General features: G+C 39.4%; 1 protein-coding gene across 3 annotated transcripts; it reads left to right on the forward strand.

Annotated features, from left to right (window-relative positions):
* Positions 1-28,520: 28,520 nt before the first annotated feature.
* ITGA3 (integrin subunit alpha 3) lies at positions 28,521-121,670 on the forward strand. 3 transcript variants are annotated; one of them, XR_005555476.1, is made up of 26 exons: positions 28,521-29,047; positions 77,719-77,846; positions 79,073-79,155; positions 81,389-81,629; positions 88,749-88,832; positions 90,524-90,731; positions 90,825-91,018; positions 92,022-92,110; positions 92,764-92,897; positions 94,756-94,842; positions 96,398-96,465; positions 97,416-97,549; positions 98,138-98,284; positions 100,139-100,236; positions 100,962-101,127; positions 103,088-103,156; positions 103,836-103,915; positions 104,706-104,783; positions 105,473-105,575; positions 106,945-107,121; positions 107,708-107,824; positions 108,882-108,995; positions 109,326-109,424; positions 112,139-112,264; positions 118,270-118,528; positions 119,636-121,670. XR_005555476.1 is itself a non-coding variant. In XM_039333083.1 (25 exons), the coding sequence occupies exons 1-25, from the start codon at positions 28,815-28,817 to the stop codon at positions 118,429-118,431; spliced, it is 3,219 nt and encodes a 1,072-aa protein (XP_039189017.1). In that variant the 5' UTR covers positions 28,521-28,814; the 3' UTR covers positions 118,432-121,670. The 3 variants fall into 3 exon arrangements, 1 of the variants encoding a protein (XP_039189017.1); XR_005555477.1 differs by lacking the exon at positions 119,636-121,670 and adding an exon at positions 113,798-113,959 and having other exon boundaries at positions 118,270-118,408; XM_039333083.1 differs by having other exon boundaries at positions 118,270-121,670.
* Positions 121,671-121,896: the final 226 nt, after the last annotated feature.

A 121,896-nucleotide genomic window follows, 5' to 3' on the forward strand; every position in this document is an offset into this window, starting at 1 on the left:
ATTTTAAGAATTTCTTTACTTAGGATCTGGAGAAAATATTATAAAAGTGATTTTAAAGTACCATTATGGGCTATACCTTGGCATGCGATAGAAGGAATAAAAAGAGGGGTTAAAATGGATATGGTGTCTTATAGACAGTTACTTAAATGGGATGGACAAAACTGGCAATTAAAATCACGGGAAGAATTAGCACAAGAAAATTTTATTTATTCTTGGTTCCAATATAGGCAACTACTAGATAGATGGAAGATGGATTGTAAGGTGGGTTTTCTTAGAGAAGATGAAAATCTTATTAAGCAACTGAAGGATCAAAGACAAACCCACATTAAGAGAATTTATGGGGTTTTAGTTGAATTGGATTCAGAAACGGAACTAATTAAAGATTGTATGATTAGATGGGCGCAGAACTTTGGTGAGCCAGTTTCATTGGACACCTGGGAAACTATTTGGGTGAGAAATGTCAAATTTACTCAAGCACAGAATTTAAGGGAGAATTTTTATAAAATGTTTTATAGATGGCACCTTGATCCACAAAAAATGTCTTACATGTACCCTGACGTGCAACCTAAATGCTGGAGATGTGGTTATAAGGAGGCTTCCTATTATCATATTTGGTGGTCATGCAGAGAGATAAAAGCATTTTGGATCAAAATATGGTGGAATATCCAGAGAATTTTTAGAAGGAGGGTAAAATTTACTCCGCAATTATTTTTGTTAGGTATTGTTACAGATTGTGATACAAAGGAGGTTGTATTGATGTTAAATTTGATCACAGCCGCGAGGCTGTTAGTTGGACAATATTGGAAGAAGGAATCTTTGCCTACATTGCAGGAATGGTTTTTTAAAGTAGCTTATCTGGCGGAAATGGCAAAGATTTCGGCTTTCTTAAAGCAACAAACGCAAGAGAAGTTTTTTGCTATCTGGGACAAATGGATAAAATTTATACAATTTAGATTGGGTATACAAAAATATCATATAGCTTTTTCATAAGTTTTATTTTTATATATATTATAGATATCTTTTTTATATATATAAATATAAAGTTTTTAATTTAATTTTTATTTTTTTTTATTTCTTAAGCCTATATTCTGCTCTGGGAAGCTCAGGGGGGGGGGAAGGGAGGGTTTTTGGGGGGGGTGTGGGGTGGGGTTTTTTTTTTTTTATATGTATTGTTTAATTTTTTTTTCTTTTGTATATGTTGTTTTTTGTTCTGTATTGTTTTTGTTTTTCTTGTAAAATTTATAAAACTTTTAATAAAAAAAAAAAAAAAGATATTTCTCCCAAATAAAAGTTGGAGATTTCCCACATTGGTTCATAAGAAGACAAGGATCTTTGTCAGGAGAATCTGACAATTCCTCACTTAGCTTCTGCAAGTCCCTTTCATTGTACTTCCATATTGCCAGTAAGTCTCAATTCTAGTGTGATTTCAGATTATCAATTAGTAGAAAAAATGATGCTATGTCTTAGGTTAACACTCTAAATCAAGGGTGTCAAACTTGCAATGTCACGTAACGTGTCACAACATTTCGCAACTTTTTTGCCATTGCTGGCAATGGGGTGGCCACGGTTTTGCTATGATGCATTCAGCCTGCGGGCCGGCAGTTTGACACCCCTGCTCTAAATACTAATCTTCACATTTACGTCTTCCAACAAGCTAGCAAACAGAGCTTCTCTTCTCTTCCCCTTGACCCTGACTCTGGCAAGAGTTCTGACAGGCTACTAACAAAATAATGACCATATTTGCTTTGGCATAGAGAACTGTAATTCCTTATTATTATTATTATTATCGATCATCGCACAGTCAGCCAGATGTTCAGACTGGATTTGGCATTTTGTCTACCTATCGAGTCCTTACCCAGGACCTGGGATAGGCAGATGTGGATGTTTGATGGTATTACAGATATCGTCGCAGGATGGAAGCAGTTCCTAATAAGGCCGCCTTTTGCAATTGACTAATAGCGAATTTGTCAATGCCAATGGTGTTCAAGTGGTGCTCCAGTTGTTTTGGGATTGCACCCAAGGAGCCTATGACTATTGGTACTACCCTTGCTTGCTTTTGCCACAGTCTTTCTATTTCTATTTGTAGGTCTTTGTATTTTGTTATCTTCTCCAGTTCTTTCTCTTCTATTCTGCTGTCTCCAGGCACTGCCACGTCCACTATCCAGACTTTTTTGTCTTTCTTATCGACAATTGTTAAGTCTGGGGTGTTATGTTGCAGGTGCTTGTCTGTTTGAATTCTGAAGTCCCAGAGCAGTTTAATTTTATCATTTTCTATGACTTTCTCTATTTTATGATCCCACCAGTTTTTGCTTACAGGCAAATGATATTTTTTGCAGATCTTCCAATGCACCATTGTTGCTACTTTGTCATGCCGCTGCTTGTAATCAGTTTGTGCAATCTTCTTGCAACAGCTTACCAAGTGGTCCACTGTTTCTTCAGCTTCTTTGCATAGGCGGCACTTACTGTCTGTTGCTGTCTTCTCAATTTTGACTTTGTATGCATTTGTCCTTAAGGCTTGGTCTTGTGCAGCCAGAATTAGTCCCTCGGTCTCTTTCTTCAATTTTCCTGCTCTTAGCCATTGCCAGGTTTTATTATTATCTGCTTTCCCAGCTATTTTTTTCATGTATTGGCCATGTAGTGCTTTGTCTTCCCATGCCTCTATTCTGTTCTTCATTTGGTCTTTCTTGTAGGCCAGTTTGGTCTCTCCAGTAGTTAGTAAGCCTTCCTGATATACTAATTTCAGTGCATCTTCATCATTGTTCTTCAGATATTCTTCCAAAGCCATTTTTTCTTCTTCAACCATCTGATGTACTTGTAGCATTCCACGCCCACCTATTTGCCTTGGTAGATAAAGTCTATCAATGTCACTGCGTGGATGAAGGGCATGATTCATTGTCATTATTTTTCTGGTCTGCCTATCCATTGCTTTTAGTTCTGCTTGAGTCCAGTCCACTATTCCAGCTGTGTACCTAATGACTGGGATTGCCCAGGTGTTGATTGCCTTTATGGTATTTCCTCCATTGAGTTTGGATTTTAAGATCTTCTTCACTCTCTTGATGTATTCACCTCTAATCTTTTTCTTGACTTCAGTGTGCTTGATGTTGTCAGCTTGAAGGATACCCAAGTATTTGTAGTACTCTTCCTCATCCAGACTCTTAATGTTATTTTCGTGGGGCATCTTGATTCCTTCAGTTTTCATTATTTTTCCTTGTTTGATAGTAAGTGTGGCACATTTGTCCAAGCCAAACTCCATTACAATATCTTGGCTATATATACGGACAGTGTTGAGCAGCGATTCTATTTCAGATGATGTTTTTCCATACAGCTTCAGATCATCCATGTAAAGGAGGTGGGATAGTCTGGCAGATGTTTTTGATGTTTGATAGCCATGTCCTGAGTTATTCAGTATTGTTGACAGAGGAAACAGTGCAATAACAAATAGTAATGGTGATAATGAATCTCCTTGAAATATTCCTCTCTTGATATTAACCTCTCCCAGCCTCTCACCATTGATCTGCAACTGTGTCTTCCATTGTGCCATCGATCTTTGCACAAATTTTCTGATGTTTCTACTGACTCCTGTTATTTCTAGGCACTTTATTATCCAATCATGTGGCAGAGAGTCAAATGCCTTTTTGTAGTCAATCCATGCCACATTCAGGTTGGTCTTCCTTCTCTTGCAGTTTTCCAAGATCATTTTGTCTATTAGGAGTTGATCTTTTGTTCCTCTGCTATTGGGGCGGTTTCCTTTCTGCTCAGGTGGAAAGAGATTGTTTTCAACTAGATGCTGTTGTACTGCATCAGCTACTACACCAGTTAGTAATTTGAAAGTTGTTGGTAAGCAGGTAATTGGCCTGTAGTTACCTGGTGTTGCCCCTTTTGCTGGATTTTTCATTATTAGGTAGGTTTTCCCAGTTGTTAGCCACTTTTCAATTTCTCCTCCTTGTAGTATATTGTTGAACTGTTTGGCAATGAGTGGGTGTATAACAGTTAGATGTTTCAACCAAAACCCATGCAGTTCATCTTCACCTGGTGCTGACCAATTTTTGATTTTCTTTGCTCTTTTTTCTACCATTTTTGTTGTTATTACTAGTTCTTTCATTTCAACTTCTGTTTTATTTGCATCCACCTCTTTTAACCAAGCCGCATCCTTGTTGTATTTCTTTGGGTTATCCCATATCTGCTTCCAGAACTGCACTGTTTCTTCCTTGTCAGGTACTGACTGATTCCTTGCAGTTTCTCCATTGATGGATTGGTAGAAACGTTTCTGATTGGATTGAAATTGGAGGTTCTGCCTATAGTTTGCAATTCGAGCTTCATATCTACTGATTTTCCTGGCTATAGCTGTTATTTGTTGCTTTATTATTTCCAGTGCTTCCTTGATCTTCCTTGTTTCTAAGTGGTATTTCTTGATTAGGTATTCTTTGGTCTTCTTGTTCTTCAGCTTCTTTTCTTTCATCTGTTCTAGCTTGCTTGCATGTGATCTTAACTTGCTGATCTTATTTTCTAGTCTAACCTTCCATTTTTCTGGTGCACTGTTTGTTTGTTTTTCTTCTTTGTTGATTTTGCATCCCAGGTATTCTGTTATAACTGCAGCTGTGCTGTACATTAGTTGGTTTGTTTCTTGCAATGAATTGGTGCTTATACTTGATATTGCAATATTTGCATCTTTTAATGCTTGTGCTAGCTGTTTCTTTGGAACAAGCTTCAATGCAGGTAGCCTTATTCTGTTGTTTTTGTGCTGTTCTAGATGCTCAGTTATTCTTTGTTTCAATTCTTTTATTTCTTTAGTTAGAGGGTTTTGTTCTTCCTGAGGTAGAGGTGCCTGGTTTCCAAATGAGAACAGTTGTATATCTCTGCTAGATTCCTTCACTGCCAACTCCCCCTGGTTTGCCTCTACATTCTGAATTACTTCTGGTAAGGCTTTGATTTCTTTGCCCTGGGTAAACCTTTGCAGTTCGTCCAATTCTGTTTCTGTGAATATTTTATTTCGTGTTATAAATCGGCGTTGATCTGCTAGTCTCTGTTCTGTTATTTCTGATTCTGGATGTTGTTCTTTCCAGAACTGGTGCATTCGTTTTAGATATCCTCTTCTTGTTGGACTTGATCTGTAGTAACAGATCATTATTTCTTTGTTTTCCATCACTGTGTATAATTCCATCACTGTAATAATTATTATTATTATTATTATTATTATTATTATTATTATTATTATTATTATTATTATTATTATTATTATTATAGTTTTAAAAACCAGAAGGTAGCACAGTGATATCTATTGGGAAAAAAACTTAGAGAAAAATATAGCCTTAAGTTTTAGCAATATAGTAAAAGAGTAAGTAACATGAAAGACTAAGAGGAAATTCCTGACTCTATCTATAGCACCTTATTCTTTACAGACAATTGGTTGTTAGGTGTGAAAGTGTCAATGCTGTGGAATTCACCCCTCCAAGGGTTTTGAATTGAAACAATTTATCCCGTCCATTCTTCTTGTTCTCTGGCCTAGTTCATGAGATTTTTGTTTATTTAAGTTACTGGAGAAAACTGTTCCAAAGAAAGATTTCTGAGATTTTTAAACTTTCTTGCCAAATGGGAGGTGATTCTTTTTAGCATTGTGCCAAAGAGTCCATAAAGCAATCTTACGATAATCAGTTTTCCTTAATAATAATGCAGTTGCATAATTATAGACATGGGACTTTACATTCAAACGTCCTCACTCCTCTTTTGAATGTTTTTGTTTTGTTTAATGCCTTCAAGTCAGTGTTAACTGCTGACAATTGCTTGGACAAGTCCCTGCAGTTTTCTTGGCAAGATTTTCGGAAGTGGGTTGCCCTAGAACTGAGAGAGAGTGACTTCCTCCAAGTCACCCACCTAGTTTTGTGCTCAAGACAGCACTAGAACTCACTGTATCTTGGTTTCTAGGCTGCTGGTTTAACCACTGTACCAAACAGCCTCTGTCCCTTGAAAACAGTGACTATTATTTCATTTCTCTTCTCCCTATTCTGAACAGGTTACTTGGCATTTAATCATCCAAAACTGATGATGCTAATGCCAAAAAAGTGAGTACTTTAAACTGCAAACTGGTGAGGGTCCAGAATTTACGTTGGGGAGGGGGTCTCATTGCTACCCAATATGCCTTGCTATTCCTTAATTCCTCAACCTTCCACCATCCAGACATCGTGAGATTATGACTTTAGGATCAACCCCAGATGCCCCCCTCTCCCCCAGCCAATGAAGAAGAATACTGGAGGTTAGTTCAGCAGGGCTGGAGACTTATGACTTCTTGCCTCTTATAAGCATTTGGACAGAACAAAACAAATGTGCAGGTGCAGAATAGGCAATGCCTGACTCAACAGTAGTATCTGTGAGAGGGATCTACTGTAGGTGTCCTGTTGAGCCACTGCTTAAGAATGAGCCAACAATGTGCTGCAGCTGTCAAATAAGCCACTGTAGTCTCTAGGCTTCATCAACAGAGGCATAGCATCAAGATCACAAGAAGTGATAGTATTGTTCTATACTGCACCAGTGAGACCAGGTCTGTCCAGTTCTGGTCAGCACAATACAAAAAAGATGTTGAGACGCTAGAAAAAGTGCATGGAAGAGCACAGGGAAGAGGGGGTCAATTTATTTTTCAGAGCTCCAGAAGGCAAGACAAGAAGCAATTGTTGGAAGCTCATCAGAGGAAGATCCAAGGAGGAATTTCCTGACAGTGAGAACAATTAATCAATAGAACAGTTTGCCTCTTGGAGTTGTGGGTGCTCCATCACTAGAAACTTTCAAGAAAAGATTGATCAACCATTTGTCCAGGATAGTATAAGGATTCCTCTCTTGGCAGGGGCTGGACTAGAAAACCTCCAAGGTCCCTTTTAGCCCTATGATTCTATAATTCTAAAAGTGAATTCACATCAAGCATATCAAATCTTCCACAATGTGTTACCCAAAACCCAAGTCTCACTATGTTATTTCTTTTGTAACTTTACAGTAGAAATACCCTCTTGCTTTCCTGTTGTGTTTCCTGGTTTGCTGGCAAAGGCAGTTTGCCTGGCTTCAGATCTGTTCCTTAATCTCAGTGAAGCCATTAGACTCACAGAGCGGCTGAGCTCACTTCACTGAGTTCTGCTGTTATCAGCTCGACTGGTCTCTCAAATCATTCTTCTAAATTACTATTGCTGAAATTAAAATTGAGGCTCCCCAGAAGCAGATGAGAAGGAGCCAAGGCTAGGGTATACTGTAAATTGCTTACAGAGCCTGATTAGGGCACTTCTCAGGCATTTCAATATGAATAAATGTAGTCAGAAACAAATAAAGCAAGGGCCTTTTTTTAACAGTTGGCAGTTTCTTTGTGTCCTGCAGAGGGAGTGGCCCTTTTGAAAACATGATTCAGCATCTGAAATGATTATATGAACTGATACTTTTAATCCAAGGTAGTAAAACTCATCAATCTAAAATTTATGACAGGATGTGAGGTTTTCTCTTGCATTCCTACCAGTGGACAAAATAAACAATGTACCCCAAAATTGCCTGCATATTTAGATACAGTGAGACAAAAGTGGTGATAGCAGGGAGAGCTCTTGCCCAATTGATGGAACCAGTGAGAATTAATACTTTGAAGTGATGTCACTGTGGCTACCATTTTTATTTCATTTATTTTTTGTACTTTCAAATTAGTGTTGACTCTGGCACTGTCTACACTGTCTGCAATTTTCCTGGCAAGATTTCAGAACTAGTTTGCCATTGCTTCCTTCCTTCCTAGGGCTGAAAGAAAGTGACTGGTTCAAGGTCACTTTGTCCCTAAGGCAGGCACTGGTCCTGTTTCTGGACCAGTGCCTTAGCCACTACTGGAGCCCAAAATGGCTGAAAAAATTAGGCAGCCATAGATGGCAACAAAGAGGTATTTTGGTTTTGGGAATCTTTTTGGGGATCTTTTGCTGGTGGTTATTCAGACTTTTTCATATCTGACAGCTCTATCTATAATGCAGCTGAGTTGCTAAAACTAAGCTGTATCTCATTGTTTCTGTCTAGTGGTCATTTGAGATGACCAGCCCAGATCTGAATGCTACCAGTGGAATATACCAAGCATGCTATTGACCAGTCCATGTTCAGTTATTCAAACATCATGACTATAGGATAAATGCTATAATTCAGGCAAACCAATTTATAGCAATAATTATTTTCATTCTAAAATGATTCGGAACAAGTTTTTTGGGACCTTGTGAAAACATTGCCCTTCGTTAAATAAATCTGATTTTTTTCTTCTGTGTGCCTGAAAAGAGGTTCTATCTATTTTAACAAGAGCAGCTCTGAAAGGAAGTACAATTTATTTCAGGCTTGCCTGGAAGCCTGAAAGCAAGGGTTGGGTTAACTATCAGCTGTTATTTTCAAAGTTGGCATAACCTTTATTTCTACCTGCCTGGGGAGGGCTGGGTAGGCCATTAAGCTGGTGGAAAAGAAATGTTCCTGGAGTTTTTTGCTGAAAGAAAGGTAAATCAAACACACAAATAAAAAAATAAATGACGCTTGACTTCAAGAGCTCAGGTTTACCCTGTCCAAGTCTAGCCTGGCATCAAAAGCTGTCATGCAAATGCCTCTCCTGGATCTTAAACCTGGAGAGAGCTGAGAAGGATTGGGGAAAGGGGTGGGGGGTAAGACAGGCCTTTTCTGATGATAAGCCCAGGCATGTCCTGTGCTGGGCAAGGCTTGAGCTACACCAGCGAAAGGAGGGAAGTGACTCACTCCGGTTCCAGGGCTGTGTGTTCTGGACATCCAGCCGACTTTCCTTTTCAGAAGGAAATTTATTCATTGCTTGACATGAAAAGCAAGGTGTGGCACCAGCACTCCAGTTCATATGGGAGGGGGAAGAGAGAAGATGGAAGAGGGGGTGGTAATCAGAGATTCAAATAGTTTGTTCTGCCAGCCTTTTTGTGTATAGCAAAAGCAGTTTGTTTTATGAGTCTGGGTGAAAGTAAAACTTCTCTCCCAAACTCTGGAAAAGCTGAAAATGCCAATTTGCTGCTAATTGTCACCCCTCCCCCATGACTATATCCAGTATGTGCCAGTACTGATCCTATAAATTCAGTGTACTTTTCCCAAGCAGTTTCTGAACTGTGCCACTCCATGCAAAGGCTCTTATTATTCTATAAAATAAACTACATGGAAAAAATTAAATGAGTCAGTATATCAGCCAATATATTGCCACTTTGTTAGGAATTTTATGATGCTTGGTGTTTTTTTTTTAAAGGAGAGGTTGCACATGTACTCCAGTTCCCATCATTCTGGATATTTGATCTTACTGTCTCTTACTGCTGGGTCAAGCACCCCACAGCATGGAAAAGGTAGATTATAGGTTCTCTACCTTTTCCTTAACTAACAATTCTTCTGGTCCTCCATAATCCATATATTGGCATTTAATCCCCTCTATATAATGGTGATCAAAATGTTTTTTTTTAAATTTGAATACCTATTCCCTCTATTTTTACCTTTCAAATCCTTTCAAAAATACTTGGAATGCCAGTAAAAGCCCCTCCCATGCTTCTTACCATTACACACCCATTAAGTCAAGCAAATGTTTAGAGAACCACTCAGAGATTTTTTTAATTAAAAAAAATTGCTTGTAGCTCTCAAGGGCTGTCCCAGGTAGAGGATGTGAAGGCCCATTCTCTTCCTGGTTGGGTTGGGTTGAACTACACTATATTAGAGACTATATAATGTCTCTAAGACATTACTGCTTCTTCCTGATCACTCAAACTAAACTGACTTCCTTGGCCTGCTGTTCTCTTGAACCCAGCATCCAGCACCAGCACCAGCACAGGTGGAGGACTATTGTTATAGTCTTAGTGGATCTAGAGGAGGGGAGGGGCAATCACATAGTGAGCGGGGCTGCCCATAATATTTTGGGAGCATTTAAAAGCCACAGTACATATGGAGACAGTACAGTGCACAGGGTATGTCTTGTAAAAGGGACATCTTGAATTTCATTCTCCCCATCAGCCCTGCTAGGCAGACCAAACCTAAAACTTTTACTAAAATTGGCTACAGAATCTCACAAGTCCGATTTGTGCTGTACCTTTTCTTCATTTTTATAGTTCAGTGAGTTAGGGAAATGTCTATGTGAGTCACTTCAGAATACTATCTACCTATTGTGGATTTAAAATATGATTCACCCCCTGCCATCCTGATGACAGATCCTGCAGATCCTATCAAGATCATTTTCCTTACTCACTCTCCCCCCCCCCACATACATATACAGAGAGAGAGAAAGAGACAGACAGACAGACAGATAGGCAGGCAGACATGTTTTGGGGCAGAGAAAACTAATCAAGGAGAGAAGCAACCTAGAACTAAGGAAAAACTTCCTGACAGTTAGAAAAATTAATCAGTGGAACAAGCTGCCTCCAGAAGCTCCAACACTGGAAGTTTTTAAGAAGAGACTGGACAATCATTTGTCTGAAATAGTATAGGGTTTCCTGCCTGAGCAGGGGGTTGGACTAGATGACCTCCAAGATCCCTTCCAACTATTATTATGATTATTATGGATCATCGCACAGTCAGCCAGATGTTCAGACTGGATTTGGCATTTTGTCTACCTATTGAGTCCTTGCCCAGGACCTGGGATAGGCAGATGTGGATGTTTGATGGTATTACAGATATCGTCGCAGGATGGAAGCAGTTCCTAATAAGGCCGCCTTTTGCAATTGACTAATAGCGAATTTGTCAATGCCAATGGTGTTCAAGTGGTGCTCCAGTTGTTTTGGGATTGCACCCAAGGAGCCTATTACTATTGGTACTACCCTTGCTTGCTTTTGCCACAGTCTTTCTATTTCTATTTGTAGGTCTTTGTATTTTGTTATCTTCTCCAGTACTTTCTCTTCTATTCTGCTATCTCCAGGCACTGCCACGTCCACTATCCAGACTTTTTTGTCTTTCTTATCGACAATTGTTAAGTCTGGGGTGTTATGTTGCAGGTGCTTGTCTGTTTGAATTCTGAAGTCCCAGAGCAGTTTAATTTTATCATTTTCTATGACTTTCTCTATTTTATGATCCCACCAGTTTTTGCTTACAGGCAAATGATATTTTTTGCAGATCTTCCAATGCACCATTGTTGCTACTTTGTCATGCCGCTGCTTGTAGTCAGTCTGTGCAATCTTCTTGCAACAGCTTACCAGGTAGTCCACTGTTTCTTCAGCTTACTATTATTATTATTATTATTATTATTATTATTATTATTATTATTATTATCATCATCATCATCATCATTAAATGGCTAAGCTTGTAATTGGGCTTACACTGTAGTGTTTGTGTGTTCAGTCCCCCACAAAAACTGGAAACTGTGCAACAATCCAGAAGACAAGATTATCTACAGGATATAGTAAATAAAAATGGCAGCTACGTATAAGTGATTTAAGTTCTGCAGCCCTTGGTTGCAAGTTTTTCATCGTTTCTCTAAAGGAAATCAGATAGGTGAAACTTGTTAGAGACTTAGCTTCTTAAGAAAAAAATATTGCTGCAGAGACTGGCTTTCTTTAAAAAAAATTAAAACTTTTAAGAATAATAATATGAATTACCTCAAACTAAATTAGAACAGAGAAAACAAAAGAGAGAGAAATAACAGAAAAAAGGGCAACAAGAAAATAAAATAGAAAAAAACTAAAAAGACGAGAAAGATATAAAGATATTAATAATTAGCTTCCAATAATCTTTGCAGCAGTTATAACGACAGGTAGTCCTCGACTTACAACAGTTTGTTTAGTGACCATTTGAAGTTACAACATCACTGGAAAAAAAGTGATTTATAACTACTTTTCACACTTACGACCATTGCATCATCCCTATGATCACATGATTAAAATTCAGTTGCTTAGAACTGATTCATATTTATGATGGTGGCAGTGTCCTGGGATCATTTGATCCCCTTTTTGTGACCTTCTGACAAGCAAAGTAAATGGGGAAGCCAGATTCACTTAAAAACTGTGTTTCTAACTTAACAGTTACAGTGATTCACTTAACAACTATGGCAAGAAAGATGTTAAAATGGGACAAAAGTGTCTCACTTAGGAACAAAAATTTGGAGCTCAATTGAGATCATAAGTCAAGGATTGTCTGTACAATTATATTTTAACTTCTTTCTCCAAAGTCACATCATGACTCTCTTCTACTAATCTGTCTAATCATCAAAACAATAAATCCAAAGTTCATTTTTTTTATTTATAAGCAAAAAGTCCATAAGAGGTTTCCAGACACCAATAAATGTGAATATTGTTCTTTCTTTAATCAAAATCAGCTTGTCCATCTCAGCAAGTTCTGTTCATCAACTGCTTTTTTGTATGAATGTAGTTTTCAGACATAACAATTGGGTCAGTTTCCAAGTAAGAAAAATATGCAAGGTTTTGAGATTGCCAATAACTTTATCAGTTGGGGAAGGAAAAGGATAAGAATAAAACAGTCAGTGGTTTAGCTGGAACTGATGAAATGAGAGAAGACAGCAAGCATCTGGTGCTCTTTTGGCTATTGCTTGCAAGTTTCACTATCCTTAGAACAAAAAAAGGAAACAAACTGGTCCCTTATTTTAGAAAAAAAAATATAACTTTCTTTTTATCCTGCTTTTTGTAGCAGCTGGAGATTGAGAAGTGATCTGAATTTTATGATCTTTAAAGAAACCTATGAAAATATTGTACTAGAATGAATTATAAAATCTAATTCTTGTTATGTAGGTTGGTCATTAAAAGACCAGTGGTTTCTGAGTGGAGCCTGAAATTTCTTAATACTCATGTGTTCATGCTAGAGAAAGGAAATAGATGCTTCAGCTAGGTCCCTGAGTGGTGTTGCCAAAATAAAAAGGTAATAGACAATCTGTAGCTCCTAAAAACTTTTACTGGCACCTGCAATTGCCTTGTCAAATGGCTGAAACCTGGCTACATGGTTGGCTATCACTTTGAGATGGGAAAACTTCTGGTTAAACTCTGAAATAGATGCAAAAATATCTCTCCAATCTCAAACATAAGAAAAAAAATAGAATATTAGAAATTTGACCATGGATATGCCCTGCCATTTTACATCAGCTCACTTTTTATCCATTTCTTCTTCCCCCCTTAAAAGCAATCCTCATCTCCAAAAGAGTTATTTGATAAATCTCTTCTTGTTGCCCTAAATTATATGGTTGAAAAGAAAAGATAATTTGAACAAACAATAACAGATCAGATTTTGCTGCCCTGAAAGTGACTATCAGACTTAAAACATCCAGCAGTATTGCTGGGATAATACAATAGGTTTCTTTTTTTAAAAAAAATCAAAAGGTTATCAGCTATTGAGCACCTTGGAATTTTCTTCAGTTAAGTTTTAATCAAACAAGGATAGTGAAGCTAGGAAAGAGGAAAGGAAATGACAATGGTTGAGCAAAGAAGGTTTAGTGTTTTAATCAAACAAGGATAGTGAAGCTAAGGAAAGGAAATGACAGTGGTTGAGCAAAGAAGATTTAGTGGCACTGACTGCCATCATTCTTAGTCTTCTAAGAACTTGATCTGGAAGGATAGAGTTTGTTCTTCTGGTCCAGTTTTTCAAAGGTTTGTTTGTGTTGCTACAAACCCCAAAGTTTCTTTAAGCGACCAGAGACTGTTTCCAGACATTGAGATGTTCCATTGCCAATTTTTCTAATTTCAGAATTGAAATGTAGCAAAAAAGTGGCATACTTCCTAATAGGCCAACTCTGCATTTGTCTTGTTAATCTCATGCTGGCGTTTTGCCATTACACTGGAAAATTACACTGCCATCCCACTGAAAGATGGGATAAAGCAGGCATCCCCTCAGTGCCCGATACTTAGTCACTGGAGCAAAACACTGTAGCAGAAAGATGAGATCAAGCATGATGGAAAGGACACAGTAATGGAAGTGAGTGATTGTCAAAAAGCTCAGTCCACACCATGCACAAATTGGAATCTATATCTTGAAGTACTCCAGTGCTTTGGTCTGTGAATCTATTACTTACTAAACCAGAAGAATAGATTGTGCAAAAAGAAACATAACCATCTTTTGAAGTAAAACTGAGGAGCAAAAGGCTCATAATGAGCAAAGGGAGAAGGCAACATGGGGATTCATTGCCAGGAAACTGATTACAGTTGTTTTAAATAGTAATAAGAGAAAGAAAGAAAACTGTGGGATTCCTGAGGCTGTCAACTACAATTCACCTTGGGCATAATGGCTGAAAATACCAGAAGCTGAAAATTAGGGACATTTGAATGATTTCAGGTTCCCTACTCTGGGCTAAGCCAACATTAAAAGGAAAAACCACCAACCACGTCAAAATGTGCAGATGTATCCATTTGTTGTTGCATAGTATCTAAACAATCAGGCGGAAGACCAAGAAATGTGGGAGAAAGAAGCTATGATCACTGCAGACTTGGGGTCAAGGAGATTTTTTTATTATCTCTGCTTCTACCATATTTTTTGAACAGCTCAAAAAGACAATTAACCACAGTGGGCAGCAATCCAGGAGTGATCTGGAGGAAATATTCAAAGATGAGTGCAATTCTCAACATGCCTTTGGAACAAGGCTGCTTATTTCAGATATTATAATAGATGTTGTGGTCAACTAATGCAAACAAGATATAGCTTCTGAGTCAGGAAGGAAGAAAGGAGAAATAATGATAAGCAGAAGCAAAACAAAATGAAACAAAACAATATTTTTGCATCTGCCTGACCCTGAGCAAATATGTTCATAAGCTCAGGCCCATCAGGATTAAAGTAGCAGTTTGATTTCCTGTGTCCCCATCTGTAACATGGTAAATGGACAACATAGTTGTTCAATAATGGATATTAGTCTACTTGGAGATGGCACTGTGCAATTTTTCCCCCTACATACCAGTGTGGTGTGTGAAAAGACAACTATTTGGCTACATCAGCTACATTAACCAAAGTAATATTCTAACAATGCCAACAATAAAATCTAAAGTTGTTATTAAATGCATATATGTATAGCAAAAAACAATAAAGGTTAATGGTGATGGCAGAAAAATCTTATGTATTTCCCAGGTTCTTTAGCGTTATGATTAAATTGTGTGTTGCTGAAACAACAGGATACAGATGTTGATTCAATTCTGGTATAGTAATGAATGATGATGGAAACTGTATCAGTAGTATTACAGAGTGCCATCTGGCAGGCCCCATGAAGAGGGCCTTTTGTGTTATTATGCCAGCCCTTGGAGCATCACATCCCCAGAGATCAGATTTCTCCCTACCTTCCTGGCTTTTCATAAGGCCTAATAGACATGATTTTGTCACCAAGCTTGGGATCAAGATGGGTGGCTATGTAAATTGAGATGGGTGGCTATATAAATTTTTTTTCTTTTTTTTTCAAAGATAATTTTTATTAAATTTTTGAGATTTTACAAAAACAAAACAATCTTCCCCCCCACCTCCCCAACCCTCCCATTTCCTCCCCCGACCTTCCCAGAGCTGAATATAGGCTTAATTAAAATTTCATCAAAAAATCTTAAAAAAAGATATAAACCATAAATGAATCTAAATACATTAGTTAGAAATCTAAATACATTAATTAAAAAGATTATAAAATAATTAACAATAGTATATATATAAAAAAACATGAATACAAAAAATAAATGTTTAGAAAGGAAAAGAATAAAAAAGGGAAAAAAGAAGAACAAAAACAAAAACAAAAAAACCCCCAAAATATTCAATTTTAAATATAAATTATTAAAAAACTAAATAAAATTTTTTTATATCCAACTTATGTTGTATAAAATCTATCCATTTTTTCCATACCGCAACATACTTCTCTTGCGATTGATCCTTCAAGAAAGCCGAAATCTTTGCCATTTCCGCCAAATAAGAAACTTTAAGAAACCACTCTTGCAAAGTAGGCAAAGATTCCTTCTTCCAACATTGCCCTACTAACAACCTTGCGGCTGTAATTAAATTTAACATCAATGTAATCTCCTTAGTATCACAATCAATAACGATACCTAACAAAAACAATTGTGGGGTAAATTTTACCCTCCTTCTAAAAATTCTTTGAATATTCCACCATATCTTAATCCAAAAGGCTTTTATATTTTTACACGACCACCAGATATGATAATAAGTAGCATCCAAACATCCACATCTCCAACATTTAGGCTGTAAGTCAGGATACATACGAGACATTTTTGTGGATCAAGGTGCCATCTGTAAAACATTTTATAAAAATTCTCCCTTAAATTCTGGGCTTGTGTAAATTTGACATTTCTCACCCAAATAGTTTCCCAAGTATCTAATAAAACTGGTTCACCAAAATTTTGTGCCTATTTAATCATACATTCTTTAACTAATTCTGCTTCTGAATCCAATTCTACTAACACCCATAAATTCTCTTAATGTGAGTTCGTCTTTGATCTTTTACTTGTTTAAAAAAATTCTCATCTTCTCTAAGCAAACCCACATTACAATCTACCTTCCATCTATCCACAATTTGTCTATACTGAAACCATGAATATATAATATTTTCTTGTGCTAAATCTTCCAAAGATTTTAACTGCCAATTTTTGCCATCCCATCTAAGTAATTGTGCATAAGAAACACTATCCATCTTAATTCCTCTCCTTATCCCCTCTATCGCATGCCATGGTATGGCCCATAATGTATATAAATTGAAATGGTTAGCTAGGTAGCTAGATAGATATTTATATAAATTTCCCATATCTGTTATAATTAGCACATCACATTAAATGAGAGGTGGGTAACTCATGGTTAGTGGGCCAACTATGTCCTTCAGAAACAGTTTTTTGATTCATGGAGCCCTCCAGGATGATGATGCAAAAAATTTAACTGAATGGGAAACTTCCTAAAATGGTAACTTTTTCTATTTGTTAAAATAGATGTACTGAGACTCCAATAAGATCAATATTCAAGTATGTTTACTAATTTTACATTCTGCCTCTCCTGTAAGACCTCACATAATAGAAATAGGGGTTTTCTCTTATTTTATCTCCATAGTGTTAAACTATGCTGAACAGGATTGTTTTCTAAGCTGATTTGGATCTAGCTCTTGCAACTTGGTTGGTAAATTGTTCCTCTAAGAAATGGACAAAGGCCCAACAAGCACCAACAGAGCCAACTATTCACTGTCTCCAGAAGCAGGCCTGGGTTGCTCATCTCTGCACCCACTACCTGGGAGCCTATTGGCTTCCTCCTTTATTGCTGTGACCCTCATTCGTATGTACACAGCAACAGCAGGAACAAGACTAGCTCAATTTCCAGTGGCAAAATGCTGGACAAGAGTCCAATGTGCTGTCCAAGAACGAGGAACAGTTCAGAATATCATGACCAACTTGGAAGGATCAGCTTTGCTGAGGAAGATAACTGTTGAAGTACATTTAGGGTATTATTCTTTATCACAATAATATCAATATTATTGACACCTATTTATAATGCTTATTGTACTATTTCAAGTCATTTTTATAGGCATTGTGTATGGTCTTAGTTCAATAAAAATTGTTCAGAAGTACAAACATTTTGGGGGACTATACTGATTTCTAAATGGTAGATAGGAGCAGTATTTCACAAGTGGGTGGGGAAGGGGAACTAGGTATTTTTCTTAAAATTAAAATGAATTTAAATTAAATGTCTCCCCACATATTTATTGATTGTCCATATCATTGCATTAAACTTTACAAGTTGTCACTATTGACAAAAGAGCTCTGGACACAAAAATTCTAAATCTGAAATATTTAATAAAATTAGGACCTTCAATTGGAAATTTGAGCGTATATCTGTTGTTTTTATTCATTTGAAATAAACATGTTTTTTTTACCTTTTTGTCTCCCAATGTTGTTAAATTTTATTCAACCCAGGGATACCTAAGAAGAAGAAATGCTGGAACAATTGCTGACTCATAGACAAAAAGAGAAATTCTAATCTCTATAAAACTGGCAAACGAGACATAAAATTTAGCTCACCAGAATAGGGAAGGCTCCAAGCAAGTATCCACTTGTCATTTTTGGTTTTTCTTCTTTTTATTACATTGTTACATATCTTAATGCATTACATTGTTTTGATACAATATTTACACAGTATTAAACAAAAGCAAAAAAAGTATTCTACCAATATTAATTATAATTTAGGGTGTTGATATTACAAGCATAAAATTATCTGATTTTTTCATCCAGAGTTGAGTATAACATTAAAACAAAATCAATACTGCTGATTGTATCAAATAATTTGTTGTATGATAAAGATTATGTTCTTTAACTGATTAGTTAATATTAAGATCTGCATTGAACTACACGTATACACACACAACACACACAAACACACAGAGAGAGAAAAACAGAGAGAAATAAAAGAAATAATGGATAAGCAAAGCAGAACTGGACATATACTAATTTACATTACAGATGCAACCATCAAAATAATAACTATGATTTAAATATAAATCTGAGACATTGCATCATAATGGAAAAGGCTGTGGTCAGGTGAGCAGTATGCCTGCTGACATAATCTGCTCAGTGCTAACCCATGTTCTCTCTTCCTTTAATAATTTTATGTAATTACCTTTTAAAACAGAAAAACTTCAACACAAGACAACCATCTGTAAACATAAGAGCATAAGAGACCCATATTATTGATCTCTAAAATTGTTGCAGTTACTAGAACTTATTTTGCACCCAGCAAGTATTTATTTATTTATGAAATATCTTAATCACTTTTCAATCTAACTACAGTCTCAGAGCAGGGTTCAGAGTAGAATTAAAAACTATATCCAGCAGTTAAAAAACTATGAAATTACAAGATAAAACCATAACATTAAAACAACATATTAAAGTTACAATATATAGATATAAATATTAAACCAAAGTTCATGAACAGTAAAAGGGATCATTTTCTTGCTGCTGAATAGCAGCCAACTGTTCACAAAGCTAGTGAAAGTTTTGATTTTAGATAAATTTTAAATGTGCTTGATTCTACCTAGACAAAAACAAAAAACCTAATTAAAACAAAAACCTATTTTGATGGTCCTGCATTCCTGATTTCTGAATGACAATATGTCTGTACATAATTCCCCTTTTTAAAAAAATCATTGTTTTCTTGACCACTAAATCCACACTTGGGAGCTAGGATATGCAAAACTTCAAAAGGACTTTGCTTCATCAGATTTTGTAAGACAAAGTAATGCCCTGCTTCTAGTCTTTGTGTAATGACTGTAATGGAGCTATTTTTATGTTTTTAAATTATAACCTATTGTGAAACATACTGGTCACATGACTGACCCAGTTTTACAACAAACTGGAGGAAGTGTCTATTTTCAACAAAACTGTTGTAAAACATGATCACATGACCATGTGGTGCAGCTAAATCTGGCTGTGTTGGCAAATGCCCAAAGTGCAGTCTCAGGGGGGACAACTGTCAGAACTTTGGCTCTAAATTTTTCAAGTAGGCTGTAACTTTGAAAGGTTGCTAAGCGGCCAGTTGTAAGTCAAGGATTACATGTAACATGCTCTATCTCACATAAGCACATTCTAGCATGTTCACCTTGTTAATAGCCAAATTTTCATAAGCTTGTGGAGAAGCCTGCATTGGTCCTGTTGAGATTCAGCACCACTCTTTCATGAGACGGAATACATCAGGGAGGTGAATTGCTCCTAATCCACACACTTTTCCTGAAAGTACAGAGTGACAATACACTTTTTGCCATTCATAATGCAGAAATCAGAACTTGTGACTGAATGTAAGCTTCAGTAAACGGATGTGCTTTTGCATTTTGTAATTAAGTTTCAAGCAGGTATATCGAATGTCCTATTTTTGCATTGCACAATTATTTTTCTAATAACCTGCAGCAGACTCTACAGCTTGTAACATTTCTATTACATCTCAAGGAAAGACTTTGTGATAGAATTCCCTCCACTGGACTTTTTCAGAATGCAGCCAGGAAGGGCTCAGAATGATGGAAGGATGTGGCAAAGAAAACATTATTTTCCTCTGTATCACTTCCTTTCTCACAAATAGCAATAAGGTGAGCTGAAAGCCCCCAAATAACATTTGCATGACATTTTCAGGCATCTTGAGAATAAAATAGAAAATGGATGCTTCAATCACAGTGCCAAAACAACCTGAGAAATTGCACAGTTCATTTGACCACTGTGTCAATTTAAAAGAGAAAGTGATTAACAATGTCTGTGTATGCCCTTTCAAATGAGGCAGATGGTACAAGAATGATATTTGAATAAAATTAATCCAGGTTAAAATGTCTGTGATATAATACAAAGTTAAAGAGTCCAAAGTAACTTTGGCAATGCTTTCTAATGCAAGGAATATTACTTGCAATCTCTTTACCTGGATTAGCAGAGCTTGGGTCTTCTTTGACACTAAAAGCGATTAATGCTACTGAACTTGGGAGTTTGCTTTCCTTTATTTTATTATTCATGAAAGGGTGTTTGATGTGCAAAATCAGGAAACAAAAAATGTTTCCTCTTAAAATCTGAAAGGTGAAGCATACATGATCTGCAGGAATCCTGTGGTTCCAAATCCTGTTTTTGCAATCCCAAATATCTGTCCCAGAATACATTGTTAAAAGTCAGTAGCAAAAGGAAGACATTTGGCAACATGGTTTTGTTTTTGATTTTACTGAATCAAACAAAGTGTGCTGTTCTGCTGATATTATCCCTGGCGCAAATGTCAGTGTTCCTCAGTCTTGGCCTCTTTCAGGTGTGTGGACTTCAACATATTGACTGGGAATTCTGGAAGTTGAAGTCCACACATCTGAAAGTGGCCAAGCTTGAGAAACACCAGTATATAGTTTCTAAGATGTGCAAGATGTACATTTTATAGAATCCAGTATGCATGTTTACTATCTTCTTCGACACTGACCAATTATTTGCACGTCAAAGTCATAAAATAGCTATAAAAATCAAATTTTAAGAGATTAAAGAAATAAAGGAATGGGCAGAAGTTGATTTGGATATAGCTAGTTATACTGGAAAAAAAGTCTGTAGAAGCTTATCTGTGACTGGGAAATTCTGTTTCTGAATAGAATGGCTATTTATTGGACAACAATTTTATTGATTAAAACTAGATTTGAGGACAGAAATCACCGCAGGGATCAGAAAAATTACTATTTTGTTTCCAAGATGGGTGCTGATATGGAAGGCTTAGTCATATCATCACCAGATCTACAATAAATGCTCAGAGATTGCTGAATGACAGCTCCTCATAGCCCCCACCAGTAGCAGCATAACCAATGGCAAGAGGTGCTGAACAATGTTGCTTAACCACATCTGGAAAGCCTCAGATTCCTCACCTTTGATATAAAATATATCATCTGAGGAGTATCTTCTTTACAATACAGGAATTTCTTATGTCTTAAATATGCTTCAGTTCATGACTTCGTATGTTCCAGCTGCTTAATGAATGTCTGAGCTGTCTTTAGTACAAAGCTTTAATTGTTCATGTTTTACATTGAGTTTTTGATAGGGCATTTGATCATTGAAATCACTATTGGATGCTGCTTGCAGTAGATAATCTGTATGAAATATGGTGGAAGATTGTCTCAATCTGGTGCCTTCCAATTATGTTTAATAATAATAATAATAGTAAAATTGGAAGGGACTTTGAGGTCATCTAGTCCAACCCCCTGCTCAGGCAGGAAACCCTATACCATTTCGGACAAATGGCTGTCCAGTCTCTTCTTAAAAACTTCCAGTGTTGGAGCATTCACCACTTCTGGAGGCAGGTTGTTCCACTGGTTAATTGTTCTAACTGTCAGGAAGTTTCTCCTAAGTTCTAGGTTGCTTTTCTCCCTGATTAGTTTCCACTCGTTGCTTCTTCTCCTGCCTTCAGGCACTTTGGAAAATAGCTTGACTCCCTCTTCTTTGTGGCAGCCCCTGAGATACTGGAACACTGCTATCATGTCCCCCCTCATCCTTCTCTTCATTAGACTAGACATACCCAATTCTAGCAGCCGTTCCCTATATGCTTTAGCCTCCAGTCCCCTAATCATCTTTGTGATTACATATGTTGATAACATATGATTATATTATAGGAATGATTATAATCATTCCTAACCTATCAGAGGTGCATAGGACAAATAAAATTTAAAACATGTTTTAGAAATCCACAAAAAGAAAAGCAGGTGAAATAGTAAATAAAATAGTAGGATAAAAGCAGTAGATAAGAAATAAAGAATAATTAAAATTAAAATGATCCGTAACAGTTTAATCACATCTAAGGGAATTCATGAAGATATTTCCAATATCTTCCTTTCATATTATCTTTCCTGACTTCTGGGGTCAGATAAATAGTTCTTTCAGCCTTTCTCATAACTAGGTATGTATCTCTGATTATAAGCCATTTTGATTGAAGCCAATGTGAACTGTAATCCAAAACATGGATGGAGAAGATTACAGCCTGAGCAGGTTCATATGTGGAAAAGCTGTCCTTTATATTCCTACATTTATTGATGGTCAATACCTGGATCTGTTTTGAAACTTAGGACCAGAACTTCTTGTATCTCTGATATGCATTTCACTTTTTGCAATCTATTCTTGTACATTTAACAATGAAACAACAGAGTTTCTAAGATGATATGGCTCTCAAGCTGGCTTGGAGCCTGGATATGCTCCCTTTGGAAATTACATACTGGAAGACTATTTATGGACTATTTAATATAATGCAAACACTAGCAACAGAAAACAATCCAACCAACTTCAAAAAAGCTGACTTTAACAAACTCAGAGAGAACCTAGGAAGGATCCCATGGATGAAAATCCTAAAAGGGAAAACAACCCAAGAAGCATGGGGAACTCTGAAAAATGCAATCATAAAAGCCCAGACCAGCACAATTCCACTGAAAAAGAAAAACAAGAAATTCAAGAAGAAACCAGCATGGCTGCATAAAGATCTCTCTGACAAACTGAAAGACAAAAAGGACAAATACAAAAAATGGAAAGAGGGGCACATAACTAAGGCCGATTAGCAGCAGACAGCCAGAACATGCAAAGTCAGAAAAGTCAAGGCTCAGAATGAACAAAGAATTGCAACAGAAATCATGGATAATAAAAAAAAGTTTCTTCCAACATATTAACAACAAGAAAAAAGTCAAGGAAACTGTAGGTCCACTAAAGAGAGAAGATGGCAAGAAATAACAGGCAACTGGGAGAAAGCAGAGCTACTTAACTCGTACTTTGCATCAGTCTTCACACAAAAAGAAACTATAGTCCAACATACCAAAAAAACCATTGCAAAAGACAAATTAGAAATGAAAATTAAAATAAGCAAAAAAATGGTAAGAGAACACCTATCCGACCTTGTCAAATATAAATCACCGGGGCCTAACAGATTACATCTCAGAGTTCTGAAGGAGCTGGCAGATGTTATCTCAGAACCATTGCACCACATCTTTCAAAAATCCTGGAGCACCGCGGAAGTACCTGAGGCTTAGAAAAAGGCTGATGTGGTCCCCATCTTCAAGAAAGGAAAAAAATTTGTCCCAGGAAACTACAGACCAATCAGTTTAACATAAATACCTGGGAAGATCCTAGAAAAGATAATCAAAAAACAGATCTGTGAACAACTTGAAGCAAACAAAGTTATAACCAGCATGGGTTTGTTAAAAACAGATCATGCCAAACCAATTTTATTTCATTCTTTGACAAAGTGACTAAACTAATAGACCAGTGAAATACTGTGGACATAGTGTACTTAGACTTCAGTAAGACATTTGAAAAAGTAGACCACAACCTATTCCTTGGTAAGCTATAAAAAAGTGGAATAGACAACATCACCACCAGATGGATCTATAGCTGGCTGGCAAACCATACTCAATGAATAGTCCTCAATAGCACTACATCCACATGGAGAGCAGTGGGATACCACAAGGTTCGGTCTTAGGCCCAATACTCTTCAATATCTTCATCAATGATGAGGGAATTGAAGGGGAACTCATCAAGTTTGTAGATGACACCAAACTGGCAGGAATAGCCAATACCCCAGAAGAGAAACTCAGGATCCAAAAAAGATCTTGACAAACTGAACAATGGGCCCTATCCAACAAAATGAATTTCAATGTGGAGAAAAGCAAAATTTTACATTTAGGCAGGAAAAAACAAAGGTAGAAGTGCAGATTGGGTGAGACCTGGCTTAAAAACAATAACTGTGAGAGTGACCTGGGAATCCTAGTGGACAATCACTTAACCATGAGCCAACAATGTGCAGCAGCAGCCATTCAAGCTAATACAATCCAGGGTTATATAAACAGAGGCATAGAATCAAGATCACATGAGGTATTAGTACCACTTTATAAAATCCTAGTAAGACCACATCTGGAATACTGCAGCCAATTTTGGTCACCATATCACAAAGAAGATGAGGAGAGTTTGGAAAAAATTCAGAGAAGAGCAACTAAGACGATCAAAGACCTGGAGACTAAAACATACGAAGAACGGCTGCAGGACTTGGATTTGGCTAGCTAGTCTAAAGAAAAGAAGAAATAGGGGAGACATGATAGCAGTATTCCAGTATTTGAGGGGATGCAACAAAGAAGAGGAGGTCATGTTATTCACCAAAGCACAAGGCAGGACAAGAAATAACAATTGGAAATTGATCAAAGAGAGAAGCAACCTGGAATTAAGGAGAAACTTCCTGACAATGAGGACAATTAACTAGTGGAATAGCTTGCCCCCAGAAATCGTGGGCCCTCCATCACTGGAGATTTTTAAAAAGAGTTAGACAGTCATTTGTCTGAAATGATATACTGTAGGTTTTCCTGTTTGAGCAGGGAGCTGGACTAGAAGGCCTCAAAGGTCCCTTCCAGCTCTATTTTATTTTATGAATATAAAGGAAGAGAAAAAGAATCTTACAGTATAGCATTTCAGGTTAGAAGTTAATTCTTTCTGGGTGATGTTTTATTCAAGGTTCTCTAATTAGAAATGGAAATATCAAGAATATTCCTCTGGCCTTTAAGCATTAATTCTCCCTTCCTCCAGATCCTATTAGGTGAAATCAAAATTATTAAGCAGAAAATGCTGGCATCCATTAATGCCCTTCATTCTTCATTTGAAGAAATTAAATATTGTACAAATGAATATTTTGGGGAAAAGAGATTGTTAAGAGCAGAAAAAATCTGTCTTTCATTTATTTATTTTTGGCTAAAAGTCCGCTTTAATCACCCCAATGTGTGATCTTGTCCCAAAAGATCTCTTTTGTGATTTTTCTATGTTTATTATTCTCTAGTTACTTCCTGGTTATACAGATGATTTGCTGTCTATATTTGACAAGACCTTGCACACAATAAATGCTGACCATGTTAGTTCTAATTTTACTATCCAGGTATTAAATGCATCAGTTTTTCTGAGCTGTCTTTAATGGCAATCCCACTCAGAGAACATTATAATCATGTAGTCTGGGTCTCACTAAGTTAGCAGTGCTTTTTCCAGAATCAGTTTAAGATAATTAAAAGAACTCCATTGAAATGCAGCAAATTAATGAAATAATCTTTAAGCTTAATACTAAGCTTATTCTGCTATAAAGATTTGTGGACTTTGCTTCACAGCTGGGGAACCATTTGTTTATTATGAAATATATAGATAATTCCAAATTATTATGAATCTGGATGGGTTACTAGAAAAAAAAATACAATAAAATTTAGAAAGGAGGAGTTTCAGGAATTTGGGGAAAAATAATCATACAAAGAGATCATTATCCTCACTAATCTTAAATTTCCATTTAATGGAACAGTCTCCCTCAGAAATTAGCTTGGCTCCCAATATCCTGGTTTGCCAATATGAAAACTGAACTTTCCAAAGAGCCTATGGGAAGCATAGAGTACTCAGTTTGATTGGTTTTTATGATGATTTTGGTTTTGATTACAACATCTTCAAAACAAAAATAGATGTCAAACAAAAGAAAGTTGGTTTTGTCTGAATGTTAAGAGACACAGTAAGAGGAGTTCAGCAGAGGATACTTTTAACTAGACTATTGTTTTGTTTTGACACAAGATAATTCATCTCTATGAGGGTTTATAGCCCTGCTAAATCAATCAATCAATCAATCAGAAAGTCATGACTGACAGATCTACTTGGTAAAAATCAGATGTCCAATCTCTCCCTTTTTTTCTGTTCAATTGTATCTGATTCTTGGAGACTACCAAGACAAGTTCTTTCAAGTTCTTTTCCTGGCACTTTTTCAGAAGTGATAGCTATTGCCTCCTTCCTAAAATTGAGAAAAAGTGACTTGCCCAAGATTACCCAGCTGATTTTGTGCCTAAGGCAGGACTAGAATTTGTGATCTCCCAGTTTCTAGCCTGATGCCTTGTCCGTTACACTAAACCAGGAGTAGGCAATGCTAGCTCAGGAATTTTGGGAGTTGAAGTCCATGAGTCATAAAAGAGCCAAGGTTGCCTACCCCTGCATTAAACTGTTTCTCACAAACTCAAACATTGCCTAGTGATTGCAGGCTATGTGTAACCAGTAGATTAAGTGGCCAGCAGGAGCTGGGCAGATCTCTGCCCCTGTCTATATCCTTATCAGCACTGATACTAATGTCTTTTGGATAAATGATGTGGGGTTATGATTCTATAACTGTATTTTAGAAAATGAATTTAAGGATGGATATCACAAGCATTAAAAATAAAAATTTTGCATGCAAAATGTGGAATTGCAGGTGCCACTTCAGACAAAACATGATTCATGATTCAACAAAATCAGTAAAACTTATCTATTAACTATGTGAAAATGTGATTGTTTTAAAATGTGAAACATCAAGATTTCACACAAATGAAAATTTTTGTTTGCCGGGCACTTGTTTTAAAACTGGCTTACTTTGCAGAAAGCTCAGCAACAAAACATAACTTAGTTTCTTCATTGCAAATAAGAATGAAGCTCTCATGTATATTACGTACATAGGATTAAAGTCTACATATCATCTGTTCTCCAAGGCTTAAATTATAGTTCTCATCTCCTAACTGTACAAGTCAACAGATAATTGGCTTTTCATTTCCTAACACTGAAAGGGAGGTATATTGACATAATGGTTCTCTGTAATAGTCCAAGAGCCTTTCTCCCCTATTGCCAGCTTCTGTCCTCCCAGAAATGAACACTATTAACTCAAACGAGAAAAAAATCTTATCATCCTTAAATTCAGATGGTATTTTAGGGCTAGGTAATTGAATCAGAGCTCAGTTCTAGAACCAGAAAACTAGAACTAGACAAGATCTGTGATTTAGGTTTGATGACTAATAAATATTGAACATGGAAGATGTTCAATAGAGAATTAATTTTACATCTCTGCTTGGTCATAAAAATGTCTGGGGTAATTTAGAAGCCGTCATTGTCTCTCACCCCAACATACTTCTCAAGAGTTTCTCAGATGCAATGTGGGTACTAGGGCAGGAACACAATCTCCTTGAAAATTGCCATATACAATAGACCTATCTTTCTCAGAAAATCACTGGGATGACTAGTGAAAATGGAAGGTACAAATGATAAATTTTAATTCCAAGTCAAGGACTTGTGCTTCCTTTAGATACACTATGCAGTTAACTAGAAAGGTAACAATGTCATCAAAAATGCCAAAATATGTTCTTATTGGCTAAACCAGGGGTAGGCAACCTTGGCTCTTTTATGACTCGTGGACTTCAACTCCCAGAATTCCTGAGCCAGAATTCTGGGAGTTGAAGTCCACGAGTCATAAAAGAGCCAAGGCTGCCTACCCCTGGGCTAAACTAAACCAAGTTTTATTCTCTCCCCCCCCCCGATTAATAAGAAAGTTTGTTTGCATTAAAATCACTTTCAAGACTTGGACAGTCCTTCTCCTCTGCCTGATTTCTACGATCATGTAGTTATTTTTTCCATGCGCCAAGGAATGGCTCCCACTATATAAAAATGAATTAGGAAAATTGAATTCTCTATAGTATGCTTTAACTAATCTGTTCTTCTTGTTTGAATGAAAAGTGCTGTTCCGTTTGATCATGTCATATACTGAACCATACTCTGGATAAAGCCCTATTTGTCTATGTAGCTTAGGAAAGCTCTTGCATAAATCTCCTTTATTTATGGTGAAATAAAAACACAACTTTTCTTGTAACCCATCATTTAGGTTGTAGTGTATAATGAACAGTCATGCTTCCAAACTTGTGTGAAGGGTATTTCCCTAATCACTCATATTGCTGCAACCTCCCAATATAAATAAGTATCCAAATGTAGCCTGCTAACTATAACCATTGTTTTGCTGAGATGTTCTTTAGTTTATTAACATTATGATTACCACTATAATAATGTGTAATAATGTAGCATTATATTTTCTATAGCCAGCCCTCTTCCATCTACTCCCAACAGCTGCCCTGTATGGTAGATCGGATCCAGAAGCACAACAGACCCAACTGGGTACCCATGACTGGGAGTGAATTTGAAATGGGGCCTCCTGCATTTTTGCCCAACACCTTAACTGCTACATATCAGTTCCTCCTCCCCCTTTTGTGTGCTGGGCAGGTATCCAACCTGGGCGGGCCCTTTAAGAGATCATAAGCTCTTGTTTCTTTTCCCCCGGAAGAAAAGTGCAGGAGAACCAGCCGATTAGAGTGTGTGCAAGGTGGAGAGAAAGGAGAAGCTGGAGGGTGCTAATGACGCGCGCTTCCCTTTAACTACCCGCCCAGGCAAGCACTAGAATCAAAGCTTTGGCGGGGAGAAAACAGGGGCGTCTTCACTGCGAACGAGGATCCGAGCAGCAGCGAGAGAAAACATTCCTCAACCAGCAGCAATATTCTTTATCGGCTTTCCCAGCAAGCCAGCCACATTCTGAACGGGCGCTCGCTGGCAGGAGGGAAATTCATCTGGCAAGCTATGGCCACTACGCACTTTCAGCTTCTCCTGGTAGCCTCTGAGCAAAGGAAGTGTATTTGGGGGCGCCCGCTTCTGATTTTGGGGTGCATGCTGTGGTTGTCTCTGGCCCCTCTAAGATGTGCTTCCTTCAACTTGGACACTAAATTCGTGGTTCTCAAGAAAGGCAAAACTCCTGACAGTTACTTCGGGTTCTCAGTAGCTCTGCACCATCAATTCCATCCTGAAAGATACCTGTAAGTGGAAATGAAACCGAACACTGGGGGTGGGGGTGGGGAGGCAAAATTGTTTCAATATCTTGGTGGGGTGGCGAGAAATTGCTGGAAATGAGCTCCTTTTACTATGGATTCCCCCCCCCCTTCTGAATTGGGTCTAATTCTCTTATGACCAACTGTATCGGAACTGAGGAAGATGCAGGCTTGTGAGTTACACAGGCTCATTCAGCGAGCATAGTGATGGTAATTAAAAATCACTTGGATTTCAGGATCGTCAGAGTTTCCTGACATCTAAATGAACATCAGTTATTATTTGTGGCTTTAGCTTGGTTCTCCCATAAGCAAGTCTCACAAAATTCAATGGGACTTCCTTTTGAATAAATATGGGTGGGATTCTGCTGGGTATAAAGCATTCTCTTTTTTTTCCATTTTAACACTTCGTTTGAACTGTAAAGACAAAAAGCTATGCCACACGCCCACCCACCCCAATTTTGCATTCATTTTGCAAACATAAAGGCAGATAGTCTCTCCAGTCTGCTTTCAATTAAAAGCCATGCTTTTGATTCCTTTTTTGGAGGCAAGCAGTCTGTTTCTAGTCTCTTACTAAGTAACAAGCATGTAAGTACAAAAGGATGTGTGCACACACAGAGACCATAAACTTACTGGTTTATATATATTCTGCACAGTGCACCTGTTAGGCTTATTCTAGTTATTTAGTTGGAGTTTTATCTATTTATCTTTTTTTATACTTAATGCCCTCTAGGTGTGTTGAATTACAATTCCCATAAGGGTGTTGAAGATTCTGCTCCAGGACATCTCAAAGTAGCCATATTGAATAAAGTGATTTATAGTTTTAACTTGGAAATTTGTACATCTCTGTCCATGTGGTGCAGATCTGGATATGAGATATTATAGTGTCATATTGATTTCATGAATGCATGTAGTTTATTTTATCCTCTCCCTGTTTCTGCAGTAAGAATTTTCTGAAAACCAAGAAACTATTGTAAATATTGTATTGTCACAAGATTAACAAAGAATTTATTCAAAAACGCTGCTAGGGAAGTGCATTTGAACAGCTAGCATTAGCTCTGAATCTTTTTAAGCAGGAATTTGTGAGTGGGGGAATATCATAAAATTTCCATTTAAATTTAGTCTGAGCTAACTTCAGCCAAAGTGTATCAAAATATGTACTAATTTATTAATTTTTTTCTCATATGTATGTCTTATTATTTAGTAGCATGCAAGGTATTCTTCAGCCAAGTTTTTCCTTTTGTGTGCATATAATGATGAATGTTCGTTGAATGTGCCTGTAAATCTATTTCTTCAACACAGCTCCTTTGGTTTACACTACAATGCCCATCTTCATGATTTTTGTGTATGTTGGTTGAGCTCATAGCAGTTGCAATCCCAAATATTTGGAGGATGCAAGGCTGGAAACAATCAGTTTAGATAAAAGGCCCATCAATCTTTTGTGAACATAATTGCCTTCTTGTTTCACTAACACAGAATGTCATTACATGTGAAACTAATGTGAATCACCTAATCTGGCAGTTGCAGTTTATAAATTAATACTGAGTTTTATAATTAGATCTACTCAGCAATCAGTACTGGGTTTTTGAAGCTTCAGTCAAAAATTGAAAGGTGTCCAAAAATATAATAATGAAAAAGGAAGCAATAACTACTGATATATATGCATTTAATTTAATTGCTTAATTTTAAATGTATCCCGCTTTATCTTCAGAAGACAACCAAAATGGCTATTAGATTTTTAGTTAAGAAGCTTAAGTAAGGCTGTCTAGTTGACAATTCAATACGAGTTTGGCCAGATAGAAATATAAAAAGATAGTAGCAATCATTTCTGCATTATTATCCTGAAAACTGCATGGGTTTGTCCATAAAATTACCATAAAATGGGTTCAACTCAACTTGGATATTCTAGTATATAATGAATCAATAAAGCCAGTTTCATTTAGATAATATACTTTGACCATAAAATGTGGACTAAGAGAGAATTTAATGTAGCGGATCAAAAACCTGATAGAAAAGAAATATTTACCATTCAGTAGAAGGCCAAAAGTGGATTACACCGCCTTTTCCAAGAAATGAACTCAGAGATTTACTGTTGCAAAGAGAGGGACAGCTGTATATATCTTGCTTGATGTTTCTCACATGAGAAAGGAAAAGATATATAGAGAGAAGTATTATATTGTGAATCTTTATCTCTTGTCTGTCTCAGGTCCTATTTAACTAAATTATTCCGTTAAACCGAGAGAAAAAGAAATCCAGGGGGAAAAAAGGGGGGGGGAGACCATTTTTCTCCTGAACTTTTTCTGTTTCCTGAATTTTACCTTCATACCAAATCATTGTACAGGTAGTCCTTGACTTACGACCAAATTGAGCCCAAAATTTCTGTTGCTAAGTAAAACATTTGTTAACATTTGTTAAGTTTTGCCCCAATTTACAACCTTTCTTGACACAATTGTTAAGTGAATCACTGCAGTTGTTTAGTAACAAGTTGTTAAGTGAACCTGACTTACCCATTAACTTTCCCACAATGCCCCAGAATGTTTTTATCTTAGGAATATTCTGGGAATTTAAATGGAAGCCAATGTGTTGCCCAGTGCCCGTAAAGCTAAATTAAAAACAGGGCACAGGGCACAGAGCGCCTTAGTGGGCACTTTAAGGATGTGGTCAGTGTTAGGCCTATTTTATTAATCTCCTGAAGGATTTCAGCTTGTTGCTGAGTATTGCCTTATTTGGGGATGTAGGAAAGCACTTTCCCCCAGGGCACATGAATTGGTGGCTCTAGGCTGGATTCTAGTGGGGTTTGTGGGGGGGGGGGAGCATTCCAAGTAGTAATGTGGCAGGCACCTTTTTCACTTTATTCCTTTGGCTTTGTTATAGCAAATGCAAGTCTCATCTTGCAGATGATTTCCTGGGATTTGTGCATTCTCCTTTATTCCCTCCTGCTGACTGCCTGTCTGATGTGCAGAAGGATCATAACTGATAGAGCTAAAACAGCTTTCTCCATCTTACTATTTTCCTTTTGTCCTTGGACCATAACTCCATGCCTGGGCTGGGCTGGGCTGGGCTGGGCTGGGCTGGGCTGGGCTAGGATGGGATGTTTGGTCAAATACTTTGATAAAGAGATAAAAAGCCAGCTGCCTAATCTTTTCAGGTAAAGAGCTGCACTCCAGAAAATAAGTGGGGCCGGGTACAAATCTAAAATTAATGTATTTGATTACTGTATATAAATTTAATTTAATGATATCTTCTCACATCTGTTAAAATACCCCTTCTGGTACCTTTATAATTACAATATGACAGCAAATATTCACACTAATGGTCTCAGTATGTATACCTATAGGATAAAGAATTTATAGGTTTATACAGTAGGGCTGTTTAAACTTGGCAACTGTAAGACTTGTGGACTTCAACTCCCACAAGTAGAAGTTGAAGTCCACAAGACTTAAAATTGTCAAGATTGGACATCCTTGGTTTAAAATCTTGTTTCTCAACTTTTGCAATTTCACTTCCCCAAATTTTCAGTAGGGCAATGCTAGATAGTGAATTTGTTTATTAATCTATAGCTCCCAGTGGCTGTAGGAATTGAAATCCACCCATCTGGAACTTAAGAAACTCTGGTTTAAAGAAATTGCTGCTGGAAAGCAAGCTTAAGAACAAGATAGCCACTTATAAGACACTAACAGAGAAGAAAAAGAACACAGGTTGGGGTAACATCTGATGCCAATTTGATCTACACAGTGCATTTTAGCAGTAATTAGTGTCATTAAAAGTATAGCCCTAAGTTGGATTTTGAACTTTTACTTACAGCTAACATATGCTGTTATTTTTGTAACTGAAAATTTCCCTATAAAGTAAAAATTGGGGCCAAATAATTGGTAAGCCTCAACGTTATTTTTTCATTGTTTTATAGGATTCATTTATAAGAAATCATATTCAAATTTGTTTAGAAGTATATCTGTTCAGAAAAACATATTTTAATAAGTATATAAACAATTGTGGCCTTAATATTCATATAACCCATGGAACTCTTTCTCTGATTAATTTTTGCTTTTTATATTGGTTTAAGTGCAACTTATCATTTCTGGATTCAGCCTTCGATGCTTGCTAAGTCCTAATTATTTTGTATGAGCAGAGATGGAAAATAAGCACATTTAATCGCACCTTTTAACATATTTCCAGAACTTTTTTCTACCAATGAGATTAAACATGTGTCTAAATTAGACCAATGCAGACAGGCTGTTCTAAAAATTAGGAACTATAGAGAAAAGTGAATGTAATTGGTTCTAGCTCAACCTTCATAATACAGTATTTTTTAACACTGGGAATGTTTTTGTTTGTTTTTAAATGGATAAGTCGTTTAGCTCCCTCTTACAGTCTGGAATAGGCAGATTTATTTATTTATTTTGTGGTTGGGGGCTACACTTTTTTTTTTAAAAAAAATAAAGCTTCTAACATACAGGTAGTCCTCAATCTATGACAACAATTGCCCAAAATTTCTGTTATTAAATAAGATAGTTGTTAAGTGAATTTTGTCCCATTTTATGGTTTTTCTTGCTATAATTTTTAAGTGAATTACTGCAGTTATTAAGATTGTTAAGTGAATCAGGCTTCCCCATTGTCTTGTCAGAACATTGCAAAAGGGGATCACATGACTTCAAGACACTGTAATTGTCATAAATATGAGTTATTGCCAAGTGTCTGAATTTTGAGCACATGACCTTGGGGATGCTGCAACTGTCATAAATGTGAAAAATGATCATTAGTCACTTTTTTCAGTACTGTTGTAACTTTGAACAGTCACTAAATAAACTGTTGTAAGTCAAGGACTACCTGTATTTTCTTAGAATCAAAAAGCAATATACTGATAAAAGAGCAATTTGAAAGAGGTTCATAAGGATGTAAAAAAATTCTTTATGTTTATAACTTTGCTTTAGAAAAGCAAATTTAAGAGCAAAAATCATGAAAATAAATAATTAAATCAGTCTGTGGGGTAGTTTTCTGAAATAAAAGATCTGTGGTCGTTGTATTCTAAGAGGATGCAGTGAAGACATTACTAGAAAGGAAACTCATGAAATGTTTAAGCTGGGCAGGTGCATGCGTGTGTGTTTAATCCAAATATATATAAAACATACCAGCCTTAACACGCCTTAGATCTTAATTTGTAAAAACAAGCACACCAAAAATCAAAAATTTAAAAATTGTGCTGTTAGAACTTAATGATTTACTGCTGAATTACGGCGACTTTTAACAGGTAGGGGAAATCACAACTTTACTACCCCACTTATTTTTGCAAGAATTACATCTAAATACACACCTATACTTCTTTCTGTACAAAAACTCTTGAGGCAGAAAAGGAACAACTTTGGAGTTTTTTGAAAGTTTGATTCTCCCACGAATGCATTATTGTAGCATGACAGAAAAGCGTGTCTTTGTTGGGTCTGCATGTATGGCCAGTTTGGGCTTGCTAACTAACAGGGAGGCCTAGACACAAGCAAGGTGTGATTTTTTTCATGGCCGTGTTAACATTCTTGCAGTTCTTTTGCTGGATTGGCCAACCATTATGTGATTAATAAAGACCTTTACAAACCACTGGATTTTTCCTCTTGATTAACCAACTCCTCCTCTTAGCCCAGGCATCTGTTTCCATGGAGACACATATTATGTTTAAGAGTGAGGGTTCGCTCCCCCACCCTTTTAAACCTTGGTATAAATCAAGGCTAGCTTTCATTAAAGTTAATTGAAGCAAGGCCTAGTTTTCTAGATTACATTTATGGTTGATGGCTTTTTTAATGTTTTGTTTGGTTCTCATTTTTAAACAAATGCTACCATATCTCTGTGACAAAGGGGGTGGACTGCTCTGTTGCTTTTAATGGGTCTCTCCAGCCAGAAAGAAAATTAAAGCTTTTTATGGTGTAGACAAGAAAAGTGACAACTCTAATTTCCTGTGTCAGCAGCTCTTAAAATGATATAGTGATCTTCCCAGGGGAAAAATGACAACTATAAATATGTTTGATATAAAATATAAACCTAGGCAGATCCTAGTCAACACTTGGATGGGAGACAACCGGAAAATCAGGGCTTTGAAAATTAAAAAAATCATCCCAGAAGAAATAAATGACTTCTACTATATAGCTAAGAAAACTAGATGGCATATATCTGGATAATTTGTACCCCTTTATTTATTACCAGTTGGCTGTTATAATTAGGATTTTTATTTATTTTTATTGTATTTATTGTGTTGTAATGTATTGTATTGTTTTGCATTTGTTTATTATTTATGCCACCCACTTCACTGATAAAGTGACTCTGAGCTGTTGATAGTAATATATATACTAATAAAACTCTCTTGTTTTTTTGTAGCCTTTACTTAGATGAAACAGTGTATATATAGGCCAACAATTTTTGAATCAGTGTACCTCAAATGGGCTAATTTAAAGAATGCGCCCAAAATTTGGGACCAATTACTCCTATTTGATTGATATTAGGCAAAGTTGTGACTGCTTCGACACTACTGCATTGTCATACCACCTCACTGTGGCAAACATACACAGTCAGATAATTGTCATGGACATATCCCTGCCCTATTTTCAGCCTCCCTTTGGCCACTGTGTCCAAGTGGCTGGCAACAAGATGCAACTGGTGAGCCTCTATTGGCTGCTTTGGAATAGAGGCTGAAATGTAAAAGCTCTTAATAGCGGTGGGTAGTGAGGGAAGGACAAAGGAACAATACCAATGCTTGATGGTGAGGTAGGGCTGGCTGAGGGACACTGGTGGTCAATAGGTGTCTTCTTCTCTGGAGGGCCCTTGGTCACATGATTGAATGGGGAGCAGGAGGCAGTCCTTGTGGTCCATGGCTCCTTTTGTTCTTCCCCCACCAGCAAAGTTCAGGCAATCTCGTGAGTTAGCCAAGGAGGAGGGATCAACTTCACTTGGCCTCTATTGAGGGACATGATGTGAGGGGAAACTACTAATCTATATTTTCTATGGAAAGAAAGATGACGAGTCATGGATTGTCTAGTTATCTATCAAGGGCTTCCTAGTCTAGGGCCTGGTTTTGAGATTCTGCCTATTTCCAATATTTCTGCTTGCCCTATAAGATCAGGCAAGATGGGCCTACTCCAGATCCTTTAGTCAGTGTCATCTATCAGGACCATGGAAGCACAGTATCCCTCCTGAGATCTGAATATCTCCTATCCTGTAATGTTCTGAAAGGCCTAGGGATAGAAAATGGTTGAGTCTTGTTAAGTCCTCAGCGAAATGGCAATGACGCGAGAAGCAGTTGTAGTTCTCAGGAATCTCTTTATTTCTGTTCAACATACTGGTTACAAGACGCCGACAACGCCCAAGTCTCGCTGCCCCTTTTATAGGCGATCCCCGGGCCAAACTGTTACATTTGGCGCGCCTGCACTTTGCGCAGGCGCGCAAGTGCTGGCGACAGCCAGTCTGGTCCCAGGCAGCTTGCACCTGCCCGGGACCGTTGCAATGCCCCAAGCCTGCCTTCACAGGCTCAGGACATAACACCCCTTCCCCCCCGGCTAAGACTATAATTATACAAATAATAATATGCAACCCAATACGAGTGTGATACCCATACTAGCTTTCGTACCAGTTATCTCTTTTGCTTCTATTGTTCCCAGTGTTCCATTTTTTTCTACATGTACAGGAATACTCTCTGTTAACTCTGTTTTGCCAGTAGGGTTACAAAATCTTCTAAATACTTAGGAGATCTTTTAGCTCTCTGAGACCTCCTGATTTCTGGGTACCTTCCAAGTACCCCTTGACTGAGGGGTGCTGTATGCTTGTTCCCCTTGCTTGGCCCTGGTGATTCCCAAGGACTGTGCTCCAATGCCTGGCCTGCTTGCTTGCCCACCGGGCTCGTCAGGCCAGGGCTTCTTTCTCTGTTTGACCTGGTTGTCCTGCCTGGTTGCAGGCTCTCTGGCCCTCCTAAGTGACTGCCACTGTTGGGCAACTCTGTAGAACCTCCCAGGTCTGTCCTAGACCTATCAAGAGGCTGTCTTCCCTCATGTTCCCGTTCTGTAACCGGGCTTACTAGGGTTTCAATACTGTCCCAAAACTCAGTTGTCCCCTGAGTGATGCCAGAGGTGTTGTAGTCGGGATTCGGTTCCTTGACCACCTCCCTATGTGCTTACCCCCTTCTAGGAGCAGTGGCAGTGTTGGGCCAACTAGACGGAATGTGTGCCAGCTCTCTTGCAGGGTGTGGGTTGTTTGGATGCTCCCGGATATCCTCCCTGACTGGAGTACTGAATGATGCTGGTGTGTAGTGATTATGCCCCTGGGGTGACTCCCTGGCTGGAGTAGGCACTGGTGCCTGAGTTCTAGTTGGACTCCATGAATTCCTGTTTGGAGCACTTGCGGAATTTTGGAATGAACTGTCTGTGGTTCCCTTGTTAATGATAGGCTGCAGCCCACACCCTTCCCTTTGCCCATAGGGGTCCCACTCCCCCCCCCCGGAAAAGAACCAAGAGTCTCAGTGGGAAGGTCCCATCTTGTGCGTAGCTGATCGATGTGTCATCGCAGGACACGACCGTCGTCCAGGGAAATCTCGTAGGACAAAGGACCTGTGACCCTGGACACAGTGGCAGGGACCCATAAATGACCAGGCCCGTAGTTACGAGTCCAAACCGGGGCACCCACTAGCAGTTGTCTAAGTGCCCTGGGGTGTGTGATTGTAGAAGGTAGTCTGTCCGGGTGCAACCGGTCAAGCTTGGTAGTCAGTTTGCGCCCCCAACGAAGTTCAGCTGGGCTCCTCCCGGTAGAAGTGGAAGGTGTAGTGCGATAAGAAAGGAGGAAGTCAGCCAACCTGTGATGCCAGTCTCCATAGGTTAGTTTCTTCAAAGCATCCTTGGTGATGCGAACCATGTGTTCAGCAATACCGTTGGTGGACGGGTGGAAGGGCACAGAGATGGCATGACAAATCATGTTGGCCTGTAAGAAAGCTTGGAATTCGGAAGAAGTGAATTGAGGGCCATTGTCAGATACGAGGACATCAGGAAGCCCGTGTGCAGCAAAAATCCCCCTCAGTACTTGAATAGTCTTTGCAGTGGTGGTGGAAGAGACAGGTACAACCTCAAGCCATTTTGAATGGCTATCAACCAAGACCAAGAAGAATTGACCCTGAAAGGGCCCAGCATAGTCAATGTGCACCCTAGACCATGGAGACTGTGTTTCCTCCCATTTATGTACAGGAACTTGGGGCATTTCAGGGCGTGAGCATTGACAAAGGTGGTATGCATGCACCTTAGCTTCAATGTCTCTGTCTAACCCAGGCCACCACAAATTGCTGCGTGCAAGCGCCTTCATACGTACAATGCCAGGAGGGAACCTAAGACCCTAGTCCTCATTGAGGTAGGAATGACAACTCTGCTCCCCTGGAAAGTGGATAACTCGTTCCTTTTGGACCAAAAACTCTGAAACTCAGTGCCTGGACAGCTCTCTGGCCATCCAGATAAAACCCAAGATAGGACACGAGAAAGTGTGAGATCTGTGGCTGATTCAGCAGCCACATCCCTGGCATCTAAAGGGGACTCAGGCAAGGCTTGAATTGAGAGGATATTGATTGTTGGTGCAGGGTCAGCCTCTACTACTGGCAGGGGTAATCTACTGAGGCCATCAGCATGGCCCATTTCTTTCCCCGGTTTGTGAAGTAAAGAAAAATCATAGGCAGACAGAAAGATAGACCATCTCAGCATTCTGGGGGAGATGATTTGGGGGGTTTGTTTATGTGTGGTAAACAGCCCCAACAAAGGCTTATGGTCAGTGAAGACCGTGAAATGCCTGCCATATAGGAAATCATGGAACTTTTTGATTCCAGCAACAACAGCTAAAGCCTCCCTGTCAATTTGAGCATAATTTCTCTCTGCAGAAGACAAGGTCCTGGAGTAATATGCAACAGGAACCTGAGTTCCATCTGGTCTGAGGTGGCTTAGTACGGCTCCCACCCCATAAGGAGAAGCATCACAAGCGATGCACACAGGAAGGGATTCATTGAAATGTGCAAGCACACTGTTAGAAGTGAGTAAGGCCTTAACCTCATTGAAACTTGCTTCATGTTTTTGTGACCATTGCCACACTGCCTGTTTGTCCAAGAGCCTATGAAGAGGTTCGGCTACACTAGCCTTGTTTGGAAGGAAGGAGTTGTAAAAGTTCAAAAGGCCCAGGAAGGCCTGTAGTTCGGCCTTGGACTTTGGCCTAGGAGCATGCATAATAGCTTTTAATTTGGACTCAGCAGGGTGAATCCCAGTAGCATCAATTTTGAATCCCAGAAAATCTGTAGAAGGCACCCCAATTTTACATTTGTCCTTCTTGAGTTTGAGGCCTGTTTCCTGAACCTCAGCAGGACAGCCCTTAATCTCTCAGCTAAGTTGTGTGTAGAGTCTCCAGCAATTAAGACATCATCAAAATAGGGGCAAACCCCTGGTATACCCCGTAGGGTGTTTTCCATTATGCTTTGGAAAATTCCTGGAGCAACATTTACTCCAAATTGTAACCTCTTTACCTTGAATGCCCCCCTGTGGGTCACAATGGTTTGAGCTACACCAGCAGCAGCAGCATCAATAGGCAACTGTTGATACGCCTGAGCTAGGTCAAGCTTTGCAAAAACACGCCCCCCCCCCCCTTGAGGGAGGCCAGAATATGACTGACCACGGGGACAGGATAGGCATGTTGCTGCAATGCCTTATTCAGAGTGCATTTGTAATCTGCACAGATGCGAATGTCCCCATTTGCCTTAAGAGGCGTGACAGTGGGGGTCTCCCAAGGACTGGAGTCGACAGGTTCTAAGACTCCTTGCTGAATCAATTTGTCCAATTTGGTGTCAATTTTACCTTTCAAAGCAAAAGGAACCCTTCTTGCTTTAATTCTAATAGGGGTGACAGTGGGGTCTAGTTTTAATGACACAGGGGGTCCTTTGTACGTGCCCAGCTGTGGGCTGAAAACATCTGCAAATTCTTTTCAGACTTCCTGTAGGTCTACTGTTTGCAAGCTATTGAGCTCTGTGACGTGTATTCCCAAGGCCTCAAACCAATCGAGTCCTATGAGACTCGTTCGCTCACCCCCTACTACTATTACATCTTGTACTGAACGTTAAGGGTGGCCTCCCCCTTAACACACACTCTGGAGTTTTGAAAGTCTGTTAACACAATGTCGGAAGGCCTCAGTTTGGCCTGAAATCCGCTGCCAGAACAAATTTTCCTGAACGTATGCATGGAAATGATTGAAAGTGCAGACCCCATATCCAGTTCCATAGCCAATGGAACCCCTTGTAACTTCACTTTAAGTGACAGCTTTTTCTTAATGGGCTTGTGTGTGCCTGTCCTATTAATGCTTCTTCGCGAAGCACAGAAACCCACCCTGTTTTGGCTGGGGACCCTGGTACCTTTCAGGCGCAATTCTTCTCGAGGTTGTACCTTCTGACAGCGCAGACACACAGCTGCAATGTGGCCCTGTTTTCCGCATGCTCTACAGAAGCGGAGCGAAATCTGCAGTCGGTTCTCTTGTGACGACCTCCACAACCGAGGCACTTGGGAACAGCTGAAGAGCTTTCCTTCTGCTTCCCTTCTTTTGTGGGGTAGAGACGGTCTACTTCATCGTCAGGATCCTCCTCTGGGTTCCTTTGGACTCCTTCCTGGTGCACGGACACAGCTTCTGGAGTACTTCTGATCGGCCTCATGTTCTTGATGGCGCCACCTGCTGCCTCTTCTGCAGTAACCTCTCTCAAGGCATCTTGGAATGATAAGTCTTCTTTAGCGAAAAGTCTCTGCTGCAATTCTCTATGTCTCAGTCCGCATACAAATCTGTCTCTCAGCCGTTCTTCTAGATCTTTGAACTCACAGTGTTTAGCGGCTTTTCTCAGCGCAGCAATGTACTCTTTGGCTGATTCTCCGGGCCGCTGATCCCTCTGTTCGAATGTGTGGCGCCAAGCGATGACGGACAACTTGGGCTGGAAGTGTTCCTTTAGTAGTCTTTTGAGATCTGTGTAGTTAACAGATTCTAGAGGTGCAGGTGCTGCTATGTTTTCAGCGATCTCGAATGCGTCTTGACCGCAAACGCACAGCAGGGTGGTGGCTTTTAAACTATCTTCTCTTACTTGATTGACTTTAAGATAGTTTTCTACCCTGGCTACGTAGGACTCCCATCTTTCCGGATGCGAGACGTCGAATTCTGAAAGTCTTCCAACTTTTGCCATTTTTGTAGTACAGGAAGGGTCTATCAGCCAGCTTACCCCCGATGTTCGCTGAATTGGCGGGCAGCTGCTGAGTTTAACGCCGTTTCCTACTGCTCAGGACTCTAGGGTAAGTTTACAACTTGTCTGCAGTCGTTGTAAGGCATCCCACCCTCATCACCAGTGTTAATGGCAATGACGCGAGAAGCAGCTGTAGTTCTCAGGAACCTCTTTATTTCTGTTCAACATACTGGTTACAAGATGCCGACAACGCCCAAGTCTCCCTGCCCCTTTTATAGGCAATCCCCGGGCCAAACTGTAACATTTGGCGCGCCTGCACTTTGCGCATGCGCGCAAGTGCTGGCAACAGCCAGTCTGGTCCCGGGCAGCTTGCACCTGCCCGGGACCGTTACAATGCCCCGAGCCTGCCTTCACAGGCTCAGGACATAACAAGTCTCTTGACAGTTTTCTTTCAGCATGTTGGGCTTGTTTGTTCTAGAATTCATGTTTTTCACTTTTTATTTTATTGGATTTTTTTAAAAAAATATGGAAGACTCTTAGAGTTGCTTGGGAATTGGGAAGCCCTAAATTAAATAAGTAATATCTATTTGTCACAATAATATTTTCTCTGCAATTTTCAGTCTCATTTTACAAAATATACATATAAGAAACAACATAAATTAATAATCAAGAGAAAAGAGAGTAAAAAGAGAACAGAGATAGAAGTGCAAAAAAGTATTTAAAAAAGGAAAGGAAATCAAAAATATATACAAAAATGAACTTTTACAACTTCTTCTAAGGATATAAGAAACACATTTAGTTTAAGGTAGTAATATAACATCCATTTTCCCACAAAAAAAGAAAAGGAGAAATAATTTTTCATTTTTTGTTAATAATCCTCAAATCCATATGTCAAAGTTTGGGTTTTCTCCATCTCTTACAAAAAGTCTACAAGGGGTTTCCAAATACAGTGGGGCAAAAAAGTATTTAGTCAGCCACCAATTGTGCAAGTTCTCCCACTTAAAAAGACGAGAGAGGCCTGTAATTGTCATCATAGGTAGACCTCAACTATGAGAGACAAAATGAGAAAACAAATCCAGACAATCACATTGTCTGATTTGGAAAGAATTTATTTGCAAATTATAGTGGAAAATAAGTATGTGGTCACCTACAAAAAAACAAGCAAGATTTCTGGCTCTCACAGACCTGTAACTTCTTCTTTAAGAGGCTCCTCTGTCCTCCACTCATTACCTGTATTAATGGCACCTGTTTGAACTTGTTATCAGTATAAAAGACACCTGTCCACAGCCTCAAACAGTCACACTCCAAATTCCACTATGGTGAAGACCAAAGAGCTGTCGAAGGACACCAGAAGCAAAATTGTAGACCTGCACCAGGCTGGGAAGACTGAATCTACAATAGGCAAGCAGCTTGGTGTGAAGAAATCAACTGTGGGAGCAATAATTAGAAAATGGAAGACATACAAGATCACCGATAATCTCCTCGATCTGGGGCTCCACACAAGATCTCACCCCGTGGGGTCAACATGATCACAAGAATGGTGAGCAAAATTCCCAGAACCACACAGGGGGACCTAGTGAATGACCTGCAGAGAGCTGGGACCAATGTAACAAAGGCAACCATCAGTTACACACTACGCCACAGGGACTCAGATCCTGCAGTGCCAGACGTGTCCCCCTGTTTAAGCCAGTACATGTCTGGGCCTATCTGAAGTTTGCTAGAGAGCATTTGGATGATCCAGAAGAGGATTGGGAGAATGTCATGTGCTCAGATGAAACCAAAGTAGAACTGTTTGGTAGAAACACAACTCATCGTGTTTGGAGGAGAGAGAATGCTGAATTGCATCCAAAGAACACCATACAAGCATGGGGGTGGCAACATCATGCTTTGGGGCTGTTTCTTTGCAAAGGGACCAGGACAACTGATCTGTGTACAGGAAAGAATGAATGGGGCCATGTATCATGAGATTTTGAGTGCAAACCTCCTTCCATCAGCAAGGGCATTAAAGATGAAACGTGGCTGGGTCTTTCAGCATGACAATGATCCCAAACACACTGCCCAGGCAATGAAGGAGTGGCTTCCTAAGAAGCATTTCAAGGTCCTGGAATGGTCTAGCCAATCTCCAGATCTCAACCCCATAGAAAACCTTTGGAGGGAGTTGAAAGTCCGTGTTGCCCAGCGACAGCCCAAAACATCACTGCTGTAGAGGAGATCTGCATGGAGGAATAGGCCAACATATCAGCAACAGTGTGTGCCAACCTTGTGAAGACTTACAGAAAACGTTTGACCTCTGTCATTGCCAACAAAGGATATATAATAAAGTATTGAGATATTGACCACCATAATTTGACCACCATTATTTTCCACCATAATTTGCGAATAAATTTTTTCCAAATCAGACAATATGATTGTCTGGATTTGTTTTCTCTGTTTGTCTCTCATAGCTGAGGTCTACCTATGATGACAATTACAGGTCTCTCTCATCTTTTTAAGTGGGAGAACTTGCACAATTGGTGGCTGACTAAATACTTTTTTGCCCCACTGTATAGGTGAATTTCTTCAGTGATTTTTATCTCACAAGGGCTATTAACTGGCCATCATTGCCAATTTTGCCATTTTATTAACCATTCCTCTTTTGTGTATATTGTAGGGTCTTTCCAATGTTAAGCATATAGACGTCGTGTTGCTGTTATACATAACAAGAAAACACCATATGATTTTTTCAAAGTTTTATCCATAAATGTTAACAAAAAGGTTTCTGGTCTGAATTGTAAAATCTTTTCAAGATTTTTTGAATTACGTTACTAATTTTATTCCTATATTGCCTAAGACTTTTGCAAGTCCACCAAAGGTGGTGAAAGGTTCCTATTTCAATATTATACTCCCAGCAAGTTATCTTTAAATCTCTCTGTGAGTTGCAAATACGAAAACCATTGGCAATTGAAACCTTCTAGTACCAAGTCTTCTCTAGATTTTAATTTCATATCATCTGTAAAGTATTCTAATAAATCTACATATCTTAACTATTTTTGCCTATTCCTCATTTTCTTTTTATAATATAATTGATATTAAAAGATATCACTCTTAATGAAAGCTATGTTTTGAGATTTGGATGGCATGAGATGATGCCCCAAAATACCTTTATGACTTTTTCCCCTCTTTGCATTTTTTGTCAATATTTTCTGCAATAGCTTCAGTGAAAAAGTGCATAGTGATCTTTTTTTTTTGTTTAACTCTTGTTACATTATTTCACATTCATTATTGTAGAAAGGGCAAAAAAAAAAATCACTTTAGATTCAGTTGGCTCACTAGTGCATTTTGACTGGGTTGCAGAATGTGCCAAGACAGAATTTATTTCAGCCATGGTTTATTAACCAACATTATTGATCACATGAAATGCTAAGCAATAAATCATAATTGACAGATTGCAGTGGCTGAATATATTGTTTTTAATGATCTGATGAGGTTTGCTTTCTTTATGCTTATACATTTCCCTGATATGTTGTGGACTATAACACCTTCATTTTTTAATTAGGCTATAAAAAATGGGAGTCACTGCTATGCAGCCATCTGACAGAAATGAAATTGGTTTTCTCCCCATAATATCTTACATTTCAAATGGAGTTTCTCTCCAAGGGATCCTTTAGATCCAGGGTTTCCAATCCCTGGACCATAGCCCACTACGGGGCCTTGAGCCGTTTGCATGCATCACGTAAGCATGTGCATATCCTTACTTGCATGAACAGCAGGCAGGTGTGTGCACGCATGCTCCATTTGCATGAGCAGGGGCACATGTGTCTGCTGCTTGTGCAAATAGAGCTATGCACGTGCTTGCCTGCTGCTCGCACAGAATCTTCCCCTCCCCTCCCCTCCCCCCCCAGGCTGGTCTGCAATGCTGGAAATATTTGGGAATTCTGCTTTAGATGCTGGGGAGAAAAATGGGGTTCTTCAGTATGTAAAGGTATATGCTATAACTGAGCTGCTATCTCTTGATGCTTCTTCAGATGCTGATTATTTAGTTGACTGAAGAGCTTTTCTAACTAGCAGTTAATCCCTTCTTAAGAATACATGTTGGATGTTCAGCTAGGAATTGAAAACTGAATTTGGAGTTCAGATCCTTGCTTCAGATGACATGCGGATAGATCAGACTGCAACTGAAAGAATTACACTAATCTGCAGAGAACTTGCAAGGAAATATCATTGAATCCCCAATTCATATTCTGTACCTAGAGCCATTCTGATCAATTTCCTAATTGGCTTAGTTTTCCATAAGCTGTTAAAAAAAAAAAAAACAGAGGGAAGCTGAGACTTTGTTACTTTTGTAATTTTGAAACAGCTGGAGATTTTTTTTCCTCTTTCCCATTTTAACAAGGTTATCTTGTGCTTGCTGCAGTGATTTATGACAGTAGCAGCTGCTGCTCAACTTGAAGAAGCCTCCATGGGGACATTCCAAAGATTTGATGAACTTCTGGAGTTCTCTGCTGGCATAAGAGCAGCTTCCGGACAGGCCAAAGCTAGCATCATAGTGAATGTACTCCCTAAGAATTAAAAAGGAGTATTTCCTTGCTTGCTTGGTGTTTGCATTCTTCTTATGTTTGTGCCAAGAAGGGACATCCCAAGAGTTTAATCTGAATCAAAGCAAAGATTCAGAACCAATTTTCTAAGCTCGGATTTCTCTTCCACAGGGCTTTTTGATTTGAATTAAACTTGCAGGTTGCTGGAAAGGAGGCTGCTGGGCTGATTTATGGGTAAAATCAACAATAATGAAGCATTTTTGCCACCTGAAAAGTGTCATGTTTAATAGGACAATTCTTTGATCAAGTAGGACAGGGACAGTATCCAAAGGTGAGGTGCCCTCCAACCCCATTTTTGTAACTACTTCTAAAGATTATGCTTTTGAATTAAGTAGCCAAATGCAAAATGTGGCAGTACAATTGGGTGGGTATTTTTATTCTCAAAACATGTAAAATAAGTTTTTTTTAAGAAAGCTTCTGCTGTTGATTATAAAGGAAGGCTAATTTATAAGCATTACACTAAGTCTTATCCTATTCCTGCAAACACAGTAAATATTGCTATTCTCAGAACTTACTTAAAGTTTCTATCTAAACTCAGAACTCGATGTATGATTTTCCTTTATGAAAAATAGCCTAATAAAAATCATACAAAGCAACTTGGACTGAGGCTTTGAGCTTTCTTTCCTACTTCAGTGATCCCAATGTAACACCCACTGATTCTCTGCATATTTGTCCACAAGAAGGATATTCTTTGAGTGTGTTAGGCCTCATTCTGCCATCACAGTGATCACTAAGAGATAAAACTCCTTCTGAAATTTCTTGACTTAAAACTCTTGAAGGAACTAACTCCCTGAGAAAATACCTAGGTATAAAGTCCAAAGTGCAAACAGAATTGTTTGCAAGCAGACGTCTCTGAGAATGTTTGCATTTTGGTCTGAATAAGAGTGCCTGTCCTCCTGATCAATCTGAATTAATTCAGTTAGACTGCTTCTCCTGCCTGTCACTAGGGCAGTCAAGCCATGGCTTTCAATTTAGCTTGGTTTTATGGGTGATCAACATGTCTTTTTTGAACACTTAATCTTCTTTGGGAGCCGAGAGCCACAGTAGGTGGGATGATAATGCAGAGTAGATGCTTTGGATTTTCCAGATTCCCAGATTTAAAGGGATTAGGGAGTTTTCTTTTCAAATTTAAAAATTACTTTAATGTACACACTACTGTTTCTACAGCTTTCCTTAACTTTATTTGGAAAGCAACTTTTGATTTATTATGTACCATCAAATCATTGTCCATTTTTACCTAGATAGATAGATAGTTTCCTAAGGCTACAAAAATGGTTCAGGAGCAATACGTATCCTGGAGCTTCAGGTTGCTCACCCTAGCTGTACAATCTCTTGCACATGGGGAAGTGCCAAGTAAAGGTCAGGAATTAAAAGATGAACCTGGTCCAGACAATGTGTTTACACAGAAACTGAAGTCTAGACATGGCTGTACAGAGGAAGGTTTAATGACCAAAAAATGGGACTTTGTGGCGGCTTTTACATTTATAGTCCATGTACTACTATCTCCGGTAGCAATAACAATGCTCAAATTCCTTTAGAAAGCACTATTCTGGCTCCTTTGCAAAATGTGCAAAATGTGCTGTCTTTCAGCAAAAAACAGTCTTAATATTTCTTCGATGAAGTTTTGGCTTAAAAAGCAAAATGAAAGGAGCAGGTGCTTGAAAAATCTGCTGCAATTTGACCAGCATCTTTTGGAGCGGTGATTTAAAAAGAAACCCATGGCTGCTTTGTAGTAAGTAGCTGTGATTCTTGGAAAGGTAGCTTCAAAAAGAAAGGTGTGCCTCTCTCTGGTGGCTCTCAAGCTGCAGCTAGATGGAAATTTTAGTACCAAAAAAAGGGAAAGAGCTCTCATCAAAATTCAAATAAGCAGGTATCCTTTCACATCCAAGAGATAACGTTATGGGTGACTTGCCATGAAAATTAGACATCTCTCTCCTGAGGATAAATATGTCAGTTTCTCCCCATCCAACTGGAGAATTCTGAGAATTGAAGTCCACACATCCTAAAGTTGTCAAGGTTGAGAAAGAGTGCTTTGAGAACTCATAAAAAGATAGAAATGTATTGTGGGTACACTGGCCGAAAGAATTTCAATAGAAGGTTTGCCCATTCCCCAAAAAGCTGCAATTGTCAGCATGAAAATTTATGAATACCAAAGTCATCATTTGATTACTAAAATCATCACTTACCAAGATGAATATGATGATTTTCCCTCTAATAATAATGATGATGATGATGATGATGATGAAGTTGGAAGGGACCTTAGAGATCTTCTAGTCCAACCCCCTGCTCAGGCAGGAAACCCTATACCATTTCAGACAAATGGTTGTCCAGTCTCTTCTTAAAAACTTCCAATGTTGGAGGATTCACTTATTAATTAACTGTCAGGACATTTCTCCTTAGTTCTAGGTTGCTTCTCTCTTTGGTTATTTTCCATCTATTGCTTCTTGTCCTGCCTTCAGGTGCTTTGGAGAATAGTTTGGCTTCTTCTTCTTTGTGGCAACCCCTGAGATATTGGAACACTGCTATCATATCACCCCTAGTCCTTCTTTTTATTAAGCTAGACATACCCAATTCCAGCAACCATTCTTTATATATTTTACTTACAGTCCCCTAATCATCTTTGTTGCTCTTCTCTGTACTCTGTACTGTAGAGTCTCAACACCTTTTTTACATTTTGGTGACCAAAACTGGATGCAGTATTCCAAATGTGGCCTTACCAAAGCATTATAAAGTGGTATTAACACTTCACGTGATCTTGATTCTGTTCTTCTATTAATGCAGCTTAGCACTGTGTTGACTTTTTTGGCAGCTGCAGCACACTGCTGGCTCATATTTAAGTGATTGTCCACTAGGACTCCAAGATCCCTCTCACAGTTGCTACTACTGAACAAGATACCCCCTATACTGTATCTGTGAATTTGGTTTTTCTTGCCTAAATGTAGAACTTTACTTTTTTTACCATTGAATTTCATTTTGTTAGATAGTGCCCAGTGTTCAAGTCTGTCAAGATCATCCTGTATCTTAAGCCTAGCTTCTGGAGTGTTGGCTATTCCTGCCAGCTTGATGTCGTCTGCAAATTTGATGAGTTCCCCATCTATCCCCACATCCAAATCATTGATGAAGATGTTGAAGAGCACTGGACCCAGAACAGAGCCCTGGGGCAGCCCACTACACACTTCCTTCCATATAGATGCAGTTCCATTGAGGACCACATGCTGAGTATGGCCGGTCATCCAGCTATGAATCCAAATGGTGGTGATGCTGTCTAACGCACACTTTTCTCTCTTATTAAGTAGTAGGTTGTGGTCTACTTTTTCAAATGCCTTACTGAAGTTCAAGTAAATTATATTCACAGCATTCCTCTGGTCCACTAATTTTGTCACTTGGTCAAAGAATGCAATAAGATTTGTCTGGCATGATCTGTTTTTGACAAACCCATGTTGGCTTTTGGTTATAACTTTGTTTGCCTCTAGGTGTTCGCTGTTTATCTTTTCCAGAATTTTCCCAGGTATTAAGGTCAGGCTGATAGGTCTGTAGTTTCCTGGATCCATTTTTTTTTCGTTTTTTGAAGATGGGAACTACATCAGCTCTTTTCCAGTCTTCTGGTAGTTCCCCAGTGCTCCAGGATCTTTCAAAAATATAGTCCAGTGGTTCTGAGATCACATCTGCCAGTTCCTTCAGAACCTTGGGCTATAATTCATCTGATCCTGGTGATTTGAATCGTCTAGTGTGGACAAGTTCAATCTGCCTTATATTTGTATATATTTTTTCTGTGTAGCTTCCAGGACTGGATTCCGGGTATATACCCACCTTTTATTATTACTATTAATTCCTTAAAATCTCTCTCTGTATTTATTTTCAATTCCCCCTTTTTATTGCACTAGTATAAATCATGATATACAGTAATATTATGTTATTTCAGTGCAATGATATTTGTGTGATTTATGTAAAGTATTAACATTTTATTACTTAGTATCAAAAGTATTAAAAATAAAGAAGAAAGAAAATGTGGATATTCATCTCACGCAAGCTGCTGTTGCTAGAGATTGACCACCATCATCTCATGAAAGCTGACCACCATCACCTCATGCAAGCTGCTGTTGCCAGAGACTGACCACCATCATCTAATGTGAACTGCTGTTCCCAAAGATTAACTACCATTTCACGCAAGCTGCTATTGCCAGAAACTGACCATTATCATCTTGTGCAAGCTGCTGCTGCCAGAGATTGACCACTGTTAAATCCGTGGGTTAAAAGCATTGCGAGGAAATGAATGGTGTAACAGAACTGTCGCTACATGAGTAATGCCCAACGTATCCCATATGTATTCCAACGTATCCCGGAGTTGGAAGACCAGCAGAAAGGAAAGCCCCGGAGACGGAGCCAGCCAGTCGCCATTGCCGCATAGGCACCACCCAGCTGGAACCTTGCGGGAGGACCGCCGCTGCCAGAGGACAACTGTAGAGGGAGGAGGAGAAACACTAGGCCCTTCTCTCCTCATGGCCTCTGACGGGCTACACCCTTTCATCGTGTGGCCATGTTTGTCGGTCCGGCCTTGCAAGACTAGTGGGGCCGCCACGCACCATGGGGGGCCTGGCTGGCACCATCCCGTTGTCATTGCTGCCGCTGCTGCCAGGGGGGGGGGGTTGGCCCTTTGTGACTCTTGACCTTGATTCTCAGAATCTTTTAGCTAGTGTATGCTGATTGTATGATTGTTTTTTAACCTTTTTTAGTTTATTGTATTAGGGTGTGTATGGGTGTGAGTGACGGAGCTGGGAACAAGAACTGGTGCCCCCTCTGCTGAGTGTGTAAACAGAAATGGAGGGGGGGGGCGGATGTACTTCCCGGCTCAATTTGAATGTGAGATGTGGCCTGCCGGGAGGGGGGGATGGTGGGAAGGAGACCTGCGGGGTGGGTGGGGAGTTTTCAGGGGTGGAGGTGGGCCGGAACATCTGGTTATCGTAGGGAGAGGTAGATATGGTGGGAGCCAAGGGATGGGCCATCTTCGGGAAACAAGGACTCGCTGCATTAGAGCGATTACCTGTTCCGACCCCTTGGACTCTTCTCCAATACCTGGAGAGGGGGGTGTTCAGGACCCTGGCCCCAGGTTGCTGCTTCTTAAAGCCAGGTCGGTTATTAATAAAGCCCCCCTCATCCGGGATTTGATACTGGATGAGGAGGCCGACCTGGCATGTATTACTGAGACCTGGCTGGGCCAAGAAGGAGGTGTTCCTCTCTCAGAGATGTGCCCAGACGGGTTTCAGATAATGCACCAACCGCGACTCCAGGGAAGGGGTGGGGGAGTGGCGATTCTTGTCCGAGAATCCCTGAGACCTCGCAGGATCCCAGCCCCAGAGGTTGTTGGGTGTGAGTCCCTTCTCTTGAGGTTGGATTCAAGGGTTCAGTCGGGTTTGTTGTTGACATACCTGCCTCCCAGCTATGTGACAACAGCCCTGCCTGAGCTGCTGGAGGGGTAGCCGGGTTGGCAGTGGAATTCCCCAGGCTTATGGTGCTGGGGGATTTCAATTTGCCGTCACTCAGCGAATCCTCTGGTGTGGCTCAGGAGTTCATGGCTTCCATGACAACCATGGACCTGACCCAGATAATTCGGGGTCCGACCCATAGGGGAGGACACACGCTCGATTTGGTATTTCTCTCGGGGCAGTGGAGACGTGATTTCGATTTAAGGGGTATAGTCACTTCTCCCTTGTCATGGTCGGATCACTTCCTGTTGAGGTTAGATTTCTCGGTCCTACTCCCCCACTGCAGGGAGGCGGAACCGATTAGGTAGTTCCGCCTCAGGCGTTTAATGGACCCGGAGGGATTCCAAATAGCGCTTGGGGGTTTTCCTGATTCCCTCCTCCACGAACTGGCTGAGTCCTTGGTCGCTGTTCGGAATAAGGCGGCATCAGGGGCGTTAGACCGGATCGCGCCTTTGCGACCTCTCCGTGATTATGGATCCCGGAGGGCACCTTGGTTTACCGAGGAGCTACGGGAGATGAAGCGTCAGAAGAGACGTCTACAGCGACGCTGGAGAGCTAGTAACTCCGAATCTGACCGGACACTTCTAAGAGCCTATATTAGGACTTATTTAGTGGCGATACGAGCGGCAAAATGTTCGCATTTTTCCGCACTTATTGCGTCTGCAGAATCTCACCCCGCCGCCCTGTTTAGGGTGACCTGTTCCTTACTTAATGTTCTGGAAGCTGGGGAGCCCTTACAGGGTAGAGCGGAGGAATTTGTGCAATTCTTATCAGACAAAATCGCTCGGATTCGGACAGACCTAGACTCCGATTGGGCAGGGCCTTTTGAGATGACTGGGGCAGGTCTTAGCTCAGTTTTATGGGATGAATTTGAGTCAGTGACCGCTGAGGATGTTGACAGAACGGTGGGAGCAATGAGCGCCTCCACTTGTTTATTGGACCCGTATCCTTCCTGGTTGGTCTCGGCTGCCAAGGAGGTGACACGAAGCTGGCTCCAGGTGTTGATCAATGCTTCGTTGAGGGAGGGGTCTTTTCCATAATCCCTGAAGGAGGCGGTTGTGAGGCCCCTGCTCAAGAAGCCTACCCTGGACCCGGCTGATTTAAATAACTTCTATCCAGTCTCCAATCTCCCCTTTGTGGGGAAGGTTGTAGAGAGAGTGGTGGCGCTCCAGCTCCGATGGTCTCTGGATGAAGCGGATTATCTAGACCCTTTTCAATCTGGCTTCAGGCCCGGCTTCAGCACAGAAACCGCTTTGGTCGCGCTGATGGATGATCTCTGGCAGGCCTGAAACAGAGGTTATTCCTCTGTCTTGGTGCTACTTGACCTCTCAGTGGCTTTCGATACCATCGATCATGGTATCCTTTTGCGACGACTCGAAGGGGTGGGAGTGGGAGGCACCGTTTCACGGTGGTTCTCCTCCTACCTCTCTGGCCGGTTGCAATCGGTATTGGTGGGAGGGCAGAGGTCAACCCCGAGGCCCCTTGAATGCGGCGTGCCACAGAGGTCGGTCCTCTCTCCCCTCCTATTTAACATTTATATGAAGCCGCTGGGTGAGATCATCAGACAGCACGGGGTGAGGTTTCATCAGTATGCTGATGATACCCAGTTATATATCTCCTCCCCGAGCTCTCTCAGTGAAGCGGTCGATGTGATGGGCCGTTGCCTCGAAGCCATGAGGGTCTGGATGGGGGTTAACAGACTCAGGCTCAATCCTGACAAGACCGAGTGGCTTTGGATGTTGCCTCCCAAGGATCATGTCGACTGTCCAGTGTTGACTCTTGCGGGGGAAAATATACCCCCTTCGGAGCGGGTTCGCAACTTGGGTATCCTCCTTGATCCACAGCTGAATTTGGAACATCAATTGACGGCTGTGGCTGGGAGGACCTTCGCACAAGTTCGCCTGTTGCACCAGTTGCGACCCTACCTGGACCAGGAGGCTCTCCTTACAGTCACTCACGCCCTTGTCACCTCACGTTTGGACTACTGCAACGCGCTCTACATGGGGCTACCCTTGAAAAGTATTTGGAGACTACAGTTGGTCCAGAATGCAGCCGCGTGAGTGATAGTGGGTGCTCCTCGATACACCCATGTTACACCTATCCTCCGTGAGCTGCACTGGTTGCCTATTGGTCTCTGGGTCCAATTCAAGGTGTTGGTCATTACCTTTACAGCCCTATATGGCTCAGGGCCAGGCTATTTGCGAGACCGCCTACTACCTCATAGTTCCCTACGTCCGGTTAGATCCCACAGGCTGGGCCTCCTTCAGGCCCCGTCGGCCAAGCAGTGCCATTTGGCGGGGCCGCGGAGGAGGGCCTTCTCTGTGATGGCACCCACGCTTTGGAATCAGCTCCCCCCGGAGATTAGGACCGCTCCCACCCTGTTGGTCTTCTGTAAGCTACTTAAGACCTTGCTTTTCCGGCAGGCCTGGGGTTTATAAAACCTTACCCCTGGATGATTGTTTTTATTGTTGTTTTGTTATGTTTTATGTGTTTTTTATTGTTAGCCGCCCAGAGTCTTTCGGGAGTGGGGTGGCTTATAAATTTTAAAAATAAATAAAATAAATAAATATTCTATTAATAGTACTATTTAGGATACTAATGTTTCAAGCATGATGATTATTTATTTATTCAAAATTAAATATAACATTGGAAATGAAATGAAAAAGAACATACACAAGTTATTTATTGTGTAATAAAGGTTTCAGTCTTAAGCTATATTGTTTTAGATTGAAATGTCCATTTTATTGTTACTATGTATATGATTATATGTATGTGCATATTTATAAATATTTGTAAATGATAAGAGGAAAAAATAAAAACAATACAAGTGTAACAAAACTGAGATACTAAACAAGAAGAAAGACAAAAAGACTGTCAGTTTTTTAAATTATTAAAATAATCTAAGTATTTGCAAAAAAACAAAAATCATAAAAACAGGAAGAGAGCTGATGGACACAAAGGAAAATGCATATGAGCATGTTGGGTTCTTACTGGGCTACATTGACCATGGGGGAGGGATTTGAAGACCCACCATTTCAGCAAACTCAGGGCAACAGGAGAGAAGTTAGGTGTGGGAGAGTCCCATCCATTTACTCACAGCCCTACTAAGCTATGTAAGGTTCCATTCTTACCCAGAGAGCATGGAGCGGATTCAGTGCACTCCTTTCCTCTATTTCTGCTTTAATCTCTTCTTCCTCCTTTCTTTCACTTAGCTTTAGTGAAGCCCAGCTTTTAAGTAGTTAATTGATCAATGGTTCTGTTTCATGTCTATTTCTGATGGATATTTTGGCAAGACAGGCCCATGCCTATTTGGCTGTTCACAAGTGACATTGACCTTGTTGTAAATCCTTTAGCCCCTCTTTTAAGGCCCAGTAATAGATTTAAGGAGTTGGGTTTTTTTCCATTCTGCATCTGTGGTACAAGCTCTGTAGGGATTTGAATGCTTCTTTTCTTATCTTTACTAACTAACAAAGTCTTGTTCATAGAGCAGTCTGATTCTGGCAAGTATCACCAATTGTTGATCTTGACAGTCCTTAATGTTATTCTGCCTTTGGGGAGAACTTTGCTCCTTAATTCTCTTCTGGAACAACCCAGCAAAAACCAATCCCCTGCCCTTAATTTCAAAGAGAATGAAACCTATTCTTAAAGAGGATTTTTAAGTGCTTAATTAGAGAAGATTGTGTCATTGCTGAGCAACTCTTGCAAGTTTTTGCAAAGCTTATTGTACTTTGGCAAAAAATAAATGCTGCTATACTTGTACTCCTATTGCTCCTGTTTTCTTGGTCCCCAGCTATGGAAAATTATCTTTTGGAGATGTTTGTTAATTTATTTTTTAGTGCAAGTTGCTAAAATTACTATTCCTTATAACTCAACATTTTCTTTGGGAAATTGAAGTTATTGCATATTTGCCTCTTGCCTCTGGTGCACTTATGGGAAATACACACAAACAGATGGAAAGAGGTCTTTATATAAGATGGCAAATATAGCTCTGTGACTTTTTTCAGAACAGGATTGATGACTTTTATTTGCTAAAGCATTTAGAAAACCAATACAGACAGGCTATACTAAGAGAATGAGGAGATAACAAGGCTTTCAAGCTTTTTATTTTTTGTGATGCTGTTAAAGAGACATGAAATGAAAGCATGAGAGAAATCATCAAGTCTACATACTGTTCCTTTTGTTATTAAAATTCCTGTAGCTGAAATTGTGAAATGTTTAAAATTAAGAACATGATGCATTTTGGCTGGTTTAATCTTTGACAAGCTTAATTTCTGCAATCAATTGCAGAGTTCAAGAGTACTCACTCTCAGTTTATCTTGTAGTGTACATGGTGATGTTGTGTAAATTGATTAGTACTTTGTTTGAATATATTTGTTAAGGGGTGTTAAATTAGACTATTGAATTAAATTAAAATAACTAAAAGAAAAGTGGATATATATTTATGCAAATATTTTTCTGTTCTGTTTATTCTCTGGTCTCTGCTTACAGTCTTAAAAACCAAACTAACAAAAATGACCAGTTTATTATCTTCCTGGTTGGAGATGATAGATCTATTTACCAAAGAACCATGCTAAGATTCTGATCATGAGGGAGTTAGGCACCCCTTTTAGGGGTGCTTATATCTAAAAGCCTATCATGGTATCTCCTAGGAATGGTTTTTGGCAGTACTATATGGTGGTGGAGCAATTAAAATGAATTCCTGTCTTTCAACATCCTACTGGTTGCATTGCTACCTAAAGCTTCGGGAATAGATTGCCCATCACTTCAGAACTGAAAGTGGTCAAATTAAGCTTTCAACGGTTGAGTAATAAACTTATAGGCCACATATTTGGGGGGTTTGGGGACTGTATTTTTAAACAAAGGAACCTCCACTTTTGGAGGTCAGGGAGATTTTTTTTTAAAGAATCAATGGATACTATGCTGAGGAGGGAGTGATAAAATTGTATGGAGGTACTTAGCAGAGGCACTAGAGAATATGGAACTCACACAATTATTCTTGATTGTGAAATGTAGTGTTGCAAGCACATTCTATGCATCTCTGAAATGTTGGATGGTATGATTTTGTAGCTACATAGTCAGAAATGATTAGTTTGAAAATGAATATTCATTCCTCATTCATTCATTCAGTCAGTCAGTCAGTCAGTCAGTCTCCCCTTCCCTGAGACTTCATTGAATTCTTATATTTATTTTTTGTGAATCTTTGGTTTCCACTGTCCTTTACACCTCATAACTAATAACTAGCCAGAATCTCCCTTCTTCTTTGTTCTTTGTAAAATCTGCTGCATTCTTTTTTAACAATTCCTGTGACATAGCATTGCTTTTATACAATTTGAAGTGTTGCAATCTCAGCTCCCAGTGGGCTCACAAAGCAGTTTGTGCAACTCCACCATTGGGATTAAACCTGATCAAAGGGTCAAAATTTAGTAAGTCACTGGAAGATATTTCAGACCAGAATCCAAGCCTGGTTTGGGTACATTTACATGTACTATTAGTTTTTCCTCTATCATCTAGTTGTAATATTATTCACCTTTGAATCAGCATGAAACTACCTTCCAGTAAACTGTACCTGTTGCTCATCACTGCCAGCCATCTGACTTCCCCCACAAAGTCACAAAATCTAACAGATTTCGTAAAACCTGAGGCAGTCTTTGGACAGTATTGTAGTAAAAGAGAAAACAGACTCAAGAGTTGGGAATGAGATGAAGGCCAGGGGGATATGACAGAAGAAAATATTTGCCAGGACGTGTTTGGGTTGTGGTTAGAGGTAGATGTGTACATGGCTTTGATTTATTCATGAAGTTTTAAGTGAGAGTAGTTCAGAAGGCTAGCAATTCCAGATTTCAACTCTAGGAACTAGTATACTGTAAACTGATAAGGGTTGGGCAGACTTAAATACAAGTCTAGCTTTCCATATGATATAGAAGCTCATCTTTGAACTTTGGTTACTCTCCCTTAGACTAGTCAACATCACAGGGTTGTGGTTGTAGAATTAAGTACAATTATCTTCTAGGATGGTATGGGCTATTTGACATTTTGAGAATATGTTATTCATATTGGTTCTCATAAAAGGGCTGCCACAAAGGGATTGTTCCCAAAATAGCTCCCCTAATCGGAGCTGCTAGTAAAAAAGCAGCCACTTAGCAGAAAATAAACTGGTACCATTTCTCCATGTCACCTTTAATATGCTGCCATCTCAATTTATTACTGTCTTTTTCTCTCACAAAAACAAGTTCTAGGCTACTACATTTGTTACTGTCATTCTGTATGAATGCCCATATAGAGTACAAAAATCATTTTTTAAAATATTTGATCTGAAAACCAACAGGAATTTGGCTATCCTGCCACCATATTTCCCCCAAATTAAGACTCAGTGGATTACTGAATAATGGCATATTACTGGTAGATATTGTTACCCTCAAAATAAAATTAGTCTCTTTGTTTCTTTATGGAACCCTGTTAGAGGATCTCCTCATAATAAAACCTCTTTTTTAAAACAAATTCATAAGAATAATTTGGAATTCTCAAATAGCCACCAGCTTATTAAAACCTAATAGTTAAGTACTGGAATGTAATAAAATCCTTTTTGGATTTCTGATTACCTCAACTTTGTTTATTAAAGCAAATAAAATATATTTCCAATGAAACGTCCTTATGGGTTCATAATTCGGTGGGGGGGGGGCTTTATATCTGTCTGTGGATATTTTCCAGGATTTTTTGTTTTGTTTCTGAGGATATTTTGATAGCTGCACAAATTTTTAAGTGTAAGACATTTAATATATCTGCAAAGGTTGATGTAACATTTACATACTGACTAGGTAAATGTTGCGTCCTTGGCGGGAAAACAGACACGAGAAGCAGCTGGAGTTCTCAGTTTCTTTTATTCAGCGTTCAGCTTACAGGAAGATGGCTTCAGCCTCGCCCAAACGCCTCGCAGCCTCTTATATAGGCAACTCCCGGGTAAATGGGTTACTTTTCCCGCGCCAGCACCCGCGCATGCGCACGGCGCTGGCGACAGCCTGTCTGGTCCCGGGCAGCTTTGCACCTGCCCGGGACTGCCTGCAAACGCCCGAGCCGTTTGCAAAGGCTCGGGACATAACACCCCTTTCCCCCGGGCTAAAACTACTACCAACATACAACATTTATTTTATATGACATTTTTGCTCCCCAGTGCTCCCACTGTTTACTGGCCTTTGCCTTGCCAGCAATGTTATGTAGTCTTCTAGGTACTTGGGAGATTTCTTTGCTCTCTGTGACCTTAGCCCGCACACGAATCGGTCCCTCAGTCGTTCCTCGAGGTCCTTGAACTCGCAGGGCTTGGCGGCCTTCCGTAGCGCGGCGATGTATTCCTTGGCTGTTTCACCGGACCGTTGATCCCTCTGCTCGAAGGTGTGGCGCCATGAGATAACGGACACCTTGGGGTGGAAGTGCTCTTTCAGCAGCTTCTTCAGGTCTGCGTAGCTTACAGACTCTACTGGAACAGGTGCTACAAGATTTTCTGCGATTTCGAAGGCGTCTTGGCCGCAAACGCAAAGCAGGGTGGCGGCCTTCAAGCTATCTTCCCTCACTTGGTTTGCCTTGAAGTAGTTCTCCATTCTGGATACGTAGGACTCCCACCGCTCTGGATGTGAGACGTCGAATTCCGAAAGCCTTCCGATTTTCGCCATCTTCGGATCTTCAGGAGACGGGTCTATCAGCCAGCCTACCCCCGAATGCGCACCGGATTGGCGGGTAGCTGCCGAGTCGACGCCGTTCCTCTTCCGCCGCTCAGGACTCCTTGGGTAAGCTTACACTTCTTCCTTTCCAGGTAGTGCAAGGCATCCCACCTTCGTCGCCAGTGTTGAGTCCGTGGCGGGAAAACAGACACGAGAAGCAGCTGGAGTTCTCAGTTTCTTTTATTCAGCGTTCAGCTTACAGGAAGATGGCTTCAGCTCGCCCAAACGCCTCGCAGCCTCTTATATAGGCAACTCCCGGGTAAATGGGTTACTTTTCCCGCGCCAGCACCCGCGCATGCGCACGGCGCTGGCGACAGCCTGTCTGGTCCCGGGCAGCTTTGCACCTGCCCGGGACTGCCTGCAAACGCCCGAGCCGTTTGCAAAGGCTCGGGACATAACAGTAAATATCATCAGAGATGAGTAATGAAATGTCTGCAAACAAACAAACCAAACACTAAGGAATCCACCATTCAATCTGAACTACAGATCTGAACTACTTCAATCTCTTCTATTGGATTGCGTTCAGCATCAAGGTTATTCTGATGCACTTATGAGTTACATAGAACATCTTCAGAGACAGAAAATATTCTGGCTGAATTCCAATTCCAATTCAAATAAAATTCTATAGGGATCGACAAGTTTCTTCAAAGTGCAACAGACGTTAGTAATACTTCCTCTATAACTTCATTTCATAAAGGTGATTTTGTTATCATGTTTTTCCTATTACTTTTAATGGCTACTTTCCTGATTGTATATAAGGTTAAACTTTGTCCCTTAATGAATGTTTATTGTTTTACGATTCACCTGATATCTATACATTATGTTATAACCTACTGGCTAGAATAATAAAATTGTTAGTATCTCCTTCTTAACATTTCCAGAGGAAATAAAGTTGATGCTAGATCCTGATACTTTGCTTTGCAGCATGCCAGCTTCCCATTTCTTTCTATATGATTAAAACAATCTATTAAAAAATTTAAAGCTAAGAGAGGCAGAGAGCCAAAGACTATGTCCAGGTCCATGATACCTGCTTCTTAATTGATAATGAATATGTCTAGAACTATAGCCTAAATATTCACTTACATAATTATTTGGGGTTACAAATCTGCCATATTCAGCAATTTTAAAATGTTCTAGAAAAAGGTTTGCATCTAGTATTCAAGAAAAAAGTTAGGGCGAAAATTACTTAATGTCTCTGCAAAGACTCAGTGCTTTTAGTTTTAGTTTAGTTCAGTTATTTCCCTAAACATTTTCCTCTTCCTAAATCTCCACTCATCTTCTACAGTGAAATATTTGGGACAGTGTTGTTTAGGTTAGCTTACTTATATGGCATTTTTCATATTTGGAATGTATCTGGAACAGCTCACAGTAAACATGAAATTACAGTATCCTACTTGAAAATAATTCAGTTTAACAATGCATGACAAAGCATCAAACAAATGTCATCAAAATAACTATTTTGAAAAATAAATCTTGAAAGAGCCTTTATTTTACAATGAAAGTTCATATTTGAAGGCAAAGCATTTAAAGCAGGATTTCATGCAGTCCTGTTTAGAGATGCCAGGCCTAAAAGTTAAAACCATGTGTGTGCAAAGCATGTTTTCCTGCTCCTGAATTTAAGTCTTTCCTGTTTTATTTATGATAATATGTTACATTGCAGCATGCCTCTTTGCTTAAAATAAGTACCCGGACATACAGTAAATGGTTTTAGTGTTGAGGCCAGTAGAGAACTGCACTTGTGTACTTTGGCATGGCTTAGTGACTGCACTTGAGCATTATAACCTGAGATGTGTATGAATTTCTGACTTCTATATTCTCTTCTCATACTATCCATTTTTTTGCTGTTCAGTGAAGACTTTCAACATATGAACACATCTTCAAACAACAATTTTGCTTTTTTTAATCTAAACAAGCATTGGAACAAGATAAAAACAGTATTTTGTGAAGCCTGTTCTAAAGGAGTTGAATAAATATTCCATTAAAAAAAAGTAATTGCTTGCCTGATTACTAGCATCAGAGAATTCATAGATAAAGACAAATGCCTATTATGTTCTGAAAAATGATATCATGAAATCAGTGAAGTAGTTCTTTGGGCCAATTGTAGAATAAGTGGCAGGAGTACCTCTTCTGTTGATTTGGAATAGAAACCCAATAAATATTTTAAATTGTTCTACCTTGTGTCCAATAAATGATCATCAAAAGTGTTTATAAAAAGTCTTATAAAAACATTTTGGGAGAGGAAGTGTTGGTAATTAACTACTAAGGGATCTGCATAACCATATTTGATCAGAGCTATAATAGTTATCTTTAATGTCATCTGTATACAAGAAAGGTAGGAGATATCTGTTCCCAGTTTAGGAATAAAATAAATCCATAGGTTTTACCTAACGGGTAAGGGAATTAATATAAATATTAATCAGAATGGCTGATAAGTTTGGCTGAATGTCAAAATAAATTTGGACTGATGACTTGCAAAATTACACCAAATCCATAGTGAAGATCTTTGTGTACGTTATAAAGGAGGAGTACACGGTATTTATCAGTTGACGTGTTGCTCAGTTTAGACCATAGTAAGCTGCATGACATAGAATCCAGTGCTGCTTTAAGAGTCAACAAAAGTGGTAAATGTTGTTGGGTCTAAACTCCTGTTTCTCAGTAATCCAGGCAGTGCTTCAAGCTATTATTTATTAATTATTTCTAAGATAAATAAGCAGAGATACTCAATGTCAAAATCTTTCAGTATTTCCAGCTGTTGTATATTAGATGATAGTGCTACTTGGGAGAAGGGAGAATTACTTTTCCCCAGCGATTTGCTGGAGCAACATATCATTTTGTCCAGCATAAGCAATCATTATGGTATTGGTGGAGATATTAGCATCCATCACAACAATGATATAATGGCTCTGCAGACTATGCAGTTTGGAAGTCTTCTTGTACTTGAGAGCTTATCTTTAGGGTTCACTTCTACTTTTCTAATCCTGAGATTTATTCCATAGTTTCTTTTTTTCCCTTGCCCTTGCCCTGAACTGTGAGTGGTCCTGTTGGACTAGAAAAATAAATAGCTCCACAAGGAATGAGTGTCCCTATGCCAGGATTCCAGAACAGTTAATTTTAGCAGAAGCTTGAGGAAAAAAAGGAAGTGATAATTTAATATTTTATGCTTCAAAGCTGGCATGGGCTGGAAACTTCCATATCTCTTTTGAATTCTGAATAAAAAAAATGCCTTTCTTAAAACAAAAACTTAGTTGGGAGAGGATATTCTGAAGAGTTCTCTTGCTGAACTGAAACTTTCCTTTCAATCAACTTGACCTGAAACCTACAAAATCCTCTTAATTAGTGGGCAGTTGAACTAAGCCTGTACATAGCTTGAAAAATAACTAAATAAAATGCTTTTATTTATCACGTTCAAGTGTTTGAAAGCTTTTTAAATCGCTAGCAGGTCTTTGGAGATTCAAAACTTAACTAATACAACGGTCATGTTGTGAGTTCTGATTTAGAAAAATCCATCTTCCTAGAAGTTTTGCCAGGCAAACTTTTGCAATTCCAAAAAAGGATAAAATTAGCATGGGAATGGAAAGTGGATCTTCAGAACAGGACAGCTGGGCAGGGTAATGGGATTAATTACCCCCCCCCTATGTTTGTAGCACCAATATATCCAGAGGGTAGAAAATTAAATGGAGCTGCCTTATTGTATTCCTAAATTAACCCTGCTACCAGCTAGATTGTTTCTTTGGAAACCTAACCTGAATAGCCTCTAAAAGTTAATTTGTAAATAGGTTTCAAATGTACAATTTCAAAAGATGAAAATACAAAAATATTCCCAATGACCAATCCTGATAATGATGGACCCTATTTTATTTGCTTATAAACAAGTGTACTCTTTAGAGGGTCTACACTTGAATACAACTTAATACAACTTTTCTTAACTGTTTTAAATGCTTTCCCCCCCATCCATTTATTTCTCTTGCCAGAAATAAACCAAAAAAGATGGCTGAGGGGGTGGGATAGTTTTGAGGGAGTGGCTGATTTTACACCCTCCTCAAAGATAATCTTATAGCAAGGAATTATCTGAATAATGTCTCTGGACCAGATTGCAGAAATTTGAGGGAGAAAATAAATAGTAAAGGTAAAGTTAATCTATGTAGACATCATTTGGAAAATCAAATCAGCTAAGGGTGCAAAGCCCCCCCACCCCACCCCCAAATCCTCAGTGATCTCTAAAGTTCCTTCCAGACTGTACATTTTATTATTCTAAAATCCAATCTGTAGTTTATAAGTGAATAGGGTTAACAAAGAGAAATGCCTGTTTATAATGAGTGGTTTTCGAGTATAAGATGGAGAAAAACCAGGTAATGGTTTAAAATAGAAATACTGTGCCATAAAATACATACAGCTTTTTTGAAAAAAACTGAGAATGGAACTTTAGCCAGTGACTACATATGTTAAAGGTTGACTGATTAATCACAAATGTTTGCCTACATGCTCCTGTTATTGCGGAAGTTCCTTGCTTCTAACTTAGTATATAGGCAGCTATGATTTGCTTGTCCTTAAAACATACACATGTCCTTTTTTGGATTATCCCATCCCATACAACACAGTTAAATAAAAATGTATTCTCTGAAACTGAGAAAAGCAAGAACTAGTGCTTAGGAATTTTACTGCTGCTGTTCTTATGTTCCTAGCCACATCTATGTTCACTTGAATATGTGAACTGCATGTAAACCAGTAAGAACAGAGTGTCAGATTCCTTTAGAACTTTTGAACCTATTTCTTCATAAGGCTGGACTTTGGAAAACCAGTCTCTTTTATGAAGAGGGAAGGCAACATTGATATCTCACTTTTAGATGGAAAAAGCTAAAAACATGTGCTTTTTTATAGAGAGATAGTGAAATTGGACTGTTCTTGCTCCAAACAGATTTCAAAAGTAATTTATTTATATTATTCCCTGCTAGGTAACCCCAAAAGCTGTGGGGAGTTGGAATAGGACTTTCTTGATCTCTCTCATCTCTTAAGTTCCCCATCAGTTCATTGTTGTGCTTGGTTTCTATACTCTCTTCTCTCTGAACTTCTTTCAGGATCATAAACATTGATTATTTCCTAGGTAAGCTTAAAAGAGGAAAAACAAAGTAGAGCTCTTTGAGGAACCCAGGCATTCAGTATGATGGATCTTGCATCTTCTAACATCCTAACATCAAAAAAGCAACAAAGGACTAAAAGTGTCCTGTTATAAGACAGGAGTCTGCAGCTCTCTTATATTTTGCAATAACCATTACCTGTTGTTTTGAAAAACAGGGAGAAGAGGCTACAGCAAAATAAGCGCATTGTGTTATGCTTAACAATTCGTGATAATGCATTCTAGCTGGGATGAGGATGAGGCCTTTGATAACAGTCCAAACTGTGACTCTCTTTTAGGAGGCAAAAGAGCTCTATAACTTTTATCTGTGTGGTAGTCTTTTCCTCCAATGCAATAGACTTAGATTTATACCTAAATAATTTTATATTTATTGTTTTAGTACTTTTCCTGAACTTTAAATTGCTTGTTTTAATGGCTTTTTATTTGTTTAATTAATTGCTAGCCTCTGGAAAATAGAATTTTTGTTTGGACTATATGATTTCTTTTTAATCCAAATGGAATTTTTTTAAAGCAAAATTGTGACCAGATTTTAGATTGTGTATACAAATTTGATAAATTATGGTTGGTTGCACAGTCAGCAAGATGTTTAGACTGCGTGGGACATTTTTATCCAGCTATTGAGTCTTTCTCAACTACCATAGGCAAGACCATGTTGTTTGATGGTATTTAAGATATCGTTGCAAATCATAAGCTATTCCAAATAAAGCTATATTTTGCAATTGACTGATGATGAATTTGCTCAATGCCAATTGTGTTCAAGTGATGCTCTAGATCACTGGTTCTCAGTGGGGTCGAACGACCATTTCACGGGGGTCGCCAAACAACGCAGTCTGCCATTTTTTCCCCCTTTTCCTTAGCTTTTCCTTTTATTCTATTGGGTTTTGAAAGCCAATAGAATAGACTCTCTTGAATAGAGTCTAATTCTATTGGCTTTCAAAGCCAATAGGAATTGTCCAGGCTGTCTCTGCCCTGCTGAGCCTGCCAAAAGTCCCATTCTGCAAATGGTGCTGCACCAGTTGAGTAGTCTTCAACTTACGACCGGTTGAGTAATCCTCGACTTACGACCGGTTGGGGGTCACGGCATTAAAAAGGTTGAGAACCATTGCTCTAGATGTTGGATTGCACTCAAAGTGTCTATTATAATTGGTACTAACTTTGATTTCTTTTGCTACAGTCTTTCTAGTTCTATATGCAGGTCTTTGTATTTTGGAATTTTCTTCAGGTCTTTCTTTTCTCTTCTGCTGTCTCCAAGTATTGCAATGTCCACTATCCAGTCTTTTTTTTTAACCTTTCTTATTGACAGTTGTTAAGTCTGGGGTGTTCTGAGGCATGTGTTTGTCTATTTGAATTCTAAATTCCACTGCATTTTAGCTTCTTCATTTTCAATTACTTTGTCAGTTTTATGATCTCACCATTTCTTTCTGGCATATAAATAGTATTTTTTGCAGATATTCCAATCCACCATTGTTGCTATTTTGTTATGCTGTTGTTTGTACTCTGCCCAGTCTTTTTGAAGCAGCTTCTGTTTCTTCAGCTGATTTTGCATCCATTTGTTCTTAAGGATTGAACTTGTGTAGCTAGAATTAGCTCCACTGTCTCTTTCTTCAATTTTCCTTTCCCTTTCCTTTGTGGAGAACTTTGTTTTAGAGAAAGCCATGGAGGTTGTCATCATATTTGCCTTGCAAGGATTAAGGTTCAGTTTAAAGCAGTAGTTGTTCTCAACAACCTCCCCCCTTTGTTTCTCCTGTTGTTTTCTTATACTTGGCAAGCGCAAAAGCCTTTTTTCAAAACAAAACCTCCGAGGCACAGAATGCCGATACAATAGAAGTTAAAAGCAAAAACACTCTGCTTCTGTCATTCAAACTTTTCCCCCCTCCTTCCTCTTTTGCCATATAAAGGATTAGTCCTATGTCATGCTGCCCCTCACTCAGAGCTATTGTGCTTTATCCAATTATTTCCTTGTCATACCAGTTGAACTTCCTTGAGCCTTGTCATCTGCTAGATTTATTGTGAACAGAAAGCTCTTATATATTTAGAATTATAAAGTCCAAAGTAGCATCCAGTTCTGGCTTCATCTAGAGAAAAGATTGGATAGCTGGTTAAAACCAGCTTTGAAAGGTGAGCAAAATATGCTTCCCTGTTTTTTCAGCAATACTCATTTATTTGCTTGATGGGTTAGCTTGAAAACCTGGGTTTGTTCTTTCCTCGGCTGAATTCTTTGCTGGGCCGCTTTGCTTATGTTTTAGTACTGTAATGTTAAATATGGGAAGCAAAACATTGAAGGAAGGAAACCATTTCCATTCCTATCCTCACTCCCCTCTGTTCCCTCCCCCTGGTGATACAGTACTTCCTGAGACTTAGTTCACACATTGCATTTAGTCATAATAGCAGTAGCACTTAGACTTATATACCACTTCACAGTGCTTTACAGCCCTTTCTAAGCAGTTTGCCAGCATGTTGCCCCCAACAATCTGGGTCCTCATTTTACCGACCTCGGAAGTATGGAAGGCTGAGTCAACCTTGAGACAATGAGAATCGAACTGCCAAACTGCTGGCAATCAGCAGTCAGCAGAATTAGCCTGCAATACTGCATTCTAACCACTGTGCCATAATAAAGTGAGATTGTTTTTAGCTTGGCATAATGTGTGAAGCCAACCATTTAGCTTATAGATTTTGGCTTATGGCTTTGTGCAATTTATGAATATATGATTTCACAATGTATGAAATGGGCTTCTTTAACAAATTTTGATTTAGCACTGTTTGTGGATCCATATGGTAGATATAAATGCTACTATTCTATTTAATAATTGTTGCATATATAGTAAGTATTGTCGTTCTCTTGCCCTGTTGTTTATTTATCATGTCCAAATTGCACCCCCACTCCATTCCTTCTTAAGCATATACATACATTTGGGCTGGATGTAAGAAACAAAATTTCTAAGTGCTTGGTAGGAGTGGAGGAAGTTAATCTTCATAAATGGTCTGTTTTATTCACTCACAGCTACTGGATTAATCAGAACAGGATTAAATCATGGCTGCTCATTCTTTCTTACCATGTCTACTGTTGGAAAAGGAAGCTGATCTGCACTCAGCAACTTTGCGGGCATCCCCAAGCAAGCTTCCTCCTGTGACTCAGGTTTTTCTTCCCAGGAAGTGAAATATTTTCCACCGAAGTCATCTTATCCTAGAACAAAGCTAGGATGCTTGCGGGCATCCTCATTTATGAATCATGGAGATGGTATCTTCACACTCATCATGTTCTAGTTTAATCAAGAGACATGGCTTAATGGCTTCTGAATCCTTTGTATAGTTTTTCCCTCGTAGAGCTTGGGTTATTTAGCTTTCTATTCCTTGGCAACAAGAATGCCGTATCTATTCTCTAACTTGGTGAACCAAGAAGCATGCCCATGTTTCAACTGAAATAAATCCTTGCTCCCACCCTGCTCTTTGTAGTTCCTAGTCCTTAAGTCAGACATGTCAAACACAAGGCCCGGGGGCCGGATGCAACCCGCAAAGTGGTTTCATGTGGCCTGCAAAGCCATCCTGGAAACAGTGATGGAACGGCCCCCGTTGCCTTGACCCTGGCCGGCCGGGAGCCAATGTACAATTTTGTGGTGGTGGCCATCTATGCTGAAATGCATTCAGTCTTAGCTCCATAAGGCTGTCCTGCTGCGTCAGCTCCATCCCCTAGGTGCACGCTGGGGAGGTGTCACCCTTTGTGAGGAATGAAGAAATGCACAATGCCTTGGCGCTTGCCCCGGTCCTACCCCCTTTTGTCAGAGGCCCTCAGATCTGTCCCACTCCTGCCCAGGCTCCCACAGGCATCCTTGACATGAACTATGTAGAGCTGGCCATGCCCACCCAGTAGGCCACACCCACTCCATCCACGCCCATCCAGTAGGCTGCACCCACCCAGCCCCCCAAGGGCAACCACAATGCTGATGCGGCCCTCAATGAAATTGAGTTTGACACTCCTGCCTTAAGTGATCTCAATTCTCATTATGGCCTATCTTTTGATCTTGCAGGCCAGCAGACCTGGGCAAGGAATCCACACAATAATATAGGCACTAATTGTTTGAGAGGTTTTCATGAAGTCATTTCTGCTCCAAGAGATGTTTCCAGTGCTGTAGAAGAGTTTGTAGGATCATATATTCTTAAGAGGAATGGAACAATCACCCCAGACAATTGATTTTAATGAAAGAGGAGCTCATTGTTACCTAAATTCTGATTGCATTTTTACTGCTGAAATAGGGAATGCTTATTGGGTTTTCTTCACCTGATGCTAAAATAACTTGTGTGGCTTAGGCACAGGTTTAGATGAAGAGAAAAGATGGATCTCAGTGGAAAAACAGAGGCCTGGGTCCAGTCCTAGGCATCACCCAGCATGGGCAAGGAAAGATAGTTGGGGCTCATCCACTGCACTGAGCTGTAATCTGTAATTTGTCATCCACTTTTCGTGGCTTTGTGCCTTTGTTACCCCAGCTAGCACAAACCATCAGATGAATGGTCTGATTCTGAGTTCTGCTGGATTGGTAGAAATGTGTCATGTTCAGAGGAGCAACAGGAATGCTTTGAATCTAGCACAGAAAATGGTTGGAAAGGCAACATTTGCCCTTCTGCCTCACTCTGGTGCCTCTTATTTTTTTTAGTTTTTATTATTATATTTTTTTTTTGTTGCCATCCTGCAGTTTGAGGCATTATAGTCCTGGCTAGATGAGGCCTGCTGAAGCATGTAGAACCTGAGCTAGAACAGGAAATAACTCAGAAGATTATGATGAGGATATAATTATGAAGCCACTAAATTAGTACAAAGTCATTGATCCTGTTTGCTGTCTCCTTTATTATTGGAACATAGATTGATCTGGTTTCATGACTCTCCCCTAATGATTCTAACTTGTGGTGACCAAAGCAGCCAAGAAATTGAACAATTTAGAAAATGAAAGTAAAACAGAATGCTTCCAGAAGGTGGAGCTTGAAGAGATGAAGAAGCCTCACTATCACTAGCAGGGAATGCTGTCCCCAACCATAACAGTAAAAAATGCAAGTTGAAGGGATGAAGAACTTGATCCTATTTCCCCAAGGTAGGAAGTTGTACAAAGGGTGCCTCAGAGAGTGAGAGTTAGGGTTAGTAAGGCCCAGTGCAGGCCATGAGTGAGCTGAGAGGTGCTGCAAGGCAGATCTGATAACCATGTGCGCCTCTTAAAAGCCCATACTTAAAGGCTTTACAACTGCATAGCCAGGATTGTGATCATTAAGCGAGGTAATTACATAGACACCTCATTTAGCGACCCAGTGACTAACAACCTAATTCCAGGCTCAATTGTGATTGTAAGTGGGAACTATCTATACCAGTGGTGGTGAACCTATGGCACGTATGCCAGAGGTCGCATTCAGAGCTCTCTCTGTGGGCACCCCCTCACCAACATTCCCCCCAGAGGAGAGTCACCCCAGGCATGGCCTGCGCAGAGCAGTGCAGCCAAGGACAAGACTCCACCCTCGCACCCCATCGTGCGCACATGATGCTGTGGGCCATGGAGGCAGTGGGTGGCCCTGTGGGTGGGTGAGGTGGGCAGTGCAGCATGGGGACAGGATGGTTTTGGGGCACTTGGTCTCTAAAAGGTTTGCCATCACTGACCTATACAAAGGTTATCAGTGAAAATCACATGGCCTTCAAGAAAATGAATGGTCCTTGCTTTCCTGTATAGGTAAAGAAACAAAGAGGCTCATCAGTCTGGGGAGTTTGGTAAGCACGATTATGCCATCATGTGTGGCCACAATAGAGGATAGATTGTAATTCATAAAGGAATTTCATAAACCATCTTTTTTTAATAGATATTTTATTAGTTTTTAAGTATAACAATTTCCAGTGCCTGGTGTACAGCATGTTGTCTTGGTTTATATTTTAACAAGAAAAAAAGGACAATAATAATTAATTAACAATCAATAATAATTAAATTTGATAATTCCCTAATTAATATATTAATTAATGATACATTTCTTTGATCTTCCCTTCTCCCATTTAGCCAAAATATAATTCTTAATATTTTCAATATATAAATTATTAGATGTGGGCATTTTTTATATTTATACAAATAATAATAATCTCTATATGTAACATTTTTTTCAGTTTATATTATTCTCATAACCATCATCTCATTGGTTCAGCATACATCCTATTTTTATAATTTTGTTTGCTTAAATTCCCTTATATTCAATCCAATTCTTATCAGTCATAATTTTTTCATCTAACTGTCCAAATTTTCCCATTTAGGTACAGCCTCCCAATATTTTATATCATGAATTATAAAAATATTATACTTTTTATCTATCTTATAATATCTAGATATAACATCCTTTTTAATCAGTTTATATTTCACTTATATATTAATAAAAGTTACATCAACATACTATTTTAACATTTCATATATTATAAAACATACTACATTGCTTAAAATTCTTATCCTTCTTGTTATAAAGCCCCTTTGTGGTCAAAATTCTCTGTTCTTTTAGCCATATTCAAACAAATGTTTATTCACATAATAGTCCATCTGGCAGAGTGAGTCAAATCTCTTGTATCTGTCTCTGGTCTTCTTCTTTTGCCGAATAATTTTCCAGGTTGATGTAATCCGCTTACTCAGCAGCTCCTGTATTTTTACAAATGTTGTTGAGAATACAAAAGATGAAGTAAGTAAGATAAATACTTTCTGTCTCCCAAACTTTGATGGTTCTCCTGATAATTCTTTTTTCTTGTTGTATCAGAACCTTGAAGATTTTTTTCCTGTTTGTGTCAAATTATAATTCTTTTCCTTTGTTGTTTCATCAATTTGATCATACTCTTCTAATTTGTAGTCTGATGTCTGATTTATTTGTGCCTCTGTTGTTATTTCCTGGGTGTTTTTTAATTGTAAATTTAGATTGGAAATATGCTTATTTAAATCATCAAAGTTGTTTCGGATTTTCTTGTAGTTTGAGTCTATTGTCATTTGTATTTGTCCTAACATATATTTCCTCCGGGAAAGTATTTATCTTGCCTTGAAGTATTGCTTCTGGAGGCCCTTGATTTTCCAGGCTACGTCCTTCAGGAGAAAATATTGAATGTGGTATCCTGTCATTTTTTGATATGTATGTGATATCCATGTTGTCTCCCCACTTCAAATAATCTTTCATCAATGTTTTAATTCAAAAGTCAATTTATCAGTCACTCAAAATTACAGTTCAGTATGTTAAGCCACTTTAAATCCTTCCTACAAATTCTCCTCTAAAAGATTAGCCAAAAAGCAAAGGTTTTTCTTTCCCATAAACAGTTCTTAGATTTAAGCAACAGTCCAGGAGGCTTCTTTTTCTTTCAAACACTTTTTAATCTTACAGCTGGCTCTTCCTTTGTTCCCAGTTGTCTTCAAGGTTATTTGCAATTCAAAGGAACAACTTTTTCTTTGTTTCTAGGCATTCTGCCAATTTCTGAGTCCTTGTTTTTAGTGTTCTATTCTCTGAGTCTCCACTAGATGTCAGCAGTTATTTCTTTTTTCAGTTTTTCTTTCAATCAAAAAGTTATTTTTGTTATACATTTTTATAATTCCATCAAAAAAATTTAGAGTATAATCTTGTTAGTTTTTTAGTTCCTAAATTTGTCCAGACTGAAGTATTTTAAATCAAATTTTAATGTATCTCTTCCCTCCTTCAATGTTAATTCGTCGCTTCCATTTGTAAGGGAATGGGGATATAATCCCCTCCCTTCACTTGTGGAGGTTTTCTTGATTTAGATAGTAGATAGAAGAAAGAAGATCAGTACTCTCACCAATTCCAAACACGCTGTTCACTGATGTTTAGGTTCATGTTCTGGGACTTCGGCTGCAAGCAGCTTGGGCTAGATGCTGATCTCACACTAGCCTTTCTCCTGTCAGGTTCTGAGGGCTTCCCTGGATCAGACAAAGTGATTGCCATCACTTCATGATCAACAGGGCGCCCCTCCGGGGCAACTTTGGACCCTCTAGGGTCCCCCAATCAGGAAGAAACTAGTCGTGGGGAACGGAGGTCTGTTCTCGTGTGGTCATGCACTGCAGGTGCAAAACCGGAAGTCCGAATTTCATAAACCATCTTCATTTCTAGTTGGAGTATGCACTGTATAGGAGTCCATCAACTTAAGACTGCAGCATGGAAAAGACTGGAACATTGTTAGGGCTGAAATAGAAGTAGCATTCTGTGAGTGATTCTGTATTTTTTTGCAGATATTGATTTAGGCAGTTATATAGATAGACAGGTTTAAGTAAATACAGATAGATACCAACCTCAATAGGTCCTATTGGATCCTCAGTGATTCTCTGTTCATCTGCTGCTTTTGAATGTCAAATCAATGTGCCACAAAGCTATCCTTATCCGTGGTCTTATTTTGGATGAGGCCGCCACCCTGGTATGATTTATAGAATCCTACTTGGCCCAGAGGGAGTGATTCCCTTTTCAGAAATATGCCTCACACTCGGTATGTCATCTGGTATGACCATATAACACTCTGCTTCATAAATTGTATTAGTTGCCAGTCTGTTTCCACGTACAATTCAATATCCATGTTGTTATCTGTAAAATTCTACTTGGTATAAGGCCAGGTTATTTGAGGAGCCTCTTATCTCCGAAAACATCTGCCCCTGCCAATTCAGTCCTGCAGGGTTGGAGTACTCTGATTTCCTATGATTAAACATCATCACGACCCAGAAGCTCACCTTCTCTGTAGCAACAGCTGCCCTCTGGAATGAGGTTCCCCCCCCCCAGATCTGGGTGGCCTCTACTGTTGTTTAGAAAGATATTGAAGATTTGTTGCTGTTGTTTTTTTCCCAGGTCTTTGATAAGGGAAAATGAAGAAGCTTTGCTTTGTCCTTATCCAAATTACCATTTTTGCCATATTTTATTTATTTATTCTTTGGTATAGTAGTTAAGGTGTTGGCCTAGACATGAAGAGACTAGGAGACTAGAGACTATTTATAGAGAATTAAGATGGGATAAAAATCAAATCAGTTAAATAAATATTCAGTTTTAAATTTAATGCTATAATTTAAAGCATAGTCAGCAGATTTAGACTGGATCTGCATTTTTATTCACTTATTGAGTCTTTCACAAAGCTCTGGATAGGCAGATGTTGGTTAATGACATTAAAAGTATGCCACAAGATGTAAGTTGTCGTGGTTGGTTGCACAATCAGCCAGATGTTTTGACTCATTTGGCATTTTTGTCCATCTATTGATTATTACAGTGCTATGTGGGTAATCTATAGTTAGATAGTTTAAGATCGGGGAAAACTTAATCATTCAAATCCTAACCCAAATCCTAACATTTATTAAGATAGCATCTAAGAACCAGGCAATTTGAAGCAGGATGGTTATTGTAAAATTAGAGTATTCAGATCTGATAAATTCAGTATTTCCAGATACTGTATCAAGGATTCATTCCAAGGTCTCCAATCACAGTTGGTATAATAATTGATTTCTTTTTCCATAAGTATTCAATCTGCAAGTCCTGTATTTGATATTTTTTCTGTTATTTTCCTCAATTGTACCTAGAATAGCAACATCAATGAACAATCTTTCCTCTTTTCAATAACTGTCTTATCACACAGGTTATGAACTAGATCAGTGATGGCAAACCTTTTAGAGACCGAGTGCCCAAACTGCAACCCAAAACCCACTTATTTATTGCTGGGTGGCAGGTGGGTGTGGCCCACTGGGTGGGCGTGGCTGTGGTGGTCATGGCAGACTGGGTGGATGTGGCCAAGGTGGGCGTGGTCACCTCAATGTTGCTCGTGGGGAGGGACGTCTGTGAGGGCAGGGTTGGAGATCCAGGGGGTCTCTGGCAGGTGGGGCGGTGTCAGGAGGCTCGTCCTACGGGGTGAGGCGAGGCAAGGAGAGGCAGGGGAGGGCAGGGCAGGGGTACCATTGTTGCAGGGCAAGGTGAGGCAGGGGCTGGGGTGGTTGCTGCCTGACACCGTCAGCCCTCGCACATAGAGGCCAGCGAGTAGCATATAGGGGCCGACAATGTCTGTCAGCAGCCACAGCCTGCCAGCCCCTCGACTGGTGCACTCTGGGGCTCCGCAGCCCATTGCCAGCAGTTCAGAGAAGCCACCTCTGAGCTGGATGGACAGCCGACAGCTGAGGAGGTGATGAAGTGGGTTGTACCCAGGAAAAGGAGAATATACGAGGTCAAGAGGGATGGGACAGGGGGGAGGAAAACCAGCCGTGCTGGGATGCATCCGGCCATGTGGGACCTCGGTGAGTTAGTGGGTGGCTGGTTGAAGAGGGATGATTGCCATCCACAGGGCATGGTGCACATGCCCACAGAGAGGGCTCTGAGTGCCACATCTGGTTCATGTGCCACAGGTTCGCCACCACTGAACTAGATGCTTGTCTATTTGGATCTTTTTATTATTTTAAAATTGTTGTTAATGTATTTAGACAAATCACTATTAAATCAAGGAAAACACAATAATGAGTTCAAAATAAGAAGAGTCATTGAGAATCAGGTAGTATACACATTTGATTAAAAATTACATACACATACACACAAACATAAGGTGAACATGCACACATCTACCCGCTGCAAAATTCTGGACTTCCCCAAGTCTATTAATACCAACGCTTATTTATGGATGTTCTCATTTTGCCCTTGTAAAGCTTTGGAGAATTTAGAGATTTTTTTACTTTCGGGAGTTTGACCTGAAAATCTCTTTGTTTTGGATTGGGCGTTTTTAATAATTACATTCTTCTCATGTTTTTCTATCATGCATCCTTTCAATCCATCCCTTCCTTTCTTGAATAGATGCACATATTTCCATGACTTTTGCTCTTGATGTTTTATTTTACACTATGTCATCTGCCATGGTTAAATGTTTTGGCATATTTTTACTTGTTTCTGTCTAACATAATATAGAAACTTTGCCCACAGTGTTGAAAAAATACAGCTGTGTTTTCTGGAAAGCAACGAAACGTGCATGCCAGCTATTTTTGTACTTAGATGGAAGTCATATTTTGTTAATATAGAAGAAGCCACATTCAGAAACAGACCTTTATGTGCTGGCAATCCATCAAATGTGTTGATATTATAATCTTCAGTATTTCACAGCTTGGGTGCCAGTTAGGATTTTGGGATTTGAAGCCCTAAAGCAATTGGAGGGCCATAATTTGGAGAAAGCAGCCTAGCTGATTATGGAAATGTCTGATCAAGTATGATTTCAGGTTAAGTGCTAAGTTAGAAGAATTTATGTTTTGGAAGCTCAGATATGAATGCCCAATATTATGTGTAGTTAGCCAAGGTTTTTCATCATATACATAGTATGGGTCAGACATGTCAAACACAAAGCCTGGGGGCTGGATGCGGCCCGCGAAGTGGTTTCATGTGGCCCGCGAAGGCATCCTGGAAACAGTGAAGAAACGGCCCCCGCTGCCTTGGCCCTGGCCCAGGCCGGCCGGGAGCCAATGAACAATTTTATGATGGCCATCTATGCTGAAACACATTCAGTCTTAGCTCCACAAGGCCGTCTGGAAACAGCGAGGAACCAGCCCCTGCCGGGTTGGCCCCGCCCCCTGGGTGCATGGTCGGGAGGTGTCACCCTGTGTGAGGAATGAAGAAATGGACCATGCCTTGGTGCTTGCCCTGGTCCCACCCCCTTCTGCCAGAGACCCTCAGATCTGTCCCACTCTTGCCCAGGCCCCCACAGACATCCTTGACGTGAACGATGTAGAGCTGGCCATGCCCACCCAGTAGGCCACACCCATTCCATCCACACCCACCCAGTAGGCCACACCCACTCGGCCCTGCTAGGGCAACTGCAATGCTGATGCAGCCTTAATGAAATTGAGTTTGACATCCCTGGTATAGGTCATGACTAAAAAGTGGTGGTAGTTGGGTTATATATGAAGCAAAGGACCATAGCATGCTAGAAAATTCCAAGCTCTTGTCAAATTCAGGGTGGAACGATACTACAGGTAGTTCTCGAGTTACGACTAAAATGGAGCTTGCCCATCATGGTTGTAACTCATGATGATTATAAATTGGATCTCCAATATGAGCATCCTGTTTTTATGACCTTTTTTGCTGTGGTTGTTATGTGAATGCTGTGGTCATTAAGCAAACCAAAATCACTATGGGGTGATTACTGCAGGCTACTTCTGCTGACTGTCAGCTGCCAGCAGTTGACAGTTTGAGACTCACCAACTCAAGGTTGACTCAATCTTCCATCCTTCCGAGGTCGGTAAAATGAGGACCCAAATTGTTGCGAGCAATATACTTAGAGAGGGCTGTAAAGCATTGTGAAGCAATATATAAGTCTAAGTGCTATTGCTATTTTGCCAAGTCCCAGTGACCATGGGATGCTGCAAACAGCCATAAATTTGACCTGGTTACTGAGCATCTGAAGTGCGGTCATGTTACAGGAGGGGAAGTGGCTGTTGGAACTTTGAATCTAAGTTGTAAGAACCCCCAGGGAGGTCCATCGTAACTCTGAATGATCGCTAAGTGACCTGTTGATGGTTGAGGATTATCTGAACCATAACATGCTAGAAAGTTCCAAACTTGTGTGAAATACATATACTTCTTAATTCCAAATTAATCGAGTCAGTGGTTGTGTTTACTCATAATGCTATATAGGTATTATAGCTTGTGGAATAAGCTGCTGTGACCTGGTTTGTATTGAAAACTAAGTCATAATCGGTGGCTTCACAGTGAATAATCAGAAATTAATCAGAATATAGGTGAACAGCTTTCAAAAGTAATAAATACAGTAATAAGATATAGTAACTTCGTAAACACTCCTTATAGTCTAGTCTAGGTCTAGCTTCACATTGGCTTACCCTATCTCATAATAGCTATTAAGATCTTGAGGAAAGGCCTTGAGTGGTAAAAATTGTTTTGGAGATGGTGCATTGTTAATTATACATTTTTATTTTATTTTAATGTGAGCCACTTAGAGCTTTATTTAAGACCAGGCGGAATTAAATATGTCTTTTGAAACAAATGCAGAGCGGAAGAGCTATCAGGATATAAGTGGGGCAAGTAGAAAAGGTGTCTTTGACACTAAGTGGTGTTTAATTTCCAATGATGTTCGTCCTTGCCTGGAAGTTACAATTTTTTGAATTGGATCTCTCTCCACCCCCCAGTCCCCCACCCCCCACCTGGTAAATACTAAGCATGTTTCAACTAGTTGGGCTTCCTCAGTGATATGAGAATGTCATTTTGCACTTTCCAGAAAGCGCTCTTCTCTTGTTCCAGAGAGATTCTTAACCACTGAAAAAAATCAAGCCCAGCATTATTTTTTTTCTCCTGATTGTACTTTCTCATTATAAAGCCCTGTGACCACTTGTCTGAAAAAATACTTTTGTAATTGTCTCATGATCACCATCTATACTCAAGAAGTTTTATTCATGAGAATTAGTGGCTCTATCAAATCATTGAAGGTACCAGAATAGGAACAATGAATGTAAAGTATACAAAGATTTGTTGCTTTCAAATTTGCTACAATTTGTTATGAAGAATCTATCTTTAATTTTTTGTAATCCCAAAAAATGTTTCTGTCCTCTTTAGGATACTTACTGGAGCTCCCCGTGATGTGGCTGTCAAAATGGATAATAAAACACGGACAGGTGCTATGTATGCTTGTCCTTTGACTGCAGATCCCAGTGATTGTACACAGGTGGACTTTCAGGTGAAAAGTATGTAAATGTGCAAATGGAGAACTTACCTGAAGTAGGGTGCAATGCTCTATTTAAAACAACGCAAGCTAATGATTAGTGGTTATAGCAGAATATGAAATATCTTTACAAAGGAAAGGCTTGTTTTATTTTGTTACACAAAGTAATAAAGAGCCTTGTGGAACTTTTAAGACCAACATCAATCCATAGTAGCTGTAGCATGATTGACTTCAAATTCATTCTGCTTTCGATTTTGTTTCCAGCATTTATGTTTCTTGCAGTTATGAAACTGGACTTCCCTTAATATAAGAAAGACTGAGGAAAATTAATTCTAAAGGACTGATTTGGGGTTTGAAATTTGGCAGGAAGGTGGCTTATCACCATCTTTTAAAATACAACAAATGATATCTTATTCCCATATCCTATTTCTTATCTGTAAACAAATCCTTAAAGCCTCATCAATTCAGTCCAGAAGTAAGCAAAATCTATTAAGAATTACCTGTGATAACAACATGACTGTTTTAGCCTTGATCAAATAAACAACTTTATAAACCTTTCTTTTATTTCTAACAGTATTTATTTTAGTCCCTTCAAATAATATCTTAGCACTTGATTTCCTTTCATTTTTCTTTGTCTTTTCTCACCAAATTCTTCAAAGCTTTACAAGTCTCTTTGGTAACTCTAATATAGGAAAACTATGCAGGTCACTCTCTTGGTTTGTTATTTGTATATCCCTTTTAATTATTAAGACATCAACCAGTTTACTTTTGTATATCTGGTGTAACATCTTTTCCCATGTCATTCTTATAGCCTGTCTTTAAATTCACTTTCAAATAAGTCTCAATCTTGTCAGTTAAAACTTGTTTCTCTTCCTTAACATCTATAAGCATAATCTATCTACATTGGCAGAAAATCTTAATATTAACTTCTTAAAATACCCTTCAAAATGTTAGAATATTTTGCTTCATTTTGTATTTGTAAATTGAATTCCAGTGTTCTTCTTTAATTGTATTCTTTACTTCTAGTTCCCTCTAGTGTCCAATTTTTAATCTTATAGTTTTTTTTATTCAAAACAATAAATATACAATATACTTTTATGCTTTTAGTTTGTATTAGTTTTTATTATTCAACTGTGATGTTTAATAAAATCAATATAAAAAAGGGAATATGGCAAGAAGATGGATCCTTTTCTAATCATATTTTTCCTTTGGGGGTTTTGATTTTGTTTTCACTCCCTGTACTTTTAGGTGATCCGCAAAATAATATTGTTGAAGACATGTGGCTGGGGGTGGTGGTAGCAAGCCAGCGTAAACTTTATGGGCGAATAATGGTGAGTATAAAATATGTGAGAAAAGATTATTTCTGCTGCTTTTGAATCTTCCCTTCTCCCTTAAAGTTATCTATTGAGCTAATGATGTGAATCGGGGAGAATCAGTGGTGTGGGAAACTGGACCCAAAATATTATAAGCTGTCCAGTTTTCCTATGCTTTTTCGCTGTTTATCCCATGTGCTGCTGTAATGCCATATCATTTGCTCCATAACTACTTCAGAACTCTGATGAGGAAAACCTTTGGAATTTTAATAGAGGCTTGCTGAATCTAACCAAAAGGTTTCCTTTGTGGACAGAGAACTTTGTTTTCTTATGTTTAGATTCCCCTTCTACCTGCCCTATGCAAGTACTGTATGAGGCTACCCTTGAAGTTGATTTGGAAGTTTCAGTTGGTTCAAAATACAGCAGGCAAATTGCTGATGGGAAAAGTTACGTTCAGCAATGTGACAGCTATGTTGAGGTTGCTACCGATAGGTTTCCAGGGCCAACTCAAAGTGCTGACTTTAATTTTTAAAGCCATACATGTCTTGGAACCCATGTGTTTGCAGAATAGTCTTTTTCAATCAGAACCCACCTTCCCTGTGCTTTCATCCCAAGAATGCCTACAGTAGTTTCCTATCACAATGTGGTGAAAATAGGATTCCAGAAGTGTACCTTCTTAGTAGCAGTCTCCACAATATGGAATATTTATTCCTGGGATAAAGAAAGCCTGATACTATTTAGGGACCAAAACTGAGAACTTCTAGGGCAGTGCTTCTCAACATTTGTGTGACGGCGACCCCCGTCACACAAACGTGCCACGCATGCGCGGCAGCGCCCCATGTGCGCCGCCCCCCTTGCGTGGTGCACATGCGCGGCGCCCCCCATGCGCAGTGCGCATGCGCGGCGCCCCCCCGAGGGGGAAAAATGGCGGATTGCCTTGTTTGGCGACCCCCGAGAAATGGTCGATCGACCCCAAATGGGGTCGCGACCCATAGGTTGAGAACCGCTGTTCTAGGGTAAGTATTTTAAGCCAGTCAAGAAAAGAATCCTTTCTAGGCCTAAGGCAGCTATCTGAATTCTGAGCTTGTCTTAGATAATCTGAGGTCCTTTCAAGAAAATACAAAAAAGTAATCTAAGCAGTCCAACATTATTAGTATTATATTAGCATGTTATCTGACTTTGACCTGTGATTTTTTAATGAAAGTATTTCAAGACCAGTAACAAATATATTTAATTAGCAAAGTTGAATAGATGAAAATAAGAATGCTCCTACCTAGGTCCATGATGTGGTGCTCAAGTGAGTCAGAATGCAAGCTTGTCCTATCATCTTAGGGATAAGGTGTCAAATTCCATTCATATAAGTGAGGAAATTTGCCTTAGAGGACTACCTGTTTTGTCTTTTCTTACAGTATCACAGAAGTACCTGTTCTCATTAAAAATATTCTTCAGACAGGCACACCGTTCGTTCTTGGCTTATCCTTGCCTTTTCTCCCACATGTAAACCACCTCCCCTTCTACCTTCTAGGCAATAACAGCCCTTGGCTGTTCTGATTCTCTGCCATATCAGCGCATTTAAATCTTTCAAAAACATTTTCAGGAGGAATTAGCAGAAATTCAAGAAACAGCTCTGAGCAGGGAAAGCAAGATGGTCTTGGTGAACAAGCTGTGGATATCACTTGGGCCAGTTGTTTCTATGTAACAGAAGATGTCATCTGCGGAATTCCTTTGCAGGGAGTTGAGCTTTCTCAGGAAACTTGTATTATTGCTTTTCCCTTCCTTTCCCTTTCTTCCCTGGTGCTATTCAGTGGATATAGTTGATGCTTGAAGTTGTTTGTGTAGAAGGATTTCTAGGACTTTCAAATCACAGTTTGAACAAAGTTCAACAAAATTAACAGTGGATAATCTCTTTGTGTCATTTATTCCTATAGAAAAGCTTAATATAATGTTATGGTTATCTCAAGTTTGATTATGATTTGGATTCAGTTCCACTCCATATGAATGAGGATTTCCAAGTCAGAAGGCTTCCCCCCCCCAAGCCATGCTATGAATTAGATACCGTAAAAATCCAAGCATTGTGATTTTTAAACTCCGGTTTAATACTTAAGAAGTACAAAGTCAGATATAGTTAACAAATTTAAAAATATGTGTTATGGTAAGCTGTGTAAACCATATAGAGTGTCTTTCACAGAACTTGGAATGCCTTAGTCTCTTTCACTTCGGACTAAAGTCTTGCTTAATTTTATTTTTCAAGGCTTGTGCTCACCGGTACATTCGGATTTTTGGCAGTGAACATCAGAGGCGCATGGTAGGGACATGCTATATCCATAGCAATGACTTGCGCCATCAGGTGAATGATTCGTGGCAAACTTATAATGAGATGTGTGCTGCCAACTCAGACTTGGAGAATACAGGCATGTGCCAAATGGGCATCAGTGGTGGCTTCACAGACAACTTCGTCTATTTTGGAGCTCCAGGAGCTTACCATTGGCAAGGTTTGTGGCTTTAATTGCTTATTCCCTACTTTGTTTTACACCTTTCATATGTGTCAGTCTCAAATAGTTTTAGGGCATTATTTAATTAGAATATGAGCTAATGATTAATCAACCAAGTATTATTATTGTTGTTGCTGCTGTTGCTATAAATGAATGGACTAAGATGCTTAAAATTAAATATATTTGCTTGAAAAAAGGGAAGGAACTAACCACAGTCAACTGTCTTCTGAATAAGCATTGACTGAAATGTTGATTTTTTTTTCACCTGTTCCAAGATAATTTGTTAAAACAGCTCTGCAAGTAAGGACTTCTTTCATATGCCATCTTTCACATCCTTTTCCTTTTTCTTCCTCACAGCCAGTTGGTCAAGGGAGAAAAAAAGGCAGAAAAAAGTGGAGGCTGAGATAAAGTCATTCTGACCATTAGTGGCTACATTTTGTTTGTATCACTTTGAATTCCCCAACCATTTTTTTCGGCTAAAAAAGTGGAAAAGACAGAAGAAGATTGTCTCATTTACACATTTAGAAAATGATTGAACATCAACTGCAACTTACAGAAGTTGATTAAGTGTAGAAGATTCTGATTCTGATAGTCATATTGTCCAAGCATAGCCCAGATAATTATCCCCTCTGTTTTTTGCTTTCAGTACAATCCCTTTCTTTCTTGATCTCAGCTTTCTGCCTCTTCATTTTTCATTTTTTCAGTTTGTTCCCTTTTATATCAACTGAACTTTCTTTCTTACTATCTCTGGTTCTTGCTTCTGAATTATCTCTTCCTCCTCCTCCTCCTCCTCCTCCCCCCCTTCATAAATCTCACAATCCTTATTCTCTCTGTATTCCAGCAAAAAGCAGTTGAGAGAGAAGAGTTTGATTATTACTGTCTCAGAGTAATGCAGGAATTCAAAATAATGCTGAATTGTTCAGGCCTTTTCTGGTGTTTGAAAATGAAAATATTGAAAGAAGTATTTTTCTTGTCCATCTCCTTGCGTATACAGGGAGTATACATGACAATTGTTCAACACAACATGAAAGCATTCTCCACTGTTTGGAGCATATCTGCTAAGGATCTGTGTTTGTGTGAGAATGTGTAAATACCATTGAGGAAGACATCACTCCACCTTTGCTTTAACACCTAAAAACCCTCAGCCCCTCATGTCTCTTCACAAAGCTGAGACATAAGCTTTTAATCATTCTTCTTGTTCTGTCCTGAGCCTGCAAAAGCAGGCTCAGGATGTTGCCTTGGTCCCGGGCATTCCAAAAGTTGTCCAGGACCAGACAGAACGGCGCCAGCCTTGTGCGCATGCTTTAACACCTAAAAACCCTCAGCCCCTCATGTCTCTTCACAAAGCTGAGACATAAGCTTTTTATCATTCTTCTTGTTCTGTCCTGAGCCTGCAAAAGCAGGCTCAGGATGTTGCCTTGGTCCCGGGCATTCCAAAAGTTGTCCAGGACCAGACAGAACGGCGCCAGCCTTGTGCGCATGCGCAAGGTGCAAAAACGCTATGTTCCTATTGGTTGACACTGTTCGGGCTTCTGGCCATATAAAAAGCCTGCATGCCTTTGTGTTTTGCTTGGTTGTTGTAGAAGGAGAATAAAGTGTTTGTTGATCATCACAATGTGTCTTCATCATTCGCACGCGAACAAAGGACTTAACACTGGCAACGAAGATGGGATTCTCTGCAAGCCTAAGAAAAAGAAGTAAGGACTCACCTAGGAAGTCCTGAAGAGGGGGAAGACGTCATCTGAATCAGCGTCTCAGCCTGCCAGTACAGCATCGCTGGAGGGTGAGCTCGGCTAAAGGACCCTTTCCCAAACAGTAGCTTGCAGAGGAAGTGAGTGGTGAAGGTCGTAACTTACGATGTTGAAGATTGGCCACTTGTCTGATTTTGATGTCTCCCACTCAGAGAGATGGAATTCCTACATAGCACGGGTGGAGAACTACTTCAGAGTAAATCAGATAAGAGAAGACGGCCTGAAGGCAGCAACTCTTTTGTGTGCCTGTGGACAGGAAGCTTTTGATATCGCAGAGAATCTGGTGGCCCCTGCATCTCTGGAGTCAGTAACATATGCTGACTTGAAGAAAATGTTGAAGGAACACTTCCAGCCAAAGTTATCCATCATTGCTTGGAGGCACACATTCAAGCAGAGAGACTAGAGGCCAGGTAAATCTGCTGCGGACTTTATTGCAGCCTCAAGGCAAGCAGCCAGACCTTGTGAGTTCAAGAATCTAGAAGAGAGGCTGTGAGATCGTTTTGTCTGTGGCTTAAGGAGCAGAGACTTACAACAAAAGATTTTTGCAAAAGAAGATATCTCCTTCCAAGATGCGTTGCCAGAGGTGGCAGCTGAGGAAGCAGCAGGCAGGGCTGTGAAGGCCTTACACCTCGCCAGGAACCCTCCAGACACCGCTACCATCCATCAAGGATCAGAAGCAGATCCTGAAGAGGAGGTGGACAGACTTCACCAGCCAGCTGAGAGGAGGCTGAAGGGACATCTGGACAAAGCCCCAGCATCTCTTCAATGCTTCGGGTGTGGAGGATGCCACAAGCGAGCCGACTGCAGGTTCCATTCCGCCATTTGCAGGGCGTGTGGCAGGCAAGGCCACATTGCATCTGTCTGTTTGGGTCGCCAGAAGGTTCAACCTCGGGAAGAATTGCTTCAGAAAGGTACCAGGGTCCCCAGCCAACATATGGTGGGTTTCTGTGCATCGCGTAGGAGCATTCTGTGAACAGGCACACACAAGCCCCTTAAGAAGAAACTTGCCATAAATGTTAGGTTACAAGGGGTTCCCTTACTGATGGAGTTAGACACAGGGTCCGCTCTTTCTATTATTTCAATTAAACAATTTCAAAAGGATTTGCACCAGTAGTGGCCTTCGAGTTAAACTCAGGCCATCAAATCTAATACTCACTGACTTTCAAAATTCTATGGTGTGTGTGAAGGGGGAGGCCACCCTTAGGGTACAGTATAAGGATTTTGAAGGTTCCCTAGATGTGGTAGTTGGGGGTGAACGTACAAGTCTGATTGGACTTGATTGGTTCGAGGCTCTGGGAATCCAAGTAAATGGGCTGCACAGCTTGCAAACACTGGGCTTTGCAGAGGTTTGCAAGGAGTTTGCAGATGTGCTTAGTTCAGAGCTAGGATCTACGGTTAGACTTAACCATCAGTGTTAAGCTAGGAGGGTACCTTTTGCCCTCAAGGGTAAGATAGATGCTGAGCTGGACAAATTGCTAGTCCATGGGAAACCCCCATAGTAACGCCTCTAAAGGCTAATGGGGAAATACGTATATGTGCAGACTATAAGTGCACACTGAATAAGGCGCTGCAGCAGCATACTTATCCAGTGCCTGTGGTAAGCTACATTCTGACCTCCCTCAAGGGGAGAGCGCATAGTTGCGAAACTTGACCTGGCACAGGCCTATCAATAGTTACCTGTTGATGAGGCAGCTGCAGAGGCCCAGACTATTGTAACTCACAGGGGGGCTTCAAGGTCAAGAGACTGCAATTTGGGGTAAATGTAGCCCCTGGCATATTCCAAAGTGTCATGGAGAGCACACTTCGAGGTATTCCTGGGGTCTGTCTCTACTTCGATGACGTCCTCATTGCTGGGGAGTCATCTCAAAATTTAGCAGAGAGTTTAAGGTCTGTCTTGCTTCATTTTCAAAAAGCAGGGCTTAAACTAAAGAAGGACAAATGCAAGATAGGAGTCACTTGCACTGACTTCTTAGGATTCAGGATTGATGCCCAAGGCATTCACCCTGCTAAAACTAAATTGCAAGCTATCCAGCAGGCCCCAAGCCCTAAGTCCAAGAGTGAGCTGGAAGCCTTCTTGGGGCTATTTAACTTTTACCATGCATTTCTCCCACACAAAGCTGCAGTGGCAGAGCTGTTACATAGGCTCTTAGACAAGCAGCTCCATTGCAGTGGACTAAAGTCCATGAAAAGAGCTTCAATGAGGTTAAGGCCTTGCTCACTTCTAATGCTGTTTTAGCGCATTTCAATGAGCAATTGCCTGTTTGTATCGCATGTGATGCATCTCCTAATGCAGTACTTAGTCATCTGCAGGCTGATGGGACACAAGTCTATTACTCAAGGACTCTTGTCATCTGCAGAGTGAAATTACGCTCAGATTGACAGAGAAGCCTTGGCCATAGTGGCTGGCATAAAGAAATTCCATGATTTCTTATATGGCCGCCACTTCACGGTCTATACAGATCATAAGCCTCTGCTGGAGTTGTTTACCACTAATAAACAGACTCCATATATCATTTCTCCTCGTATGCTGAGATGGTCCATTTTCCTGTCAGCATATGACTACACTTTAGTTCACAAACCGGGAAAAGAAATGGGTCATGCAGATGGCCTAAGCCAGGGGTAGACAACCTTGGCTCTTTTATGACTCATGGACTTCAACTCCCAGAATTCCTGAGCCAGCATAGCTCAGCTTGGAAACCTCTCCCTTTCCCCTCAGCATGGCTGGCTCAGGAATTCTGGGAGTTGAAGTCCACGAGTCATAAAAGAGCCAAGGTTGCCTACCTCTGGCCTAAGCAAATTACCTCTAAAACAGTAGAAGCAGACCCTGCTCCTGCCATCAATATTCTCTCCATTCAGGAGTTGCCTGAATCTCCCCTCAATGCTAGGGATGTGGCTGCAGAAACTGCCACTGATCACACGCTTACACGCATGCTGACATGGGTGTTGTCAGGATGGCCTGACAAGTGCCCAGATACTGAGTTCCAAAGCTTCTGGCACAAGAAGCATGAGTTTTTCACTTTCAAGGGTTGCCTGTTATGGGGTAGCAGGGTCGTAATCCCAGCCTCATTGAGGTCTAGAATCTTGATCTCTCTGCATGAGGGACATCTTGGAATTGAAAGGATGAAAGCGCTTGCGCGCAGCCATCTTTGGTGGCCTGGGCTTGATAAGGCTATTGAGGCTCAGGTGCACGGGTGCCAGCTGTGCCAACAGTCTCGGCCTGAAATGCCTCAGGCCCCAGTACATAGGTGGAAGAAACTCAAACCTCATGATCTAGGGTGCATATAGATTATGCTGGGCCCTTTCAGGGGCAATTCTTCCTGGTTGTTGTTGATAGCCATTCAAAGTGGCTAGAGGTTGTTCCTGTTTCCTCCACTACTACTGCCAGGACCATCCAGGTGTTGAGAGGAATTTTTGCATCACACGGTCTTTCAGATGTTCTAGTTTCAGATAATAGCCCTCAATTTACTTCTTCTGAGTTCCAGGCTTTCCTTCAGGCCAACCTGATCCAGCATGCATTGTCGGCTCCCTTCCATTTATCCTCCAACGGATTGGCAGAGAGAATGGTGTGCATCACCAAAGATGCTCTCAAGAAACTGACTTACGGTAACTGGCATCACAGGTTAGCAGATTTCCTTCTTGCACACTGCATCACGCCATGCACAGCTGCAGGGAAGAGCCCTCCTGAACTCCGCAGGGGTCACCGCCTCATCACCAAACTGGACAGGCTGCACTCTGACTGGGCAGCTCCACAGGTGTCACAACCGAGGACACCTAGGAGACTCCACGTGGGTGATCCGGTTTGGGCAAGAAACTATGGGCCTGGACATCTCTGGGTCACAGCTGTGGTCTGCAAGGTCTCTGGGCCGTTGTCATACGAAGTTGCCTTGGTTGACGGCCGCATTCTTCGCAGACACGTAGACCAACTGCATTGGAGACTGGACTGCCACCCTTCCGATCCTGGCTCTGCTCTGGGGGGGGGGGCAGAAAGATCATAATATGCATTCTGGTTCACAGGTTCCCAGGCCTAACAGGCCCTCACTAGCTGCTACTGAGGCTGTTTGGGATTCATCCCAAGGTTCCGCAAGTGCTCCTAACAGGAATTCACTGGATAGGGGGTCATCCCACATATCCACAATTACTCCAGACAGGGAGCCAAACAGGGGGTATCCACAGTATTCATATATGTCAGATAGTGCTCCAGACAGGGAGACTGACCGGGAGTATCCACACAAATCACAAGCAGCAAGAGAAAAGGGGCTTGCACAATTCTGCAATTGCTCCCAAGAGGAAGTCACCAGCTAAGGGGGTTGACATGGAGGCGGCTCCTGACTCTGGCACCACGGGCATGTGCTCGACTACAGAGTACTGGGGCACTTCCACTACTCAGGCCTCTCCATCTGCTGGCCTTGGGCTTGAGGGACAGTGTTCCTAAGAGGATTTGGGGACTTCCACCCCTCCAAGGTATTCTGGTCTGGACTCAGAGGGTCCAGCCAGTCAGCAGCTGGGAGGGTCAACCGGGTATCCGGCGCACGAAAGCCCTGGCCTGCCTAGCCTCGTAGGTGAGCAGGTAGGCCAGGCACCCTCACCAGGGTCACCTAGATATTTGGGGCAGCAACGCTCTGTCCTGCCTAGCTTGGTAGGCGAGCAGGTCAGCCAGGCAACATCACCGGCCCTTAGAAGGTCGCAGCGGGCCAAGTGCCCACCCAAACATCTAAGAGACTTTGTGAGATTGCTGTCAAATCATGAGGGACCTTCTTATGAGGCTCCTGAATGAATGGAGTAACTCGTGGGTAGATTATTTTGCATTATTTTGATTTCGGTTACATTTATTTGTGTTAATAAATATTGAAGGGGGTTTGCCTGAGTGCAGACTCGAGTATTCCACACTTTTTGCATTTGAATAATGCAGCTGTATGTCACTCTTCCCAGTGCACGATGTACATGTGCGTACGCGAAGTATGTTCCATCTAGGGGGGAGGGACGTTGCATTGGTCCCGGGCATTCCAAAAGCTGCCCGGGACCAGACAGAGCGGCACCAGCCTTGTGCGCATGCGCAAGGCGCAAAAACGCTCTGTTCCTATTACTTGACACTGTTCGGGCTTCTGGCCATATAAAAAGGCCTGCGTGCCTTTGTGTTTTGCTTGGTTGTAGTAGAAGGAGAATAAAGTGTTTGTTGATCATCACAATGTGTCTTCATCATTCGCATGCGAACAAAGGACTTAACACTTCTGTGATGTGACTGAGAGGCGAGAGCTTGGGAAGAAAGGAAACAATCTTTTCAAACAGCATTAAAAGGTATAGTGGCTTTTGATTTGTATTTTATTAGAATGCTAAAGATTATATGCACTTTTTTTTTTTTTAACCACAGGAACGACTTATGTGAGCTACCCAGGAATTTGGGACCAAGTGGAATTATCCTATCCAGATCGGAAAACTAGACACATTTACCTGGGTAATTGCACTTAACTCTCACTTTGTCAAGCTGAAAATATGATTTAGTGCAATGGAGTGCCTGCCTCTCCTGCACTTCATTTTTATTTTCTTTATTTATTGGATTTATTGAGGCTCCAAAAAGACTCTATATATATCCAATATGTATCCAACTGAAACAATATAACTGCCCAGACAAAACAACAGCAATGAAATTCAAAAAGACAGTGGCTCCACAGAGACTCTAATCCCAGGCTTGAGAGCACCGCCAGGGCTTGATGGAGATGAGAGCCATATGTATCCTGGGAAGAGAGGGGAGGGATATTGTTCCAGAAAGCAGTAGCTATGACACAGAAAGCACGCTTCCTGGGTCCCATCAGTCGTGAACATGTAATTGACAAGAACACACTGGACTAAAAAAAGAAATCACAGAAATAATTTGTGATATATAGTATCACATGTAGTATCTTCACAGCCAATGTCACTCAGCATGCTGAACATAGATAGCACAATTTAAATATATAACAGGCCACACATGCTTAACATCAATTCATTTTTAAGCCCTGGCTGATTCCCTGAATAGAAAGGCCCCCGGAGAAGAAGCAAATTTCGTATAGGTCAAAACTTAATAGCCTCCTTTCTGACGATCACTGGGATATTCAAGATGGAGATTTATTAATTAAGACATCTCATTTGAAACTGGCTGTGAACACTGGGTCTGCGCCTTACTCAGACTAGAGAATTAAGAAGTCAGGAAGGATTAAAGTGGAGAGCTTTCCCCATAAAAGGGTCTAGTTGTCACCAGGCTTTGCTTTAGAATCAGACACTGATGTACAGGACAATATTATAGTCAGGTTCAGTAGATTCAGGATGTAAATAGATTAATATAGTTTTTGGCCAAACAAGAAAAATATAATTAATATTTTCAGAAAAGCCAAAGCCAGAATAAAATCATGATTATATTTACATATGTATTTAAAGCTTTTCTGCTCTGCTTTTTTATAATTAAAAACAATTGCTTAATTTTGGCATAACTCAATAGGCCATCATTAGATTACACTTTCTTCAATGGCTTACTCTAAAAGGGAAATTATAATTAGTGGAAGATTGCTTAATTTGCACGCACTTCACAAGCAAAGATTATGAATACTTCCAAGAAGCTTGTTCATTCCTAAGTCTACACACTTGAAAATAGGATGATCTAAATCTGACCAGTGAGTGTGTAGATTGATTGATTGATTTGTGCTCATTTATTTGTGCTGGAGCCTATTTTGTACCAAGTGACTTGCTCCAAGTCTCTTCTCCATTAAACATTGCTATTTTTTGGGACCTCAGAAGTGTGTCTTTTCTGTTGTGGCCCCTAGTGCTCTGAATCAGCATCCCCCCCCCCAAGAGATAAGGACGGCACCCTCTTTCTAGTGTTCTGGTAGTTCTGAAAAGGCTTTGGCCCAGTCCTGGGATTGATGTCTATGTTTTGTTTATGGCTCCTGTTTGTTGATTTTGTTGTTAATCAGATTATTTTCGTTGGGTCTGTCTATCTGATTTTATGTTTATAACTGTTTTTATGGTAGTTAAACATGCTGCCTAGAATCCACAAATAAATAAAAGTGAGGCAATCTCTCTCTCTCTTTCTCTTTCTCTCTCTTTCTCTCTCTCTCTCTTTTGAAGAGGAGAGATCAACGATATAACCTGTTTGTTATTTCACGTTAATAGGATATGCCACAGAAGCAAGCACCAATGTATTGCATAAAGAAGAGTTCTCTTTTATTATTGGGGCCCCCCGCTATAATCACACTGGAGCTGTCTTTGTGATGGCAAGTGATGGTCACAGAACTCTTCAGAAGAGACTGCTGCTCTCTGGGAAGCAAGTGGGTTCTTATTTTGGCAGCTCCATTGCTGTGGCTGACCTCAACAGTGATGGGTGAGTCAATGGGAGGGAGAACTTGAAAGAAATATTAAATGGATTTTTTGATATATAGGTAAAAATGACTCCTCTGCCTTTTCCCATTAATAGGTGGCAGGACTTAATCATTGGAGCACCACACTACTTTGACCAGAAGGAGGAGAAGGGTGGGTCTGTCTATGTCTACATGAACCTTGGGGGAGCATTTTCCAGCCATCCCAACCTCACGCTGACTGGACCCAGTGGTTCTTCCTTTGGTTTCTCTGTGGCTCACATTGGCGACATTAACAAAGATGATTTCCAAGGTTAGAATTGTTTGCTCTTGTCCCAGTATTATGTTTTACTATTTACTGAGGCACATCTTGTTGGACCGTATCCTTTCTTATGGCCTAAAGCAATGTTTCTGGGGAAATTGCCAGTCAAGTAAGGAAGAAAGATCAAGTGGGGAATTAGCTTTGAGTCATTGTACAGCCATGAGAGACTTACACAACCTCCCCTAAGGTCCATGGAACTTTATCTGTTTATCTCCAAGGGAAGGCAAGCAGTCTGGAAGAATCTAGTATTATAGGTAGAACACAATAAAATAGACAACTATTAGAATTTCAAGGAGAGGTTGTAAATTCTGCTCATTTGGCGCAATTTATAAATTTGAGCAGTGTGACAGAATGTAGTCTGGAATGGAAGGAGGGAAGGACTCGCTCCCAGAGGGTAAAGAGACTGAACTTGGAATGTTTGATAGACAGAAAGAGGGCAAAGCCAGACCCTCCATAGCAGTTCACAGAGTATATCTATAATTATGCAGATAATTGCTTTAGTCTGGCAAGACTCTGTAGGCAAGTAACTTTACATATCATTCTTGATTCTTTGGGCCTGAAAAAACTGAATGAAAGCTCATTAAATAAGGACTATCTGAACTATACATCTGATATCAGGAAAAGAGAAATAAATTCCTTTCATAGCTATAGTTCAACCACACACACACACACACACACACACACACACACTGATTTTGTCTTAATTGTCAAGAATCTATACTGCCCACCTACAATCGCTTCCTCAGCAGAATTCCTTCAAGCTTTCCTTTGACTAATGACTGAACTATTATAAGGGCTAAACAAAAGATTCCTTGTTAGATTTTTGACTAGTGATGGGAAGCAATACAATTACTCGTTTTGAAAAGTTATGTTAAAATATGTTTGATACAATTCCAGTGGGAACCTAAAAAGAAACCTATCTAGATGAAGTATAATGAGAACTGTGAGATCTCATAAAAATTGAAATTCTCTTCTTTGTACTCTTCCCTTTCAGATATTGCCATTGGGGCACCCTATGAAGGTTCGGGGAAAATATACATCTACCAGAGTGGTGTAGGTGGCCTTGCTAATAAGCCACAGCAGGTAAAGGCATCTTTATCATCTTATCTCTTTATCATCCTTATCTCTTTGGGTGAAGCATATTACTAAGATTATGTGTGGCACCTCCCCATATTGTTCAATCAGTGACTGGAAAGACCACAATGGGTAGGTTAATAATCTTCTTGGATTGAGGAAATTTTAGCCTCCTTTTTTATTTTTTGGGAAAGTCTTCAGTTTTCTAGCATGTTAAACTTAGCTAAGGTTTAGCACACCAACTGGTCACCTTTGATAATGACCAAATTTCTCTAATCTCAAGCAGATACAAGATAAGATACCAAGTTTTCTGCAAGAATCTCCACTTTGAGACTTAGAGAAGCAGCTAGTTGTCCCTCATTTTCAGGAAATCAGAGAGCTGAAGCCCCAGATTCTTGTTTTCAATTATGGTGTCAGCCTTTTCCAGTTAAGATTTCTTTGCCTCCAATTTATAAGATATTTTTATATACATTACAGTCCCAGAACTCCTCTCCAGTTAGATCAATATATTGTAATGATGTTAATAGTAGTCCTACTGCTCATTCAAATATGCCTGACCACCAACAGCTTCATCATGGATGGCAGTATATACAAACGAAGAAGAAATCTTGGTCTCATTTGTAAATATCCTTCTTGCCTCTCATTTTCTGCACCTCTTGCAGATCATTAGTGGGGAAGATTTTAATCCTGTCATCAAGACCTTTGGTTACTCCTTCAGTGGTGGGATGGATGTGGATGGAAATTCCTATCCTGATCTCCTGGTGGGAACTCTCTCAGAAAATATCTTGCTGCTCAGGTAAGTGTGGTAAAAGAGGTTAAAAGCTGTCATGTTTTTTTCCCTATTTATTGATTCTGATTAATAAAAAGGGGAATCTTCTTTAAGAAGAAGGAAATTCCAATCTCACTGTTGGGGCAGCCTTTCCAGCCTGCTGTCCTCAGCTATTTGTGGTCTGATGGATTGATGAATATGGAAGTCAATGTGCCACTCATCTAAGGAGCATCATTTTGAGGAAGACTGTATTATCAATTACCCTGATTCAAAAGGGAATCCTGTCCTGGGGAAGAGAACAAATGATCACATGTAACACTACATTTTCTTCTCTACTGAGTAATTGAAATCACCATCATGATTAGGGATCGTTTATTTTATTTATGCACTACATCTGTACCATATTGATTCTTTTTTGGGCTTCTGCTGTGAGTCATGACTAACTGAAGATGCCTCTGCAAATGAGCAGAAATAACAGCTGTTGCATAGGATGAAAGAACAGCCATAGATTGGTTCTTCGAAGCTCTCTGGAGAACGAGAGAAGGAGAGATTGCTGACAAATGTTCTGAAGGGTAGCTCCTTGCTAGGATTCTGTAAAACAATGGTCTCTACGGGTTTGAGTGCCAGAAGCTGAGGGAGATGACATGTTTGCTCTCAGCCACAGGGGAGCTTTTAATAGGAACACTAAACCAGCCAATCTCGTGTTTTAATCAATTTTCAAAATATTCAATTTAAGCACTTTATGGATATTAGAGACTTTGAGAGCAGCAAGCTTAATTTGATACCTGATGAGTTTAGCCTTCTCTGAAATTAAAAATTTTTAAACAAGAGTTAAGAATTTAAAATGATATACATATGGCAAAAAATAAAAAAACGGAGGGGGGATTTTGATTTAAGAACTTTTTTAATTTTTTTAATACCAGAAGTTTGGAATATAGGTTATTTTTGTTGTGAGATTTGAAAATAAATATACTGTATAATTAAATAATTTACTGAAACAGAACCAAACCTGTATCAGAACTGAGGCTTGATGAAAGTTGCAAATTGACACTAGAGGGAATTAAAAAAACAGGCAGAAAAGAAATAAAATGGCTAAGCTGGCTATAACTTTTTCCTATCTTAAAGATATTTTTGATGGCTAACCACTGTGATATTAATCATTAAAACCTCAAAAAGTATACAAATCTCAGTGGATATTTTTTTACAAGATGTTGAGAATTTTTTAAAAGGCTTTACCTGACATAGACATTATTGAGTTTGAAGGCAAGGATGATAACAAAATTGAGATAACCAAAATGGAAATACAAAAGACAAAACCAGAAAAGATTCTGAACAGGAAACAGCTGCCACAAGGAGTTCTGGACAGTGCCTTTTTATGGGATTTACAGGCTAGCTGGTGAAAGCTTTGAAAACTCCTCTTGAATGTCAAAAATTGATGAAAGATCAAATCCTGCAATGCCATTAAATGTGGAATGTTTTAAAGTTCAAGATTGAAGAACAGAAAGAAGGGATATAAAATTAGGAATAAATTATTTGTTTGATATTTCTGGTACTTCCTAATGAACTTTTTGCTGAATCAGGATTGAAAAGGTGACAATTTTTGGATTATGTATAGATAAAAGTTATGTTATGAAGGTAAGAGGAGTTTATTTTTATTTGGAACTTTAAAAGTGAATAAAAAGTTATATTAGTTTATGTTTGATATGGTGAAAGTTGGAAACTACTTCTTCATTTTTGTTTTCTTTTCTTTTTCTGCACCTTCTGAACTTTTTCTTTTATTCTAATTAATTTGTATTTTTATATTTATTAAAAACTTTAATTAAAAATGTATTGATTCTTTGCACTGTTGTTTTCCCTTATGCCTATTGTCTTTGCCTTTCTGCAGAGCCCGTCCTGTGATCAATATCCTAAACAAGACTTTTACTGTTACTCCAAGCCCTCTGGACCCAAGCAAATGTACTCAAAACTCTTGGTAATAACATTCCTGTAAATTTTATTTTCATTTTTATATGCCTGAATACACAAATATTCAAGGTGTGTGGCAACACAAATATGATACAACTGAGTATATTTAGCCTACAGAAAGAAGATGAAAGGGCAGCATGTTGCCAACTTTCAGTTTATTTTAGAGGATGTTGGAAAGAATTAGGAGAACAATTGTTTGCCCTCCCCACCAAGTACAGGGAGGAGAAACAAGAGTATTTATACAAAATGTGGTGAGATTCAAGTTAAGTTTGAATGAGAAAAACATCTGGCAAACAGAGTAAAAGGCCACATTGGAACAAGCTGTATGGGGACATTGCTGAGTCCTTTCTCTTGTTTGTTTGTTTTTTAAGAGTAGAAGTTGAATAAGAGACTTGTAGATTTGCTTTTACAACAGGACATCCTGTCCCCTAGAAGATAGAGGACTTGATAAGATGCACATTATTTCAGGTTTTAAGCCAGCTGAGGGAATTTTAATCCTGCAGATGTGATTCGTTTCCCTCTTTCAATAGTTCTATCCAGCATGCCATTAGTTTGGGAGTTGGCATCCTTCAATATCTGGAAGTGTTAGGCATTTGTAACTTCTAAACTAGGACTTAGTTTAAGGGTGATGTGGTTTATTAATGTTGATTTTGTCAACATCTATTTTTTCCAGCTTTAAATTCATGATGGTTCCTTTTTGTTTTAGTTAGCAATTTTTCCTCAAATAAGTCATTGCAGAGATGACACATATAAAATCGTATCCGACTTGTCATCTGCCTTGTGCACTGAACACATTTCTTAGCTTTTCTTAAGTCAGTTTCTAAGAATATATGAAGTAGCACTGAATCAAAATGAAAATATATTGTTAAGGGTGTGAAAACATGAACAAAAGGGGCATCTGTTCTCTAAAGTGGATTATCATAGCATTATATGCACATAACATTTCCCTCTTTAGTTAATTATAATTATTTGCTAAAATTAGCCTTTCCTAACCTGGTATTGTCCAGAGGCTGATGACTAGGAATTCCTGAGAATCGCAGTGTAGGTACATCTCCTGGGCACCAAATTGGAAAAGCTCCTTTATAGAGTACCAATTCTGTAAATAAATAAGATGAAATTGTCCTTGACCAAAATATACAGAATTGCAGCTTTGACAATTTTCATATTCAAAGCAGATGAGAGAGAGAAGGGGATCTTCCTTTTGCATGAAAAAGCAACCTTTTCCTCTTCTCTTCACAAGAACTGATTTTTCAAAGAAAAACATCTGAAATATCATTCCTTGCTGCAGACAAAACAGGGCAATCCATCTAAAGGTTTGGCACTGCTTAATTACCAGATAAAGGACATCCTAATATAAGTCAAGTGCTGTTGCTTTAGTTTTGATATGCCTTTGTTGTGTGGTGTAATTTTAAATTTAGGATGATGTGTTTCTTTATAAAAGCAAGGCATTTGGGCTTTGGGTTTTGTTTGGAGGAACCTCAGCTATCTGTCCCTGCCGATTCTTTACTGAGCACATTGTTTTTATTTCTTTCTCCTTTCCCTTCTTATCATCTCATTTACAGCATGAAGGTAGAGGTCTGTTTTTCCTATTCCCAAAGTGCTGGAGACCCCAAATACAAGGAAACTATCAGTGAGTAAAAATGGGAAGATTTGTTCCATTTAAGAGAATCCATTTGTGAAGAAAGAGGCTTGGGGGACTCGCTCATTGCCAATGTCTGCTGGCCCTGAAATTTTTGTCCATAATGTATGAGAGCCAGTTTCTCTACAGTATCTTTAGTGGCATATTTGTTTTTTGTTGCCTTCCTTTGATTCGAATTAAGTAGGATTGTTCTTGTACAAATACTCCTCACCTAGCAGCTACAATTGGAACTGGCACCTCCATTGCTAAGAGGTGTGGTGAAGTGAAATGTCACATGACTTTGCCAACATATAACATCCGTTCCAGTTGCAGTTATTAAATCACCATAACTGTAATGTCACGTGACCATGACTTATGGTTTCATACTGGCTGCTTCATTGGTTTTGCTTGCCAAGCATCTATTTGCAATCTGAGACTGCAGGGAAGCTATGATGGCTTAAAGTTCAAGAACCTGTCATAAGTTTCATTTTTCAGTGCCATCATAACTTTGAACGATTGCTGAATGAATCTAGGACAGTGATGGCGAACCTTTTAGAGACCGAGTGTCCAAACTGCAACCCAAAACCCACTTATGCATCATCGAGTGCCGGGTGGGTGTGGCCCATTGGGTGGGCATGGCTGCGGTGGTAACAGCAGACTGGATGGGACTAAAAAGTTCAATCAATTCCAACTTTGCAAGATCTTTTTTTTCCCGCAAGAAGTTGAAATTGACTGATTGATTAAACCCTTTTTTTGTACACGGCGGTGGAGGCCTAAAGCGAAAAGGTTTTATAAAACCCAGCTGAAGGCCTAGGACTGGGGCAACGGCATGCGTGTGCCCACAGAGAGGGCTCTAAGTGCCGCCTTTGGCACCCGTGCCATAGGTTCGCCACCGCTGATCTAGGATCTAGGCTGCTGGATATTGGTAATGTTTCTGATCCATTTTTTTTCCTTGGCTACAGAGCTGGATTACACTGTGGAAGCTGACAGGGGCCGCCGGCCACCCCGGGTATATTTTGCTGAGACCAACTCTGCTGTCTACAAGGGACAATTTTCCATGCCAAGCAAGTGCCAAAACCTGAAAGTCCTCCTACAGGTTAGGAATAGTCAATTCAAGGCATAAAATGGGATAGCTGAGCTAAACACCATCTTCCTGGAGAGTTTAAGTTTGGTTGTTTGTATTTATGCAGGACCAGCAGTATAGGGTTTTTTAAAATGTAAATTGGTGCTATCAAGGACTGCTAAATATAGACTAGTAATGTAATTACAGCATTATAAATGATAAGAACAGAATTTTTGCCTAAAAAATTTGGGGAGGTTTTGTAAAATTGATAAATATGTGTGTAAAGCAGTTATCTTTCATGGCTTCTTGGATGTATAATAGCAACATTGGTTGAAATTCTGGATAGTTATATTTCACTTGGCTGGTAAAAAGCTTCTCTAACCATCGTATCGCTTGAACTTACAGAGAGGGAAGGATAATTTAGCATGATAAACTTCATTATATTTCAACAAAAGAATGCCAAGAACAAAGAGGAAAGTTCCATCAAAATAAAATGTGGTGTTGAAGTATCAATATGCCCTGGTGGCAAAAATGGAGATGACCTCCTTCATGTCCCTTCATAAACTACATAGAAGTTCAGAACTGAGGGCTCTCTGAAATAATTTATTGCTCATTTTGCAGGATGGAGTACGAGACAAGCTGCACCCCATTGCATTCTCTATGAAGTACTCTCTTTCAGAGAGGCCTAGGCGATTCCAGTTGGGATTGCGCTCTCTTAATGCATTTCCTGTTTTGAATGAGGATCAGCCTCGTGAAAACCACACTGAGGTTAGTTCCTTCTTCTCTTTAGTTTTTCCTCCCATTCTTTTCACCTTTCCTCTCCTCGATTGAAATGGATTGCACAATAATGTTGCATTATTCAGCTAATAGTCAGCGGCAGGCTTTTGCAAAAAGTAAACAGGTGATGTGTGTATAGGAAGAGTTTGTGTGCATGTCCCTGCACTTATTCATGCAGATGAAAATTATTTGTAAATAGGTATATTCAGTTTTCTGTATCACTTAATGGTTCACCTACCAAGCAGTCCTCTGGCACCATCTGGTGGAATAGATTAGTCATTATATTTAAATTTTAGAATAAGTTTCATTCTAGAAAAAAATTTTTACACACTTTAACTAGATTGAACCTAAACTGTGTCTAGAGCAGTGGTTCTTTACCTTTTTAATGCTGCGACCCCCAACTGGTCGTAAGTCAAGGACCACTCAACCGGTCGTAAGTCGAGGACTACTCAACTGGTACAGCACCATTTGCAGAATGGGACTTTTGGCAGGCTCAGCAGGGCAGAGACAACCTGGGCAATTCCTATTGGCTTTTGAAAGCCAATAGAATTAGACTCTATTCAAGAGAGTCTATTCTATTGGCTTTCAAAAGCCAATGGAATAAAAGGGAGTAGCACAGCTAAGGAAAAGGGGAGGGAGGAAATGGCGGACTGCGTTGTTTGGCGACCCCCGTGAAATGGTCGTTCGACCCCAAATGGGGTTCCGACCCACAGGTTGAGAACCACTGGTCTAGAGTATGTGTATAAATATAATGTGATAATTTCAGCATCAGTTACCCTTAATCACCTTAATATAATCCTTTTGGTTAACCGAACCAAATTTAGGGAGTTGCATTTTTAGACATTGGTGGAAATCCACCTACAACAACTCATAAAAGTCCTAGACTTGGCTGTTTCTTCTTCTTCTTCTTCTTCTTCTTCTTCTTCTTCTTCTTCTTCTTCTTCTTCTTCTTCTTCTTCTTCTTCTTCTTCTTCTTCTTCTTCTTCTTCTTCTTCTTCTGCTTCTTCTTCTTCTTCTTCTTCTTCTTCTTCTTCTTCTTCTTCTTCTTCTTCTTCTTCTTCTTCTTCTTCTCCTTCTCCTTCTCCTTCTCCTTCTCCTTCTCCTTCTCCTTCTTCTTCTTCTTCTTCTTCTTCTTCTTCTTCTTTTTTGGCCAACTCCTGGAAAAACCAGAGCTAAATAGATTGGCTCAAAAAGTTTACACATAAAGGGAGATTGGAGACAGTGACTATAAAAAAGTAGGCTTATTGAGAGGAGAGATCATAAACAATGCTCATTAATTCAGCAGTCTGTGAGGCATTTCTATCTGACTCAAAATCTTTTCTCTTTGTATCATAATAAACAGACCTTTTAAAAGTTTTCTTTGTCCCAAAAGTCTAACTGAGGAGTAAGTGGTGAAACATTTTTAGATGTTCACACTTAGGAAGAACAAAGAGTTTATTCTGTCTTTTCTGTGTATCATATTTATTGATTGATTGATTGATTTCTACAGCCACCCATGTCCGAAAGGACTCTAGGTACTTACAGTTCAAATATTTAGTCTTGCCCTTGGAAACACCCTCTACAGAAGATGATTTTTCAAGAGGCAACTGGACTTAGGATTGATCCTCCCTACATACAGAACCCTTCTTCTAAAAGTCTTCCTTCCCATTCTAATGCATTCCAGTTTACCTTTTAAAATAGCTTCCTCTGGCCATGCTTCTTGAAGGAGGCATGAATTGCGGTCCAGTGCTTCTGGAGAGCATCAAGTCAGAGAAAGTTGACATACACAATGCAGCCTACAAACTAAATGAACATCCTTCCCCTGTTTTTTGTTTTATTTTGTTGACTCAAAATGTCTGTTTTCAGATTCAGTTTCAGAAGGAATGTGGAGCTGACAGCCAATGCAATAGCAACTTGCAGATTCAGGCATTCTTTCTAAATGAAAAGAACCAAAAGTTGCCCAGGTGAGAGAATTTGGCTTATTGTGGGAAGGATGGGCTGAGAAAGAGGAAGACCATGTGAAATGACTAATCGTTATAATACAGAGTTATGCTACACATATGTTTAAATAAGAGGAAATACTGACTTTGGAAATAATCATACATTTGGGATGAATTCTGTCTACTTTCGAATGCTTTCTGCATTATTGTCAACATGATCACTGTCACTAAAGGAAGAGCCGTTCTTGAGAATTTCTTTTCAGGCCAATAAATAGCTCCTAGATGATATATCTGCAGAATTTTTAAAAAATCACTGGGTAAAATCATTTTTAGTGCATGCTACTGTTATCGTTCAGGCAGAGGACCTGCCCTAGAACCCGTCTACTGTCTGATCTAAATAAGTGAGGTGTCATTACCAGACAGTTAGAACATTGCACAATCCTGGAAGCATTTCAGTAGAAATTGTCTCTCACCTTGGGGCAGAGATACACAGTAAATGAGTTCCCACTCTTGCTCTAAGGCAGGATAAGTCAGTTGGTCTGATCTAGGAGTTTGGGGTGATGATTTCAAAGAATCCCAATGTTCCCTGGAAAGTATGAAATTTATAGTTCTAAATCTTTGGGGAGTACCAAATTGTCCATTGTTGTCCTAGCCACTTTTGACCAAAGTTAAGGATTGAATGGAGGGACATATATGCTTTTTTTTTCTTTATCATCCTCCCTCAATTGTACTATTCTTTCCCATTGTAGTCAAGATGGTGTGCAGGTGTTTCAGTACAGGTCGGAAGTCAAGAAATTGAATTTGAGCATCAAAGTCACTAATAAACCAACATCACCTATCAATGGAGAAGATGCTCATGAGGCCCTCCTCAATATTACTTTCCCACCCTCTCTGCTGCCTTCTTCAGTTCGGCCGGTGAGATATTTTTTTGAAAGTTGGGATAGCATTAGGCTATTGTTCCATTCAGCTCTGCACTTAGCTGCTTTTCAGAAAAAAATTACAAGTTCTAATAGAAGAACATGTAACCTAGGGTTGAACTGTGGAGTCCTTGGTACTCTCTCACACAAATTTACTGGTGTTGCATGAAGTGGTGTTTTTCTTTATTAATTCCTGGATAGAAGCCTTTCTAACAAATCGGAATAATATTCTTCAGGATTCATGATCTCAACTTAATATGCAGATGATGCTAGTGACTTGCCTGAAGGTTAACAAGTATTGCCATGGTTGAACTGTATTAACTAAGTGAACAGACAAAGATGTGTTAAAAGTTTTAAAAGGGAATGCAAGATTTTTATGCAGTAAAGCCATATCAAAAAATCTCAGAAAAAGGGAGCAGGACAATAATGAAATGGGAATCTAAAAACAAGAGTAAGATTCAGTGTTGTAACAAGGCTTAAGAGTATCATACATCTGAACTGAGAAATGTAGGGGATTAAAGAAACAATAAGGATTGCTTAATGAAGAAAGGAATCCACCATAGCAAATAACTGGAAAAATATAAAGAAGAAAGAAAGATTCCGAGAGAGATGACAGAGTTTGAAATTCTTATATCGAATCAAGATAATCAGTTAGGATATATTTATAAACTTTTACTTAAAAAATATCCGGAGCTAGAAGAAATAACAAACTGCATGATAAAATGGCTGCAAAATTTCAAAGAAGTAATAATTGTGAAACAATTGTGGTAAGAATTGTGTGTGTGGAGGAGAATCAGTGAAATTTCCAACATGCTACAGTTTGAAGGAAAATTGGTATAAAATAGTCCACAGATGATATATAAATTTGTCAATTATTGCCAAGATAGATAAATCATACAAAATAAATTTTAGAAGCCATAACAAACAGATGGTAATTATGTAGAAAGACCCCAAAGTACTGTAAAAATTCAGAAAATTTTGAAAATAAAATTTGGATTATAACCCAAATATTTTTATTAGACGTGATCCCAGAGAAAAAATGAAATCTTTCCAGTTTATTAAAATACATGCCAACAATGGCAAGAGTTAATGCAGCACAAAATTGGTAGAGAGAAATCTTGCCATCATTGCAGGATCGGGAGACTGAAGTTTAAAAATATGCAGCAGTGGAAAAATTTACTGTATGTATTCACAGTAGAAGTCTAACCAATTAACAGTTAGGATTTTTAAAAAGACATTTTTTGTATGTTTTTTCTTAGTGCATTTTTTCTTTATATTTTTGCTGTTTTGCTGTTTTGAAATTGTTTCTAAAAAATCTTTTTATGATCATCATTTTCATTTCAGTCTTTGATTTTCTGTAAAGTTCATATTGTGTGTGTATATCAACACATTCTTTTCCTTTTCCTTTCCTTTTTTTGGGGTTTGGTTTATTTAATTGATAAAAAATATGTCAGCAAAAGGTTTTTTTTCTTCCTGTATTATATTGATTCTGAGGGATGTTGGGCCTACATCAGAATTTTTATAGCCAGATCTAGGCCCTGGGCTGTGCTTAAAACTTCATAATTGCTTAAGAACCAATTCATTTCTAATGGAATTACAAATGGAGAAAGCATGGGAGCCAAAACACATTCTTCCATGTCTACGTATGCATGTATGCATGCGTTTGTATAAATGCATGCATACATGCATACATAGACATGGAAGAATGTGTTTTGGCTCCCATGCTTTCTCCATTTGCAATATGTGTGTGGGTATGTGTGTGTGTGTGTGTGTGTGTGTGTGTATGCTATATATATATATATATATATATATATATATATATATATATATATATATATATAGTATAAACATATAAGTGTGTATGTATGTATATGTATGCATGTATACCGTATATATGAGTTATACATAAGTAAAATAAAGGTAGTCAGACAATGAAGTGCATCTTTTATTCCTTTCAGAGTGGGGCCTGCACTGTTAAGGAGACAGTGATATGTGAAATGGGCAATCCCTTCAAAAGGAACCAGCAGGTATATTGTTTCTGATTTGGACACTTTGGAAAGTCTCTGTTGTATGAGTCTCATCTATGGGGTGTTTTCCTGATTGCTCAGGACCATCTTATCCCTTTCAGCCATAAGGTTTTAAAAAAATAGCAAGCATCAACAGCAGTATTTTTTAAATTATTGAGATTATTCACTAGATTAAATATATATCCTAGTTTTAACTTAGCATTGAAATTACAGTAGTCTACTGTAATAGCTATTGGTGAATGTTGGTAATGTGGAATAAAGAAATTCTACTTTCAGTTTTATCAACAGCTATGCATCAAACACTGAACTTTTTATTAGCAAATTCACTGCAATAATAGTACATTTTTTATGATAATTTTTACAAAGAGCTCCGGTTCTTCTTCAACATGAATTAATAGCAATAGATATTGGTATTGAATAAGAATTTATTTATCCAGACTAATATTTGTCTTGAAAGGACAAGTCCATAGTCTGGGCTCCAGGTTAAGAATCACCAAAGTCAGGTCTTGCTCTTCCAGACAGTTACACATCTATTTTATCGACTGATGCCGATAAAAGATCTTTCTTGCCACAGATGTTTGTGTAGTTAATCAGGGCAGTCTAGTGAACCTCAGATTACAAACTTGATTAAAATATATCATCCTTAACAAAATATTGCACAATCTGACTTCTCTTCCAGGCAGAGCTGATTATCACATTTGAAATTAGTGGGATTACCTTATCTACCCAGAATATCACAGTCCAGATTCAACCTTCCACGTGAGTCTTGTCCTCTTATCAATAATCATCAGGGATGACTAAGATAGTTTCTCTCTTCAATAGCTTGCACCTACACACACACACACACACACACACACACACACACACACACACACACACACCAAACCTACCTCCAGTGAAACCAGATGGATCAGCATATATCTAAGAGAAGAAAGTCACAAAGGATCACACCACTTTGGAATGTTACTCATATTAAAGATGGGGGGAAACTTATACATTACAACTTTATTATGAAGATTAACATAGGAAGGAGGAATGTTCTATATTTATATTTTCAGGTAGGCTGGTGCTATTATGCTTTATTTTGCTTAAGCAAAACCAACAAACTATATATTTAACTATAGTTTACCTGTACTTTGTACTTGTAGTTTAAGTGGTGCAATCCACTCTATTTTCTCAGGTCTGTAAATGATGTTTAACTGCATGTGTGGGACAGATAGGCTTTCGTGACAGAAACTAAGTAGTCTATAACTATGAACCCTGCCTGCTGTAATATTGGATTATTCTAATATATAAAGTTCATAGGAGAACCACACTAGTACTTTTTTTAATTTCTTGTATTGCACTAGGTAGTACAAAAATTAGCAACACTAGTATTAATTGATGGGAAGAGGAACCATTGTATGGACTCCTCTCAGACTTCTAAGATAATTAGATTCAGACCTCTAGGATAATTTACAGTGATGACAAAATGTAATAATAGTTTATGTTCTTTGGAGTAATTTTAAAAATAATCTGATAGACCTTTTGACTATTGTATTTTGTACAGGATAAGCTATCAGGAAGATCTCCAACTAGTGACAGCAGCTTTGTTAGTGGACTACACAGTTGATGCATCACTAAGCATGTGCGTATCTTAAAGTGTTGACATAAGTTAAGAAAGGAAAATTATAGAAAGGGGGTTCTATGCCAAAATTTGATGAATCCCAATTTATGCCTACCTTCATAAAGAAAACCCAGACTTTGAGTGTAGCTGGGCTTCTAGGCTACTCTTCCTCAAGATGGTGTTCTCCAGATATATCACAGTTGGAGCCTTCAGACTTCTCAGCTAAAATGGTCAAAGACCAGAAATCCAGAGGGTTCCAATCCTAATATGTTTGGAGGAAAGAATAAGAATAAGACAGTAGAATAGAATAGAATAGAATAGAATAGAATAGAATAGAATAGAATAGAATAGAATAGAATAGAATAGAATAGAATAACAGTTGGAAGGGACCTTGGAGGTCTTCTAGTCCAACCCCCTGCTCAGGCAGGAAACCCTAAACCATTTCTGACAAATTGTTGTCCAATCTCTTCACAAGTTCTGGAGGCAAGTCGTTCCATTGATTAATTGTTCTGACTGTCAGGAAATTTCTTCTTAGTTTTGGTTGCTTCTCTCCTTGATTAGTTTCCATCCATTGCTTCTTATATTGCCCTCAGGTGCTTTGGAGAATAGCTTGACAGTTCCCAGGAAACTATGGACTAACCATTTAGCTTGTTAAAAAAAAACCAAGTGTGGTAAATCTCTCTTGCAACTTTTCAATTTTTTCACGGTAGAATCAACCGGTGGCTTCAGTCATACTTTAGTGGGAAAGTCATAGGAGAATCAGCCATGAAGCATGAAGAAGATGTTGGCAGTCCCATTGAGCTGGACTTCCAGGTAAGTATCTGCTGTGATTATTAAGCAAATCCATTCATTTTAATGGACATTTTCTTCCTGAAACTGGCAAAAAATGCCAACCTACCCCCCCCCAAAAAAAACTATGAATCAGTCTCAGTCATATGACCAGGGAACACCACAGCTGGTCATAAAACTGCCTGACAAGTGGTCACATGACTACAGCGAGATGGACATGACTGAATGTGATTCATGATGTTTTTTATGGGTCTGGGGCATTTTTTTGCCAGTTTCTGTAAGAAAATGACTGTTAAAATGAATGGATTTTATGGAAGCACCCATTTCATGGCTGTTGTAACTTCCAACAGTTGTAAAACAACATGTTATTAAGCGAGGACCACTTTTAGTCAGTACTCCATTTGGATAGATTTTCTTGATTAGGATCCCATCGTGATAAAGTTAGACAAGGATTTATGACTTCAAATTGTCCAATATTTATTTACCATAAGCTCCACCTGTGGTGTTCAGAACCTTAAGCAATGATTGGTCCCTGCCTATTAAATTGCATCCTTTGTTTCCATAGCTGTGCCTTTTTAAATTTAAAGTTAGTAGCCCAATATCCAATCTTTGTTCCTTGTCATCTGGGTTTAGGAGCAAACAATGGCTAAGTCTAATTATCTAACAGAAACAAATAAAAACTCTCTCTCAAACCAGGCTATTGAAAAAGAAGACTTGAAGAGAGGATCAGGAATAGATTTTTGAAAGAACTTGTGGATTTCATTTTTGTATGGATCACAGAAAGTTGTGTGTGAGAGAAAGAGGGAGATAATGAGAGAGAAAGGGAGAGGGAGAGATAGAGAAAGAAAGGAGAATGATTGAAAATTCCCCTTCATTTATAGTTAAAATTCTGGCCCTTTCCCTTATTCTTATTTGAAGGTGTGAGAATAAAGAATAACCTTTTTCTTAAGCTATTCTTCCTTCCTGCTGTTGTATAAATTATCAATATATGTAATCAAGTGAAGCCAACATTTTTGGCTTTATTATAGAATGGAAAATGTCAAGGACGGACTTACTTTTATGGCTATAATTATACAGATATTAAATATAAAATCTACAAAACTAGACTTAAGAGACTACAGTTTTTAATGAAGAGTACTATGGCATAAGAGTGTTTAACCCATTCCTTTTTGTCACTTTTCTAATCACAACATATTTTCACTCTTAAGCAGACTGTTCAGAAATTGCTACTTCTTGGGCTCATTTTCATCTGATGAGCAAGTCAATGGAAAGATGAATGCAAGTTCACTGCAATTTTCAGCCTAATCATGAAGAGTTGCCAACAATTTTCTAAATTGAATTTTGAAAAGGATTATCAATATGTTATTAATATCTTTGTTATTATTTGTTTAAGGTGACTACAAAAACTAAGTCTTTAGCTTCTTTTGGAACAATCATATTAGGCTTTGAATGGCCTTATGAAGCCAGCAATGGAAAATGGCTACTCTACCCCACTGAAATCTTGATAAAAGGGAATGAAGACTGGTATTGTGAACCATCTGAACAGGTCATCAACCCCCTCAAGCTCACTGTGAGTCTAGGGTTTATTCTCAGTCTCTTCACCTTTTTGCTCTATCCCCGCTTAATATGAATATGTATATTTTGATATCAACCCCTTGCTCGCCCATTCTAGGAATATCAGTATCTGACTCATGTATAGATACTAGGTTTACTTTGAATAGTGTGCTTTGTGAGGATTGCATTTCCCAGAATTCCTTGCTAGTAGTGCCAACAAGTGGGCCTTCTTAAAGTTGCATTCTCAAGATATTTTGAAAATGAAGATTCTTAATTAGCTGTCTTATTTGACTTTGTGTGAATTTGGTACAATGTTTCAAACATAAAATAGCTTATTATTAAAAGTGTTATATACCTAATTTGTTTCTCAAGTGAAATTAACAGAATTGCAATTAATGAACTTTTTCTGGTATACTTAATGTTATAGCATATGATCTTAGCAAAAAAAAAAAAAAAAAGTGTCCAACAGTAACAACAAGACTCCCGATTCCTACAAAATGAAGAATCATCCCCTGGTTATGAGGCACCTCAGTGGGGGCAAGTAGTTTTATACTTCTTGATGTTCATGGACAGAATAACAGCTAATATTTCTTCCTTTTCAGCAAATAGATCACAGTACTTCCCCAGCCCGGAGAAAGCGTGAGTTGCAGACATCTCCAAATGCTGAGATTCCCATCACCTTAGCGTCTTCAAAGAAAGCCAGATCAGAAACAGCACTGGTAACCATTTCATCATTAAGATATCCTTTCTGTCCTTAATAAGAATTCCTTCATTATGAGCCTCTCTAGGCCAGCCAATATTGCTCTGTATCAATGTTTCTCAACCTTGGTAATTTTAAGATGTGTGGATTTCAATTTTCAGAATTCTGGGGGTTGACATCCACATATCTTAAAGTTGCTGAGATTGAGGTAACCTGCTATTTATACTGTCCCAAACTGATATTAGTAGCATCTACCCTTTTGAATGGCTGTTTGGGAATGATGGATAAGGACAAATAGTATATGTGTTTTGGGTAAAAAGATAAAATTATCCTCAAATCAAGCAGTTCACAATAACTAAATGAATATGCCCTAGTATTTTTCTTAGCAAAATTCTGATATTTGTTTGCTTTCATCCAGAAACCTTTTTGACTTAGAAACAATGTCATAGGATCTAGAAATTATTTTTTACCATTGAAACTATGTCCATTTATATTTCAAAGAACCCATAGATTAATCCCAATCCTCCCAAACTGTAAGAGCAGGGATGCACAATTTCATTGGCTTTAAGGACAACAACTCACTCTCCTGAATATTTAGCAAACTGTAGCACGCCATTTGGTGTCCCTGAAAGGAGCCAGATAGAACTATTTCAATCTGTATCTTAATTTTGAGAAGGGTTATGGGTAGGAATAATAATGGTTTCCATTCTTACTTTTTAAAAAATATTTTGACACAAAATGGCAATAACATTAATATGTCATTTTATTGACAAATTTCTGCTCTTTTTTCAATCCAAAAGAGGAATTGGATCAGGTTTCTTAGACTTCTTATTCCTATTTATATTTTTGCCATGTTTTTTAATGCCAGCATTATATCCCTGAAATGTTGCTATCAAAAGTTGGTACTGGAAGCTTGAGAGGTTTTGGGAATATGATACGATATGACCCTGCTTGTTTTAAAATGCCATTTAAAAGAAAGAAATGAAAAATGCATGTGACTATATATTATACCAAACGCTCTTTGAATGACTCACCAGTGATGGTTTCCCCTGCCTCGTTCCATATTTTCTTTCCAGAGTTGTTTCAAAGGAACTTCTCGCTGCATCTGGTTTGAATGCCCCCTGTGGAATATCGGAGCAGTTACAAATGTGAAGGTCCGAGCAAGAGTTTGGAACAGTACTTTCATTGAGGTAAGTGCCATTTATCTCTTCTGCTCCCATTTAGTAGCATGTTGCTTGTACTGGTGTGCTAGAGGCAAACAGTTTTCTTTTTTCTTTTCTTCTTCTTCTTCTTCTTCTTTTTTTTTTTTTGCAATCATAGACTGCTGCAAATTAATCCGGCAGCTAAGAATCACTAATATAATAATGGTGCCAAAGAGGGCAAGATTTTTTTTCCCCCGTGGTGGATGGATTTATTTATTTATTTCACAGATTAATTGGGCTTATTGTCTACTACACACAGGCATCCATTTCAGAGTCAAATGTATAGATAAACAGAAGTTATTGCTTTGGTTCTTACAGGATTATAATGACTTTGATCGTGTCAAAGTAGATGGACAAGTGACTCTCTTCCTCAGGACAAACTCCTCTACAATCAACATGAAAAATCAAACAGTGTTGGTGAGTAAAAAGATGAAGTAACTCCAAGAAATCACCAAGATCTTTCTGATTCCAGTTTTCACATTCCAGGCCTGGCCCATCCAGTTAATGAAATGATTCAACTGCTTTGGGCTAGCTCTTCATTTACCTTCTGCAGTAGCTTTTTTATTACAGCTAAGCCCAATAGCTCTATCCAATTTTACTTTTTTTTGTGGTGAGTTTTCATACTATGCAAAACCAATCTGACTGGTTAGTTTATAGTTCAATATATTATATGATTCCAGAAAATAGGTTAAACAGTGCTTGCCATGTAAAACTACCCAGTAGAACCAATTCACAATAAATTACACCGAGGGTCCCATCAAAGTGATGTTGAAAAGGTTGCTGGCCAGTCAGAGAGGAATGAAAGTATGCATGGAAGGAAACGACATGGATTGAGGCTGGAAGCGTGGCAGATCCTTTTGCCATGGTCCACTGCTCTCTTCCTCCATAATTATCAGATTCTAGCAATATTCCTGGAATTTATTTTCAAGTATGACTCTGGCCTAGTCCTGCCATGCTTTTGCAGATTGATGAAATCATTTGACAAACAATTGAGACATCCTTGGAAGGTTGGAAGGAGACATTGAACCTCATCCTCTTCCTTTGTAAGGGGGAGTATTTGTCAAGTTCCCTCAGAGTATGACACAAAACCATGTGCAAGCTTGCAGCCTTGTAACCTGGTAATCTACATTTGGAAATAGAACAACCATTCTACCATGCTTTCATGAAACTCTTTAGTTTAGTGTAGTTTACTTCATGCTCATTCACTCAGACTCTTGACCTGGCTTAAAGATGCCCTATTTACCATTTTTGAAAGCTTTCACTCAAAATAAGAGCTGCATTCTCATTTGCCGCCTGCAGGAGAGGCAGCCTGTAAATCAGTGGTTCTCAACCTTTCTAATGCCGCGACCCCATAATACAGTTCCCCATGTTGTGGTGACCCCCAACCACTTATACATCACCGGGTGCCAGGGGCGTGGACAAAGAAAAGGGGAAAAAATGGCGGACAGCCTTGTTTGGCGACCCCCGTGAAATGGTCGTTCGACCCCAAATGGGGTCCCGACCACTGCTGTAGATGATCCAAGATGGTCTGTGGATGGAAGTCGCATTTTTCCTGGGAAAAGAAACAAAATCTCCCTTACAGATATCCTAGGTTGCATGAAGGAAGAATCTTCAGAGGTGGCGGTCTATGGACATCCAGGTGGGCCAGTGCATGACTACCCTCTCTCATCCAGCTTCTCTGGGCTCTGGGCTTCCACAGCCATTTGTGCTTTGACTTCCAGGGAGAGAAGGACATCACCGAAAATGTAACCCAGTCCATCTCAGTTCACCTGTGGAGGTCAAATGTGTATTCTACTTCTGCCCACCCTTGTTAAGTACAAGAAATATCTCCATGCTTAAAATAATATAGGTAGTCCTCACCGTGGTCATATAAGGCATGATGTTAAATTACTGTGTCGATTATCCTAGTTGCCCTTGTTAGGCAAATCCTGCATCATTGCAGTGTCCCATTGTTATGTGATTGCCATTTGTGATCTCCTGTTGGCATGCCCATTGACTTTGTTTGTTGGAAGCTGGCAGGGAAAGTTGCAATTGACCATGAGATGCTGTAATTGCAAGCTGAGTGCCCAAATTACAATTCCTTGACTGTGAGGACATGGTGATGGCCATAACTATGTGGACCTGCTGTAAGTGCCCCATGTTCAGTGCCATCATAACTTTAAATGGTGGCTGAATGTATGGCTATTAAATCTGAACCTACCTGTAATGATAAGTATAATGGTAAGCAAGTTAAGAAATTATGCTGGATTGCTCCAAGGAGTATTTTTGTTTCCCTGTGAAGGGAAGGTTGCCATGTAAGTTGACAAAATAAGTTGGATAAAATAACAGCAACAATTATTATTTTCTTTTTACAGGTAGTCCTCAAAAGGGAATGCAACTCAGGAAGATATGTGCTGCCCTTCCCTCCCCCCCTCCCCACTCTTGTAAAAGACCATGATTATAGTAACCTCTCTTCATAGTTCCCAGAACAGCTTCATGTCAACTCTTTTCCCACATCACAGGTCCCTGTTTTCTCTCTCTGCCCTTTGCCCTCAGCCCACTCTGATCTATTACAGCAATACACACCTGCCTGCAATCTATTGAAACTAGTGATGGCAATGAGAAGCTTTGTTGCTACTATTGTTTTTCTCCCTGCAAGTAGACCTATCACTCTGCTGAAAGTAACCAGCATTACTTTCTATAAGGGCAGTAACAGTTTTGGTGTCATTAATGTTAGGGTGGATTCTTTTTTTATTGACCTACTTTCCTTCTGTCTAAACAACATGAATGTGTAGATTCAGTTTTAGTGAGATATTAGCATGTTCGATGCTTTTTAATTTGTTTCCAAAAGGAGTGAGAACAGGATTATGTTCCTCATCTCCCATCTCAGCATGTAGAATTATAAAGGTAATTAGAAGTCCTGCTTTTTGGATTTTGGGGGAATAGATAATATGAAGGGTAATTAAGAATAAATATGTGTATCTGATGCATTGAATTATGTCAATGGGAGTGTGCTAATAGCCTTGTATTGAGGTTCCTCTATTTTTCTCCACTGGAATAGCTCTGAGCATGCTGTTCTTCAAAACCAACTTTGCATTTATCCTGTTTTTTTCTCTGCAAAGACCTGTCCTGTTTCTTTGCCCTAATTTCAGTTTACTGTAGACATCGACTCGGAACTCAGTGAAGAGCAGCAAACCGAGATTGAGTTGTGGGTGGTGCTAGTTGCTGTTGCTGCAGGACTTCTGCTCTTGGGTTGTATCATCTTACTGCTGTGGAAGGTAAAAAAATGAAGCCTTAAATAGTGGTCAGGGACAATCCTGCTTCTTCCCCCCCACCCCAAACTCAACCTAGATAAAAAGACCCTTGAAAGTTGCTGGTTCAAAGTTGCAAATAATTGTAATGGCCTGTGCCTACATGATGCAAAGGAACAAACCAACCCACACAGTCCAACTGATTGTAACAATTCTGAATATCCAAGCAATATGATGAAAGTACATATAAAATTGTTTTCTTCGATAATGAATACACCGGTCTCACCTGGTAACAAAATGTTTACGTATTTGGCTGCAGCAAAACTGGCCAGGCTAGTTCCAAATGGGCAGGTGCAAAGTAACTTTGTCTCTCCAACTTTATCCAGAATGACGTAAACTGCACTGAGTCACCTCTGGTATGTAGCTCAAACACATTACTCTGGAGATCAGCCAAAGAACAAACAAACCAAAAAGGCTCTGCTGGGCATTTGATTCGCTCTTTTTTTCCATAAGGAATCTGCTAGATAGCTAAGAAACTATATTTAGATTCTAATTAGTGCAGGAATTGGTTGAGACTCCATAGTATTGATGCTTAGGATAACATAGCAATATCAGTCAGTTATCCTTTTCTGTCCAGTGACTCATTGTGATTTTTTAGGCACACTGTTGTGCTTCTGAGGTACTAATAGAGCATTCTGCATAGTGTACATTACTAAAAGTTTAGGAAAACCTCTGCCTGATCCCTATTTCTGGAATCCATCATCAGACTAGAGAGTCTTAAATATTCAGAAGCTCTGAGATGATTGTGACAGAGCTACACTTCCAAAATGCATTCCTGCAATAGGCAACCTGATGATTTTCAGATTAAAGTTCTTATGGTCCCTTGCCATGTCACTGGGATATGAGAATTGAAGTCCAGACCATACAGAAGGCCTGAGATGGCTTATTCCTTGCTTATCTCCATAGGTTTAGCCAAAGAAAGTTTATCTCTGAATTGCAACCATCATAACTATTAGGTTTTTGCAAAGCTTTGAAGGGGTATGTTTTCAGACATACCCTTGCTTAGAGCAAGGTACCCTTTCAGAATTTTATTTGGGAGTCAAAGTGTCCTCCACTTCTAATGAGCAAACTTTTACATATTTCCCTCTGGCTTTTCTGGTGAGCTGTTGCTAGTGCTGGAGAGAGCCCAGAAGAAACCCAAAGTGCCAAAGCATGCCACCGCTATATTTCAGTAGGGTTAACAGAATTTCCTCTCTGGCATGAAGCACTTTGACAAATCCTTAAGAGTAATGGGCTGCTGGTTCACTGGGGCATTTTCTAGTAATTATTTTTGAAGCTGTTGCTATGAGACAATAGCCTCAGACAAGTCAATAGAAGGTTTTTACTTTTAGGGATTCATTTCATCTGACCTTATAGTGCCTGGAATGAAAGAATGAAACAAGCTTTCTCCAGCGCACACACTGAAGTTTATCATTATTGGACCATAAGCTGGATACTTGAGTTGTGTTTTATATTTCCTACCCCCATCAACCCTGACCTTTGCCCCCTGCTTCCTCATAGTGTGGCTTCTTCCGGAGGGCAAGCACACGAGCCTTGTATGAAGCCAAGGGCCAGAAAGCCATGATGAAGATCCAGCCTTCTGAAACTAAACGGCTGACCGACAGCTACTAGTTCCTGTCTCGGGGGGGGGGGACACTGCCCACCCCTTTACCCTGTATCTTGGTAAATGATTGTGGATTAGTTGGATGGGTGGGGCAAGATCTGCCTTTCATTCCTTATGTTCCTGCACTTTTGAAACTTTCCCTGCACTTCTTCATTCTTGCTTCTAGACTGGTAATTTTAATGTTGAGTTAGAGAATGTAGAGGATTGATACAGCTGGCCACAGGTGATTGCCTTATTTTGGTGGATGGTTCATCTCATTCAGGATTATATACACTGACGGAATAATTCTCCAGAGTCCCTGGCAGGGAAGTAGCTCATACTTGCTACTTAAAAAAAAAAGTATCTTAGTGCTGAGAACAGGAAGAGATAATTAACACTCTATTAATCCATTTTACCATGTTCCACAACATGGCTGTCTAGAGAATGTCACTCCAAACAGTCTCAAATCTGATTTAACATAAAGCCAATTCTAACTGTACCACTAACATGATTTACCTGAACTGCCAAGTGTGCTAATCCTGTCCTTAGCCTAGCTAAGCATGTTCAAATACAGCTATTGTAAAGCCTGATCTGGAGATTTGGCTCTAATCTAGTAAAATGGGGTAAGTGTTCAGACTTTAGAGTTCAATTTAGATGTGAAAAAATCTATTTGTATGAAATATCAACCTCTGAGATTGGACACAAGTACTAGAAGCCTTTCATCGGTCAACAAAGAAGCGCTTTCTGCCTGCTCATCTCAGGTTGACAAAATTAAGGATGCTAAATTGAAGGATCTGAGTTTAGGTGATCTGACCCTGACACTTTCCTATCTCTTTATTAGAGGCTCTTTCTGCTGAAACACCATATTCTAAAACTCAGCCTGCCTGTTCTACTTAGCAGCCATGCAGCATCTCTGTCTTCAGTTATTCTCAAAGCAGATTCTTCTCAACGTATTTCATACTCTGCACTAGATTTAGAGCAATTTCTCTTTTTACCTGTTTGCATTACTAATTCAAACTTCTTTTCCTAGGAATTACCAAGTACTTTGAGGGTGGCTTTCAAGATGGCACTTTAAATAATGACATGTATCTTTTCTTTTTGTTTTGACTCTGTTTTGCTTTCTTCCTGGGCCAATACAAGTGACCATTGTTGGGATAGGCTAAGCCAATGCAGCAAAGTAATACTGGTAAGGTGGTCAGCCCTATTGAAATACACTGGTGCAGACTGGGAAACCCATCTGTAGACATAGTTTCATTCATGTGGAAAAAAAGGGGGAGAAAAAGAGGAGAAATAATATTGCAAAATAATGGTCCTTTTTTATTAATTAGATTTCAGTCTTGTTTTCTAATTATAGATTAATTATGTGGGAATTTAACTTTCTTCAGAAAAAATATTTGCAACTCCATGGTGACTCATGATATATTGGGCATTTTCACTGTACAGTATTGCCAGCATCAAGGTTTACAGATTGTTGAATCATTTAATCTGACCTTGCTTCAGTATACTTCCAGTGAGAGTCACCATGAGAAACAACAGCTCCCACAAAATGTGAAGCACAGGAGGTATCCATCTGACATGGTTGCTTGAGAATGTGGATGATTGAAGATATAGAAAAGGTTGCAAAGGAAGGTGGTAATTGTTTTGCTTTCTATGGATGAGCTAAATCCTCAAAATGGAATACAAAGTGGAAAGTTTAGTTGCAAACCTGAAGAACCTGGCAGAATCACATTTGTAAGTTGAATGCAGTATTCAGAGTTTAATCTTACTGCAGTGGTTGAGATCATCCTTGAAAGTCTGTGCCCTGTGCAAAATTATTTTGAATATTTTTTTTAAGGAAAGATGCTTCAGGCAATAGTCAGGAATATTTACCTACCACCCATATCTGACAAATTCTACATCCATTGAAAAAATAGCTTCCAGCCAGGCAGTAATTTCTAAAATGACCTGTGCTAAGATTAAAGCTTGGCTTCCAGCATCTAGACTCTATACTGCACTCATATTTAGAGCTATTGTGACTTAGCACTGAATTGCAAATTTTTCCCTGTTGCTACTTCAACATCACAGCTAGCAGAGGTTTGTCATAGGGACAGAACAAATGGACTTTCAGCAGAGTAGACACCCCCTCCCCATTTTAAAAATAAAAAGCAAGATGTCATAAAATGTAGTGAGGGAAGGTGCTCACAATACATTTTCTTGTGTATGGTGTGCAGTATAGAGATAGCATTGGTTGTGCTTGTCAATCCATCGTGGAGCCAATTATAATATCCTCAGCAGGAGGTGGAAGTTGACAGTGGTTCCCCTCCTTTTTTCATTGTTAGTCCCAGTTAATGTTGATGGGGAGGGGAGATTGAGACTGCAGCCTCTTATCTGTCTTGGCACTGTATTTCTTCTTGGTACTGTATTTGTACTAAGGTAACCAACCGTCCTCCTTTAGGGAGGACAGTCCTCCTTTTGTAAGTTCTGTCCTCTCTCAAAAAGTGTCCTCCTATATGTCCTCCTTTTCGATATTTGAAGACTAAAATCTGTAAATCTCTGTATTCGATCGATGCCGATCCGATCCGTTACGTGTGATATGACGTATTTGTATTTGACATGACGATTCGCCAAGGCTCGGTACAGTGCGGCAAGACGCGATAATGAGATGCATGTGCTCCGTACAGGAGAATTGTTTTGAGAGAGTGCACCGTGCGCAAGAGTGCGCCACACTCAAGTAGCTTTGTTTACTTCTTACCAAAACATGACATGGCACACATGCACGCATTAGACTCACTTTTTTTTCTTCAATTTATTTGTGTCCTCCTTCTCATTGTAAAAAAGTTGGTCACCTTATTTGTACCCCGTTTCTTTCACATCTGCTTTAAGCCATTGGGTGAGATTATACATTGGCTCAGGATCAGGTTTCACCAGTTTATCAATACTATCCAACTGTATATTTTAATCCCAGTAGACCAAATTCTGCTTTTGAGGTCCCAGTCTAGAGGTTGTACAGGTCCATAGATGGAGAGGGAAAAACTCAATTCTGCTGAGACTGGTTGTGGATAAGTTCTAGGGACTTACATCTTTAGTCTTCCCACTAAAAACCTGCCTCTAATCTGGGGTTTATTTTGGGACTTAGTTGAGGCTAAAAGAGCAAGTGGCAATTATGGTCAAGATGGCCACAATTCATCTAGTGTGTTAGTAGCACCAGTTCCTGGATTGGGAGGCCTGTCAAGCAATTATTCGTGTCCTAATTAACTCATAATGGATTACTGCAGTGTGCTGTACATGTGACTGCCTTTGAAGACCATTCAGAAACTACAACTGGTTCAGAATGCAATACTGCAGGAGTGATGGGCATGCCACATCGTGCCCATGTGATGCCATTATTTTGCAATCTGCACTGGTTACTAGTTTTAGTTATGACCTATAAAGCCCTTTATAACTTAAGACTTGGCTAGTTGGAGAACCACTTATCTCTGATTGTCTCTGATCGACTGGTGAGAGTAGACATTATAGGTATGCTTCAGGTACAGTTCCCACTATGATAATATTCAGGTACGATTCCCACTATGAAAAGTCATTCAAGACTTGGCAATTTCCCAAAGTTTGAGGCAGAGGCTTGGCTGTTTTATTGTAGAGTAGTGAATTGTGATTGACCTGAAATGGCATCCACTCCCTGGATGATACCACATGGCCTCTGTACTATATAGGAAGGCCAAGGGGCAGAGCAGCTGCTCCGTATAGAAGATCCATGGAAAAGGTAAGTAACCAACTCATAATGGGTTGTGAGAGGGAGTGTATGAGACCCACTGGGGTAAAAAGTGGAGCACAGGGATGCCTTGGGGTTCGGGAGGCCCAGGGCAGACCATGTGTGAACTGGGGAAATATTGCCTGCTCTAGGCCTCCCAGGGATTCCCCCACCCCCAGGCATCTTGTGCTTTGCATAATGATCACCATGGGGAAAAGAGGGATTAGAGTTATTAAGCAAGATGATTGAGTGTCACCTTTAATGACTGTCGCAACTCACAACTATAATGAGCAGGCTCCTTGGGCCCCAATCAGCATCTCATTCTGAAACTGGCTAGAAGGTTAGATAAGGTCCCACCTCCACCCCATTTACGCATTTGATCCTTTTATTCTTTTGTTTATTTGGTTCACACAAAATGGCTATGCCAAGAATCAGAGTTTTTCAGTTCCCAAATCAGCCTATCCCTGATAAAATGGTCAAATGTATTGGCTCAGGTTGTTCTTTTTCTCTCATGGATGAAAATATCTCTTTTGCTGCTCTTTTGTCCTCTCTTGTCTCTGAAACCTTTTCTCTCTCAGGTTGTCAGCTAAGGTTTCTCTCTCACTGTTGGTTTCTGCTACTGAATGTATGTATCCTCCCCTCCCCCTTTCTCTCCATCCACAGTGCAACTTTTTCAAGCCAACCCGCTACTACCGCATCATGCCCAAATACCATGCCATTCGTATCCGGCAGGAGGACCGCTATCAGCCAGCTGGCGGTTTCTTGCCTCCAAAGCACAAGAAGCGATGGGTGACAAACTGGCAGGAAACAGGAAGATACTACTGACATCTGCCTCAGTTTCCCCCTCTATTATGCTCACTCCTAGGCTGCTTGGCTTGCCTTTGTAAATATTGCTGGACCAACCAAGGAACTCTTATTTATAGTAAGTTATATGTCCTTGGTCAATTATGACCCAAACCTTTCTCCAGACACTTTAATCATGGGGAGAAAACTATTCTTGCAAGGTGGAGATGGTAGCATTTATAAAATTTTAGGCACAAAGGAGTAGCTTTTTCATTTGCACTGCTGGGTTCTTCCCCCACCCCCAGTCCCCCCCAGCCCACAACACTCCAACACCACTACCAGCATTCTTGAAAATATAGTTCCATGAAGCAGAATGAAGGGCAGATTTGAAAATCAGCTTCATTTTGCACTAAAAGGGCATAAGCACTTGTGCTAATTGCCTATATGGAAAGATTATGATCTAATGAAATTGCTGTTTATTATAGCCCCACTCTTGACTATTCCTCTCGTGAGCTCAGTGCAACTTCTGTGTGATTCCCACACAGACTTCCATTTTAGCAGCTTATAAAATCTAATCTCGGCTGTCAAACTGCCTTCAGGTGAATCCCTGGGCTTCCAAAAGATGTATCTTGATTAAGCCAACATGCAGCTTCTCTGTCAAATTCACACATGTATACTGTCTTAATATAAATGAACTTTGGATGATTTATCTTAGCAGAGTCTTCAGGATTGGCAACAGCTCTCCAGGGTTTGGGGCAGGTCTGTCCAACGTCCAAAGATTCTTGGGATTAAAAAATCTTTTTCATGCACAGCAGATATTGTAGAGTTAAAATTCCTCCCAAGATCTGCCTATATATTTACTCAATATGATAATCTTGCAAAATCATCTTAATATGTTTATGGGATGCTTTATTGCAGAAGGCCCTTCTGTTTCCACAGAACCCTCTTTCAGTAACCACAAACCAAATGTCTTGTGTGTGTCCCTATCAGAGACTTACACTAGGACCGTTCTCTTTGAACATCCTGTCCTTATACAAGAGCATCTGATCAGGACATTTTGGGAGATTCTTTTTTAGTGTAAGGTTATATACACTTTTCACAAGTATTTTTTTTTCTAATGCAGGCATACAGCCATATTTTAAAAAACAAAGTACTTTTATTTGCTGGTTTTCATTTGTTGACAGTTGTAGATGCCTCCATGCTCTCTTTTGATCCTTGTTAATGCTTGCCTCATTTTTCCCCTCAGCCTTTCATCACCTGGCACCAGTCAGATATATTGGACTACAACTCTAATCATACTCTGCCATACTTCATTTAGAGGGGAGGTTGAATGAATTTTGCCTTCTATAACTGCAATTGCCATATTTCCTGACTCCAGCATGGAAAACTTGCAGGATGTATAGGGCTTGCAATTGCTCCCATAAGATCTTCAACCAATTTCCCCAGGCCTAACCTCTATTTTTAGGTCCTATTTAGCCAAGGTGGTATTTCCCTTTCCCCTAGAAATAAGGTTTTATCAAAAACCTTTCTTGAATCTAATGGTGCGGCTGAAGCCCATTTAGTTCTGGGCCAGTATCAGTTTTCACCCTTCCTACAGAATAAGTACTGGATATTTCAGCACTGGAGCTTGTAGTGAACTAAGGATGACTGGCTATAATTTAGTCCTTCTATTTTATTTTAATTTTTAATTCTCTTGCAGGAAGGGTGGTTTCACTAGTATTAGTACTTTTGTTGTCTTGTTTTTAAGAAATACTAAGAAAGCTTGAAATGAGAAGGATAGCATTTTATTTTTTTAACTTAGAAATTATTTTTAATGATTTTGATCACTGGCTGGTTTTGAGACATGCCAAGGAGTAGTTCATTGCAGGACTAGCTCCCAGCTACAGGAGGCCCTTGATAGCAACCTTTAGTGGACTCTTTCCTGCATCAGTGAGCCTGGAGAGGATCTCCATGCTTTTCACAGCATTTGACAACGATGCAATGTCAGTGAGACAGAAGGATGTTTATATAGCATCTTGATCCCATCATCTCCAAATACTAGGACAGATTTTGTTTTTAAGAGCAATTTTAAAAAGATATCCAGGTGAGTCAGGTGTTGGCATCTGTTCTTTCACTAAAACGATTCCAAAATTTTCAGCTAGAGCTTACTGAAGCTAGTAGTCGTGCATTCTTGGGTGAAGTGTGAATTAATTAAAAAGAAAGTCTAAGACATGGCCTTCCCTCATAACTGAACTGGATCAAAGAGCAAAATGAACAGAGTCTTAAAACTAGGCAACTCTTTTTCAATAGTAAGCAACTTTTAGAGAAATCCAGTGGAATAGGTAGTGAGATGAGAATGGCTGCAGCTAGCTGGGCAACTAAGAAAGAACAAGGTTCACCCACACTACCTCTTCCCTGGCTACCATTTCGAATCAAGAGGAGAAATTAATGCCTTATTCTTCACATAAGAAAGCTACGGATTTATGGGAAACAGCTTCTGCAGAGTTAATCTTGCCAAAAAATGCTTCAGTTTTCTGACTTGGGCTGTATCCAGCAATTCACTGTTTAATAAGAAACAATATTGGACTTGCCAGCTCAGAGAAATGAAACTACCATTGGAATTGATGATTTTTATAACAGCAAAAGAAAGCAAAAATCATTGTGGTACCTTAAAGTCTTGCTTTTAGCTCACATCTAATTATCCATCAGGCTGGTCAACATTTCAGATTTGTATTTTAATCTAGGCTCTAGGCAAATATACCAGTATTTGATGTGATGGACTGCAACTCCCAGTATTCCCAAACAACAAGGGATTATGGTACTTGTAGTCCTTTGCATTTGGAAAGCAATGGGCTGGAAAACTGCCTCAATTTATCTTCCCATGAGCCAAGGATGGATGCTGACTTCTGCACTGAACAAAACTGAACCTAGACTACCAAAATTGGGGCTTATTTTGATGTGTAAAAACTCCCTTAAAAGGAATTGACTGTCTCTGGATTCTGTTCCACATGTTATTGTCAAGGAAATTTGGTTTCATTCACTATGTATTCATCCCTGACAATAGTCACATTTAATTTGCCCATTCCTTTCCATCTCCCAGGCATGTTTTAAATTACAAAGAATGTACTTATCTTTAGTGATGTGTACATAAATACATTCATATATAAATAAATGAATATATATATATTTGTTGTTTATTGGATTTTCCCACTGTTTATGGTACTGGAGGTCTTGAATCATTGTGCCTTGATTGTAAATAAGCTTGAGTGTCTATTTTATGAATAAAATATTATGATTTGTAACTTGGGGTTTTTATTTTCTTTCTGCTTTTTAAAGTACACTAAATTAAATTCCCCAGATTTCAGCTTTGGATATTTGTCACTATCAAACAATATCAAGGATGAAGTCCACTGGAAAATGGATAAACAATCTGTTGGATTCATTCTGACATCTGATAGTGCTATACAGAAATCCACATTTTGAAGGGCAAAATATGATTGATAGAGCACATGGATATATGCATGTAGC

The sequence above is a fragment of the Crotalus tigris genome, unplaced genomic scaffold (assembly GCF_016545835.1).
Source record: "Crotalus tigris isolate CLP2741 ecotype Arizona unplaced genomic scaffold, ASM1654583v1 scf7180000024472.5447098, whole genome shotgun sequence".
NCBI classification, from domain to species: Eukaryota; Metazoa; Chordata; class Lepidosauria; order Squamata; family Viperidae; genus Crotalus; species Crotalus tigris.

Excerpts from the sequence above, each read along its gene's own strand:
- ITGA3 (XM_039333083.1), top strand. The coding sequence starts at position 28,815 with ATGGCCACTACGCACTTTCAGCTTCTCCTGGTAGCCTCTGAGCAAAGG. Across the intron at positions 94,843-96,397 it reads AAATGTACTCAAAACTCTTG|CATGAAGGTAGAGGTCTGTT; the intron begins GTAATAACATTC and ends TCTCATTTACAG. Across the intron at positions 108,996-109,325 it reads GGAACAGTACTTTCATTGAG|GATTATAATGACTTTGATCG; the intron begins GTAAGTGCCATT and ends TGGTTCTTACAG.